Genomic DNA, 122,282 nt, shown 5'->3' with positions numbered 1-122,282 from the left:
GATTCTTGTAAGGATTGATCGCAAGGACAAGAGTCCCCTGTGGTTGGCAAGTCAACTTTCATTGGTAGCAGTTGTCTTCGCTAATTTCTAGCTATTTAATTTTTTTTAAACCATGGTTAATCAGCTGTCAATACTGCACACCTTTGTCTATTTGAGCGTCCTGGGCAGCAAAGTGAAAAGTAAATAAACGTGAAACATCAAAAACAGAAAAGAGAAGTCAAGCACTCCAGCCTAAGCACGATTATCATTTTGATCAGCTTAAAAATGACTTCCGATGACTTAGCAGTGGCCTGGAAAGGAAGGAGCAGGCAAACCCACGCCTGGAAGGGAGCTGCAGATGAGGACTTGGTGATATTCTGAAATAGTGTGAAGAATATCACCCTACGTTCATCTGCTTTCTAGTCAGATATTCATGAATCCTTGTCAAGAAGTTTAGAGTTATGTGTTCAGACTGGTTGTAATTGAGACAGAAGTGGGGACAGAAAGCATGGCTCTCCTGGGACTTTTGTGGTTGGCTTCAGAAACCCTTTTCCCACTGCAAACGAACTCTGGACTCCAGACCCAGGTGCTTTGGCTTCCAGACCCCGCTTTCATCTCTTCCCAGCTATGTAACCTTGCTGAGCAATGTTTCCAGTCTCTCTGGACTGTTCCTCACCTCTGAACAGGACAGATCTCATTTCGTTATCAGGATCTTCCCAGCGCTGACCTTCTGTGGTTCTTTGGAATTTCTTTAGGGCACTTTTCCTGCAGAGGAATCCAGTGACCAGTCTCAGGAGACCCCCGAGGGCTATTTCCTGAAGAGCCCCTAACGCAACAAGGTTGCCCAAGGCCGCACAGCTGGTTACTGCCCTGAGTACGGTTTTATTATTGGCGAAAGAGAAGTGGGCAGGAAACTAACGGTACAGCGTTTTCCTTTCCGAATGAAAATAGCTCCACCGTTTCGTGTTTGGAGGATCAAAGGAATTTTAGCTCGTTGTAAACAACTCAGAAAACAGAGGCGAGTGTAAAGAAGAAAAATGAAAAGCAGTGGTAATCCCAGCAATACCAGTAAGCACGAATAACATTTCTGGGAACTGCCTATAGTTTGGGAATTTTTTTCCTACGAGTACCCACGAACGCACTTTTATGCCCTATAAATACAGCCAAATTCATACTATGTTTTTCATATATAACTGTCCCTATATTATACACGATACATAACTAACATCAATTACATATAAAATATACATCACGTGTAATTAATACATATTTTCCCAGGAGTGTGCCCTCGAGCCTGTGACGGCCCTAGGGACCCCTGAGCACCCACTGTTACTCAGGGAACACGGCCAGAGGAGTAGCTGGAGCCTCGCCGGGAGCAGCCGACAGCGGCATCTGAACTACAAGTCCCACCATTCCATGCGCGGGCGCAGTCGGGCGACCGGAGGGCGTAGGGACCACAAGTACCGGCAGGCTTGGCGCAAACGCAGGAACCACGAGTCCCAGAATGCACTGCTCGAAGCTCGCGCAGGGCCCTCCGGGATATGTAGTCGTCGGGGAGCTAATTCCTATTCATTAGGCCTCAAAGAAAATGCAAATTCCTCCAACGGTCCAGCGATGCGACTTCTCAGGGGCTAGCGAGGAGCCCGAGCGCGCGACGGGGAAGAAAGAAGCCTAGGGGCCTAAACTGCGGTGCGGGAGCACGACGCGTGCGCATGCCCGGCGGTCACCAGCGCCAGCGAAGGACGCGCGGGAGGCCCCGAGCAGCAGGCCCCTCCCCTGCGCCCCGCCCCCCGGCCGCCGCGCCCGCCCGCCCAGGGAGCCTGCGCAGACGGAGCAAGGCAGAGGGCCGCGGGGAGGGACTCGCAGCGCCTGCGCAGAGCGGCGGCTTCTCTCGCGAGGACGGACGCCATTATCGCATCTCCTCGACAAACACCACGAGAATTCCGCAGCCCACACGGTAATTGCAGCTCCCGCAGCCGGTCGCGTCTCCGCCTCCCCCTTCCCGCGGGGCGAGAGCGAGAGCGAGAGCGAGATCTCCCCTCCTCCCTCCTCCCTGCGCCCTCCTCCGGCCGCCGCACCCGCGCCGCCGCCCCCGCCCCCCCGACGCGGGGACCGGCCCCAACGGCCCGCCGCCCTTGGCGCCCCCGCGTCAGCCCTGTCAGCCGCCGGCCCGCCGCACCTCAGCGCCCGGCTCCGGCCGCCCCTCCCCCCGCCCCGCCGCCCCCGCCGGCGCGGGCCTCTCCTCCGGGACCTGCCCCTCACGAGCGGCGTCCGGCCGCGGGGCGGGCGGGGCGGGGTCGCGCTGCTGCTGCTGCGGTGCAGCCCCTCCGAGCCGAGAGGCCCCGGGAAGCCGGAGGCTGCGGGCGCGGGGACCGCGGCTGCGGAGCGGAAGTGCGGGAGGCGGCAGGTTCACCCGGGGCGGGCCCGAGTGAGGGGGACGGCCGTGGGGACCACTACTCGGTGCTCGGAACTCCTGAACCGCCCGTAACGTTAACTCCGTGGATTCAGCTCCAGTTCTCCTTTGTCTGGCAATTAAACTGTGTGTTCCTGGGACGTGGGATTCTGTCACCACTGGCGTTCATTTTTAGCAAACGGCTGCCATGTGTGGGTCCTGTGCTGCGGCCGGGCCTGCCGAGCGTTTCCAGCGTTTCTCATCACAGCGGTCCAGTCAGGTGGACAGGGAGGTGACTGAGGCTCACGGAGGGTAAGGGACTTGTCCGGGACACACAGCCAGGTTTGAACGCGATCTGTCTGAAGTCCATGTTCTTAAAAAGCTGCACACATACTTGATATTGTAATAAAGGTTTGTACCCAATAAAATGTCAATGGAAAACGAGAAGCAACAGCCCCTCCTCCACTTGTCAGCGCCACTCCTCAAATTCTTTGATATCTTTTCGTTGTTTCTTGAGGAAGTTCTCCATGGCTCTAAATAATAAGCTGGCATTGTATTGGTTTTATACATTCTTGACTTGCTGTTATGATAGGATGAGTGAGCTTTTCATATCTTATCTCACCTCTTCTATCCCTGCTGAGCAAATACTGCTTCACAGCCAGCGAATACATTTCCCGTCTATACAGCTTTTTTTTTTTTCCTATTGTTTGTGATGGCCTTTCTTTTTCTTTGCACTTTCTGTTCCCATTGATGCTTTACCTCGTTTTCAATTCCCAAGGATGGTGTTGGATCTCGCCAACCGTCCCCTTCCCCAGCCGTGTGTCCTTTTTCTAATCTGGACTGACGACTCTTCAGACCAGCCCGGGTATCATCCTGACGTTTTCTTTTCCTATACATCTGAGTTTGTTCAGGTCTCATGGTTTAATCTTGGCTTTCTTTGTTTCAATGAACAGTTTCTGCCAAGCAGCCTTATTCCTTTTGGGTAACTCGTGAGGATCCTCTTTGGTGTTCAGCCATGTCTAGAATGCCAATCAAATGTCAAGTCCCACCATGAATGCTCTTTGACTTTGGGGACGTGTCCTTCAGCCCTGGAATTTGAAATTCTCTTGTATCATTTGAGAATTTCTTCTGGTCTGCTTTTACTCTTCTGTTTTACGCGTTCCTGTTAGTTTGATGATGGACATCTTGGGTTCACTCTCTGAATCTCTCGTCTTTATCCTCTTCCTGTGTCGTTTTATTCTTGTTTCTGGGATAGGGCTTCCATGTATCTCCCAGTCCTATTTAAAATTTTTTATTTCTACAGAGTTTTCATTTCTAAGGGCTTCCTTGTTCTTTTTTTCGTAATAATGTCTGATGAATGCATTATCTCCTTGACTTTGAGGATACTGTTAAGGATTTTGTCAGTTCTCTGCTTTCTTGTGTCCTCTAGTGTCACTTGTGGTTTTCTTCTTTTTAAAAAGATTGGCTTCTTACTTTGTACGGCAAGTACTCTTCAAATATTGGTAATTATTGTTGTCTAAGGCAAGAGGAAGCAGGCAGAGAAACCTGAGTCTGTGGGGCTGATTTTTTTTTTTTTTTTTTTTTTTGGCCGCATTTGCGCAGCCTGAGGGATCTCAGCTCCCCAACCAGGGACTGAACCCTGGGCCCACAGTAGTAGAAGCGTGGGGTCCTAACCACTGGAACGCCAGGGAAGTCCCGTGTGGGGCTGATTTTGAAAATATGCAGGCTTCCCTTCGGGTGTTTGGGAACTTTTTACTGTGCTGGGACCTCAAATGCCTGAAGGCAGTTTTTCTCCGGGCCTTTCAGCGTAAGGAAGACCCCTTTGATTTGGGGCCGCTCCACTTGGTGTAGCGAGGGCCGGAGTGCAGCTCTTCTGTGCAGGGACCTGACTTCGGTGGGCAGCCGCAGCCCTCTCCCTCGCCTCAGGATCCTGGGTTGGGGTCCTCGCCTTCCACTGGCTTAGAGCCCTCCTTCGGTTGTATCCACTCCTGTGTGCTCCAGAGTTCTACTTCCTTTTCCCCCCATTAAATCCTCTTGGTCTGCCAGAAATTTGCAAAATCTCTTGCCTGTTGTCTTACATTCTTTCTTGTGGGTTTTATTGTACGATATTAAAAGTCATTTTAGGGCTTCCCTGGTGGTTGAGAGTCCGCCTGCCGATGCCGGAGACGCGGGTTCGTGCCCCGGTCCGGGAAGATCCCACATGCCGCAGAGCGGCTGGGCCCGTGAGCCGTGGCCGCTGAGCCTGCGCGTCCGGAGCCTGTGCTCCGCAACGGGAGAGGCCACAACAGCGAGAGGCCCGTGTACCACCAAAAAATAAAAAATAAAAAAAATAAAAGTCATTTTAATGGGATGAGCAGAGCTCCGCTGCGGGGCCAGTCGCTTTCTGTGAGTAGGTAGAGTCCAGAGTCTGTTCTCATTGCTCTCTTCCCTGCCTCCCAGTGGCCTTGGTGAGGGTTGCCCACCGGCAGTGGGATGGATGGCCAGATCACGGTCCCCATGGCCGCCTCCGCGTTGCAGTTGTGGGCGGGTGGTGTGCGTTCCTGCTGGCCGTTCTGGCTCCGCAGCCTTGCAGGGTGCCAGGCTCGTCTGGGGAAGGCCAAGCAGAGACAGTGTTAGAGCAAAGATTGTGATTTTAGACTCTGCAGTGAGCTTCTCTCTGTGTCACTGGGCCAGAGATTAGGGATTGCTTCTAGGTAAGCAGTGATTACAGTGCTCCAAGTGTAATCTTGATGCATTTTACTTGATTGTCCTTTGAAAGTTGTGAGTAGTGAAATACATCAGTTGTGTTTTCGAGGGCCTTGCTAGTGGAATGGTCCACAGCAAGGACCACAAGCATAACGATCACTGGGCTTTTGAGAGAAAAGCAGACTCTCAGGCCCTGTCCAACATATGGAATCAGAATCTGGAGCTTTGTAAACTTTTCCTTTTTAAAACAATTTTTTAATTTTTTATTTGTTTATTTTTGGCTGCATTGGGTCTTCGTTGCTGTGCGCAGGCTTTCTCTAGTTGCGGCGAGCGGGGGCTGCTCTTCGTTGCAGTGTGCGGGCTTCTCATTGTGGTGGCTTCTCTTGTGGCAGATCACGGGCTCTAGGTGGACAGGCTTCAGTAGTTGTGGTGCGTGGGCTCAGTAGTTGTGGCACACGGGCTTAGTTGCTCCACAGCATGTGGGATTTTCCTGGACCATGGATCGAACCTGTGTCCCCTGCATTGGCAGGTGGATTCTTAACCACTGCGCCACCAGGGAGGTCCCAGTAAACTTTTCTTTTGAAGGAACTTTAGACTTACAGAAAATTGCAAAAATAGTTTAGAGAGCTTCCCTATGCCTGTCACTCACTTCCTTTAATGCTGACATCTTAGATTATCAAATAGTCTTATAAAACTCAGAAAATTAACATCGTCACAGTACTGTTAATTGAACTGCAGACCTTGCTAAACTTCATCAGTTTTCCACTAATGTCTTTTTTCTGCTTCAGGAGCTAATCCAGGATCCCTCTCTGCATTTAGTTGTCACGTCTCCTTAAGTCTCTTCCAATTTGTGATATTTACACAGCCCCAAAGGATCTCTCCCAAGATGTTTATAAATTACAAGGGAAAAATAATAACTTCACAGTGGAAAAACCTGGCAGATACCATCTCAGCATCACCAGAATAAGACATAATGATATCATGTTTCTTGATGTGCACTGAGGTAGAAATGCATAGCCAAAGTCTAACCATGATGAAACCCAAGTTGAGGCACATGTGTCAAAATCTTGACTAGTGCACCTCAGAAGTACCCCAGGTGTTGAAAGATAGGGAAAGATTCAGAATTTGCACTTTAAAGGACTGCCAGGTGTAGCATATGCACTTTGCTGAAGAAATACTTCCTGTGCTAGGTGGTTGACAAGGAGAAAAGAGATAAAGAACCACAAGCCTTGTTTGGTGGATTGGTAAATGGGTATCCCTGGCACAGGGTCTAGGTGAGTTTGCGTAAATGGCTTATTGATAACACCGCTTACAGCTTACTAGCCTTAGTTTTTCCTTATGACCTTCATCTACGCTATAAATTCTGAAAACTTTAGCTGTACAGTTAAGTATACATATTACATGACAGTGCCAGACTGATTTTAAAATGTCCATGTAACTTTACCACTTTAGCTATTTAAATCTGGAAAAAATAAGCATTTTCTCATTTTGAAGAAAAGACTTCTGGGGGAAAATACGTATTAAAATTCTCAACGAGAATGTCTTAGAAAAAGCTGTAAAAAGTCCTCTCTCGGGCTTCCCTGGTGGTGCAGTGGTTGAGAGTCCGCCTGCCGATGCAGGGAACACGGGTTCGTGCCCCGGTCCGGGAAGATCCCACAGGCCGCGGAGCGGCTGGGCCCGTGAGCCATGGCCGCTGAGCCTGCGTGTCCGGAGCCTGTGCTCCACAACGGGAGAGGCCACAGCGGTGAGAGGCCCGCGTACCATCAAAAAAAAAAAAAAAAAAAAAAAGTCCTCCCTTTACGAGAGAGAAATAAAGGTCGTTACTGTGTTCTCTGACTTCACATATATCATGGTCATAAAAACAATTGCATAATGAATTGTTCACTGGAATTGCCCTGAACCATTCTGAAATGTTCATTTTTGGCAAATTTGAGAGCCGCTGGGGGGGTGGGGGGTGCGGCATCACATGGTTGAAATTTGCTCTTAAAAAGTTACACTTGTTTTGTTGTTCCAGGATAGTACCTGGAGCTCATTTAACTCCTCACAGAAGAGTAGAATCCTAGCCTCATCCCTGCCTTTCAGAGTAGTTTTAAAAATACTTAACCCTTAGGTTTCTCACTTTTGTGTAGGTTGTGAAACCAGTTAAAAACGAGAGCTTTAGCTAATGATCTCATTTTATGCCACCTGCCTTGCCTTTGACTCTGTCTGTCCACTATCTGGGGCTGTGCCCAGCCTGCCTCCTGGGAAGAGAGGGGGCTCTCTTCAGTTCTAGAGGGCAGGGAGCAGGGGGATCACTCTTGACCCCTTGTCACCCCCCCAGTGCACGCCCTCATCATAATGCTTCAGACTAAGTCTAAGAGGAAGCTGAGCTTGGGATGACCACCCAGAGCCTGCCATTGCTTGAAACCTGTGGATATTCTTTTTTTTTTTTTTGCGGTACGCGGGCCTCTCACCGTTGTGGCCTCTCCCGTTGTGGAGCACAGGCTCCGGATGCGCAGGCCCAGCGGCCATGGCTCACGGGCCCAGCCGCTCCGCGGCATGTGGGATCTTCCCGGACCAGGGCATGAACCCGTGTCCCCTGCATCGGCAGGCGGACTCTCAACCACTGCGCCACCAGGGAAGCCCCCTGTGGATATTCTTGAATTAAAATGTGATGGAAACCTTAACTTCCTAAGCCACTAGCAGAGAGTACACCCAAAGCATTGTGGAAGTCACGTGAAATTGATTCCTATTTTGAATTAAATTCTCTGCATCTTTCACATCTACCCATAGCCAAGAACTGTCCGATTTGATTAAATGTTTTGGATCATCTGCCTCTGTGGTGGGATGGACAGTAAGATTTGCTTTGTCTTTATAAGGACCCTCGTGCTGGGGCGGGGGGATGGTGGTGGTGATGACTGGTGACCCATAAGGTCGGATGGCTGACAATGCATAAGCGATGGAAGAATAAAATCCACCAGAAAAGGCCAGAGAAGGTGAAGAGATGAGAATAGGCTTCATTACATCCCTGAAAAGGTAGATAGGTGGGGTGGAGGGTCTGTGGAAGCTGACTCCCCTTTCCTTGCCCTGAGTCCTTCTGTGTTAGCTTTTAGGGTAAATGAGTGCAGGTAATGCTCTGAAGGAGAAAGTGAGTTGGCAGGAAGGGCCCAGGTAGGGATGGGGCGGGCGGAGTGGTGCCAGGAAGCCGGGACTGCGCTGAGCGGCTCTGGGCTGAGCCCTGTACTGACAAACCTTTTGGAATAAAGATTGATGTTTTGTGCTGCAAAGAATGCTGCTTCTGGTCTCTAGTGATTTTTCCTTTTTCTTCAAGGTGGAAAGTCATCAAATGACTTGAAGCAAAGTTAAGCCTTTCTAAAATAGCAATGGGTTTGGATAAAGCTGGCAGTGAAAACTTGGTGCGTGTGCTGCTGGCATTTCCTTGTTGGTATGAACTGTGTGTCTCTTGAGTGTGGTGAGAGCCCCCGGGCACCTGGGTCTTCCTGGGTGGCGGGGGATGACTCAGGCTGCAGTTCCAGCTGTCACCACCAAGAGTGGCCCTGCACTTGCGTTGGCAGGTGGATGGCAGGACGGGACCTGTCCTGTGAACTGGTGGGCTGGAGCCAGGGGTGGGCCTCAGGAGCAGAGTGCTGCGTTAAGCTGCCTTTTGTGCTGGGAGCTTCCTGGAGGCGCCGAGTAATTCACTCCACCCGTGAGTTTGACTGAATCTGACAAAGAACGCTGGGCATCCTGTTTACCAGTGAAGAATTGCTGCAACTGTCAGCGGGCAAACATAGTTCGCAGTTAACTGGCTTTCTAGTTTTGAAATTAAACATTTTGTGGATTTTTAAGATTTGCAGGATTCAACTAATTTCACGTTTTTTGTGAAGTGACGGTTTAATATTTATTACATTATTTTACATTTGTGTAACTTAAATTTGCATAATTCTGATTTGTATAAAATGCAGTCCTACTGTGTTGGGAGAAAGAAAGCTGAAGGGGTGCAGTAAGAAAGCAAACGTGTACTGCCTGGGGTTCCCTCTGTGCGTAGCTGTTAATAAAACACTCAGGGCTTCCCTGGTAAGAATATGCCTGCCAATGCAGGGGACACGGGTTCGAGCCCGGGTCCGGGAAGATCCCACATGCTGCAGAGCAACTAAGCCCGTGTGCCACAACTACTGAGACTGCGTGCTAGAGCCTGCGAGCCACAACTACTGAGCCTGCGTGCCACAACTACTGAAGCCCACGCACCTAGAGCCTGTGCTCCACGACAAGAGAAGCCACCTCAATGAGAAGCCCACGCACTGCAACGAAGAGTAGCCCCCGCTCGCCGCAACTAGAGAAAGCCCGCGTGCAGCAACGAAGACCCAGTGCAGCCAAAACAAACAAAAAACACTCAATTCAACTTGCTTCACGAGTTCTCCAGGGATCATTCAAGAGCTCAGGAAGCCTGCTTTGCCTCTTTGGGATTTCTGTGGATCCACTATAATCTGAAGCAGAAATCGCTGTATCCGGCCAACAGGAGGTGGAGCCGGCAGAGCCAGCCCAACCTGGAGCCTCTCAGGAGGCCACGATCACTGCTCTTCAAAAGTTCCTGTCTCTTCTTCCCCTGTCTCAGTCTCCAGGCAGTTTCTAGAGTCTGGAGATGCCACTGATGTGGTTAAACGCTCGGCTGCAGGGCAGAAGTCCACAAACTTTGTGTCAAGGGCTATATGAGTAGACATTTTTGGCTTTGGGGGTCTGTCCCAACCACTCAGCTCTGCCCTTGGAGAAGCCGGAATAGACGTGGCTGTTTTCCAATAAAACTTATCTACAAAAACTAACTGCTGGCTGGACCTGCCCCTCAGACATTACTGTGTGACTCGAGACTGCAGGTGCTCATGCAAGTTGGGGAAAGAAGTCAAGCCGGGGAATTCGGTGAGAGTGAGCTGGTGGTGAGGAGCGCCCCTGCTGGGCCCCTTTCCTGCAGGCCGCTCCACCTCCAGCGGCCGCGCTCCTCTCCTGACACGGGGAGCCTGGGGTCATCTGCAGGGTGTATTTTGGGAAAATCCGCACGAAATATAATTGGCGTCAGTGAAGCACCTTCAGATGAGAACACGTCTGTCCGTCCTCACTGCTGTTCTTTGGAAGAATAGCCTCAACATCTCTTTATAGGAATTGGATTTGGGTTTTTTCATGCTTTGAAGTTGCAAGAATAGTACAAAGAATTATGGTGTAGGTTTATCCTAGAGTCTCGGATGCTAATATTTTATATTTGCTTTATCCTTTCTCTTCTCTGCAACTCTCTGTGTTTGTATGTGTGTATATTTTTCTATTTTTTTTCCTGAACAGTTTAAACTATGAAGTCCCTTTAACCTTAAACACTTAAATGGCTGTTTCCTATTAACAAGGACCTTCTCTTATATAACCACAGTACAATTTTCAAAATTAGGAATCTATCATTGACGCAGCTGTGTTATCTAAGCATCAGATCTAGTTCAGATTTTATTAATTATCCCAATAACGTCCATTTTTAGCAAAAGAAAAAGGGACTCCTTTATTAACTTGGGATGTATTTTTCCCTAAGAACGTTTGCCCTTTACCGACATTATCATAAATTAGGCACCATACTCCTTGCAAATTACAAGTTTAGTGATATCAAAAGTCTGCATATTTATTGTTGACAGCATTCACGTTGCATAATCATTTCCTCCTGCTCTTCTGTTTGGGAGAGGGATGGGAAAGACTGGCAGTAGAGGTAAGAGGCAGAATGCCCGGCGGTACACGGGCCTCTCACTGTTGTGGCATCTCCCATTGCGGAGCACAGGCTCCGGAAGCGCAGGCTCAGCGGCCATGGCTCACGGGCCCAGCCGCTCCGCGGCATGTGGGATCTTCCCGGACTGGGGCACGAACGCGCGTCCCCTGCATCGGCAGGCGGACTCTCAACCACTGCACCACCAGGGAAGCCCCTGCCCGGCTATTTTTATTTTTATTTTTATTTATTTTTTTTTTTTTTTTTTTTTTGCGGTACGCGGGCCTCTCACTGTGGGGGCCTCTCCCGCTGCGGAACACAGGCTCCGGACGCGCAGGCTCAGCGGCCATGGCTCACGGGCCCAGCCACTCCGCGGCATGTGGGATCTTCCCGGACCGGGGCAGGAACCCGTGTCCCCTGCATCGCAGGCGGACGTTCAACCACTGCGCCACCAGGGAAGCTGCCCGGCTATTTTTAAAGTCTACCCAGATCATCTGTTGCACGTGTGGATGCGGTGGGGTTATGATGTGCTAGAGCTGGGGATCAGAAATGAGTATGACCTTCCATGGTGTCATTTGCTAAATTTATAAAAAGTTCTTTAAGGTCACTCTCCAGTCTACATAGTCCTGTTGGGCTGGATAAGGGTGATTTTCTAAGGGCTTCTGCTGTTCAGTGCTGGACCCATTTATTTACCAAAGTACAGTTGACCCTTAAACAATGTGGGGGGTAGGGGCACCCACCCTGCACGTAGTGGAAGGTCTGAATAGAACTTGTAGTCAGCCCTCCGTATCCATGGTTCTGCATCCTCGGTTCAACCAGCTGCAGCTTGTGCAGTACTGAAATGTTTACCCTTGAAAAAAATCTGCATATTGGTGGACCTGTGCAGCTCAAACCAGTGCTGCTTGGCTTTGGGGCAGACTTGGCAGTGTCTGCTCTGCGGGCAGGGCAGCCACGCACGGCTTCCCTCCCGCGGTGGTGCGGGGCACATATCTGACCGTGTGTGAGACCCTTGGCACGCGGCGTTCTAGGTCCTTGGGCCTCCTCGCCCATTTGCAGCCTGAAGTTCAGAGTCCTCGTCACGTTTCAGACCGGCTTCCTGGGGTTCTGGAGCAGTAAGAGGGAGGCATTCCGGTCCGATTAAGGCATTTGACTACGCATGTGGCTTTGAAAAGGTTAAAGTATCTTTATAAAGCATGCTTTACATGGACATTTTAATGGCATCAACTTTTCATCAGTCTTAGATCAGGCCCAGTAATTTTGGGGTTCTAAGTGCAGTTTCTAATGTTTAGGGTGTTGTTTTTCATGACTAAGTTTTTTTTAAAATTAATTAATTAATTTCTTTATTTTTGGCTGCGTTGGGTCTTCGTTGCTGCACGCGGGCTTTCTCTGGTTGTGGCGAGCGGGGGCTACTTTTCGTTGCGGTGCGCAGGCTTCTCACTGCAGTGGCTTTTCTTGTTGTGGAGCACGGGCTCTAGGAGTGTGGGCTTCAGTAGTTGTGGCACGCAGGCTCAGTAGTTGTGGCTCGTGGGTTCTGGAGCGCAGGCTCAGTAGTTGTGGCGCACAGGCTTAGTTGCTCCGCGGCATGTGGGATCTTCCCGGACCAGGGCTTGAACCTGTGTCCCCTGCATTGGCAGGCGGTTTCTTAACCACTGCGCCACCAGGGAAGTCCCCATGACTAAGTTTTAATTACACATTGAGAATTAGGATCTTGAGTAAAATGGAGACTGTGAACTTGGCTCCTTGGCCCCCGCGGTGACAGTGGCGTAGGCTGTGTCTGTCACCACCGAGCCATGCCAGCGCCGTGCACGGGTCAGCCAGCATCTGCGACTCGTCCTTGTCGGGCTCCTTACACTTTTGTCCATTTTCTGTTGTAGATCAGATTACTTTGTTCTCCTTGGTTATGGGCCCTGCCCCTGAGGGGCTGTGTTTGCCTGATGTCAGTTGTGCGTCAGAAACCTCTGGAGTGGTCCCTGCATCTGCCGCCTGTCCTCGTTACTTGTTTTAATGACTGCTCAAGCTGGGTGTTCATCTTCTTCTTTTATGTTCCTGGCTAGGATTACAGCTTTCCTTAACATTTTGGCACATGGCTGTTAGTATTATTTGGTTTCTGTGAAATTTCGAGGTGGAGAAAGATTAGGACACTGGCCTCCTTACCCTGGACGGCTGACCACCCTCCTCCCCAAGCTTTGCAGTTCATGGGAATAAACAGGAGGGGCAGATGAGTGAAAACGGATTTCAGTTTCTGGAAGGAGCTGAAGGAGGGATGGACGCACAGCCCTGCTCTCAGGGGAGGCAGAGGGAACATGTGGTGATGGATGACAGTGGGGTTAGTTAGCCCGACACAAAGTGAGTTACTGAGTGACCGGGCCCCCCATGCCTACCCCTACCGCCACCCCACCTGCTCTGCGGTCTCATACTGCCTTAATATTCATGGTGAGGAGATGGGCCTACCTCTGTAAAACGGGGATGCACCTACGTCCAAGGTTGTGAAGACTCAGTGAAATAATGCTAATATGTGTTTAGGATCCAATGAATGGTAGCTCCTATAATTACGTTATGATCATCAGCTTCACCCACCAGGCCCTGTATCTTTTTATGCTTATCAGTTTATATGGGGCAGATTTAATTGATAGAAATTTGCATGTAGTCAGAGTTTTGTCTGTGATAAACTTACGTCACAGAATCTTAGAATTTGAGAACTGGACAGGAGCTTAGAGGTGATTTAAATAGTATAACTTGCTAGTTAAAAGCTTGGGCATGGTTGTAAAGTATACACTTGTTAGAAACACAAGGACCCTTGATAAATGTGCGTTTCTACTGTGAGGAATCCTCCAGTGTGAACTCCACACAGCTGGCCCAGCAGCCGCCCTTGACAGTCATCAGGCTTGAGACAGCCTCTTGTTCTCTCCAGGGAGGCAACTTTTCTCCTGCACTTCTCAGAAAATAAATTGTGTTAGATTCTGTTGCTATATAGTGTTGTAAGTTTGGCAGATTATTTGTTATTCAGTGATATTTTATTGACAATTTTAAATTCTATCAGATGGTTTTAGACAGTTTGCAATGTTGAGTTTGAATTCTTATAATTTTAGGGCCAGTATTTCTTATATGGGCACATGTCAGTGGGAAAATGACTTTAAACATTTTTAATTTCACCCTGAATTCAGCGTGATGTGTTGTGGCTCTTTGTGACATAACTTTCTTCCGTAGAGGTAAAAAAATTGACCTGTCATCTAATTTGTCCTCACGTCTCTGAATGTTTTCCATGTTAACTGTAAGAAAAACAGCAACAGGGCTTCCCTGGTGGCGCAGTGGTTGAGAGTCCGCCTGCCGATGCAGGGGACACGGGTTCGTGCCCCGGTCCGGGAGGATCCCACATGCCGTGGAGCGGCTGGGCCTGTGAGCCATGGCCACTGAGCCTGCGCATCCGGAGCCTGTGCTCCGCAACAGGAGAGGCCACAACAGTGAGAGGCCCGCGTACAGCAAAACAAAGAAACAAACAAACAAACAAAACCACAGCAACAAGTGAAGTGAAGTGTAGGCGAGAGCATTGCCTGTAGTCTCCAAATGTTTCATGTTTTACCTTTTTTTTTTTTTTTAACGGGAAGGTGATTAGAACCAAGATCTCTTCTGTCCCTGTAGCTGAAGGATTGAAGGAGCTGCCAGGCCAGTGACTAGTTAGGAGAATCTGTGCTTACGCAGCACGTGAACCTCAAGGTCGTTTCTTTATTCACTTGCCCGGGTCGCTCCCATGTGCCCAGCAGGGTGTTTGTGGCGTGATGATCCAGCGCACAGAGCACAGGTTTTTACATTAGTGAGGCTGTCAGTCACTGGACAAGCTGTGACCACCCCCGAGCAGCCCCAGCCGGTGTGCAGACAGCTGGTTGCGGCTCTGTTCCAATAAAACTTTATTTGTGAACACTGATGTTTGAGTTTAATGTAATTTCATGTCAGGATGTACTGTTGTTCTTTTGATTTGGTTCATGGGCTGTACAGGTGGAGGGTTGGAATTGGTCCACGGGGCCAACCCTTGGTCTAGAAGGCATTTGTTGAGTGAGTGAATAAAATGAGGTCATATCTAGGTAGGCAGGAGCCGGATTGGGAGAGGCCTGAAATGCGGGTAGAGTTTAGATGTGATGCCAAACCGGGCGCTGTGACGGCAGCCCTTTGGGAGGGATGAGCCTGGAACTCATCTGCAGGATGGATGGGAGGGGATTGGCTTCCCGCCTCACCGTGTGTGGCTTTGGGAGGGATGAAGGGACGGATCCGTGGATCCCACCTTAGGGTGGGTTACAGAGAGATGACACCTAATCGCCAGGGCCCGGAGGCAGGGACAGGGAAGCCGGTTCACGGGTTCAAGGAAGCGGAGCCCAGCGGCGCAGGTGTAGTGGGAGAGGAGTCGGGTGGGAAGGAGCAGGCAGGCGGGGCCCCCGGGCCTGGTGATGGTCGGATGCTGGGGGTGACAGCAGAGAGAGTTAAAGGGGGAGTTGCAGGGTTCTTTCTGGGGGGGTTGGTGGGGTCTCCTTGAGCGCTGCTCTCGGGAAAGTGTAGGGATGGGGGCAGGGTTCGGCTTTGGAAGAGTGGGAGCGGATTTTATTGTCAGATGGCCATAGTGCGGTTTGACATACTGGACCAGGGAAGTCACTGGTGAGGGGTCCGGGTGGCAGTGGAGATTTGGGGGCATAGGTGTCACTCTCTGTAAGGGCCTGCCGTGTGCCCCCGGGACACGTACTTCTGGGCTCTGGTTCCCGGAAGGGGCTCCGGGGGCCGCGGCGTGAGGCTCAGACCCAGTGCCGCTGGAGGGCCCAGCGTAGGTGGGGCCAGGGGTGAACCCCAGGGAGGAGGAGGACCCCAGGGTGCTCTGAGCGAGGAGAAGTGCGGAGCGGGGAGGCCGGTGGGAATCGTTCACAGGGCCCTTGTCCAGTCCGACGGTGAGTTTGGAAACCATTGTTTTGTTTGGGGTCCTGAAGGGTGTGGGAAGGGATCGTGTTTGCGGACGGGCGTGGGCGAGAGTTCCAGAATGTGCTGTAGGAGTTTGGCTCTGGAGGGGCGTGGTGGCAGCTGGCGGGCGGCAGAGTGGATTGGAGGGTTTTATTATTTTTGTTTTTTCTAAAACAGTTATTTTGCAGTCGCCTGAGATTTGCAGGTACGTAGCAGAGATGGTACAGGCTATTTTTCCACCATTATGTCATACATGGCCGTGGCCGGGACGGTGTCAGCCTCCAGGGCGCCGGCTCTCTGAGCTCACCTGAGCTTGTTGACTGAATCCGTGATCCTGGCTGCCTCCTCACTGGAATCTAGGGGGCACTTCCTAGAGGGGCCCGGTGGACACACAGGTATACACCCTGCATCTAGGTGCACGACGGGGTGACGTTTTGGCACATTGCGTTGTTTCTGTTTTTTCCTGTGTTTGATAGTAAGTTGCAGAGGTCACCTCATTTCACCCCTAAGCGCTTGAGCACTCGTGTCCTGGGAGCAAGGACATTGTTTTACATAACTGCACCTACAAACAGGAGCAGTGATTCCGAGTCACTGAAGATACGGTCCATACTCAAGTTTCCCCTGAGATTCTTTGTGGCTGCCTCTCCCCGTCCCGCCCCTGGACCTCCCTACATTGGCAGGTCCCCACAGCCTCTGCCGGTTTGTTTCATGCCATGGACTTTTCAAGAGTCTGGCCAGTAGACCAGCATCTCTGACCCCTTCGTTCCTCCTCCGACTGCTCAGCTCTCCACCGGTTCTGGGCAGCGTGCCCTGATCCTCCTGGCCAGGCAGCTGCTGCAGCCCCCCACCGGTGTGCACCCTCAGCCCTGGCGGGCAGTCGATCCCCAGGATACCCCCAGCGTCACTTCTCCGACTTACTGCCTTAGTAAGTGTCTTGTGGGCAGGGCTAGCTCTGCCCCCTTCAGCGTGTGTCTAGCACAGGACCCGGGTGTTGTGTTTTTTTTTTTTTCTGTACGTGGGCCTCTCACTGCTGTGGCCTCTCCCGTTGCGGAGCACAGGCTCCGGACACACACAGGCTCCGCGGCCATGGCTCGCGGGCCCAGCCGCTCCGCGGCATGTGGGATCTTCCGGGATCGGGGCACGAACCCGTGTCCCCTGCATCGGCAGGCGGACTCTCAACCACTGCGCCACCAGGGAAGCCCCGGGTGTTGTGTTTTGAAGAATGTATGAATGAATGCAATAAGATCATTGATATTAATTGTATTGGTCCATAGACGCTCATTAAGGCTTGTCACAGAACTAAGAAATAAGGTTAAGGTGTTTAAGCCTGCAGTCCCCGTACATTATTGTAGTCCTGCATCTTTGGCAGATTTAGTATTTTATGTTATCAGAATAATACTTCACAGTGTAAGTAATTTAGGAGCTACCAGAGAAGAATTAAAATATGGGCATTATCTATGTAGAAGCTAAAACTTTTATTGCGAGATATATGCAGGCCTCTGCAATGTATTTACATTTATCATTGGCAGTTGGTAAATCAAGTAAAAGTTGCTTTTAATTGCTTTTATGGTTTCTATTTTATAGCAGACCTTATCTGAAATTCATTTTAATGTGTATGTGGTTCTTATGCTTTCTTTCTAGAGATACAATTCCGGAAGGCAGCGGTTGTCATTGTGGTCCACAGACCCCAGGGATGTCCTTGACACATTCCCAGTGGATATTCGAGGTCAATATAGTTTTCATGATTGTCAAGAGGTCATTTGCCTCTATTTGCCTGTTGGCATTTAGACCGAGTCCCCGAGCTACCATTGTTGCTGGATTCTTTACTGCCGTGCAATTCAGAAAAGCCATTCTCCTCTAAGAATGTCCTTGATGCAGCAGTAAAAATCATTTTGTTAAATCTCAGCCCTGAGTACACCCCTTTTTAATACTCTGTGTAACAAAACAGGAAGTGTGTGGAAAGCACTTCTGCGTTTTGGAGTTGGGAGGTTGCCTGGAAGACGGGCCCTTCTGCAGTTACTTGGGTTGCTAGCTGAACTGGCCGCTTTTTTTCATGGACCACCATAACGGAATAATTGACACATTACCAGTATTTCTTACTAAACGGACAGAGTTAGCCTGTCACTGCAAGGAAAGCAGCTAACACTATTGCCAGTGGTAAAATTTGTACTTCTAAGTAGAATTGGAATTTCAGAAGGCTTGTATCTGCCACTGTGAACCTGGCAGCTTCCTAATACTTCAAGACTTTTCTTTTTCTTTTTTTAAAATTAATTAATGAATTTACTTTTTTGGCTGCGCTGCATGGCGTGCGGGATCCCAGTTCCCTGAGCGGGGATCGAGCCCGTGCCCCCGCAGTGGAAGCGCTGAGTCTTAACTACTGTACTGCCAGGGAAGTCCCCAGGACTTCTCTGATGAGATCGGTGCTGATGTTAAGGAATGTGATGCTTTAGATAATCTGTAATGAACAACATTCGGAAGGTCTGCATAACTCACTGAACCAGTATTTTCCATATGACCAAATCAGACCCGGGTCAATGTCCATTTAAAGACAGGTTTTAAAGTGATAAAGTAACAAAAAGTTCAGCAGTACAGTTTTAGATTCCACATTGCAGCTCACCTTTGGGGAGAAATAAAGCCCTTGTTGAGGTTTGGTGTTGTATTACAGAGGAATATCCACAGTTATCTGAATGGGCTGTTCAGATGCACTGCCCTCTTTTTCATGCAGTAATAGATATGAGAACCCAGTTGTTTTCCAGTAAGTCTGACATTAAAGAGATTTGTAAAAATGCAAAACTGTGTTTCTCTTCTTGCTAAGATTTTGCTGCTGTTGTTTTGGAAACTCTAGTAGTTATTTTTTTAAATTAATTAACTAATTAATTAATTTGTTTTTATTTTTGGCTGTGTTGGGTCTTTGTTGCTGCACACGGGCTTTCTCTAGTTGTGGCGAGCTGGGGCTACTCTTCCTTGCAGCGTGCGGGCTTCTCATTGTCGTGGCTTCTCTTGTTGTGGAGCACGTGGCACGGGCTTTAGTAGTTGCGGTACGCGGGCTCAGTAGCTGTGGCTAGCGGGCTGTAGAGCAGAGGCTCCATAGTTGTGGCTTGTGGGCTCTAGGCGCGCGGGCTTCAGTTGTTGTGGCTCACGGGCTCTAGAGCGCAGGTTCAGTAGTTGTGGCGCACGGGCTTAGTTACTCCACGGCATGTGGGATCTTCCCGGGCCAGGGATCAAACCCGTGTCCCCTCCACTGGCAGGCAGATTCTTAACCACTGTGCCACCAGGGAAGCCCCTCTAGTAGTTATTTTTGGTTAAAAAAAAGTTTTGTATGTTAATATGTAATGTATGGATTTTTGTAATTTTTAAATGAATAAAGTATTCACACATTTTCTGTTCTAATACCAGGGATGGTGATATTGATAGATACACGTCCACGAGTACAAGCTCACTAGCTTTCAGATGGGGAAGGGGGTCCTGAGACCAGTGTGTCTTGAAGTAGGACAGTGGTGCTGTGGGATCAATTTAAATTCGGCCAGTTCTCTTTCCTGCATTGGTGGTTTGTATTTGAGGAGGTTTATATATTTTGGAAAAGGTGAATAGAAGTGGCCAGTTTAATCAAACATGTTAACTACAGAGGGGGAGGACCTGCCATCTGAGGCTAGTTTGACCTTCTCCTAATTTCAAACTTAAACATTTTTAGGGGGGCTATTTTGAAGAAGAAGCAGTGTGGCCTGGATTTTCCTAAGAATCAGTGCTTTCTGATGATCTAGCACCTGGCTGGTCATTTGTAGTCATGTTTTCTCTTTCTTCCCTATTTGTCCTTTGAGTGTCCTCCTGCGACCCCACACTGACTTGGGGAAAATCAGTAAGCTGAGTCTTGTTCACATGTCTCAGTTTAATAAAAGTTGATTTCTTTGCTTACTTCATACTGGCATTTAATTAATTTTATTACTACATCTGTATCCAGATGGATCTGACTGAATGGAATGATCTTTATTTTCTTGGAGGTGCCCTGTTTCTGGAAGTTGAGCTTTTTAACTGAGCACCACTGGGCCACTTCCTGCTAGGGGTGGAGGTTACTGCTCTGGTCTTTACGGTGTGTGGACTCGGCCTTGCTGCTCAGGTGGATGTGAAGCCGGTGCCAGAGGCGGGGCGGTGGCTGGGGCACCGGGGCTTGGGGTGGCGGGGCTGCTGTTGGGCCTGGGTGCTGGCAGTTCCCCCTGTCTCCTGCGCGATTGCTCTCCGAGACTTGTCTTCAGGGTCTTCTGTCTCTTGTACTCATCGGGGCCGCTCCTGCCCCTCCGAGGACTGTCTTCAGTCTGTGTATTTGGCATCTGTAAAGGGAGGTCAGCCTGGCATGGCCTACTCCCGAGGCCCCTCCACGGTGAGCTAGGCGTGCCCCCGCTTCTGCCCATGACGTCACGGCACCTGGGCCGCGTCTCTTCACACGGGTCGCCTGCAGGGGTCTGACGGCTGGGAAGTAGTTCTGGTAGAGCAGAGTCGGAGGTCACACAGTGGCTGCAGTGTGTGCCTCCCAGGGACAGCCTCCTGCAGACAGGTTCAGTGGGGCGCTTGTTCAAGGGCTGATGGGAGAAACAGCTCTGTGCAGAGTGCGTGCCCTAAAACCCCCATATGTTGTGACGTCCCTAATGAGATGACCTGTGTGATGTCGTTCTGGTGGTGACTGAGAAAATCCCAGGGTGGGCACAGGGGGCTTTGCCTGGTTACGTCTGCTGAAATTCAGTCGTGTGCTCGATTACAGTAGCTTTTCTTTTTTTCCTGTTTCAGTGGCCTTGTGGTTTTATTTTACGGGTGTCCGAAATATTTAAAAATGAGCAAAATTAAAACTAAATGTGCAGTTCTGTGTTTTTTTTTTATTTCAACACTTCTTTTTAATAGAGAAAAATAACATATTTACACAGTTCTGCTCGATTTACATGTTTCTGCTGATGAACAGCTGCTCGTGTCTGCTGCTGACAACCCCTGAGCAGCTTGTATTTTCACTATTAAACCTAACATGTCATTTGCATGAAGTTCACAGTTGTAAGCTAAACAGATCTGTGACTTAATTATGGCACAGTCCTTACCGGAATCAAAACACAGACGTAGAGGACTCTGCCGCCCGTCCTGCACGCTTTGTCAGCAGATGTGCGGCCCTTCATAGTTCTGCCCTGGGGGGTGACTCTCCCTTGGGCTCTCCCACTAGACCCACGGCATGGACGTGCATGGTGTGCCAGGCCCCAAGCCGGGCAGGGAGCAAGATGGTGAGAGTTCCGGCCCAGTGGAGCCCATCTTCCAGCAGGGGAGAGAGATGCTAAACAAGATGGGTATTTAGCCTGTGTCATAGGTTAGATATAAGGGCTTTGTGATGAAGCACGAAAGGGCAGCAGGGACGTGGGTGCTGGTGGTGGGTGTGACGGGTGAGGAGTGGCTGGCCGAGGGGCAGGTGGGCTTTGGAGGGTGAGGGCTGAGCTGGCGTGTGCCTGCCCAGCTGGGGCGACCTCCTCAGACGGCACACTGAGGAGCTGCAAGGGGAGCCTGAGGGGCGCGGAGAGAGGCTGGCTGCTGCTGGGAGCCAGGTGTGCACCTTGAATGTTTGGGGAACCTTCAGTGGGCTTTGAGCAGACAGTGATGCTGAGATGGGCTTTAACATGATCCCGTAGCTTTTAAACATTGGCAGTAATTCTGGGGCAAAAGCAGAGCAGGGAGAGCCAGGTGGGGGCCAGTGTGTGGGTCCAGATGTGCGATGCCAAGGCCAGGGTGAGGACAGCGGGAGATTCTGCCTACAGGTCGGATGAGAGAGGAGAACCAAGGCCCAAAGGTTCTGGCCTGAGCACCTGGGGTGGGAAGTCTGGAGGTGTCGGCTGGTTGTGGAGAGGGACAGTTCAGTTTGGGTTCCTTCACGTTGAGACTAGACACTCAGGGGAAGTGGCCTGGAGGCCAGTTGTCACGTGGATCTGGAGTTCCTGGGAGAGGCCGGAGGTGAAGTGGTTTGTGAGCCATCAGCAGATAGATGGTATTTCAGTGCGGATGAGAAGAGGGCCAGCGCTGGACCGCAGGGAGAGGGGATAGTCTGACCCATGGTCCAGGAGAAGGGGCATCGCGGGGCAGGGCACGGCAGGGCGCACCTGCGCGAGTGGTCATGGCCGTAGATGCTCACACGCTGTAGGCTGGGAGGTGGATTTAAGGCAGGGTTGAAGAAGGCTCCCTAATTTTTATCCAGATTTGATGTGCTTGGCCTCATCTGTGTACTTATTGCTCTGTTTTAGAAAAACAATCTCAATAATAATAATCACAATAAGTAATGTGTACTTGTAGAAAGCTCAACAGTCCAGGGGCTTCCCTGGTGGTGCAATGGTTAAGAATCTGCCTGCCAATGCAGGGGACACAGGGTCAAGCCCTGGTCCAGGAAGATGCCACATGCCGTGGGGCAACTAAGCTCGTGCACCACAACTACTGAGCCTGCGCTCTAGAGCCCGCGAGCCACAACTGCTGAGCCCGTGTGCCACAACTACTGAAGCCTGTGTGCCTAGAGCCTGTGCTCCACAACAAGAGAGGCCATTGCAGTGAGCAGCCCACACACCACAATGAAGAGTAGCCCCTGCTCGCCACAACTAGAGGAAGCCCGCACACAGCAACGAAGACCGAACGCAGCCAAAAATAAAAAAAAAAAAGAAAGCTCAACAGTCCAGAAGGATAAAGGATGAAGGTCGGGTTTTTTTTTTTTTTTTTTTTTTTTTTTTTGGTGGTACGCGGGCTTCCCACTGCTGTGGCCTCTCCCGTTGCGGAGCACAGGCTCTGGACGCGCAGGCCCAGTGGCCATGGCTCACGGGCCCAGCCGCTCCGCGGCATGCGGGATCCTCCCAGACCGGGGCACGAGCCTGCGTCCCCTGCATCGGCAGGCGGACTCGCAACCACTGCGCCACCAGGGAAGCCCAGGTCGGGTTATTTTATCTGTACCTTTTCCCTCCTGTGTCACCTTGGTTCAGTGTGTATCATTCCAGAGCATCTCGTGTGCATTTGCATACACAGACATGTGACTACACACACATGCAATTTTCCTCTTATACTCCTTTCTGTTAGTATGTGTTCTGGAGACCTTTCCATTCACATGAATGGCTGTGGTGTCTCATGTCATTTACTTTACCAATCCCCTGAGACTGAGCACTTGGGCTGTTGATTTTGGTTGGTGGGCTCTTTTTCCACCTGCACCCTGGAAGATGCTCTCTTCACAAGCTTGTAGTCATTGCTGTTTAGAGACATTATTGAACAGTAATCGCAGTCCAGCTCCTTTATATTATTAAGACTGGACTATCTCCAGGATTTCTGAGAAATGGCAAATTTCGTTTGCCAAACTGGCATCCGCATGCATCGTTCTGTTCTAGTTTTCTTGGGTTTGTTGCCCTAATTTTTTCTTTTCAGCCGTTCACTGTTAGCAGAATTTTAAATGACTCTTTATCCTGGCAGTAGAGTCATTTTGAGTAAACAGCTTGGATAATTGTGTGGTGTCCTCATTTGGAAGAGGGTAGGATTCAGGATTTTATGGTGAGCTCGGAGTATTTTCTTAAGTCACTCACGGAGCTTCTAGAAATCAGGAAAAGCTTGAGTTGGGCACCTGAGAACTTTCCACCAGCCATTTGTGAGAGACAGGTATTTAACCTGGGACGTGTGGCCCCAGGGCCATCATGAATGGGCTTCAGGGTGAGTCACGGAGGTTAAGCCTGGCTGCATGCTGCAGATTCCAAATGTGTTGTTTTTAGAGCAGGTGGTTGGTGATTTTCCTTTGGTATAAGGAAGTCCGAGGCAGGCAGTCCAGGAGGCCAGCAGCAGGAGGGCAAGAAGGAGGAAGGGTCCAGGAGCTGCCCCGCACTGCGTCTGCGCTCACACCCCATTGGCCAGAGCGGGTCACGTGGCCACAGTGTGCTGCAGGAGAGGCTGTGCTCTCTGGTGGCCCTGTGCCCTGTGAATTCGGATTCTTGTAACACTGAGCATCAGGGAGAGCAGGTACTGGGGTAGGCAGCCAGCAGTCTCTGGTAATTATGAGGCTCTGAAACTTGGCAGGACTGTGTCTGTGCTTTTTTCCTGGAAAAGGATCTGTAATTTTTTAACAAGTAGATCCTGAAAGCAGTGTGTGACCCTAAAACGTTTTCAATCCATCAGTTCAAAGGTGGGTAGGGTGGTATTATCTAACTGAGGACCACCGCCTTCATGAAGGAGTCCACTGCACCCCTTTAACAATCCTTGCTTTGGTTCTTAGTTTGGAAAAAAGACTGAGTTACGGCATGAGTGGCTTTGGCCTTTGTACCAACCACAGTTAATCTGCTCAGAGGTCACCTTCAGAGGACCCGGGTTTAGAATAACCCCGGTAAGGCCTGGTGGGCCCTCGCAGCTGTAGGTCCTGCCTGCCTCTGAGTCCTGGGGCTGCGGGTGAGGCTGAACGGGTGCCAGGGCTGAGAGTCGTACTGCATATGAGGGAGGTTGGAGGTGAGGATTTCCTCACAGTGGACGCCTCGATATTTAGTTGTCTGACCATTTTTAAAAAGTATTTTTACTTTTGAAAAGCTGATAAATGTACATGATAAAAAAAGGCAAATATAATTTCCCTTCATCTTTGTGCCCCAGGGATAGTCTGTGCGTGTCTAGCATATTTTTTTTTTTTAAAAGTGTGTTGTACACATTCTGCCCCATTTTTGTTCATGTAATACTGCATCTCGGGAGTGTTTCCTTAGAGAGCTCTGACTGGTTCTGACCAGCAGTCCCCAACCTTTTCGGCACCAGGGACCGGTTTCATGGAAGACAAATGTTTCCACAGATGGTGGGGGGAAGGGCTCAGGCGGTAACGTGAGTGGTGAGTGGTGGGGAGCGATGGGGAGCGGCAGACGAAGCTTCATCCGCTCGCCCGCCGCTTACCTCCTGCTGTGCGGCCCGGTCCCTGACAGGCCACAGGCTGGTACCAGTCCGTGGCCCGGGGGCTGGGGACCCCTGTTCTAGACCGTTGCCTAGTCTCTCACTGTTCAGCTGTGCCAGACTTGTTTTTTTAAAACAGCATTCAGATTGCATCATCCATTCTTTTGCTGCTAAAAGCAATGCCTTGGTTGTTTTGTTTCTCTGGTGGGTAGATATTTGCACCAACATGTGACTCTCTGTGCTAGGAGCATTGCTTGGTGGGAAGGTCAGGGCCGGGCAGCAGCACTTTGATGCCTGTTGCCTATTGGTCGTCAGAGCTAAGCTCCCATCAGACGTGCACAAGAGCGCACACGTCCTGACAGGCCTCCAGCACGCCTGTCACACCGGGCGTCTGGTTGACATTTGCATTTTAAAAAACACGTGAGAGGTTGTGTCTTCTCATGTTTAAAAGCTTTGTGACGTTTTCCCCTGTGAATTTACTCTCATTCTTATGCTCCTTTTGATTAGCTTTATTGGTCTTTTTTCTGTTGCTGTGAAAGAAGGAAATGAGCTCTTTGGTGCATGTGTAACAAGTATTTTCCACTTTGTTTGAATTTTGCCTTAAGAAAAACCTTTTTATTAAATATAATACAAATAGAGAAAATCATAGTTCTGCCTGTTTGTTGTTGTCATTGAAGGTCTCCTTTAATTTCTAGGGGCCTTTTTGACGCCCCCCCCCACCGTTTAATGAATTTACAAATATTTCTCTTTCAGCCCATGGACGTGTTTGTCCTTGTTGAGGGTCATTTTTTTCCCACCTTTGGCCAGGAGGAGCATCTTTGAGTTGGCTTCTGAGTCCTTTTGATACAGCCTTGATGTCTTTGATCGCTTCCCTACACCTGGGATGACAAGATGTTATCTTGCATATTCCTTGCCTCAGATGTGGAATTAGCCATTTCTCCAAGAAGCCCTCATCTCTTGGTGAGAGGCGGTATTTCACAGTGTAGGCTGTAGGGAGGCACGCTGCTACTGGATTCAGGTCCTGGATTCGGCACACACGGAGGAGGAGTTCATACCTCCTATTCCAGTGCATGCCCAGAGTCAAATCCGCAGCCCCGAGACCTCTTCTGCCTGACCTCTGGATCTGCTTGTCAGGACATCGGGAGTGACAGAATTGGAATATCCTGTAGATCCTCATTTGCGCATGGAAAATTTTCAGAGGGAATTCCAACACCACCACTCAGTGTGATTGTTAAAATTGCTAAAAATTTGTTTTGTGTGTGTTCTCCCAATTTTTCTCCCCATTTTTAAGCAGGTAAATTGTATCTCCGTTGTCAGAGCATACAGCCGTTGCAAACTGTGTTTTCTCCTTTAGTCTCAGTTCTCCATGTAAACGTAGACTGCTCACCACTGACCAGTTCATATGTTGTCTCTCCAAGTGATCTTGGTTTTCTGAATCTTGTTTTCCAGCAGTTTCTTCAGGAAGGGTTTCCGGGAACCATGTTCTCTGAGTGCTGTATGTTGGCACAAGTTGCTGCCTGTGTACCTGAAGCTCGCTTTGTCTGGATGTAAAGGCTCCCGTTACTTTCCTCGAGTGTCTTGTGCGTGTGAGTCTCCCTTCTTCTGCTGTAGTTGGATAATCTGCCCTGCCCCCCACCATTTTAAGGTGTCCAGTATTTTTGTCTAGATGTCTAAGATAACTTTTCTTTTTTTCTTTAAATAATTTTACTAGAATGTGTCTTGGTATTGGTTGTTCTGCCTGCCCTGCCCCAAGTTTATGGTGTGTCTTTTTCATAAGTAGTTTCAAATGTTTTCTCCTCATTTCTGAAGAGTTTTTTTGGATTTGCTTGTAGTATTCCATTTCATCGCTTTCCTTTGGTTTTCTTTGTAGAATCCCCTATTCAACGTATGTTGCATCCTCTTTGCTTGTCAGCTACTTTTTCTTCAACTTTTTTCTTTCATTTCTTTTTTTAAAAATAAATTTATTTTATTTTATTTATTTTTGGCTGCGTTGGGTCTTCATTGCTGCGCGTGGGCTTTCTCTAGTTGTGGCGAGCAGGGGCTGCTCTTCGTTGTGGTGCGCAGGCTTCTCATTGCGGTGGCTTCTCTTGTTGCGCAGCACAGGCTCTAGGCACGTGGCCTTCAGTAGTTGTGGCTCTCAGGCTCAGTAGTTGTGGCTCACAGGCTCTAGAGCGCAAGCTCAATAGTTGTGGTGCATGGGCTTAGTTGCTCCGCGGCATGTGGGATCTTCCTGGACCAGAGCTTGAACCTGCATCCCCTGAATTGGCAGGCGGATTCTTAACCACTGTGCCACCAGGGAAGCCCCCATTTTGTTTTTCTTATGGTGTAATTTATTGTATTTACTTGCTCTTGGATTCCTTCTAGTTTAGCCTTCATTTCCAAAATTATTTTCCTTTTATTTCTAATCTTTTCTGAGTTTTCCCCCTGCATTTCTGAGTTTTTCTAATGCTGGTTTATGGTTAGTGATACCTTATATAATTTCCTTCATGAATATTAGTTTGTTTTGAAATATTAGGATAGAGTTTTCATCTCTTAGGGACATGTCTTTCTAGCATGCTTTCACTGTCTGTAGTGATGCTACTTTGCTCCTATTTGCTTTTAAAATATATCACCTGGCATGAGATTTGACCTCAGTATTTTCTGTTGTTACTTTTCTGTGGAATTGATTTTCCTGGATATATGGAAGGAAGGCTAGATTTAGAATAGTTTTTCTAATTTCCGTGTCCTAGAGCTCTATTTACTGTTGTTTTTAGAAAGTTGTAAAACATGTGGTAGCTGTTTTCTTGCGCTCTCCTGGCTGTTTTCCTCTCCCCCCTGTAATTAGACTCTCATTCTCCCTGTCCTGTATGCTTCGTATTCTATTCTAGTCATTTCTTTCCAGTGTATTTAGCATAAGAGGGAGGTTTGGATGAGTAGTCTTTGAGACTCCGTGGCCCAGAACGTTGGCCTGTGGCTGTTCTGCAGCTGCCCTGGCATTTGTCTGCCCCCAGTGGTGCTCACCTCCTGGGTTCAGCCACTGTTCCCAGGCAGACCCGTTTTTCCTTCTCTCTGACCCCTGCTTCCTCCTTGCTGCTCCCTTGAGGACCTCGTGCCGTCAGTGGTTTGCCCACTCGCTCACTCTTTGGGGTTCTTTAGGAAACACCTGATCTCTCAGCTTGTTACAGACCTTGACTTGGGTTCGCTGTCCTCATTTGAGAGATTAAAAATCTCTGTCACTGCCATCCCTCCCTAGTTGGACTTCTGAAGGGTTCACGGCAGCACCTCTGTGGTCCCCCGCGCCAGTTGTTTGTCATCGGCGTCTGCTCCGGGAGGGACGTTCGGTGCTTGCGTGCTTTCGTCAGTCTCACGTGAGGTGTCTCAATGGCGGTACCACACCTTGGCCGTTTGATGGATTGCACCTGCATGAACGGGTTGCCTCCGTTTTGTGAAGGGAGATTTAAGGCAGGAGCTTGTCTCCTTCTCCTGCAAATGGTTGTCCCTAAGAAATTCTGGAGCTGCTACCGTTGAAGCTGTAGAATTTAAATCTGGATTTATAGGATTTAAGAACACGTGTGGAACCTGCAAATTTAATTTTATGCCTTTGGAGCTTAGCCATTTAAAGGAGCTGTCAGTAGACTCCTGGTTGAGACTAGGTGATCTGAAACTCTTAATTCAGCTGCCCTGCGTGGACACGGTGGGGGTGGGCACGTGCGGGGCAGGCGCTGTGCTGTAGAGTTGGGTGCCCGCTGTCCACCCTCAGGGAACGTGCAGTCCAGTTGGGGAAGATAGATTACTTCTTTCATAAATATTTGTTTATAGGTAATTAAAATATAAAGTGTAGAATGATAAAAGTATTATGGTGGCATTGATTCCTGATCTCCAGGCACCCTGTTTGCAAGTACTGCATTTAGACCGCTGTGTTGATGGGTCGTATTTGGAGTGGCGTGGCCTCATTTCTGTTTTGGAGAAGGTGTGTCTAGGCCTAATCAGAGTGTTTGAGGATCAGGAAGAAAGGAACGCACTGTGTTGCAGATGTGGTGCCATCTCGGCGGCGGCAGGGTTGTGGCGGACAGGCCGTGGGCTGGGGCAGGGGGCTGGTGCTGGGCTCAGTCCTCCCAGGAGCTGCCGCTCTCTGCCTGCCTGAGGGGAGGGTGCTGCAAGGAGTGGAAATGGGGTGAGGGGACAGCCTTGGTGGAAGGGTCCGTTTGGGTAAAATTCGGGAGGTATGTTTTCGATGGTTTCCAGGGTGTGGTGTGTCTAGTGGATCTGAGAGCCGCCAGGTGCAGGCGAGGGACAGGACGTGTTCCGTGGGCAAGAGGGGGACCCGGGGACGTCTGGCTTGGGGTGATGTGTTCTAGCTGTCTTAGGAAGGTGACTTAGGAGGCGGTGTGGGAATGGACTGGCGAGGTGGGGACTAGTCTAGTGCTGAAGGACAGAGGCAGAGGGAAATGTTTGGGGGCCATTTCTCAGTTCTCAAAGGACACTAACGTTTTGGTGGTTTGGGGCAAGAAGAACCCTATATTTAAAGAACCCACAGGCTTCTGTTATCCTCTTGGATACAGAACATGGCTAGCAGTTTCCAGCATTTCAAGGTAAGGCTTGTTCATCTCCCTCTCCGCTGTCCTGGCTTTTGTTTTTAGGTGACAGAAACCCCGTGCTTCGTGAGTCTGATTCCTGCCCCTTGACCGGCCTCTCTCCTCTCGTCCTGGATGATGTCAGAGCAGGACCTGGCGGATGTGGTGCAGATCGCCGTGGAGGAGCTGAGTCCCGACCACCCAGGTACAGAGTGCGGGCAGTAGGAAGCTGGCACTCCCCCGAGTCTGTAAAAGCCCCAAAGCGCTTCCACAAGTTTCCTCTCCCTTCAGTAAAGGAAGAGAAAAAGCAGTGCGTGCCCTGTATGAAAAACCCGGACCAGAGCGCCTGAGCTCTGCCAGCCCCATGCCTATCCCGGCGGTCCCTCCGCCTCCCCTTGGCCCACATCTGCACCACACGGGGCTGTCCAGCCTCGGCCCCTCTTCCTGCCCTGCCCCCAGCTCCCCTGATTCCCCTTTAAAGCCCTCTGTGGTCACATCTGGGCCTCTTCCGCTGCTGTGGACAGTCTGCCCTGCGCGGGGACACCTGCGAGGTGTTCCATGCACGCTGCTCCCTCCTTCATCTCCCTCTTCCCTGGGGATGCTGTAACACCGTGGGCACTGTTTTTCTTTTAAGTACACCCTGCTACAAAGGTCCTTGCTGCGTGTTGCAGCAAATATTTTTGTAGGGTAAGTTCCCAGAAGCTGAACCGCTGTGTATGTTCAGAGTTTTCGTAAGACACGCTTTATCCGATTATTCTGTGAGGTGACTTTCCTGCCCTTTTGCCAGGGCTGGTAATTTTCCTTAGTCACGTTAAAGGCACCCATCTACTTTGGAACCTTAACTAGATATTAGACACCTTATAAGGGAAACCCTAAATTTCAAGTACTTCATCTTGAACTACTTCACCTATGAAATACTTTGTTAGCACTTTATTTTATAAAAAGATTTCTTAGTAAGGGTCCTCCTTTTTTTTTTTGTAAAGTTTTATGTGTTTTATATTTCTGTTAAGTTTGAAATAACAAGCATACACAATTCACATAGTGTTTTGGTTGTCTGGTTATTCTTTCTGGAATAGTAGAGTTGAAATGCTAACTTTTTTCCCCACAGAAAAGAGAATTTTCAGAAATCTCCTAAGAAAGTATGATGATGTCTATTGTGTATGATCTCTTTGCTGTGTTAGTTGAAAAAGCTTCACTGGGAAATTAGTTACATATGGAAGGGTGGGTAGCACATGATTTTGGGATTGAACAAGCAGTCACAAAGAGATTGGGGCACCCTTTCACGAATGCTATTCTTTAGTCAGTTTTTGTCATTTTGCCTCTGATTTGTTTATAAGAAGCACTATCACCTGGTAACTGGCAGGATCAAGACCTGCCAGATCCTTGAGCCAAGTCAGGGCGTCTGAATGTAGCTGTTTAACCCCAGTTTTCTCTGTGAAAGTGAACCAGTTTGTTTAGAGCGAGAATGTGAAGCCTTGACCTCATTTAGCACCACACTGCAGAAACCAGTGAACTATAAAAAAGCAGCACTGTCACTGTACATCACAGTTTTAAAAACAGCTGTTCATATTTTGGTGGGTGGATGACAGTTTCTTTAGAAAACACTCACACTGCAATGCTGTAAAAGAAAAATGTTCCAGTTATATACATTTTAAGCATTTTTAGAGCTGTTAAACTTCTGACAGTTTACTTCCCAATTAAATTCTCTCTCTGTAGATTACAGTCCAAAGAAGGATTAGAGAAGTCACTTCTGATCCTGGTGTTATTCCTTGTGGGTTCCTTAACTAACTGGGAAGTATAGCTATGGCTGTGTAATGAACACCTACTGTGTGCAGGGCTCCCTGAGGCCTTCGTAGGTAGGAGGCCTGCCATCTCTGGCCCCGGAGGACTCCCCCAACACCGGCAAGCACTGTGCTGCATCCCACACGATTGTCCTGAGTGGGTTTAAGGTTGAGATGATTTTTTCCTTATTTCTAAAATGTGAACTTTGTAAAACTTAAACATACAGTCAAGCAAGTAGAAGAAATAAAAGTTTCCCATAATCCTAGTGATAGAACTGCTTTTAAATTGTTGGCATGTATGTCCTTCCGTTTTTTTTCTGATTTCCATTTAAAATCAAAATGCGTAGGTTCTTGTGATTTTGCACGCAGTCACCACATGGCTGCGATCTCTTTGCCCATCTGCACACACATACGATTGTAAATTTCATCGGGCCTGTCATTGCAGGTGATCGTGATGGCTTTAAAATGAACATTGAGCTCTTTTGTCTAATTTTAAAAGTAATGCATGCAGAACGATAAAAAACAAAGTAAAAAAGGACCAAGAAGAAAGTAAACTAGCAGCCCCGCGGCCCGTAGAGAGTGAGCGCCGGAACCCCAGGTGTGTGCCCCTGTCACCGCCACGGGCTGTGTCTCCTTTCCCTCATCTGCTCCGCTGCCCTTTGCTTACAGCCTTGAGGTGCTTCGCTCTGCCAAGAGCTTGGAGTCTTCTTCCTGTAGTTACAGGAAGCCAGCTGTGTGACCCTGGTCAAGTCGCTTAACCTCTCTGGACTGGATTTCAGCAAGTTAAAAGGATTAGACTAGCGGTTGCCGGAGTCTCCCCATCCTCCCAGTCCTTTCTTAATTACCAGCGTCCAGTGGGAGTAGGTAGGCTTTGATGAAGGTTCTGAGAACCTGTGTTTTGCACTTGTAGCCACGGATTTTTCCTTTTTTACCTTAATGAGAATTCATCCCCACACATTTTATGGAGGTGTTTGAAGTGTGGAGACAGTGTACTATGCAGAGCCCTCTGGTAAGCAGGATGCTTCTGGCATCGTTGGCCCGTGGCTGGTTTCTGTGAGGTAGAGCTTTGGGTGACAACTTACCTCTGGAAACCAGCTTACTGGTCTCGCCTGGGACCCCTGAAAGGTTCACGTTAGAGTCGCAGGTCTGTTCAGTGTCTTTACATTTTAGAGTTTTGAGACGAATCACCTGGCACATACAGGTGTAAAGGCACCGGGCTTGGGACCATGTGGTGTCGGCCTTGAACTTGGGCCGAGTTGCTCATCCGTGGAGAAGCCCTGAAGACCCCTTGGAAGGTGCTGGTGGGAGGCCTTGATTTCAGCCACACTGGCCGGGGTGGGGAACAGCTTTCCCTGTAAGTTAGCATGTTACGTTTGAGACGAGTTTGATGATCAGCACCTCAGAAAATGTAATATTCAGAGAGTGGCTTTGATTTTGGAATGAGGTGGCCGGCTGACAAGACTTTATTTTAAAGTTGGGAACAAATCATTATTAGCGATTGGATTCTATCAGAAAAGGGTAGCCGGATAGAGCATTGAGTGAGAAGCCTGCAGTCTTGGTGTTGGGGTCAACTCAGTGGTGCATTAGCGAAAAAATGTATCCGGTATCTGTTTTTCTTGAGATTAGGGAGAGATCCTATTTTCTGCCTGACTGAGAATTTTAAGTTAAATCTGTAAAAAGTGAAATATGAAGCAGGTTGTGCCATTTCTCATTTAACCTTAAGGTGACACCTTTATACTTAAGGTGTCAGAACTGTTTACTATCTTAATATTAAACAGCTCTGTAAAACTTTTTGAATTAAAGTTTTTTTTGTCTCTGCCTTTAATTTTCAGTTGTACTGGAGAATCATGTAGTGACAGACGAAGATGAACCAGCTTTGAAACGTCAGCGACTAGAGATCAATTGCCAGGACCCTTCTATAAAGGTAAAAATATTAACGTATGTTTTTGTTTGTATCTTATGTGGGGCTGCCATAACAAATTATCACAGTGCGGGGTGGCGCGGGGAGCGCTTAAAACAACAGAAATTTACTCTCTCACGGTCCTGAAGGCCAGAAGTTTGAAATCAGTTTGTCACCAGGGCTGAGTTCCCTGCAGAGGCTCTGGGGGAGGGTCCCTCCTGCCTCTTTCAGCTCCTGGGGGCCCCAGGCGTCCCTTGCCTTGTGGCCGCGTCCCTCTAGTATCTGCCTCCGTCTTCACGTGGCCTCTCCTCCGTGTCTGTGTCTCTCCTTTTCTGTCTCTTATAAGGGCAGTCTCATTGGATTTAGGGCCACCCTAACCTAGGATGACCTCATCTTAACTTGATTACATTTGGAAAGATCCTGTTTCCAAGAAAGGCCACATTTGTAGGTTTTGGGGGTGAGGATGTAGACGTACCATTTCTGGGAGTCACTGTTCAACCCCCCACGGATGCATAAAGGCATGACGTTTTCCCTTGAAGAATCCCGTTGTTTAATTGGGATCGCTGCCACATGAGGCCTCTTCCTCCGTAGACCCATGGACCTATCGTGCACGGAGGGAACGTGCACAATTCCTGTGGCGAATATTTTCTACTAGTGATGAAGCACTTTTGTGCCTATCGTTTAAGTCACCTAAATTTTAAAGTTTGCTGGATGGGGTCTGGGAAACCAGAGTCAGTCGTGGGTGATGGCTAGTCCTTGGATTTGCTTGTTTGGTCTGCAGTTTGCAGAGCCACAGAGATAAACACCAGCACCTGTGAGAAGTTAGGACAGCAGCGCAGAGAACCAAAGCGACTTCTCCTGTACCCTCTGCTTCTATAGGGCTGTGTTTAGAAACATCCGGCTCATCTTTTTAACAAGGAGAAGCAGCGTGAGCTTAAAGATATGTGGGGTGGTTTAAAGACACATTCAGTTAAATTTCTGTTTCATACTAATGGATAGAGGGCCGCTGCTTCAGTAACCCCACATTATGTCTTAAAATAAAATGCAGTTGTAATTTTATCACAAAAGAGGCATATGTGGTAAACAGCACAGCAGTCAGATGTGGATAAGGTGCAGTGAAAGCGCCCCTGCCTCAGCCCCGTCCCCTGGTCAGTGAGCAGGGCCTCGGGCCCCGGCTTGAACCCGGCACCCATGTGCTACAAAAAGTGTGCTTACCAGGTTGCCAGAGCTCTTTATTTTATTTTTTTCACTTTAAATTGGTTAATTTAATTTACTTTTATTTTTTAATACATCTTTATTGGAGTATAATTGCTTTACAATGGTGTGTTAGTTTCTGCTTTATAACAAAGTGAATCAGCTATACATATACATATATCCCCATATCCCCTCCCTCTTGTGTCTCCCTCCCACCTTCCCTATCCCACCCCTCTAGGTGGTCACAAAGCACCGAGCTGATCTCCCTGTGCTATGCAGCTGCTTCCCACTAGCTATCCATTTTACATTTGGTAGTGTATATATGTCCATGCCTCTCTCGGACTTTGCCCCAGCTTCCCCCTCCCCGTGTCCTCAAGTCCATTCTCTACGTCTGTGTCTTTATTCCTCCCCTGCCACAGGTTCATAGAACCATTTTTTTCTTAGATTCCATATATATGTGTTAGCATACGGTATTTGTTTTTCTCTTTCTGACTGACTTCACTCTGTATGACAGACTCTAGGTCCATCCACCTCACTACAGATAACTCAATTTCGTTTCTTTTTATGGCTGAGTAATATTCCATTGTATATACGTGCCACATCTTCTTTATCCATTCATCTGTGGATGGACATTTAGGTTGCTCAGAGCTCTTTAAAAGGAATAGATTTGGATGATTTTTGGTTAATATCCCCTGTATATAGAAGACTTACTTAAAAGTACTGTTCTCTGCCTTTCTTTGTTTTATTAATTTGTGAAGTTGTGTTATTAGTGTATAACAGTGATGTTTGTCCAAACTCCAGGCAGAATCACTTCTAATTAGGAATTAAAACGATGAGGATTCACTGTGTTTAGGGAATTTGGGAGCCGCATGGTTGATGTCTTCAAATTATAAAAAATAGTGGGGTCATCAGTGATTTTATCTCAAGACTTCAGCCAGCGGCTAGTGGTTGTCACAACGTCTTAGGTCAGGGTGGGCCTTGGGCGCCGCCTCGATGTCACTCCCAGGGGATGGGCCGCCTGTGCTGTGTCTCCACATGACCCTGGCACGGTCTGCCGTGCCTCCACGGCCCGTCCTCCTGCGGGGAGTCAGCGGAGGACGTGGGAGTTAGCCCTCTCCCATGTGTGTTAGCTCTCCCGCGACGGGACTTGTCGGGGGGTGATTGCCTGAGACACAGCGGGTGGTTGGGACAGTGTGTGGGGTTTATTGACCCCCTGCTGCCCTTACTGCTGTGCAGACCGGGCAGTTAGACAGACGTGTTTAATTTCTTCAGAAGACCAGCTCAGTCTGTTAAAAGCACTGAATAAGAGTATCCATCTTCCTCGCCTCCTGGGCCTTGATTCCAGCCGCACGGTGTGGTGGACCACGTGGCTCTAGCTGTGGGGTCACCTCCCATGAGGAAGGGGAGCGGCCGCCGGAGCGGGTCAGCCGCGGCTAGTGGGCAGAGGGGCCGGCCTGCGTGCCGCCGTGCGCTGGGGTCCCGGTCTGCTCCGAATGGCCCCTGTGCCCGTCTGCTTTCCGCGGTCTGTCCCCTTCCTGCTGATGTGACTGGCACTCTGAGCATTTTCCCTTTGAAGTCAAGGGCAGAAAAGGAGAGAGAAAAGGTAAAATACGAACTCTTCACTGTTTTCAGCTGCTGCCTCCCCTGCCCCCCTCACTGCTGAGCTGGGCGGTTGGATGCTCCAGGCGCTTGCTCCGGCTGGCGCCCGTGTCCCAGTATCAGCTGGTGAGGCCAGCGGGGGGAGCAGCCTGCTTCTCTCTGTGTCCCTGCCGACTCAGGGCAGGAGTGGCCGCCGTGGGAGGGGGCGAGCTTCCTGTTCAGTGTTTGTCTGAGCCGTTCCTTGCCTTTAGAGCCACGCACGTCCCTGTGGTCGGCAGGACTTGGGTGGCAGCAGTGGAAGGCGAGGCTGCTCTTTCTGTGGCCACTAGGTGGCAGGCGTGCTGCTCCCACGCGCGCGGGAGCGTCATCGTCACATTTCACCGTGGGGGTGGGGCTCGGGGGAGCGTAACATGAGCAGGCGGGTTTCCGGGCCGTTTTGAGGTTGGATGTAATCTGTTTTCATTGTAGAATTCGACCAGTTTTATGTGTAAGTTTACTGATTAATAGAAACTTGCGTCGTAACGTCCACTTACGTCTTGTGTTATACGAACTTAAGTGTAACTAAGAATCGCAACTACACAGAGAAGTAAGAGCCCGATTAAGTCGTCACATTGTGAGTGCACAAGGTCGAGCTCGTTTAGTGAAATGCTTCTGGCTTATAACTGAAGAGCTGAAGTGCGGGGATTGTTCTGTGGGAATAGATACAGCTGAGTCTGGGAAATAGCTGTTTGACGTGCCTTGGAATTGTCTCCGTGGAGTTCAGGATGCCCTTCCTGAAGCTTTCCTTTTTTTCACTTGCAGTCATTCCTGTATTCCATTAACCAGACAATCTGCTTGCGATTGGATAGCATTGAAGCCAAGCTGCAGGCTCTGGAGGCCACATGTAAATCACTGGAAGAGAAACTGGATCTGGTCACCAACAAGCAGCACAGCCCCATCCAGGTGCCCATGGTGGCGGGCTCTCCTCTCGGCGCCACCCAGACCTGCAACAAAGTGCGGTGGTAAGAACCTCCTCCCCGGGCCCGGGCCCGGGCCCCTCGGCGCTCTCAGGGCGGGACCCTAGTCAGACTGCAAAGAAACACGGGGCCTCTGCAGGGCGGCTGGGGTCGTCCTCACAGTTTCTTTTTGACATAAGCCAGGCTGGTGCATGTCTCCTTTGGAACTGGCCCACCGGAGCTGTGAAGCTGTACATTCGTTTCTTCTCTTTTTTTTCTGTTCCATCTGGCTAGTCTTGAGAGATTGTTTTCTTCATAGGTAGCTTTTTTTTTTTTTTTTTGCAGTACGCGGGCCTCTCGCTGTTGTGGCCTCTCCCGTTGCGGAGCACAGGCTCCGGACGCGCAGGCTCAGCGGCCATGGCTCACGGGCCCAGCCGCTCTGCGGCATGTGGGATCTTCCCGGACTGGGGCACGAACCCATGTCCCCTGCATCGGCAGGCGGACTCTCAACCACTGCGCCACCAGGGAAGCCCCATAGGGAGCTTTTTATACATTTCATTGAGTGTATCAAACTCTCCATTCGTGTCTGTAGTTTTTATCGTGCCTGTATTTTGTTTTTCTGTCTAGAGCCTAACTGTAGTGACGTGTAGTAGTTCAGGTGCCGTTTGAATCGAAGCTTCTGGAGAGTGTGGGCCGATGGGAAGGGTGTCTCTGTCTCTGACCTGTTTGCCTGTCCTTGGTCCGGGGCACCGTCAGGGGCTCTGCTGAGATGAGCGGAAGCTCAGGTCGTGGGCGGCTCCTTCCATCACTTCCACTGCTGTGGCGGGCTACGAGGAAGTCTCACTGTGATGGTGGCAACACTTGTCTTTACGCTTGATGAGAGCTCGGGGCTTTTACTGAGGGTCTTGTCGCCGCTCTCTGGGCCAACTGCTGCCTCTCTCCCGTGTGTCTGCGGAGGAGGGCGGTGGGGCTCAGAGGAGGGGGAGCCACGGCCAGGATGCTGCCGTGTCTGCAGGTCCGCCCGTGTGTGCCCTGGGATTGATGTGGTTGACGCCTGCAGTGTGGGCCTCCTTTAACTCTCAGAAGTGTCCTGGGGTGTTGGAGACCCTGCGTGGCTGCAAAAGCTGCTCTCCAGCCTGGGTGGGGGACCCCAGGGGTCTCTGTCCCCAAAGGGAAGGCCTGTTGGTCCGTGGTGATTCACCCTGTGTTCATACCTTGTCCTGAAGGGTCAGCTGTATCTTTTCTCCCAGTGAACATGTGTGGAGCGTGTCCTCTCTGCAGGCAGTGAGGCTCAGACCTACCAGGACCAGCACCTTTTTTTTTTTTTTTAAAGAAGCTGGTTGTCCATTTACTTATTTATTTATTTATTTGGTTGTGCTGAATCTTAGTTGCAGCAGGCGGGCTCCTTAGTTGTGGCATGCAAACTCTTAGTTGCGGCATGCATATGGGATCTAGTTCCCTGACCAGGGATCGAACCTGGGCCCCCTGCGTTGGGAGCGCAGAGTATTAACCACTGCGCCACCAGGGAAGTCCCAGCCAGTGCCTTTTTTAAAGAGTAATTATTTTGTAATGCCCTCATATCCTAAAATGCAATGTTTAGAAAATATAATTTAAAAAGTAATGTAATGTGTTAATTATAATGTAAGGAGAAATAAAAGGATGGTCATGTATAATAAAATAACATATTTTGATATGGAAAAGGCTGGGGGAACTACATAAGGAGTTAGTGAATAGGACCAAACCTCCCATGTCAGAGCTGGCAGCTGGGAGGACTGTCACCCTGGGACTCAGATACCAGTTGGTGGTGGAATATTTCAAAATGAGCAGTTCTTGATGAAGTTTCACATAAAGCAAAGTGTAGTTTTTTCTAGACTCAATAGTGAAATTCTGGGAAAATTCACCTTATATTGAAACTATCCAAAAATACTTTGTGTATGAGTGTAGAATGGGGTAAGATTCTGGGCTCAGAGAGTTAGAAGCATGTTGTTCACTCACATGAATGGGACATGTGAGATCTGTGTGGGAAAGGTTTTTGTCGGGGAGGCTGTCTCATGCCTTCAAGGCTGTCAGCCTCCTTGACTCTGTCCGCTAAACCCGTGGGGTCTCAGGTATAACCACCTGCGCCCCCGGGCCCCGCCCTTGAGGACTGTTGCTCTGAGAGATGAGGCGAGAATGAGACAGGCTTCCTGCCCTGAGTAAGGATGGCTCTCCTGGTGGTGTGTCACTTTGTCACCTGTGTCGGGAAGAGGTCGTCTTCAGGACCCAGGGATGTGCCGCTCATACTCCACTGTCGGTGGTTTGTGGCCGTTCCATGAGGTCGGGCGGTCGAGGACGAGTCCTCGGGGCTGCAGGTGGCGCTGCAGCTGTGCTTGGACCCCGAGGCCGCTCGTTGGGGGCTTCCCTGGGTGTCAGGTCCTGGGGGGAGGACGGGCCTCGGCGGGCAGGTTGCCCTCGTTTGACACCATGGGGTGATGGGGCTGAGTTGCAGAGTTGTGCTGTTTCCAGTCTCCCCATCTTCAGCAGGAGGATGGGGGAGAAAGGCAGGTCTGCAGGGGCCAGCAGCCCTGGCCTTTCCTGCAGGCCAGGGACGGACCCGCCGTGGCCACGCACGGCCTGCTGCTGAGCGCGGCCTGACTCGCGGGCCACGTCCCGTCTGACGATGGCGCTGCTGGCTGCTTGGCGGAAGGCACTTCCAGACTGCAGGGAGGCCCCTTCTCTCTCCAGCATTCCGGTGACGGCGGGGCTCGTGGGGCGTGTTAGCGACTCTCCCGTTCAGGAACCCCAGAGCGCTTCCCTCCGTTGGGGAGAAGCTGTCATCGTGGAGAGACTTCCGTGTGCATTGACAAGTGGTGAAATCAGAGTAAAGTTTTCTAATACAGACTCAGGTGTATAATCTAGTGAATCCAACTCAGTTTGCTTTTCTGGTTTTAAAGGATCGTATTGTGACATAAAATCAACCCATTATAGAATACACTTATTGTATGTTGGCAGCAGATTTATTACTATCATTAATAAAACCATTACTTATACAAGTTAGTGTTAGATTAATAGAAGGAAGGGTCATTCCTTTGTTTTCTTAGATATAGCTTAGAATAGGTTGTTTATGAATGATTTTCAAATAAGATACTAAGTCTGGCATTTCCCTCCATGAATGTTCTAAAAACGAGAAATAAAAATTGTCGGTAATTGAAAGCTGTTAACAAGAAAATTTGGGGAGAAGTAAAGGTCAAGAATTCAATCTTAGTATATCAATGAAAAAGGTGTATATTTAAATTAGAAAATGACTAATTTATAAACACATAAGTAAATGAGAAATGTGTCTTAAGTGTGGGTAGTAGAACACAGAAAAGGAAGTCTCCAAAAACAATGAAAAATTGGTTAACATTCTGAGTAATAAAGTACTTCTACAAGTACTTTGTGCCTCAGATACTTAAAATAACAGTTAGACGCATATAAATCCCAGATTATTTTATATCCGGATCATGTGCTTTAAAAAATAACTTAAGGTTCCTTAGGCCACTTGGCACTGGCTGTGAGCGTTGCTGGGAAGTCTGTCATCTCCCAGGACAAACGAGGACGACCCTGAGGGGCTTGTCGGCTGTGGCGAGCCCTCTGGATGGTGGGTGAGGAGTTGTCCACTGCAGCCTCACTGGCCCCTCCCCTCGGAGAGGCTGCGCCTGGCCCAGAGCAGCCCCGCAGCTGTGGGATGCACCGAAATCCACTCGCCTGTGGGTAATTTCTAATTAAAACTGGCCTGGACTAGACTTTGCTATCAGCTCTGAGAATTATTTATTTATTCTCTTGAATTCCGAGAGCACAGAAGGCAGTGCACTGCTGCCAACCCTATTTGGCATTTTGGATCCAGATTTTTCAGATTCTACGCCTGAATGAGATCCTTTAAATAAATTCTAGAAAAAAGAAGAGAAAGAAAGAAAGAAAACCTTTTTCTTTGATGCTAAAGCTTAATCATTGTAATAAACATGTTTGTAAGGTTACTTGGATGGGGTTTCATTCAGCAGTGGTGTCCTACTTGGGAAAAAGGAAAATGGACTTGACTTCTTTTAGGTGAATGCTTTCTTTCCTCCTGTAAGTGTGCCATAAATTGGGATTTTGCCTCATTGTGATTCTAGGTGTAGCGACATGAGGTTTCAACCCTAAAGCTGTGTCGCGCTGGCCTTGGAAGGGGCAGGCGCCGAAGCTTTCTGTGACGAGCTGCACAACTCAGTACCTGGCAGCTCACCCTTTACGTGCCCCCGTGAGCATTTCAGGAACGGCCTCCATTGAACTGTGTGGTGTGACGGGATCAAGTGTGTGGATGGGGACGTTTATATGGATTAATGTAAAACCCCATTTTCTGAGCTTCTTTGAGGCCAGGCACAGCCACTTGAAGGACGGGCAGTAGGTAGGACCGAGCTGAGCCCGGGGTGCAGGCCCACCTGGGTTGCTGTCCTTGTAGATGCCCTCTGGGAGGCCAATGCGAGTGCCCATGTGCAGTGTGGGGACCCAGGGATCTCTCCCTGCTGCCCGTCGGGGTCCTGTGGAGCCAGACTTACCGAGAGTGATTCAAAGCCAGCTGGTTCAGGTTTGTTTGTTTTCCTGAACTGAACATACTGATTAACTAGAAAAATGTTTGTGTTTCTTTTAAAAGCAATTGATTTTTATTCTTTTTTTTGTTTTATATATATATATATTTATTTATTTATTTTTCTGGTCTTAGTTGTGGCGTGCAGGCTCTTCATTGTGGCGTGCGGGCTTCTCTCTAGTTTTGGCACACGGGCTCCAGAGCGCGTGGGCTCAGTAGTTGTGGTGCATGGGCTCTCTAGTTGTGGCACATGGGCTGTAGAGCATGCCAGCTCAGTAGTTGCCCTGCAGCATGTGGGACCTTAGTTCCCCAACCAGGGATCAAACCCACGTCCCCTACATTGGAAGGCAGATTCTTAACCACTGGACCACCAGCGAAGTCCCTCTTTTCTTTATCTTTTAATGTACAAATGATTTATTTATTGAGATATTATTGACATATAACAAATTTTAGCTTTAAAATCTTAAACATTTCTTTTAAAACTTCAGTGTGTTCCTATAATTTTAAAACAATTGTAATGAATCAGAGGCTTCTTCCCCCCCGCCCTTAATATTTATTTATTTCTTTCAGCTGCGCCGGGTCTTAGTTGCAGCACACGGGTCTTCGTTGAGGCATGTGGGATCTTTTAGTTGCGGCACGAGGGCTCTTAGTTGCAGCATGTGGGCTTCTTAGTTGTGGCATGCGGGCTTCTTCGTTGTGGCATGTGGATTCTTAGTTGTGGCATGCGGACTCTTAGTTGTGGCATGCATGTGGGATCTAGCTCCCCGACCAGGGATAGAACCCGGGCCCCCTGCATTGGGAGCGTGGAGTCTTACCCACTGGACCACCAGCAAAGTCCCGAGAGTCTTCTTTTAATACTCAAAACTGAAGAAAAAAAAAAGTGATTTCTCAGAGATGTGTCATGTAAGATGAAAGTTTACATGTAGGGGGAAAGTTTTCTTCTTTCTTTTCCTCTAAGCTGGTTATTCACCCACAGAGAATTGAACTATTTGATCAAAAAATTATTTAAAAATTCCCTCTAATATGCTGATTGCTGATTCTTTGTTTTATTTCCCAGAGGGTCTTTTAAAAAAAAATGTTGATGGATGTTTATGGAAAGGCTATTCTGGTTTTCTGAGCCCTCATGGCTCCTGGGTAGACAGGGGCCTCCTTCTGGGCATCTCGGTTCTGGCAGTGCAGCCCCAGAGTCTCTGGGTAGTCATATCGTTCAGAGTTTAAGGTCAGAAGTACAGCATTTCATAGGCTTTGGACTGTGACAAGATAGGGTTGTTTGAATTGTGAAGAAATGGTTTGGTTTTAGCCACGAGGGATTTGTTTCATACTTTTCTTATCGAATTTTGAATTTTGCGATTTCCATTTGATTTTGTGTACATATGACTTCTTTTCCTGACTGGTGTTGGTTACCTTTCACAGCTGCACACTTCTGGTGGCCTAATCCTGATACCCTGTACATGTCAGGGCTACTGATCAAAGAAAACATACAGTTTACATACATACAATTTAGGGGATTGTTAACCTCATGACTACAGATTAGAGATGCAGTCTAATAACCAAAGCAGATACAGTCAAAAGTTTTAATAGATCATGCACACTCTCATAGTTTGGAGTACTTCTCTAGTTTTAGGATAACTCATGCCTCATGACTGGGGCTGTGTTGAATCTGAAGACCCATTTGGAGAGAACTGCCATCCTAACACCACTGAGTCTTCGGATCCACGCACAAGGTACACCTCTCCATATTTGTAGGTCTTTAATGCCTCTCAGCAGTGTCGTATAGTTTTCATTGTAAAGCTCTTACATGCATTTGTTAAATTTATCTCTAAGTACTTCATACTTTTAGATGCTGTAATACATGTTATTGTGTTTTAAATTTTAACTTCTGCGTGTTCATTGGTAGTATATAGAAATACAGTAGACTTTTCTCTGCTGACCTTTATCCTGAATATTTCTAAATTCACTTGTTTTAGTAGCTTTTCAGTAGGGTTTTAAAAAAGTTTTACTTCCTATCAAAGTTCTGTAACTTTTCTTACTTTGCTGCACTGGCTAGGATCTCCATTTCAGTGTATACTTTTTAAAAAATATTTTTACCTTATTTCTGGTCTTTGAGTGAAAGCATCCAACCTTTCACCATTAAGTGTGATGATAGCTGTAAATTTTTCATAGCTGCTCTTTATCCGGTTGAAGAATTTCCCTTAGATTCCTTATTTTGTGAGAGTTTTTGTCCTGAGCAGGCATTGAATTTTTACATGCTTTTTATGTACCTACTTGAGATGACATTTGGTTTTCCTTCTTGATTCTGTTGCTACGGTGAATTATACTGATTGATTTTGGATACTAAAGCAGCCTTGCATTTCTGTCATAATAAGCCTGACTTGATCATAGGGTAGTACCCTTTTTATGTTTTTAGAGTGGTGGCTAATATCTGGTTGAGGATTTTTGCATCTCTGTTCATGGATTGTATTAGTCTGTAGTTTTCTTTCTTGACGTGTCTTTATCTGTTTTGTTATCAGGATAATGCTCGCCTCAGAAGGTGAGCTCATTGTCTTTTTTTTTAAAAGAAGTAATTAATTAATTTATTTATTTTTGGTTGCCTTGGGTCTTCGTTGCTGTGCGCGGGCTTCCTCTAGTTGCGGCGAGTGGGGGCTACTCTTCATTGTGGTGCATGGGCTACTCACTGCGGTGGCTTCTCTTGTTGCGGAGCACGGGCTCTAGGCGCGCGGGCTTCAGTAGTTGTGGCACGTGGGCTCAGTAGTTGTGGCTCACAGGCTCTAGAGCGCAGGCTCAGTAGTTTCGGCACACAGGCTTAGTTGCTCTGAGGCATGTGGGATCTTCCAGGACCACGGCTCAAACCCCGTGTCCCCAGCATTGGCAGGCAGATTCTTAACCACTGTGCCATCAGGGAAGCCCCATCGTCTGTTTTCTGAAAGTGTTTCTATAGGATTAGTTTCATTTCTTCCTTAACTATCTGGTAGAGTTTGCCAGTGAAGACATCTGGCTTAGGTTTTGATTATGAATTCAATCTCCTTAATAAATACAGAACTTTAATAAACGTGGAACTTCTTGAGACGGTGCTGTTTGATTTGTGTCCCTCAGGAGATTTCCTGTTTGTTGAAACTCTGGAGTTTATTTGTATAATATTATCTCTTCACTGTAGGTCCACGTGACATTCAGTTGCTGAGTCTCCTCGGGCTCCTGGCCTGTGGCACTTACTCACCCCCTTGTCTGTATGGCTTTTTGGGGTGCTGGTTAGGTGTCTCGTGGGGTGCCCCTGGTGGCTTGGGGAGGACGGTCGCAGAGGTGAAGGCCTCCCACCGCCTCTGCTGGGGTGCAGCACGGCGTGGCCTGTCTGTGTGGTGTGGAGGCGGGTCACGGGGCTGAGCGGCGGCAGGCCTGGCCTCTGCGCAGGCGCTGTCCTCCCCGGCCCCTGCGCCAGCCCCGCTCAGGGAGCGGAAGTCGCGCTCTACCGCCCAGGGAGCGTCTTCCCCTTCAGGCACTGGCCTCGGGGTGGACGCTGCTGCTCACACCGTTCCAGCTTTGGCCGTCGGCAGTGCTCTTAGGTGGCTCCGGTGGCCTTTGACACCCCCCTCCCCCTGGTGGGTCTTTTGTTTGGTTTGAGCGCTTCCTTACGGGCTGTGCAAGACGTCCCTTGCCTAGTCCTAGAGGCGTCCTCTCTCCTTTTGTTGGGGACGGAGCTGTGGGTGCCAGGGTCTGGCCGCCCGGGGTGTCCCCCCTCCCAGGCCTGCCTTTCTGTGAGCAGGCGTCTCTGCAGCTCCTCGGGAAGGAGAAGAAGGGACGCACAGCTCTTCTGCTGGCTCGGGGCTGAGACTTCGCACTTGCAGGGTCCTGTCCTGGGCGCTGTGGCTTCTGTGGGGTGCGGGCGGGTTGGATCCCACGCCTTCCGGGCCCTGTAGGCTCCAGGCAGCTGGGGTTTGACGTTCGTGGCGGCAGGTTACCCCATTTCTCTGGTGCAGCTGGTTATTTTGGGGGAGTTAGTTTTACACTGTATTTTGCTCATCTCCTTGGATATTGGAAACAAAGTTTTAATGCTAATTTATTCTCATCCCTAAGAGTATTTTTTTGGATCCTGGTTTTTATGACTTTTTAATCTTTAACCTGCAAGCTAGAGAAGTAAACCCTTTAAGACAAATGTTAGTGACTGTTTAGCTGCCTGGGTGCTGGCTGGTTTACGTGAACTGCCGCAGCTCAGGACCCCTGAGACGTGTGCCTCCTGCTTGTGTTCTTGGTGCCCAGTGGCATTTCTGGTCCTCCCGCTGCTCTCCCCGCAGGGATCTGAGACCCCATGCCCTCCATCCTACTCCCTAAGGCCTCTGGGATGCGTGAGCACTTGTCCCAGGGCTACCTTTGCGTGGGAGGCACCTGGAGATGGAGCCTGGCTGTGCGGCATCTCCCAGAACAGGTGCACCTATGAAAGGGGGCAGGGGGTCATGGTGGACCCCAGCCTACCTGCCTCTCAGGTGTGAGGACCTCGCGGCATCTGGTTTTATTGTTTAACTGAGGAGTGTCCCCCCGACCCCTCTTTTTTTGCTCTTACTGAAACTCTAGGACCCCAGTAAAAAAGTAAACCATTTTCTTTTTGTAAGTACAATACGTGGGACACAATTTCGTATTTTATTAGGACCCTGGTTCTTGTATGTGAGGCAGGACTATAACTGGAAAGCCAAGGATATGTGCCTTACCCTCCTGTTGGCATGTTCTCATAAGCAGAAAAGAGGATTACTTTAGATTCTTGTGAGCTTGCTTCTGTCAGTAGAGGGTTACACAAAACTCAGAAAATTAATATTATACACATTTCCCAAACTGAGCTGGATGAGTGACAATTTTGAATTGCAGAAGGATCAGTGTCAGCAGATGTACTGTAGTGAGGCTCAATGGTAGGAGAGAGAGGCAAACACTTTTTCACACACTTTTTATTCCTATTTTTGTATTTAGTTATTGTTTAAGATTTATTTTATTTATTCATTTTTGGCTGCGTCGTGTCTTCATTGCTGCGCACGGGCTTTCTCTAGTTGTGGCAAGCGGGGGCTCCTCTTCATCGCGGTGCTCAGGCTTCTCATTGCGGTGGCTTCTCTCGTTGTGGAGCACGGGCTCTAGGTGCGCAGGCTTCAGTAGTTGTGGCACGTGGGTTCAGTAGTTGTGGCTCGCAGGCTCAGTAGTTCTGGTGCGCGGGCTCAGTAGTTGTGACTCGTGGGCTCAGTAGTTGTGGCATGCGGGCTTCAGTAGTTGTGGCACATGGGCTTAGTTGCTCCGCGGCATGTGGGATCTTCCAGGACCAGGGCTCGAACCCGTGTGCCCTGCATTGGCAGGCGGATTCTTAACCACTGCGCCACCAGGGAAGCCCCACACACTTTTTAATATTCGGCTGGAACTCCTCCCCCACCACAGAAAACAAAATTGGGCATCATTGTGTGAGCAGAAATAATGCCCAACTTGACTGCCTCACTCATGTGTTGACGAAAATAATCAATAAACAATCTATAATATGAACAGAGAAGAGTTTTACGTGAGTGAAACTAAGGACTGTAGCACAGAAGACTGCTCCAGAGAAGCAGGGTTTTCAGCACAGTTTTATATCTTGTCCGAACAGGGAACATCAGACAGGTCAGGGACACACACACTCTTTCAGAGTTCCCACGGGACAGACCAGCATGTGTGCAGCGAGTCGGCGTGGCCTTGGCACCTGGGAAGGGAGGCTTATCGTGGAAGGAGGAGCAGCGCTGGCCTCCCGGGGAGGGAGGCATTTCATGTTATTTTCACGTGGACACTCTGCTTCTGATCACTGTGGCCTTTTCTTTAATAGTTAAAGCAGATGTACAGTGAGTGTCCGCTAGGCCGCAAAGTCAAGCTGACTCAGGTGTGAGCCAGAGTGACGCCCACACCTCAGTACGCCAGCGTCCCTTTCACCACAGGCTGCAGGCAGCAGCTCTGTGTGAACCGCGCTCCTGTGCGGTTGCAGGTCGCACTGGAGGCTGGCTTGGCCGGCTGGGAGTCGGTGCAGGCACCGTGGCCCGGCCCCCCCGCCGCGCAGCCTCGCCTTTGGGCGTTTTAAGTCGCCTAGGCTTGTCTTGGGAAGGTTAGAAGTTTCTCCTAAGACGGCAGTGCCCCCAACCTGTGTGGACGCCCACTTGTGGATGCTCGGCACGTGCCAGCCCGGCCCCAGCCCTAGAGCATATGGTGTCCACGGCGCGTTGCTGTGGGTGGCGGCTGGTCTCCTCTCCCGGATGAGCTTTTGCTCAGAGAACTCACAGTCAGCACTTGTGGACGTTCTTCCTGCTCCTTGGAAACTGGAAATAAGGGGTGACCGTGCTGCTTGGACAGACCTGATTTTTCCCGAGGGACCCCGTTCCGCCAGGGAGCCTAAGAAGTGCTGGTGGGGTTTAACCCCACACCCAACCTGCCCCCGCCTGCCCTGAGCCACGTCCGTGGCCGCTTGTTCACTGATGGCAGCCTCGGTGTCCAGTCCAACCATGGTCACGTGGTGGGACTGATGAGCAAGGGGCAGAAGAGCCGGTGTCTTAGGGCAGCAGCACAGGGCGCTCTGACCTGCTCACAAAGCAGTTCCCTGAAACCGAGGGGAAGGTGAAGGCCACTTTGTAAGTAGACTTGGAAGATGTTTCCCAGGACAGCTCTGAAAGCTGAAGATATTTGGTTTTAAATCCATCAGAATAAAACCATTAAAATCCCCAACACTGAAAGGGTAAGTGGTAGCAGTAGTTGAAATACGATTATTCCTGTTGTTCTCCACCAACAAGTGGCAAAGGGCATGAGAGAATCTTGGCTTTGAATCCAGGCTCCGTCACCTGCACGTGATGAGACCTTGGGCAGATTCTACCCTTTCTAAGCATCAGTTTCTTCATCAGTAAAAGGAGAATAAAAATCGTAAGCGAGGGTTGCCGTGAGGGGATGACGCGTGTGAGTGCTTAGTGTTCCTTGATCCTCAGCGACCCCGGGAGGTTGAGAAATCACTAATACTGACACTCATCATTCACCGAGTGTCCGACATCAGCCAGCCTCGTGGTGCCTGCTGGGCGCACCCAGTCAGCCCTCAGGACGCAGGTTGCCTGAGTGTAGACGGCATCCTGGGCTGTGCTGTGGGCCTCGCGTCTACGGGCGCCTGCTCTGTTCTTTTTTTTCACAGTATGGACCAGCCGAGTGAGCTCGAGGTTGCCCCTCAGATCTGAGGCTGCTCCTTGAACACACAGGCTTGCCCGTGTCCTGGGCATTCATCTGGGCAGCCAGGATGCATCACTGAACAAAGCAGATGGAAGGTCACATCGCACAGTGGGCTGGACCGGGTGGGCTCTGGGGGAAGCTGGTGCTACTGGGAGCAGTGGGCGGGGATTTTGTGCTTGGTGGTGTTTTAAACCAGGGGTACCCATCAGAATCACCTGGGGGAATTGTTAAAAAAAGAGAAGTCCAGGCTCTCCGGGGCGGGCCCTCGCTTCCCCAGGAGATTCTGGTGCTCAGGGAGTCGTGGGGTGCAGGTCCGGCTTCACTGACTTTGGTAAAGAACGTTGGCTCTGCCGCTTGAGGACTTTGGGCTCAAACCTGCCTTCGCCACTGAGTAGCTGTGTGATCTTGGACGGGCTGTTGGCTGTCTGTGCGGGGAAGGTACCACAGTGCCCGCTCCAGCTTTGAGGCTTTGTTTCACGCGGGGCCCTGGGGCAGTCCTGCCTGAGGGGGGTGGCCCCCGCGTGACTGCCCCGCGGAGGTGGTGGGGGCCCTGCGCTCACAGTCACTGTCCGCCAGGGCGGGCAGCCCTCGGCACGTGGTCACAGGTCACAAGCTGTAGGGCGTGCTTTACTTCTGAATGATAATGTACTTAGGCAAGAGTGTTCAGCTTGTGTGTAACTAGCGTAATCTTAGAATTAGGCAAGGATGTTCAGCTGGCACATTAGCCTCATCTTAGAATTAGAAGAATCAGGATGGTCTGTGGGCCTAGTCATTTCCCTTTTCCCTTTTGGTTAAATTTTTATTTAACAGGAACTTTGGAAACTGACATACAGTTCTAAGTAAAGGTATAGATAATGGTTTAAGACTGTGAAAGAATGAACTGAGCACATAAAGTTTTAAAAACCAGAATGACCGAGGAATAGATAAATTGATCAGTGGAACTGAATAGAGAGCCCAGAAATAGACCCACAGAAATATGCTGGCTAGATGTTGACAAAGGTGCAAAAGCAGTTTGATGGAGGAAGGACAGCTTTTTGAACAAATGGTGCTGGAGTAGTTTCCACAGGCAAAATGAAAGAAATGAACCTCGGTGGAAACCTCACGCCTTGAACAGCAATTGATTTAAAATGGATCACAGATTGCAACATAAAATGTAAGACTGTAAAACTTTGGGATGAAAACACAGGAGAAAACCTTCGGGACCTGGGGCTAGGCAGAGGCTTCTGAGACGTCACACCAAAAGCACTATCCACGAAAAATAAAAGAGAAAGTGGACTCAATCAAGATTAAAAACTTACGCTCCTTGAAAGACCTGTTAGGAGCTGAAAAGACAAGCTACTGACCAGGAGAAACTGTTTGCAAACCACATATCTGATAAAGGACTAGTGGAATGTCTAGAATAAAGACCTGTCAAAACTCAACAGTGAAAAGTCAAACAATCCAATTCGAAAGTCAGCAGAAAACAGAAACAGCTATTTTACCAGAGAGGAGAGGTGGATGGTGAGTAAGCACGTGAAAAGGAGCTCAGCAGCGTTAGCCAGCAGGGAAACGAGGATAGGAGACAGCTAGACACAACAGGGACCCCTCCAGATGCCAGTGGGACGCGGAGACCCCGGGCCCCTCGCCGCTGCTGGTAGGCGTGTAAGACGGGGCGGCAGCTCTGGAAACAGATCGGAAGGATTTATCGCCGGTAAAATGTCCTCACCGTGTGGCCCAGCAAGCACATTCTTGGGCACTTATCCCAGAGAAATGGAAACTCATGTTCACACAGAACCTCCACACCAATGTCCATGGCAGCTTTGTTTGTAATAACCAAACCTGCAAACACCCTGAAAGCCCCTGTCTGGGTGAAAGGTTAAACATGCGGGTGTGCCCCTAGGCACATGCTCGGGCCTGGCTGCCTGGGAGGTGTCAGCAGAGGGGTCTCCGAGGTCACATGCCCTGTGCTCCCACCTCTGTGACATCCTCCGAGCGTCCGAGCGGTAGACGGGGAGCAGGTTAGTGGGTGCGGGGACGTGCCGGGGAGGGAGGGTGGGCTTGTCTGGGGGGCAGCACGACAGGAGCACGTGGAGACTGGTGCGATCTGAACAAGGCCCAGGGTCGGTGCCAGCAGGGTCCCAGTGTCGCTTTCCCGCCCTCGGTGTCATGCTGCAGCTTACCCAGGATTCCCAGAGAAGCAGAACCAGTGGGAGGGGTGTGTGTGGGGACAGCCACACCCACTCTAAGGGGCTGCCCACTCGGAATTGGCTCACACGGCTGCGGAGGCAGCCCAGCACGTGTGCAGTCTGTGTGGCAGGTGGACAGGCAGGGGGCATCGTCACCAGGTGGCACCCCATGGGCAGAAGCTGTTTGGAGTCTCCAAGATCAGGGAAAGCCTAAACTGCCTTTTATTATTACGTTTTAAAATACTTAATTTATTTATTTAGTTTGGCCGTGTCACGCAGCATGTGAGATCTTAGTTCCCCAACCGGGGTCGATCCTGTACCCCCTGCAGTGGAAGCACAGAGCCCTAACCACTGGACCGCCAGGGAAGCCCCTAAACTGCCTTTTAAAGCTCTCACCCGATCAGGCCAGGCCCACCCGGGGCGATCTGCCTCTCAAGTAATTTAACCTCAACCAACTGGGACTTTCTATCACATCTGCGAAGCCCCTTCCCAGCAGCACCCAGAGTCGTGTCTCACTGGGTACCTGGGGCTGTGATTTGGCCTCGGCAGGACACTGACGTGCTGTGACAGTTGCTCCATACGGACCCTCAGGATAACTACCGCTGTCTTCTTAATGTGATGTGGATGTTCCTTAATTTTTGAAAAACAAAATATTAAGTTGTACAACTTGAGGTTGACATAATTGCTTTAGTGGAAAGGTGTATTTTCTGGAATATTAATATTGGTATTTAAAAACAGATTCATTGCTCACTTAAATGTTTCCGTTACAATCTAAATACCATCATCCATTTTAAAAAAATCCCCTGATGAATAAGCTTTGGACAGTCAAATTTTACATTGTCCCTTTTTCTTTTTGAACTTTCATTCCCATTTCATTTCCTTCACAAAATTTTATCCTGTCAACCAGGCTGGTACACTCCTTTGCAACAGAAATACGGATAGAAATTGAAGCTGAAAAATGTATTTCCTGTAACCGTGAGGCCTGGAGGGTTAAAAAAAAAAGCTCTTCTAGATTGAGGTCTCATTACGGTTCTTAGTACACAGTTGAACAAAACAGGGTAAATTATTACCAGTTTATAGTTAACTCTTAACAATGCAATGTTGTGACTTTACCCTTGAGATGGATGGGGCTTTAGTGTTAGTTAATTCCTGAATCTCTGGAGGGCTATGAGTAATCTATCGCTTAAAATGACGCAAGGTTCAATGTTGGTTCCATTTCTGTTTTCAGTTTTTATAGTTTGAAGTTCTGAGAAACTTTGTTTACATAAATAAATATGTGGAAGATGAAGGAGGTCCTCATTTCTTGCAGGTGTGTGCCAGCAATCTTAGTGGTCTGTCATCACAGATTACTTTGATTATCTGTGAGCTGAAACCCTAAGTAGGTCCTCCGTGCGCTTTGTCAGAGGTGAGTGGTAAGGAGTGACCCCCGCAGAGCGCGTGCTGTCTTACGTCTAGATGGACGGGGTGCCTGAATGTGATTGAGGGGAGGCTTTGTGAAAGGGAACAACCACATTGGCCAGAGGTGCTCTCCTGGGGCATCATCTTTAGGACATAGGACGTTCTGGAAGGAGGGCATCTGGGAATTGAGGCCCTGTGGGGTCTGTACACCCAGGGACTCCCGATGGTCGGGCGTCCCAGGGCTCCCTGTGCTCCAGCTTGAAGCTGGTTGTCTCAGACCAACATTTCCTTAATCTTAAGGTCCTTTAGGAAACAGAGGTATGTTTAGTCTAACGACTTTGCCGGATGTTGGCGTGAATCCATTTTAATTTATTTCCGGCAGACATCTCAGACCTTGAATGTGCTCATGTCCATCGTGACGTCCTATCGGGGTGCGAGGGAACGCCCTTGTGTGGGTACCCTGTGTGTGACCTCGGTACCAAGTCAGAGGCCACCTGGTCACTTGTGGTGCCTGACCTGTGGGTAGGCGGTCAGGATTTGGTGGGTTATTTCAGGTGTCACTGATGATGAAGTAGCACGGCCGAGAAAATGATAATGCCTTTGAGTGGAATGCAAGTGATTATGCTTCTTTTTTAGGAAAATACCCTGTGGTCCTGCCATTCACTTCATCATGAAACGGTGCCATTGGTGCCTCTGATTTTGGGGACACTTAACAGGGTGTGGCTGGGACAGGGGGCTGGGTTCTCATGGGTGCTTTTGGGTTCACGAGCTTTCCTCCTGGAAAAGCAGGGTTTCCCCGAGTTGGTTTTTGGAGAGCGAGATCCAGGCATGACACTGCCCTCAGGTAACACTACTGTACATCTCAAGTGCCTGTTCTTTCTGCACAAAGCACGGCGTGAAGCGCTGAGGGCTGGAAGGTCAATGAGCCAAAAATCTCGACGGCTCTGTGCCTAGAGACGAGCCACTGGCTCCTGCGTTTTTAAACACACGTCTCAAAAAGTAAAAAAATAAATAAACACACATCTCCCTCTGGGAAGAGCCCCCGGTGGGGCACAATTCTTCTGTAGCATCGTTTCCTTCGAAGCAAAGTCCCCGGACCCTTGGCTGTGGTTCCTGCACTGGCCCAGCAAGAACCCAGAGGTCAGTGCCCGGCGGTTCCCCCGTGGTCCCTCCGCGGGTGTTCGCCCCTTTCTGTGCATGACACTCACATCCTGGGATGGAATTGATAAGCACAGAGGTCACGAGAGCCTAGCTGGCAGCGGGGAATCCGCTTGGATGCGGTGAGTGAGTCTCGAGCTGTTTTTCATGCAGACCTGCTCCTTCAGAAACCTTACTGCGCAGTGACAGCTGTGACGCCTCCGTCTCTTCTCTGTAAAGATGTAAATATTCCTAACCCAACTCCCCTGACACTGCCACCAGGAGCAGGGCCAGACTCTCCATTAAGAAGCCCCGCCCCGGCTCGCCCTTTGCCCGGTGTCACTCGTGCACGGTGGGAGCCCTGCCGGGGCCTCCCCCCTGGAGCTCGGGGCCTGGGCGCTGACTTTTGATGACTCTGTGCTCTGACAATGAACGCTGTCGTGTTAAGGTCTTCTTTTCTCTGTGATTCTTTTGTTCCCTAGCGTCGTCCCCCAGACTACAGTAATTCTCAACAGTGATCGGCAGAACGCCGTTGTAGCCAAGATGGAAGACCCCCTGAGCGGCAGGGCACCGGATCCCCTGGAAAATATCATTAGCAAGTCAGTAGCACGACACCCCACCTTTCACCGCCACCGCCGGGGCCCCGGGGACAGGGCGGCGTCCTGGGGCGCCCGTGTCGTTGGGCCCGGGATTCTCCGCGGCCAGGGTCTGGGGAGGACGGCCCGGCCTGTGTCCAGCGCCGCGTGTGCCGGCGGGAGGTGCCCTGTGTGCTCACCACGATCCGCGGATCCCGGTCCTCTCACCTCACTCCCATCTGTGTGTCTGTCTGTCTGTCCGAGCATGTCGGGTCGGTGAAGTGGTGGAGGCGTGTCGAGGTGGTGCCTTTTCCACTCCTTTTTCTTTGGAGACACTTTGGCTGTACCCTGGGTCAGAGGCGGGAGCGTGTGGAGGGCACCATCGCCCCTCGTGTGCTGGTACCCCGCCGGCGTCGGCCCCACTGCACTGCTTCCCGGCGAGTCTCGCAGGCCCTCCTGCAGCCGGTCCCGCTTCTACCTGGCTGTAGCCCAGGTTCCCAGGGCCCCAGACCCCAAGGAGCCCGGCCGCGGGGGGTGGGTGTGGACACTCCGGGCCGAGGCCGTGGGCCGGCAGAGCAGCAGAGGGTCCGTGTGCCTCGTGCCCGTGAGGGCGGAGTCGTGGCCACGTCTGCAGCGTTTAGCGAGGTACACCCCCCAGGATGGAGCCCCCCCGGGGTTTGCCTCGGCAAGCAGGGACCTCGCGCTGCTTCCCCTTCCCCGTGCGTGGCAGCATCTCGAAGGAAGTCGAGAAGGTCATTCAGAAGGCAGTAGCGTGTCTCCGGGTAATAGAGCACGTTTTGGAGCTGGCTGGTGTTCTGGTTTCCTGGCAGTGTCTTACTGCGCTGTATCGGGGCCCCTTGTGGTGCTACGGATACCCCCCAGGAGATCCTCGACTGGCTTTTTTAACCCACTCGAGTGGTTTCTGTCAGTGGGCTGGTTGGGAGGGAGAGCTGCGTCTTCACGGGCCAGGTCATTTCTAGGCCATCTCGCGGGACGGAGTGGATCAGTGCGGTCAGTCTGGGTCTGCAGACGTACTTCCTCTCACTCAGCCTTTCCTTTGACACGGCCTCAATCTCACCCTGATTCAGACGTCAGCATTTTGTAGGGTCACCTGCATGATCAGAAAGGAGCGTTCTAGGCCTTGAGTCACATCGAGTAGTGATTTCACTTCTTTTGTGATGTAAACATTTTTTTAAACGTTTCAAGTTCATACAGTTTCTTGGAGCCACAGACTGTCTCCTGCTATTAATCTGAGTAGAGAGAGCTGAGGGAAGGCTGGTGGCCCAGTGCGCGTGCAGAGCTAGCTTCTGTGAGACGTGAAGGGGAGAACGTCGGGGTGCAGAACCACCCCTGTGTATTGCTGTGCTGCTCTCACCACACCGCTGGTGTCTCTGTTTCCCGCGCAGCGCGGTGCCCGGGCGTCGGCAGAACACCATCGTGGTGAAGGTGCCGGGTCAGGAGGACAGCCACAATGAGGACGGGGAGAGCGGGTCCGAGGCCAGCGACTCCGTCTCCAACTGTGGACAGCCAGGAAGCCAGAGCATCGGCAACAACGTCACCCTCATCACGCTGAACTCAGAAGGTGCGTCCTCGAAGCTGCTCCTCTCCCCCGCGTGGACGGTAATGCGTGTGCCGTGGCTCTTGAACAACTTGGGCTGAAACTGCGTGGGTCCACGACACGTGGACTGTTCGCTAGTAGATAGTACAGCGTTGTACGGTCTGCACACGGGGAGCTGTGAATATGGGGGCGCTGCATTCACGGGGGGCCCACTAGCAGTTACGTGTGCATCCCTGACCACATGGAGGGTCAAAACCCCCCACGTTGTTCCGGGGTCAGCTGTAATTTTTTTCCCTGCTTTTTAGAAAAGTAATATATGTTTATTGTTTTTGAAAGATGATAAGATATGAAAATGACAAAGAAAGTACAAATAACCGGAGACATTCCTCATCCAGAGATCTCTAGAAATCTTCTGGGCTTTTTCTACGTTAACATACACGCTAGATTTACGATTTTGTAACTCGCTTTTTCCCATTGCATAGTAGAAATCTCTCCACGTTAATACAGATTTACATAATCGTTTTCAGTCAGTTTTGCTTATTGAATCTGGTTCTGGAGGCTTTCTGATGATGGACAGCTGTAACTTGAGAGCTATCGGTCAGCTCACTTGTCTGACCACAGCTGTGTCCTGTGTCTCTGACGAGGGCCTCACGCAGACTCAGAGAGGCTGCGCGTCCAGGTTGAGTCCACGCTGCCCCTGCCCACTGTGATATCGGGGGAGCGTCCTCTCTCCTGCTGGGTCTGGGGTCCACTCTCACCTGGCTCTGGGTCCGGGTGGCGGCCTGGCATGTCCTCCAGAGGGTTCCTGCCGCCTGGCAGCTTTGTCCTTCTCTCGAGGGCTGAGTCGATGTTTCCCAAAATAGCGCGGAGAGAGAGGAGGGAACTCGGGCAGATGTAGCATCGTGTCACCGAGTCCTCAAGCCTATAATTTGTTAACTAGGAAGGGCTGGTGAGGTGTTTCTGCTTCTCCGTCTGAGTCATTGATTTTTCCTAAGAGCACAGTATAGATTTTTCTACAAAGATTTTCCTGTCAGACTTGTTACCACATCTGAAGCATTGAAAATGTTTTCCTTAAAACATCATTCACCTCTAGCATAAGTAGCTAGGGTTGAGATGGCAGAGCAGGGCACAGAGAAAAAGCAAATTGGGCAACTTAGAAAAAAAATTGAGGTCTAATTTCCATTCCATAAAACTGACCATTTTAAAGCAGACGTGCCGGTAGAGCGTGCACATCACCCCTATCTAATTGCAGGGTATTTTTACCACCCCAAAGAGACCCCACAGCAGTACCCCTGTGCTCCAGCCTCCAGCCCTGCCACCTCTGATCTGCTTCCTGTCTGTGGAGTTGCCTGTTGTGGACGTTTCATACGAGTGGAAGCACGTGGTGCCTTCCCGTTGCACATGCACCAGTCCTTCATTCCTCTTTATGGCCGGATGATGGCCCATCTAAGTGTGTAGATAGGCCACACTTTGTTTATCCGTCACCCATCGATGGACGCTGGCGTTGTTCCCACTTTCTGACTGTCACAAACAGTGCTGCTCTGAACGTTTGTGTGTAGGTTTTTGTGTATGTTTTCATTTTTCTTGGGCTGATACCTGGGAGTGGAATTGCTGGGTCAGGGCAGCTAGTCTCTTTACTCATTAGACTTGAGGAAAAGAGGGATGCTCCTGACTTCATCTTAGTGGATATCGAATGAAAATTATGTCTGCAACAATTGCGGAGAAAGCTAATTGTTCTTATTCTTTTTCCATGTGGATTTTGGGTAAGTACTCCTGTAGGTCTGGCTGTGTACTTCAGGCCTAATTTGTTTGGTTTAAATGGCCTCAGCTCTGAAACATGACATTGGATAATTTGGGGGGAGTCTGGGGTTATCATAAAAACCAAAAATGTCATCTTTGAAGTTTGTATTCCCTGATGTGATCTGATTCATGTGAAATATATTTCAGCGGCGGGGGGGGCTGCAGACTGACTCTAATGTGAACTTACAAAAAGGGATCGCATGTGAGCTTATTAGTATTAAGACCCGTAAGGGAAAAGTACAGGTTTTCTGCGTGTCTGAGTGCAGGCTTGCTGCCGCTGTCCTCGGGAAGGTGTCCCCCCCACCCCTCCCGCAGTTCTACGTCCTGAGAATGTCAGGTTGAGCTACCTCGGTTGGCACGGGGTTTGGGAAGATGGAACAGAGACAGCCGGTGTGTGCACGTAAATGTGGGCAAAAGAGCTAATCTGCGAACGTCTCGCACGGGCCTGTAGTGGCGTCATGTGGCCAACGTCCTGTGACATTTATGATGCACTGAGAGTCGGATTCGCTGCTCCCCTCCCGCGTCCTCCCGGGGCCAGAATAGCTTGCTCGACTGGGGAGCGTCCAGTCAGCTAGTTCCTATCAGAGAAATGGGGATAAGCTGTAGGCGCTGACGGAGAGCCCAGGGCTGCCCATAGACAGACGTTCTTCTCTTCTTATAAAAGTATTTCTGTGCCTGATTGCAGAGAACCACAGTTTCAGAATGGCCATTTCTTAAGAATTCCGCATTGTCTGCACGAATTGGCATGCCGTCCCCTAGCAGATCTTTATTCTGCTGCAGAGGTGCCAGGGGATTTACCCGTGCGTTAATCGGCAGTTCTGGCTGTCACGGCACCAACTCCATTTGGATCAGGGAAACGCTGGCGGTGGGGAGCAGTGAGCCGCAGGCTTATCTCTTAGCTCTTGCCCTTCTCTTCCCCAGCACAAGGCCTTCGTTTACCCCGATCTTTGGGAAGTACTGAAAGTGTGTGGGGTTCATCGTTCAAAGATTAAGCTGGTGAACTGAGCCAGAGAAACAAATTAGCCAAAATGGACCAAAATATGAGGTCTCTTCATTAATGAAAGGATTTAGTTAGATTCTTAATAAAGAGTTTAAATTCCTGCTGTTTATGCATTTGATAATTCTTACAGAACTTAACTAATCCTGCATGTAAAATGTTTGGTACTTGCCTTTAATAGGGTAGTACTTCTGTTATAATTGAATTATTGTCAGAAATCAGCCTTGTGTATGTCGCAAAGCCCCGAGTCAGTGAAATGATTTATACTCACATATGTGTGATGTGCTGGAGTGGGGGGCAGGGCAGGGAGATAAAGTCTGGGAGGAGCAGGTGATTCCGCAGGCTCGTCAGGCACAGCAGGGGGACCCTGGGGCACCTTCTCCGGGGTGTTGCTGGGCTGTGGGCTGCGAAACAAGATCGTACAAATTGCTGCGTTTACGAAACTGCAGCTGTACGTGTGCTGAGGAGGAAATTTAGCCAGAAACATTTCTTGAGAATTTGTTCACATAATTAATTTTACATGAACTTTTCTTAACACAAATTCTTTTTTATTTTAAAAATTTGTTTTGATGTGGACCATTTTTAAAGTCTTTATTGAATTTGTTACAATATTGGTTTTGTTTTCTGTTTTGGTTTTTTGGCCGCGAGGCATGTGGGATCTTATCTTTATTGAATTTGTTACAATATTGGTTTTGTTTTCTGTTTTGGTTTTTTGGCCGCGAGGCATGTGGGATCTTAGCTCCCCCACCAGAGATCGTACCTGCACCCCCTGCATTGGAAGGCAAAGTCTTAACGACTGGACCGTCAGGGAAGTCCCTGCATAAATTCTTTGTGTATTTGGTAACATTAAAAGGCATTTTAGCAGCCGTCATAAGTTGGCTGCTGACAAGAGCAGGATTAAGAAAGGATTAGTGTAACACCGTCAGCGGGTCTTTGTCAGGACCACGTAGTGAATGGTCCCTGATCCCAGCTCAGAGAAGAGTGGCTGGGGGCTGGCATCACAGCATCCCTCGCCGCGTCTTGGGTTGGCATGTGGGGCCCAGCAGAGGGACACCCGGTCTCTGCCCAGCGCTCCCGCTCTTCCTGCCAAGTGTCCTTGGACACTCGCTGTCGTCACAGTGGGCGGGATTCCCCAGAAGAGGCTGGGCTCTGAGGTGTGGCCACGTGGTTCTGTGGGATGGGCCCAGCCTCGGGGGACGGAATTGGCTGCAGTGCCAGAGGCGTTTGTGTTTTCCCTTTCCCTACAGAATTATCCTGTATGTAACCTAACACTTTCGAATTCCCAGTTTAAAAACTCCAAATTGTCAATCTGTCCATAGCTTAAAGATGTCACGTCAGTCCCGAAGAAGCAGAGGTGCTTGGGCTACAGGCACATAGTTTACTGTGTCTAAAGCCAGGAAGGCAAGCTGTCAGGTTCTGTGGTTGGTTGAAGTGTTACCGATTCACTGCAGGTGTCACCGTTGAACGAGGCTCACAGCCAGGGTGTAAACACCTTAATTCAGAAGGGCCCAGAAACAGGCGACAGGTTCTAAGGACGGAGCGTGTGCTGGGAGGCGGCCCACAGGGCCTGTTCTGGAAAAAGCCGCCTTGAGCCCCTTCCCGGGGCCACTTGGTTCCCCCCCACCCCCAGCCCGCACCTCACATGTGGAGAAATTCGTAACCAGCTTGGGCAGCCTTTATAAAAGCCCGATCCCTGCTCGTGGGCATGAGGTGTCCTCTGAGGCTGGCCGGAGGTGCTGGAGCCGGCCTCGAGGACCTGACCTCATGTGATCCCCTGGGCCGTGTGTGGACACCCCGTTCACCCCAGACCCTGCGTCGTCACCATCCCTTGGGTGGAGACTGAAACGCCTCCCTGGTGGTCCCCTCTCGTGGCTGCAGAGACCGAGCCTGTTGTGAGTGATCGCTGAGGGGGACCGGCGCCAGGGGCGTCTGGGAGCCGAGGCAGCAAGTGTCCGAGTGGCCCATCCTGGGGGCCCTTCCCTCCATCACAGCTGCCCGCACAGGACATAGAGGCTTCTGGGGCCCCCTGGACGGAACACCGGCGTCTTTGGAGAGAGCCCGGGCGCTGGGCTGGGCTTGGTTCCAGGGTGGCATTTGGAGTGCTGGTGACCTCCCAGCCTGTGTGACATGTGTGCAGGGCATGCAGGCTGCTGTCGGAGGACTCGCAGTTTGCCCTTTGCTTTGGAGGAGTGGTGACGCCTTGTGTCGCGTTTTCTCAGAGTCCCTGAGTTGCAGTAAGGCATGTGAAGTCCTGGCACGTAGGAGGCGCGGAGTAGATACTGTCTTGTCTTTGCCCCACGCGATTAGCTCCATACTTGGGAGAGAGGGACGCCCACACCTAGGCCCGGGCCCAGCCGAGTGGCTCGGAACCAAGGCTCCCTGGTGTCAGTGGACATGCTGGTGTGTGTATCAGCTACCTCGGGACGTGTGCCTGTGCGTGTGTGTGCGTGCATGTACGCACGTGTGTATCCCGTATATACACATGTATGTATGCGTGCGTGTCAGCGGGTGGGGAGTGGGGGAGGCATGACACAGGTAGCTGCTTTTTCTCTTTGTCAAGCTGGCGACCCTGAGACTGGTCATCCTTTTCATCTTGGGGCTTCTCCTGTTCGTTTCATTTTCCTAGAACTAAAATAGACCCTCAAAAGAAATATTTGTATTCTGAACTGTTTAGTAAGAAAGTTCAAGCTACTGCTGAAGGTTTTTCTTTGAATAGGTTTTTCAGAAATGTCAGTTAATTTAATTAAAGATTTAAATGATTGGAATAGAAAGCAAGTTTATTTTTCTTATAACCCAACTGGTACTTTTTAAATAAAGCCACTAGAATCTATTGTTTCAGATGCCAGAACTGGACCAAGCTATTTTAGTAAAATAAATATATCCTTTCTGAATTGTCAAAAGGCGAATTTCTCAAATATTTATGTGGGCTGGTGCTCCTTCTTGTTTTACATTTAAAAGACATGATTCATTGTCACTGGTGGGAAGCTGGGCCCAGGCTGGCCTCGGGCCCTCGGGTCGGGTCAGAGGTGACTTGGGGCTGAGTCAGCAGGTGTGGCCCACGCACCTGGGTGAGGATCGTGGGCCAGGGAGTGTGGAGGTGCTGCCGTCTCCCGGGAGTGCCTGGACAGTGACCGTGCAGCCCTGGTCCTCCCTGCCCCCGGAGGGGTCTCCTGTTCCCACGGCAATGGCTGTGTTGGTCAGACTTGCTGCAGGCTGTGTTTCTTGTCTGCCTAGCTCGGGCTTCTTGCTGGTCAGATGACCACACACCTGAGACTCACAGCATTAAGGAAGTTAGGTTGTAGACAGGTTATAAAATGCCTTGCAAAATTTTGAGGTGTTTGAAAGAAACTTTCTGGACAATTCCCTATGTTACCAGAGATGTTTAAGCCATTATTTTCTGGAGTGATAGGGAGGGAAAATAGTTAATTTTTAGACTAATTTATTTTTTGGGGGGAGCAGTATTCCCTGAAGTCATAACTTCTGTAGGAATTTAAAATGCCATCTTTCCTCCTCCAGAATGTCCTGGTAATACTCCTGGAGGCCCGTCTGCCGGCTCTGGGGCTGGGCGTTCGTCCGTGGCCACGTGTCAGCAGGGAGCTGGGCGAGGAAACAGCCCTCGCGGGCCCGCAGAGCCCATCCCAGGGGCCACGCGCGCCCTCCCGCTCACGGTGGCCAGTCGGTCGCTTCCTCACTGAGCCCGTCCGGCCCTTTCCATGTTCTCGTCTGCAGCACGGCTCGCAGAGGTCATCCACGAAGACTGGGGAGTTTCCGATCAGTCTGAGGATGATCATTCTTTACATAAAAATGAGGCTTGGCTTTCCTTTGTGAACTTCTTCACTCATTTAACGTGGTGTTTTGCCTTCCTAAGAATTAAGTTTAATAGATGAGGTCACTTTTTCGTTCCTTCCTCCTGGATCAGTTTGACAGTGTCTGCCTTTACCCATGTGTGCCCCCCGCTGTGTGCGTGGCGTAGCCCCGCCTTTCTCGGTTGTCGCTGGAGCTGGGAGGCTGAGGCTGTCCGGGGTGGCGTCTGCAGGGAGGGTGGCCCTTGCTCCGGCGCATCGCTGTTGGAGCAGTAGGGCCAGGTCTGGGGCTTGGACAGGTGGGGCCCTCCTTGCCCCGGCCAGAGAGCCGAGGCCCCCTTGTTGGGGGCTGGCAGGACTCTGTCCCCACCCCCCAGCCCCCAGCCCCAGAGCCTCTGGTTCTGTCGTGGTGCATGTGCGAGGGCTCTGGCGAAGAGCATGCTTCCGGGGCTGGGGAGCCGAGGAGGGGGCGTGTGTGCGGGCAGCCCCGGGGCAGCCGGCTCTCAGTTGGAGTCCGTGGTGGAGAAGCCGAGCCGGCCTCCCTCCTGGACGGAACGGCCATCCCACCGCCTCCACGCACGCTCGGCGTCACTGACGAGACGTTGACTCGCGGCTTGGAAAATGATGCTGAGCTCCTAACCGACGTTTACTTTGCTTTAAAGATATTACCTAAACGCGGGCCGGCCTTGTAGAATTCATGATACTTGTTTCTGAGAACAGTGCAAGGCTCTCTGGCCCCGTGGTGGTTGGGGTGGAGCACGCAGCCCACTGTCCTTGAGCCCAAGGCTCCTCCCACCCTCCTCCCTGTCCCTCCCTTTACTTGCTTGTGGCTTGATGGCCGCAGGTGGAGGGGGGTGGTCCTTCCACTCTGTTTGGTGTAATTAAGCCTGTGGTTCTACATTCGCTGAGGGTTTAGATCCTGAGCACTAGACCCAGAGCCAGGCATAGAGTTGCCCAGTGTCTGTAGATAAACTAATAAACTCCCCAGGAGTTGGAGCCTTCTTGGCGTTCCAGGGATGACTGAGAGACAGCGCCTCTAGAAGTCGCTTCCCACCCACGTTTAGATCACGTGTCCACTAGCTTTCCTGTAGGCAGGTGAACGTAACAGGTGGCTGCCGGCGAGAAAACTGCACGAATCCGAGCCTGTGCTCGTAGCTCTCCCTCTTCACTTCTAAACCATCCATGTTCCTGAGAAATGATTCTTCTGACTTATCTCTTATTCCGAGTTCCAAAAGTCAGATTTGTGATTTGTTCTCTGTCCTTAGCTAAAATCAGGAGCTCAGCCTTCCCGGCCCCTTCCAGCGGCCGCCCCGGCCCAGCGGTGACACGGTCGTCCTGACGGGGTTGCAGAGCCTCGCCTGGTGTCGGAGGACGTCGTGTGATTCAGGAGCCCGGCCGGGAGCGGCTGCCTGTGGCGTGGCAGGGCAGGGGGTGCGAGTCACAGACCGGCTGGCCTCTGGGCCTCGTGCTCTGTTCCAGGCCTGCGGCAAAGCCAGGCAGGGCTGGCTGCCCTCTGTGGGGCCTTCTTTGCGCATAGAGGCCAGAACGTAAATATCAGGACATTTCAAAATAAATCGCGTGAGAAATCTTGAAACAGTGATGACCCTGGCTGGGACACGACTTAAAGGCCCGCCGGCCTCGGCCGGAAGCTGGGTCCCTCTTAGAGGTTCTAACTCTCCCCCTTATCGCCGCCCCAGCGCTGGTGCTTTCAGGGGCCGCCTCTCACACCTTAACTTGCCTCCACGTTAGGATCAGAAGGGAGCGTTTGGAAAGCGGTCAGGCGTCCAAGCAGAGTCAAGAGTTCTCTTGATTTGTGATCATAAGTGGAGTTTCCTTTTGCCAAAGGATAAGCCTTTTTAAAGTTGATGTTTGTTTGACAGCCGTCAAGCCCTTTCACACACATGGTCAATCCTGCACCTCCTGGGAGGCTGTGACAGAGAGGAAGGCTGGGTGGGGGGCGCTGGCCCATTTGGTCAGGGTGTAGCCGGGAGGCCCAGTGCCCACTGTGCGCCTCCCAAATCGTCCCTCATCCCAGACGGAGCTGGCGGGGTGCTGGTGGGCTCGCAGACGGGGTCTTCCGCCTCTCCTCCTGGGCGGGAGGAGCGCCAGCTGCCCTCTTTCTCTTTGTGGGCCCCCTGCCTGTCCTGGGAACGCCCCGGGCCGCCTCGCTGGAGGTAGAGAGAGCGTGGGAGTCTCCAGAGCTCACCGAGACCCCTCTCTCTTGCAGAGGACTACCCCAACGGCACGTGGCTGGGGGACGAGAACAACCCCGAGATGCGGGTGCGCTGTGCCATCATCCCCTCCGACATGCTGCACATCAGCACCAACTGCCGCACCGCCGAGAAGATGGCGCTCACGCTGCTGGACTACCTCTTCCACCGCGAGGTGCAGGCCGTCTCCAACCTGTCGGGCCAGGGCAAGCACGGCAAGAAGCAGCTCGACCCCCTGACCATCTACGGCATCCGCTGTGAGTGCGGCCTCCCGTGTCTGCCGCCACCCCCGCCCCGGTTGTGGGAAGGCTCCGCTGGGGGTGGGCACGGCAGGGTGGGACCCATGCTGTCAGGGGGAGGGGGCTCTGGGTCAGATCTGGTCATGGAGCCAAGAGAGGACTTTGTGGATTGAACGTTTCCTGTAGGAAGGGCTGCCCAGGGCCTGGCCTGCGGCAAAGACACTGGGGAGTGGGGGCCTTTCAGACCCTGGCCTCCCCTGACCTGGGGCCGCCCTCGAGGCGGGAGGAGGGGTAGAGCTGAGCCTTCCCTACCCTCCGCTGACAGCGGCCTCGCCCGGGCTTCCCAGGGGCACAGGCAGGCCACCCGCCTCGTCCCTGTCCCAGAGGTCCGGGGTTCTGGGCTGCCCTCGCTGGTGGTGGCCGGGGACGTTGTCATACTGATCTGGATCCCCCACGTGGCTGTGAGGGTGGCGCAGGCTGGAGTCTGTCGTGACGGCATCGTCTGGGTGACATCTGGAAGGGGTGCGGCTTGCCCACTTCCTTCTCGGCAGCACCCGCTGGCCTGATCTCACCTGAGAGCCCGCCCGACCCAGAAGGTGTTCGACACGGCTTACGATAAAGACGCGAAAGAAGCAAGTAGGCTTCCAGCAGAAGGGTTAGGTGGTCACGTCTGACAGACCTGGTGCTGGAGAGCCGCTGCGGCTGGCGTGAAATTTAAATCTAAGTTAGCAAAACAGAATGGAAAACAAATTACCCAGAGTTCACTGTCTCAAATTAGAGAAGGGGCGCCGTCCTGCCCGGGGGACTCGCTGCTCACACAGAGCTCTGGCGGCGATCCCCGGGCCTTTGGGTGGGGACGGTGAGAAGTAGGGAGAGGATCTCTCCAGGAGTCTTCACGCACAGGGCGGAGTCGTCTTTCCTGTGTCTGTACATTGACCTTGGTGGAAGTTGGGGTGTGGCCTGGCTGCGGGTTTTCCTGACAGGTACTCAGCAGGGCGTTCGGTCCCTGCCTCACCCCAGGGGGCTCATCCTCCTGGTCCCCAGCTCATGGCCCTGGCCATTCCGAGTCCCCGTGTGTGTCTCGGAGCCTGGGAATCACGTGGGGTGGCTCCTGAGAACCCACCCGTGGGACGCGCTGAGGTCAGCCCTCGGTGGGGGAGAAAACCGGGCACGGTGGGCAGAGCCCGGGCCAACTGACAGATGAGTGAGAGCTTTGCCGTCCGTGTTCTAGGCTTTGTGAGGCCTGGGTCGTGCCTGCTTGGCTCTGAAAGCAGCCGTTCTCACAATGCGGGGGATCGGCGTGACCGTGTTGCAAAAGAATGTTGTTTCATGGCAGGCAGCGCCCCCGCTCTAGAGCATGGTGCCAGCTGGGACCCTCACAGCGCGCCGGCTGATGCCAGGGGTTCTGGAAACATGAGCCGGAATGTCAGGCTTGGCCTGAGGGTCACCTGGGGGCCGCCATGGCTGCTGCGTGTTGCAGGGGTCACCGGTTCTCTAGGCAGCGGGTGGTAGGTTTACTGCCCCGAGCTTCTGAGTTACAAGCCGGGTGGCCGTGCTTACAGTGGAGCCAGCGGTGGGCCGGAGAGTGTTTTGGTGCGAGGCCGGCCTGCCTGTGTTCTCTCGGAGGCTCCTGTGCCTGGGAGAAGGGTGGGGGGTGTCTGGGGGCTGGCTGGGAGCCGTGCGGACAGCTGCTGTGTGTAAGCAGCCCAAATTGCCCTGTACATTTAGCTTACAGATTTTTCTTTTTCTTTTTTTTTCTAATTTTTTGGTCTCGCCGTGCAGCATGTGGGGTCTTAGGTCCCCAGCCAGTGATCGAACCCGTGCTTTCTGCATTGGAAGCGCGGAGTCTTAACCACTGGACCACCAGGGAAGTCCCTACAGTTTCTTTTTCAGGCAGGGGAAGCCTGTAGGTGTCCTTAAAATAGAGGAATTCCTGACCCAGAGAATGTACATTTGCCACCACCAGCCACACCCACCTCGCTGTGGATAAGACTGGACTTAACATATCTCTTTTCTGATTGTCAGAAGTATTTTCCTCCCTTTCTTTTTTAAGGGAAAAAAAATCAGCATTTTGAAACACATAGGCACTTCTTCTAGAGAGGGAGCAAGGTTACTGAGGAAAAGAGAAGTCGTACGGGATGCCACCTCCTTCAGGGTTCCCAAGGTTTGATGGGCCTCCCAGAAATTTGGATAAGCAGCCGTGTAGTTTGTGTGCTCTGTGCAAAAGTAGATCATTATTGTAACTTTAAAAAAAATTGGCCACGCTTTCATGAGGCATGTGACCTAAGAATGTAGCAGTTGCCTTTTTCCCCCTCGAATTGAGAATGTTACAGCCTTAGCTCTTAGGGTTTTTACTGGTGGGTCACATAGGCGTCTGCTTAGGCTGTGGGACACGCCTGGATGATCTGATGAGACCAGAGATGAGGTGGACGCACTTCCCACCGTCGACAGGTCCTTGAAAACGTCTGTGAGGGGGGCGCCAACGTGGTGAGATCCCACAAGCCCCCCAGCATCTTGGGCACAGACGGAGGAGTCACGTGTCCACGGAGGACTGTCGTCGGGTCAGTCCCCCCGGGGCAGAGATGGTGTTGCTGCCGGGGCTTTGCTCGCGTGCCGTGGGCTGCCCGAGTGGCCCGGGCCTGCCGTACCGAGCTCTGCCGACAACACGGTGCCCTGTCCGGGTCTGGGGCCACGAGGCTGAGACCACGGCGCCAGCAGGGCCACGCTGCCTCGCAGGGCTGCGGATGAGTCTGTCTTGCCTCTGGCAGAGGCCCACAGCTTGTGGCCTTTGTGGGCTGTGGCAGCGAAACTCCAGTCTCCGTGTCCGTCGTCCCGCGGCCGTCTGCTCCTGTGTGTGTCTGTGTGTCCCCTCTCCTTCTGAGGGCAGCAGCCATCCTGCACTTAGAGCGCACTGTACTCCAGTGTGACTGCATCTGCAGTTAATTAGTCACGTCTGCAGAGACCCTGTGTCCAAGGGAGGTCACGTTCCCAGGTCCTGGGACGGACATGAATTTTGGGGGACACTTCAGCACAGTACGCAGGGCCTGGGTTCTTTGGAACCTGGGTGGTCAGGCTCCTCTGGGCCCAGCATGTGTCTCTGGGAGCTGGGAGGAAGTCGTGGTCAACGTGGGCTGGTGGCGGGACGGAGCCTGTGAGAACGGACGCAAGCGGGCACCCTGGCTCACGGTTACCTTGGAGCGGCCGACCGCGGCCACCAGGCTCTCCTTGTCACCGAGGAGCAGGCATCACTCCTGGTGCTGTGCCCAGCGCCTGGGGCTCCCCTGTGTGGGGAGAGGGGCCAGCCTGGCTCTGTGGCCGGGATGCTGGACTCTGCGGTGCCCACACGGGAGCTGAGCTGAGACCGTCACGTGAAGCAGTCAGTTGCCAGCGCTCAGGTTTCTGCTTCCCTCTCCCTGGAACTCGAGGCTATGTTAGCAGTGCCCTGTGACCGATAAGCCCCACGCCACCCCACACCCCTCCCCGAGGACACAGGATTACAAGCCCCACGGCTTTTTTCTTGTCTGTCCTTCCTGCGGTGCATCTCAGCCCCTCGTGGGGCTCACATGAGAGCTGGGAACCACAAGTGTCAGCGATGGGGGTCCTGGAAAGGGGGAGGCGGTCAGCAAGGATGGGACCCCACTCAGATCTTCGGGGGGCGCCCGGGCAGCACTTGGGAGCGGCACAGGGCCTGCTCGCTGCTTAGTCTCCCCGGGCTGCTGGGTGGCTACGTGGCTCGTCTGCGGATGAGACTGTGTCCAGGTCGCCAGGGGGGTGTCGCCACCTCCTCCCCGGGCTCCCGAGCGCCCCGGCCGGGCGCCCGCTGCCGTCCAGGCAGAGGGAGGCGCTGCTGGGCTTTCTGTGGCCGCTTCTTCTCCACTTGGGTGGGCGCCAGAGGCCCGAATTTTAAGGCGGGTTCTCACTCCTCACTGATAGCTCAGTTTGGAGCTGAAGGGAGGAGACTGACGTTCTTATTTCATGAGGTTTTCTTAGGAGCCTCAAATGACTTGAGATAAAATGCTTCAACAAGTGTGAAATGCCAGTTAATTCAAAGTAATCTTTTTATCACTCATTGTAAGAGGTTCCTCCTCCTTTCACTCAGCGGAGGTTGCTCAGGGCTGGCAGAAAAGTTGAAGAATGCTTTTAGCAAAGTCAGAGGAAGCCCACCCATGAGGCTCCCGGGGTGGAGCCAAGCCCCCTGTGCCCTCCTGCGCCACGGCTCTCGGTGGGGGAGGCATCGGTGCTGCTGGCTCCTTCCTTAGTGCTTCCTGGCAGCCTTCACGGGGGCATTTGCCATCGAGCTGGAGTCTTGAGTCACTGTTGGAAGGAACTATGTAATCAGATGTCTTAGAAGAATTTAAAAATGGCTAATGCACAACTCCACGAATGTACGTTTTTTCTTCGAAGGATGTAAGCCAGGTTTTGAACTGGCAGATTGGTTTCTACAAAGTTGAATTTAAGTATTAATGTTTTCGCTCCTTTCTTATGCTTGTGTCGTGCCCACGTGTGTGTCGTGTATACGCTCTTTTATTACTAACAAGCTTTGGAATTTTGCATGATCTCACTAATCCCTAGAGGCATTTGGAAGGTGTTTTCCTTGCATGGGAAGGCATGAGGGGATCTGAGAGTGGCCTGCAGGGTGTCCTTCTGTATTGGAGCAGGTACCTAATGAGGTGGTTGGACACGTGTGGTCGCCACTTCTTTGCCTGTATTCGGGCTCCTCTGTAGCTGTAGTGGGTAGTTGGCTCCTCCTGTGAGTGTAGAACTGTAGTTAGTGGTCGGGTCCCCTTGTGACTATACGGTTCTTGTTCTCATAGCTGGGCTCAGTCAGTATTTGAGTTCTGTGGTAACTACAGTTGGTAGTTGTGTTCTCTTGTCACTCATGTGGGTAACTGGCCGGAACTTTGTGAGCCCCACTCTGCATCTAGTAGAGCCACACCCGGCATGGAGCCGTCTCTCAGTAAATATTGCGATGACTCCAGTTAGGTGAGAGATGACCTGAAAACCAGCAAAGAGGTGCCACCTCCTTTATGTGCTTCCTTTTCTGCAGGAGGACAAAGTGGGGCTGAGACTACCTTGCAGTTGATCTTCTCTCTGATCCTGTAAACCTGCCCGGCCTTAACCCAATTTCTTTTTATCAAGATGACAGACAGTTTGGTTGTCTTTCTGTTTGGAGTCAAAAATGCCTTAGGCTATGTTCACAAAAAAGTTAAGTGTCTTTCCAAGACAAAAGAAACTTAATACAGTAGTTAAGAAAACAAAGACTTCCTTTGTTTTGATTATTCCTGGGGTCTGTGCTCTCCACAGAGCAGAGTATAGGGTTTGGGCATCAAATGAGCTTTCAGCAGACGCTCCAAACTGGGTGCTCTTGGTAGCCAAAACAGCAAGTTTTCCAGCTGAATCTTTTTTTTTTTTTTTTTTTTTTTTCCGGTACGCGGGCCTCTCACTGTTGTGGCCTCTCCCGTTGCAGAGCACAGGCTCCGGACGCGCAGGCCCAGTGGCCATGGCTCACGGGCCCAGCCGCTCAGCGGCATGTGGGATCCTCCCGGACAGGGGCACAAACCCGTGTCCCCTGCATTGGCAGGCGGACTCTCAACCACTGCGCCACCAGCTAAGCCCCGAGCTGAATCTTTTTATTATTAAATTTTTGAATTTCATCCATTTATTTTCCCGTTAATCAGCGAAGCTTCATGACCAGCTAGAAAGGAGGTCACCCTGTTGAAAAGCATTTTTTGTGGTTCCCGTGTTCCTGACCATTACTCCCTGTTGATTCAGCACAAGGAAGAAGTGAAGTTGTCCAGTGAGAGCTAGGCGGGCTGGCAGGGAGGGGTCTCCATCTGCCACCCGGTTTCCTCCTTGCTGGTAAGTGGTCTCAGGTGCCCACATCCCACCCTGAGAGCTCGCCGTGACGCAGGGGCGGACAGCGAGGGTGCCAGAGGGCTGCCCCGCCCTCTGCGGCCAGCGATCCAGTGGAGGTGATGCCCACTCGGCTGGGCCGGGCTGGGCGTGCGGTGGGGGCCCCAGGAAGTGGATTGTGTCCGCCCTTAGGGAGTTTCATTCTGATGGAGGGAGGCAGATGGAGAGGCAAGGGAAGTTCCGTAGGCCTCAGACTCAGGTAGCAGTGGAAGCAAGTCTTCAGATGAGTTGTAACCAGCATTTAGGCAACAAACGTGTAAGCGTCTGTCATGCGCCTGGACATTCTGGGCTCTCCGCAGGCATGGATGAGGAGTGCGAAGATCCCCGTGTTTGTGGGGGAAGCAGAGTAAATGCCATCAGTATCTAAGTTCTCTAAAGCGTTAGGGCGCCGGGACGGGGGTGGCGGTGGGAGGACTCTGGGGTGAAGTGGGCTGGTTGAGGGGAGGATTACTGAGCTCACGCTGGATCCCAGACTTGAGAGGAGGGAAGGAGGCAGCCAGGCAGGCACGAGCAAGGAGGAACGAGCTGGCGTTCCGTCTCGGCCTCAGGACCTGAGAGGCCGTGCGTGAAATCAGGGTGGGCAGTTGGAGCGCGGGGCATCCAGGACGCTTGTGCAAACCCTCACCTTCAGCTTGTTGCCCGCCTCCATCTGGTGGGGGTGGATCACGTCAGATAGGTTAAAGCTGAATAAATGAAAAGCGATCATCACACACGACAGGCAGGCCTGAGGTGGCTCTCGCCCGTCACGCTTCCTGTTGGCACTGCACCCTGACCGCCGGCCGCGCGGAAGGCCCACGCCTCACAGAGCCTCCCCTCGGGTGTGTTCTTGCAGGTCACCTCTTCTATAAATTTGGAATCACGGAATCCGACTGGTATCGAATCAAACAGAGCATCGACTCCAAATGTCGGACGGCCTGGCGGCGAAAACAGCGAGGCCAGAGCCTGGCCGTCAAGAGCTTCTCCAGGAGAACCCCGTCCTCGTCCTCGTACGGCGCCTCAGGTACGACGCGGGGCGGCCCAGGCAGGTGGCCCCGGGGGCGGTCAGAGCGAGAACCGTGGCTCTGTGCCCGCACGTGCCCTGTGAGCGGCTGGGAGCCTCGGCCGGACCCCGAGAGGCTCCCGGGCAGTTGTCTAGGTGGAGGGCATCCTGGGCTCCGCAGCAGCAGCAGCAGGGCCAGGACCCCCTTGGACACAGCCCCGAGCGCTGCTCCCTCTGCCTGGCGGGCCAGCATGTCGCTGGCTCGCTGTCACTGTCACCATCTGCGTGGCGTCTGCAGGCGAAGGCTGGGGTGCGGCCTAAGTCATGCTCGTTACTGCCACAGTGAGGACGCAGCCTCGGTTATACTCATCCTCAAGATAATGGGAAGCTCTTAGGCTTTCTTTCCAGGCATTGAAAGGACAGCTGGGAGAGTTCACCAGGAGTGACAAGGAGACCAGCATCGCTTGTCACCGAAGATGTCTCAAAATGTTGTAACAGAAATGGTTTTTTAACTCCCGCGGATGCTCCCTTGGCAGTGGCTCTCAGGACCTGAATCCTGACCGGGGTCGGGACTGGGATTCAGGGGCAGCAGTGGTCAGGGTGAGCGGAACTCTCGTTGTGGAATCGCTGCAGTGACAAACCAGGTCACCTGGAGTCCTTGCAGGTTATGAATCTTTCTGAGCCAGACCTCAGGAAGCGGTTTTCCTCAGTGGTTTGGTGATTATCAGATACTTGGCCTTAACTTGCCACGTGAATCATGCAAGCTGGGGGTGGCTGACTCTCGTGGGCCAGACAAGTCATGCCCCGAGCAGAGCTTCTGTGCGGGGCCTGCATTGAAGAGTCTCTCGGTGAGGAGTCCGGCCTTTCTGTCACCACCGGGATTCTGTCGTGGGAACTTAGGTAGCAGTTGGGACCCCGCTGGGGGTGGCTCCTTGCCGAACTGGACTGGCTCTGTGGTCCTAAGAGGGTAGGCGTGGGGACTGTGGCTCCAGGGATGCAGGTTTCAGTGTGGCCGGGGATCTGCCGTCTTACCCCGGGGCCACCTGGCCAGCGCGGCCATGCTCAGTGCCTGTCCCCATCAGACGAGGTGGGCTCTGGAACCCGTGTCCCCACCTCTGGAGGTGCCCGGGACACGTGACGAGCTGACTTGCAGGCCGGCCCCTTGGGATCGTGTTCAGTTCAGATCCTGCCTCCGGGCGGTGGTCTGAGGCTCGGCGTTGCCAGCCAGCACCTGCGTGAGGCCCCGAGCCCGTCCGGCCCACGTTGGAGCAGGAGGGTGCTGGGTCCTGAAGCTGTGCTTGGGCTGCTGGGCTGTGGTTGGGGACCTTGTGGTTGGGGACTCAGGTGGCCTTTGCCCCTGAGGTCTGATCTCCATCACAGGCTGGTGATGTCACGCTTTGTCTTTATCCTCGCTCGCTTGTGTTTTTGTGTTTCTTCCAGTTATTAGTGTTTCTTTCAGTTGAATGACAGTAATTCAGTTTAATGGTAGCTGTGTGTCTTCAGTTCCTCTGTTTTTCTGTCCATAAACACATCAGGATTCCTCCTAAGAGGCTGTGGGTTTTGTTTTCTTTTTCTTTTTGGCTGCGTTGGGTCTTCGTTGCTGCGCGCGGGCTTTCTCTAGTTGCAGCGAGCAAGGACTACTCTTCGTTGCGGTGCGCGGGCTTCTCATTGCGGTGGCTTCTCTTGCTGCGGAGCACAGGCTCTAGGCGCGCGGCTTCAGTAGTTGTGGCGCACGGGCTCAGTAGTTGTGGTGCACGGGCTCAGTAGTTGTGGTGCACGGGCTTAGTTGGCAGGCGGATTCTTAATCACTGCACCGCCAGGGAGGTCCCTGGGCTGTGAGTCTGAGCAACTCTCAGTGCTGCTGTTGGTCCCGTGGCCTCTTGTGGGTGGTGAATGGCCACCATGAGGGGCTCTACAGTGCCATGGCCGGGCAGGCGCTGAGCCTCAGGACGTGTGGCTTGGAATGGACTCTGGCCAGCCTCGGTGGCTTGGGAAGGTCCGCAGGCTCCAGCAGCACCGTCCGTGGCCAGAGTGATGGGCGCTTTCTCAGGAGCAGGAGGCCCTCTGTGTCGTCCTGATGGGCCAGCTGCCTTCTGGGCCTCGGAGGACGGACACCGTGGTGCCACCCAGCACCTTGCTGCCTCCACCCACCTGGGTCTCTGTGCCTGGGTTGTGCAGCAGGCGGCACCACGTCGGGGCGGGGGGTCAAGGTGCGCATTTTTAAGGAGCACTTGAGGGAGGCCGGCACCATCGCACCCCCTTTGCCTCAGGTGCTGTGTGTCTGGGAAGCACGAGGGGCGAGTTCCGGGCTCTGGGACGGGTCTGGATTGCTCTCGGGGGGTCCTCTGGGAGCCAGAGGGCGGCCCCTCCTCGGGCGCTGGAGCCCTGGGGGTTTTGAGAGAAACACGGACCACGTTCTTCTTTTATCAAACTCTTTTGGAAGTACGTTGTTCTGTAACTTTCTGTCGACTGGATACTTTTCTACTTTAACGTACTGCCTACTTGGCCCAAACTCGATACAGCGCAGGGTGGTTGGTTAAAGGGCCTCTGGGATTTCGTCTTTGTTCTTCCTGCGGACTCGTGGCCTGACCCAGCGAATCTGGTCCTTAAGGCTATTCTGGTGACAGACATAATCCAGGAACATGTAATTTAGCCAGGATTCCGTTAATTTGGAATTGGTAGTAATTCCAGCTGGAGTTGTCGTGTTCTCTTTTTTTTTTTTTTTTTTTTTGGTACGCGGGCCTTTCACTGTTGTGGCCTCTCCTGTTGCGGAGCACAGGCTCCGGACGCGCAGGCTCAGTGGCCATGGCTCACGGGCCCAGCCGCTCCGCGGCATGTGGGATCTTCCCGGACCGGGGCACGAACCCGTGTCCCCTGCATCGGCAGGCGGACTCTCAACCACTGCGCCACCAGGGAAGCCCTGTCGTGTTCTCTTTTGAAGTATCAGCAGACAAATGCTACAAGTGAGATTCTGAGCCGAGGCTGGTGTATTTAAAGCTGAATTAGTACTGCCAATTTGAACACAGACCACAACATCACTGGTTTTCAAGGGATTTTAAAAATATCAGTTTATTAAAAACATTTGTATCTCACCCTTCTGTCTGGCCACACCATGTGAACTTTCATATGTGCTTGAGTTTAAGGTGGCTGCATTTTACTGTGTAAACCTCCGCCCGCAGCGCTTTTCCCCACAGCTCTCATTGGGGAGCATCCGTGCAGGCCCAGAACGTTAGGGTCGCAGAGAACCAGCTCCCGACTGTGTGTCTCTCTGGACATGGAGGAGCGCGGCCAGTGGGGGCGAGGCCTTTGAGGGGCTGCCCTTTCCGTGTCACTGCCGGGGGCCGTGGTCCTCCGTCAGCGTGAGTCCTTGCCTGGGGTCACTTGCCGTATCTCTTGGATTATTCTTGACCACAAACACGTAACAGATGCAGTTTTTTGCGCTGCACTTTGATATCAGTATTGATTGTAAAACATAGATTTAAATTGGTCTTCACGTCGCGTAATTAGAGGGAGCTATTGATGACATGGTAAATTCAATAACTTGAATTTTGTAAGCATTAACATCTTAATACTGTTATACTCTAACTTTTTAAAAGGCAGCCAGTGGAATCTATACCATGTCAATTTGATACCCACCATTAAGCTATTAAAAAATGCATGAAAATTCTTTTCTTCAAGAATCAGACATTTTATATCTTTTTCCTTTTTCCATTCATATCAGCATTCTACTTCTCACAGAATTTCATTCTAATGTAATATGTTTTTATCTTTAGAAGTCTTTTTGAGTAATCCATTCTTTAGAACAAAAATATGTATATACATTGAAAATTAAAATTTTTTTTTTCTGAGTCCTAATGTTCTAAGTGTGTAAGAAAATTCTTCTGATTGAGATAGTATTATAGTTAAAAGTAATATACAACACATGAAAACAAACGTATCTCATTCTGGGTTAAACATGGAAAGTAAACTTTTATTGGAAGTGTTCCTTTAATTGAGTGGATGGAGCTTTTCTCCCAAGTTCATTTTTTGTTTGTTTGTTTGTTTATTTACTTTTGGCCGTGTTGGGTCTTCGTTGCTGCGCGCGCAGGCTTTCTCTAGTTGCAGCGAGCGGGGGCTACTCTTCGTTGCGGTGCGTGGGCTTCTCATTGCGGTGGCTTCTCTTTGTTGTGGAGCACAGGCTCTAGGCACGTGAGCTTCAGTAGTGGTGCCACATGGACTCAGTAGCTGTGGCTCCTGGCCTCTAGAGCACAGGCTCAGTAGTTGTGGTGCAAGGGCTTAGTTGCTCCGCGGCATGTGGGATATTCCCGGGCCAGGGCTCGAACCTGTGTGCCCTGCATTGGCAGGCGGATTCTTAAGCACTGTGCCACTGGGGAAGTCCCTCCCTCCCCCCAAGTTAGTTTAATTATCCATGGACCTACCTTGCGCTGGTCTGACACAGAGGTTAGTATGCACTTTGTTCCTGTTTTTCGTTTTCCATTTTTGTCATTACATCTGAGGAGCTTCACTTACATAGTGGGTGGGAGCCATCTGTGTCTGTGGGTCATCGGATCTTTAGACGCTGACTACAGGTGAGAAAGCCCCGCTGTCTAACAGCTGTTGCTCACGACGCTGCACATTGGAAGTCCAGAAACGAAGGCTTTCCCTTCATCTCCGTGGGCAGTATGGTTGGGGAGAGAGGGAGGCAGAGGTGGGCTCGGCCCCAGGCTGGCAGCTCAGGCTCGTGTGCATCTCCCCCCCCCCCCGCAGAGACCATGATGAGCACGCCGCCGCCCGCCAGTGAGCTGCAGCAGCCCCCGCCTCAGGCCCTGCCCTGGCCAACGCCCAGCAGGTCCAGATCCACCAGATCGGGGAGGACGGACAGGTCCAAGTAGTATGTACTTCTCGCCAGTTTGCCTTTGCCAGTGGAAGGGGAGGGCACGGCTGGGCAGCGGGAGGAGGGGCGCCACGACCAGCTTTCCCTGCACTTCTGGATCCCGCTGGCAGCTCGGGATGGGGCCCAAGTAGAAATGGTTAAGGTGGGCCTCCTACATCTTATAGACCTCTCTGCCGGCCCCTCGCAGCTCCCCTGCCTGTGCGCTTCTGCCTGTCCTCCTGGGAGACGTCAAGATGTATCATAGATATTTTCTCAGTTCAGAAGCATGGGCACCCTTTACTGAGAGGAGAAGAATAACTTCATTCTGGGGCCAGCGGAGAAAGCTGGTGGCCTTAGTCATTGTGTAGTTTCTTTCGATTGTGTGACGAGTCGCCCTTGTGCGCTGCCGGCCCAGGAGGACGTTCCTCCCGACCCTTCGTGGGAGAGCGGGGCAGGAACGTCCAGGGGATCCTGGGGATGCTTTCGTCGCCCAGCCTCCTCGCCGTGGGCCTCGTTGCAGGGCTGCCTCCTGGAGACCTGGTTCTGACCCAGGCGGCTTTGGTTTGATGCTGCACTCAGCACGCTGTCTGGAAAGGGAGGGCTTCCCGAGAGCACTGAGGAGGATTGTAAAGAATTCTTCTTCTTCCAAGGGAGATGGAGCACTTATAAACAGGGAATTCTTTGTCTAGCTGACAGTCACAAAAGCAGTTCCTCTAATCTCGTTAGTAAGGAAGTTCTTTGAAAGAATTCCAGAATAGATAACTGTGATATAGGGTTTACATAGATGTAGTAAAATGAAAGCAATAGAAAATTCAGCAGTAGTTTATTTTCAGGTCCATTTTGATTAAGGTAGAATTTTAAATAAGATAATGGATATTAATTTCATTGAGCTAAGTTAAGATTTACAGGAATTATTTGTCTGCCTGTATCTACAAGCATAAATGCATTTTAGTTGGAGTCTGATACTTTGGAACCACGTTTATTGTTTACTTCAGCTGTTTAAATAGTCATGTGTTTCTTTGATTTAAAAAGAGTTGGCTGACGTGTTTTCTGTGTAGACACGTGTACAACTGCCACCCACCCTCCTAGTCATGCTGCTGTGTAGCCTCCAGCACCCCCAGGTCACTAGGGACCCTGTCTGAAAGTCCGTGAGGTTTCTGGTCCCTCTGAGTTGACAGTACAATTAAAAAAAAAAAAAAAAAAAAACTTGTCAGTTTAGTTTTCTGGGAAATTGTGGTTGCTCCTTTTTCCTGTATGTCCTTCACATTCTTAAATTTGTCTGTTTAGTAACATTTAAAGATTTAACAGATTTTTCCTAGGCCTCATTGTCCCTTTAAGAATTACTGCAAAGTATTCTGTGTTATGTCCTTAAAGTAGAACTTCAAGAGGGTGTTTAGTAAGCTCACACCATGCCTGTGTGATACTGGCCACTCAGGCCTTAGCTGTCTTGTCTTGAACTGCGAGTGGAGAATCAGGAACAAACGCTTCGGAGAGCGTTTCTTGTTTCCTCTGATGCTTCTTGGTGTCTTCTCTTCTGCGGATCCCACAGGGCCACCTCCACATCGCCCAGGTGCCTCAAGGGGAGCAGGTGCAGATCACGCAGGACAGCGAGGTGAGTCTGGCTGCCAGCCCAGGGCCCGCCCTGTTCCCACGGGCCCTCTGCACTCTGACCTTTGTCCAGTGCGGTGGACAACTGGGCATCCCCAGATGACACAGGTGTCCAGCGGAGACCGCCTGCTTCCCACTTCCTGGGGCACAAACCCGAGGCCCTGCCTGCCCTCCACACCGTCCTGCCCTTGCTGCACCGCGGCCCCCTCTGGGTTTCTTTGTGAACACTTGATGCATGGAGGCTTTTGCTCCTGGCTGAAGTGCCCTCTGCAGCCCCAGGGGTGGGAGCGGCACGAGGGGGCCGCCCCTGAGACTGTGGCCTCACGTGTCCTTGGCTCCTCTTGGCACGTGGGGCCAGCACGGGACTTGAGGGAGGTGGGACTCTGGTGAGAGGGCCGGTGAAGGTCCTCTGAGCCTTCGGCGCAGCGTTTTCTGACTCAGCCTCAGCCGCCTGCGGTCCCGCCATCCTGGCCTCTTCCCACTGGTGTCCTTTTACTGTTACTCCACGGTAAGGACAGAGGCAGGAGGCCTTCCTGGCTGCACGCGTACCTGCCCAGGGGGCTTGGTGTGTGAAGGTCAGCTTGACCCTCCGAAGGCAGGTCGGCGGGTCGGGCCGGGGCGCACGGCTGCAGCCCGCAGATTGGGGCATGGCTTCTTGCACCTTGTCCCCACCTGGGAGCAGTGCTCGCCCTGGATACCCCCGCCTCCACCGCGTGTGCCATGTGGGTGGAGCTGAGGGCCGGGCTTGCTTCTGGCCTCCGGCATCTGCCGGCGCCAGGGGCTGTCGGCCCCTGGGTCTTAGGAGAGTCCTGGGGAAGCCTGGGACTCGTTTGGCGGTGCCTGCTGGCTCCTCGTGTTCCGGCTGCGCCGGGCTGCTTTCCTTAAGTGGGTGACGTCAGTGCCCCCCGACCTCTCAGTCCCAGCCCCCAGCCCCACAGTCAGAGAGGGAAGAGGCGGGCGGGTTCTGAGGGGACGGCTCCGAGCTGGACAAATCCCTGTGAGTCCTCAGATGACGGGACAGGTGTGTCCATGGGAAGGTGGGACGCACGGCCGGGTGGGTGCCCGGGGGGTGGGGAGGCTAGCGGGGGCGGGGGGGGCGGTGAAGGGGAGCGGCGCACGGTGGGGGGAGGGGCAGGTCCCGGGAGGCCTGACCGCAGGTAAGGAGTGGGCTTCCCCCTGCCTCCTGCAGGACCAGCGGGCGGGGGGTGGGTGTCTGTGAGCTCACACAGAGCAACATGTTGCCAGCAGGGGGCAGGGGGGGAGTGGGCAGCAAGCTAAGCGCAGGCACCCCCTTGGGGGCAGGGGAGCTTCCCTTCTCCAGGCACAGGTGAGGGGAGGCCACGCCCACAGAGGGCCGCCCATCAACCAGCACGCCCACCTTGCTGCCCACCTTGCTGCCTACCTTGCTGGGGGCCCTTGAAAGGAAGGAAAATGGTTAGGGTTGGAAAAGGAGAAATCAATGTACATCCGCTTTTATATTGTTTCTGCTAAGAATTCATTAGAATACTTCTTGAATTTCAATTTTTAGTATCAGTTTTGCCCTTTTTTTTTTTTTTTTTAAGTTTTCTTAACTGAATCCCTCTTCTATATAATCTGGTGGGTTTTTTTTTTTTTTTTTTGCCTCCATTAGGAATTGAATGCACTGAATTAGAAAAAGTTGCTGATAGTGTAATGATTACTTTGTAATAGGTTACAATATGCAATTAGTCTTCTTATCACAATGAAACCTTACTCTTTGTTCACTTAAAAATTAGGTAGTTATTTTGTCCAAATGAGGATATCTGTAAAAAGACATTTAGCAGCGCCTACCAGACTTAAAACAACTCTTATTTTTTTGAAACAAATGAAAATGAATTTCCAGCTGGTGAGATCTCAGTAGGCCTGTAGTCTGGTTAATTGCATTACGTCCCCTTGACTTCCTGGTTGCCATAATGCTCCATGATGTGTCAGCTGTCCCAAAGGGGAAGCTGCGTGCTGGGACGCAGGACCTCTCTGTACTACTTTTGGTTCTTCTTGTGAGTCTGAGATTGTTTCACAGTGAAGAGTTAGAAAAAAGACATTTCCATTTGGGGGTCAGGGTTGGGGGATGGGTACAATGTTTTTTTAACTGGTTGGTTTTGTTTGTTTTTGTAAGAAAAAATAGCCCCTGTAAACTCAGCGTAAGTATTGATATTTTGGGATTTTTATGGCTACAAGGGACTGCTGTTGGAATTGATGTTGATGGTTTTGCTGGTTTTCACTAATGGCCTGGGGACATTCGTGCCTCTGTCTCGTGCATCTTGAAACTGTTGCCTTTGAGCACACCCTTATTCATCCATTTTGCAGGGCAATCTACAGATACACCACGTGGGACAAGATGGGCAGGTAAGTGCTCACCTGCGGTGGATCCCAGCGTGGCAGGAGCGGGAGCGTTGGCCCCGGGGACACACGGAGACACACGGGGATGGGGCATGTGGACAGTGGGGCCCTGGGCTGTTGTGCAGCAGCTGTCTGTTAGAATAAGGCAGGTTTCGTTCCCGTTCATTGCTGTCAAACTCCAACCACTGCCTTCTTTTCTGGTCCTGAGAAAAAGACCCTGAAAGCCTCATTGAGCTCACCTGATGTGAACTGTCTACAGAGTGAAGTGCCCGGCTGAGGCGTTCTAGGGGTGATTTGCTTTCAAAGATGGAGTGAAATTGCTGGTGAATTCGAGGATTGACGTTTTCACGTCCTCATGAAGAGTCTCTGTTAAAGAGATGTTTATAACCTGAATAATTATGAGAGTCTGGAGAATCTTCCTTTTTTATAAAACGTAACTTAGGAATCATGAACATGGAGCTCAGTCACTATCAAGATAACCATAGACATTATTCTCAGAGCCGAGTGCACGCTCCCTTCTGGCACACTGTGCTCTTCCCATGTCCTCGGCGAGGGCCTCGTGTCTGCCTCAAACGGTCATGCAGGGTGTGCGTTGCGGGACTCGAAACCAAAGGACATCACGCCCCGAGGGTTTCCCGTTGAGCCCTCGGAGCGCCTTGGGACGAGTGCGATGTTCAAGTTGGAGTTTCTTTATTGAAAGTGTCATCTTGAACATACTCATGAGGTTTTAATCAAAGTCCTAAAGCAGTATTAATATATAAATTATAAATAGCTGCCTTGGCAAAGAGCCAAAAAGCCAAAGAATTGCAGAATTTTAAAAGCTGCACTGAGTTTTAACCTTAGTTATACCTCTGCTTTAGCATCCTTCTTAGGGCTTTTACTCCAGGTCAGGAAAGCTGGGGACTCTTTGTCACCTGAGCATTGAAACAAAACCTCTGCTTTCCCAGAGTTGTGCTTCTGGTTGCCTCTGCTGCTGCTGGTGAGGTGGCCCAAGGTGACCCGGCAGCCCGGGGAGGGGTGTCGCTTCTGGGCAGCTGGATTTGCTTGCCTTTCCGTTGTGCTTTCGGGGAACGTGTAGGGAGAGGAGGCCTGTCCTGGAGTGTCGGTTACAGCGGGGAGCAGCGCAGGGGCGTCGAGCCAGCCTCTGCCAGCGGGAGCGTGGCCTTCTCCATACTGCAACGTGGGCCCCGCCGCCCACGTTGGGCCTCACGTACCGCGATCTGCGCTTGCGTCTCTTGGAGCCGATTAAGGGTTGAGGGGCCCCCCAACCCCCAGGTAGGCCCCGTGAGGCTAGACACTCAAACCCAGGGTGGAGGGCTGAGGGTGGCGGAGAGGAGAGCATGGGGGTTAGAGGTGAAGCTCCAGTTGGGCTGAGAGCACGGGTTCCGGTTACTGGAAAAATGTCCCAGTCACACTTCTCACCCAGTCCCTGTCCAGTGGAGTGACAGTCATGGTCGGATGCTGAGATGCCTCAGCATCTCAGTGAGGCTTGTTCCTCTCCCTGACCCGGACGTCGAGTTGGCCGAGTGTAGACAGAACAGTCCCCAGAGGGTTCCATCGGTCAACAGGGCCGCTCGCGAGTTCACGTCGGGTTCACTCTGGCAACACGTGCTTTCTTGGCTTTGCCGCTTTATATGTTAGAGATGTTTGTGAGGTTATGTGGACATTTTTAACCTTAGCAAGATATTTAAAAGTTTTTAAGTGAATTGTACAGGATTAGAATTTGACCTGGTTTGGTGCATTAATTAAGAATGATGTGATTAAAAACATGTTCAGGGAGCAGTAGATTGTACCTTGTATCTCTTTGGCACAGCATCTGCCCTTCCGCTGAGACCTTTCCTCGCATTGGCCATAAATCCTCGCCTTCAGTCACACAGCAGTTTGCCTTTCACGCCTGGAGTCTGGTTGCCTCCGGGGCTGTGCTGGCCTGATGTTCTGCCCCTCGAAATGCAGGCTGTTTTGGGGGGAAAGTGAGGGTCTGTGTTCCAGCAAAAAGATGCTGCTCTTCGAAGGCAGCGGACACGTCCGCCCGCCGTCGTGAGCGTGTGGGCAGCGGGGGCCTGGCTGTGGGAACGGTGCCGTTAGCCGCCTGCGCTGTTGGCTGGCAGGCAGGCCCCAGAGCTTGTGGACGGGGAAGTCACTTCAGTTGGGCTCGTCGCTGGGGAATCGGCTCATGGGGCCCCTTTCAACCATTAAGGTTTGGATTTGAGCCTCCAAAGTGGGGCCTCTGTGAGTCCAGCCAACAAGCACTGGGCCTTGGACCCCAGTGGGTGCTTGGTGAGCTGCTCTCCCCACCCTGCGGTTGCCGGAGGAGCTTTTCCAGGTGAGGAGGGGTTCCCCTCTGGGGGAGAAAGGGGACACCCCGAGCTGGGGCCACTGCTCCCCGGCCGGCTTTCACTCGTCCCAGCTCACCGGTGGGCCAGGTAAACCCGGCTCTGGCTCCAGGTCTGTCCGCCCTCCTTAGAGCTCAGGGGTGCACTGCGGGTGTGAGCCTGCCTTCGGGCCTCGAGAGGCGGCCTCACCGTTTCCATCCCGACTCCCCCTGGCCGTGCGTGGGACAGCAGGGTGGGGTGTGGGACAGCCCCACCACGTGCAGGGGGCGTTCCCATCTGATGTCGTGCATAGGCACGTGGCAGGGCCTCCCTGCCCATCCCGGATACCCACCTTTCCCCACCACTGTGCTGTCTTGTCCACAGAGGGTTTCTGTTCGCTTCCAGGCCCTTAAAGCACCACGATGGGTTCTGTTCTGCTTCAGCTGCTCACGGCCGGGGCCGGGTGACTTTGCAGTAATGCATGACAACTTCGGGGTGCTTTCTCTTCACGCCGCAGGACTGTGTACTGTCGATAACTGTCTGAATTTGAGCCCAGTCAGCGGGGTCCCCGGGTGCTGGCAGCAGCAGGTGCTGGGGCTTCAGGGGTCTGACCCTTAGGAAGGGCAGGGAAGGCTGAGGGTGATGCTCTCAGACCGGGGACTGCTTCCCATGGAACCACAGCGCCTCCTGGCTTCTCAGAAATCACCTGCGACTCAAACAGTGGGCTGTCTGAATTTGCATGGTGAATTTTGGGTAAAAACGTGGCCATGTCTTTATAGGGAATATCTGGATATTCAGTTTAGACAGCAAGAGGTACAGGCTTTGGTTCTGATGAATTTGATGTGGTTGAAGATTCAGCCAACTCAAAATAACCTTTCTGATTTCTCTAATCAGTTGGAGGAAAAGCAAAATAATCTTACTCAGTTTAGGAGGTGGCAGTGCAGTTGAAGAACTAAATCTGGAAGTACAGACGTTACACGGGAGGTGAACTCTGAGAAATGGAGGAAAGAAGTGGCCGAAAGAGGACGTTTGTTCTGGAAATGCTGTCAGTGCCCCATTGGCTTCCAGGAGGCAGATAGTGGTGGGGAAGCGGAGGGCATCCTCCCGGCGGGAGGGGGGTGTGGGTCTGGATAGGCCCTGCTCTGTGGCGGGGCTCTGTGGGGTCACAGGTGCTTCGTGTCAAAGCCACATGTCTCCTGGGACGTGTGCGTGTGCTTTATTCTTTCCCTCTCATTTTTCTAAAGGTCACTGTTTTCTTGGGGGTCGGGTTGCTGAGGCGTCGAAGTGTGTTGTTTCACTTAGAGCTTCACGTCCGGCCCCTCAAGTGAAGACCACTGCTGAGGAGGGAGCGGGTATGGGGCCGAGCGTGTCTGTCATGTCCACGAGTGTGGTCCCCGCGTTGGGTTCATCTGGGTAATTCAGGAAGATTCCGAGGGGACACATGCAGTGACACAGACGAGGCGCTGCCTCTGCTCCATCTCCTGGCTGTTCTGCTTTGAGCGTTCTGAGCTGCTCAGCGTGCATGAGTTCAAGGGAAGCGGGGTGAGTGGCTCATCTCGGCTCGGTCGTGCTCGGGGGGACAGCGGCTGGCAGTGACACACCGTAGGATTGGGGACCCGCGTTGGCGCTGGCCTTGTGGCACAGAGGCACCTGGCTCTGAATCTGCCCTGGTTAGAGCCAGTCCCAAACCAGTCACCCTTCAGCTGTGTAGACGAACGCATGCCGGGAACCACGAGCTTTATTGTGAGACTGTGAGCACTGGGACGCGTCCCTGTGCTGCTGGTCTAATCGTCATCTGGTTGCAGCCATCTCTTGCTGTACGACCCCTGTCCCCACCGCCAAATTTGGGGCCAGAGAAGACAATCAGTTATTATCCTTGGGGCTTCCCTGGTGGCGCAGTGGTTAAGAATCCACCTGCCAATGCAGGGGACACGGGTTCAAGCCCTGGTCCAGGAAGATCCCACATGCCGTGGAGCAACTAAGCCCGTGCGCCACAACTACTGAGCCTGCGCTCTAGAGCCCTCGAGCCGCAACTACTGAGCCCGCGTGCCACAGCTACTGAAGCCCACGCGCCTAGAGCCCGTGCTCCACAACAAGACAAGTCACCACAATGAGAAACCTGCACACCTCAACGAAGAGTAGCCCCTGCTCGCCACAACTAGAGAAAGCCTGTGCACAGCAATGAAGACCCAACACAGCCAAAAACAAATAAATTAAAAAAAGATGAAAATTATTACCCTTCACCATTCGGGGTTCACTGGGCCCAGCGGGAGGGAGGTGGTTCTGTTCCACGTCATGTCACCGGGTCGTCTGGAGGCTCGGGGCTGCCCTGTCCAGGGGATCCCTTCTGGACCTGGAGCTGGGCTGTCCCCCCAGCCCCTCGGTTCTCCATGAGGGCTCCCCCAGTGGCCCAGGGCCTCACAGCACAGTGGCAGGGTCCGCGGGGCGAATGTCACCAGCTTTTGAGAGCTGGGGTGCAGACGTGCAGACCCCATAGTGACCACGCTCCTGAGGGTGGTGTGGATGTCCACTCCCTGGTCTGAATCCAGAGGATGGTGCTGGCAAAGAGGGATGTGACATCTCTCGGCATCCATTCTGGGCCCGGCGTGGCTTGACCGTGAGCTCCTGAAGGGCAGGGCCTGTGTCCTTCACGGGGAGGCAGGGGCCTGCCCGAGTGCCCAGAGAGGCCCCGTGGATTTCCATGGAGACGGTTACTGGGTGAATCCCGCACCACGAGCCCCGGAAATGAGCCTCCCCGCTCAGGCTGGTGGGCTGGGGGTTAGTTTGTCAGTGCTGGCATCGAGACCTCAGCCCACCCACCCGAGTGGCATAAAATCTGCATTGAGAAACTTGAAACTTATTAACTGTGTGCTTCGTTGGGGCAGCTTGGCTGATGGTAAAAGTTGGGTGCATTTTTTATGATTATTGTGTATTGTTAAATTTTTGTTGAACTGTTAGAACAGTCTTAAAATGTCCTTTTCTGCATTTAAAGAATTGAGATTTTTAAAATCTAGATTTATACGATTTCTAACTTTTGCATTCTGTTCATCTTGGTTTTGGGGGAGTTTAAGAAAACAAAGCAAAGACCGCAACATTTATTCGTGTGACTAAGAAGCAGCGCCCCCGAACGGGCTGTTTCGGGACAAGCGGCAGCTGCTGCTGGCTGACCGCGGGGTCCCCTGGCCACTGTTTCTGCGGCGCCTCTGTTTCCTGGGCTTGCCAGCACCCGAGGGCAGGCCCGTTCCTGGGAGGGCACTGGCGCCTTTGTTTTAGTTAATACCGAGTTGTCACTCAAGGTCAGGACACAACCCAGGAGGAGGAGGCTGGGCCCCCCTGCACCTCCAGTGTCATGCTCCGGCCTCCCCGGGTGCCACAGCCACGGGAGGAGCCAGCCCGCTGTCCACGGGGCTGGGGTCCCTTTCTGGAGCTGGGCGTGTGCTCCCTCCGACGTCCCAGCCCCTCTTGTGCTGCTGTTGATGATGTGAACTAGGGGATGTTATTCCCCTTTACACGTGGGGACAGTAGCCGGTGCCTCTTCCAGGGTTGTGCAGGGAGGTCACATCCAGGATGGATGCAGCCCCAACCCTCATGCGAGTCCTCAAGCCCCCGCCTTGGCTCCAGGCCTCTAGAGCACAGTCATCACTGCTGTTGTCACCACCACCGCCAGGACTGCACAGCCACTGTCACCTCCCCCTCCACTGTCATCACTGCTGTTGTCGCCTCCACCGCCAGGACTGCACAGCCACTGTCACCTCCCCCTCCACTGTCATCACTGCTGTTGTCGCCTCCACCGCCAGGACTGCACAGCCACTGTCACCTCCCCCTCCACTGTCATCACTGCTGTTGTCACCACCACCGCCAGGACTGCACAGCCACTGTCACCTCCCCCTCCACTGTCATCACGGCTGTTGTCACTTCCGCCACCAGGACTGCATAGCCACTGTCACCTCCACCAGCGTCACCTCCCCCTACACCACCATCACCACCATCAAGGGATCAAGCGAGTTTTGATGCTTGTGAGCTGTGATCTGTCTTCTCTGCCTCGTTCTGTGGAGACTAAAGTGACAGGGCTCCCTCTGCCTGGCCCTTAGGAGTTTTTCTGGGGGGAGGTAACTTGAACTAGGAGTGTGTGAGAGAGGTGAGGGGCAGATCCACGCGCTGTTGCTCGCCTGTCGTGTTGTGCATTCAGTAGGCACTCGGGTGTGGAGCAGAGGTGTGAAGGTTCACAGGGCTGCGTCCAGAGGGCCTGTGGATCCAGGCGATGCAGATCTAGTGAGAGGTGAACGCTCACTTGGTCCCAGCTCCATGGCCAGGCAATACCATATCTGTTGGAACATCTGAATCTGGGTCAATTGTTTCTCCACAGTTGGGAGATTGTCAGCCATATGGGGAATCTTTAAAGACTGGAGCTTTAGGCATGTTGCTCACATTGTGAATCACGAAATGGTTTAGTACTATTTCAACGAGATGCTTATTTTGGTAGATATTTATTTTTTTACAGTTGTGGTTAACGTCATCTAAGATGCGTATGAAAAAAGTTGTCTGTCTGTCTGTAGGCTGAACGACGTCAGGACACTTGGAAACCTGGGAGTTTTGTGTGTTCTGGCAAAGCCCGTCTCTGCAATAATGAATATGCCCCCCCCACACACAGAAACACACACATGCATGGGTCACACACGTGTTAGAAAAAGGCAACACGGTGATGTGTCCAGGTTACTCTCATCCTGCATCTGTGAGATAACTTCACCAGTATGTAACTAAACAGCCCTGGTGTTCTCGAGACTCTTAAACCTCTCTCGAGTTCTTTGGCATTTGTGTCCATCCTTATACTTTGCTTAAAAGTAAATTTCAGTAGCTCTCGGAACTTTTTCCAGAAAATGAGGCATTATAAACCCAGCTGGGCAAAAGATTAGAAGAGGCGGGAAGTATCCAACATTATATGTGTAGGACTTTTTTGGAGTGTAGGCCTTTTTTGGGGTGGATGAGAAGAAGGGCTGTGTGTGTGGTGTGTGGTGTGTGTGTAGGGTGCCTTTATCTGTAGCAGTGAAACAGTGTCTGCCATTCCCAGGGGCTCTAGTCCACTTTTAGTGGTCTGCCACGCCAGGAGAGCAGTCTCTGCCTTGCAGATGGTACACCCTGTCACTTCGCTTCTTTTTTTTTTAAATTTTTATTTATTTATTTATTTATTTATTTCATTTTTGGCTGCATTGGGTCTTCGTTGCTGCGCACGGGCTTTCCCTAGTTGCGGCGAGCAGGGGCTACTCTTCGTTGCAGTGCGCGGGCTTCTCATTGTGGTGGCTTCTCTTGTTGCGGAGCACGGGCTCTAAGTACGTGGGCTCAGTAGTTGTGGCTCGCCGGCTCTAGAGCGCAGGCTCAGTAGTTGTGGCACATGGGCTTAGTTGCTCCGCGGCATGTGGGATCTTCCCAGACCAGGGCTCGAACCAGTGTCCCCTGCATTGGCAGGTGGATTCTTAACCACTCCGCCGCCAGGGAAGCCCTCACACTGTCACTTCACTTCTAATAAAAATGTTCCCTTCAAGAAAATATGTTCCTTCCAAAACACAGACACACATCTTGGAGAACCTAGGTAGCTCAGGGAATTAACCCCTCATGGAAAAGCCTTCTCTACCAGAAATGGTGGGAAATACCATTTAAATGAGAAAAGGCCAGATGTGGAGGGAATTTGGTGTTGAGTGGTTCCCAAAAACACCCTAGAAGAGTCACAGAAACAACGGCGCATCTCCTGCTGCCCGGCCATGGAAGCCAAGTGTGGCGCTGCAGGCTGTCGCCCTGCCCGGGGCAGCTGGCCCCGTCGGGACCCGGCGGCATCTCCTGCTGCTGGCTCTGTTCCTCGGGAATCCTGGTCCCCAGTGGAGGCTTGGGGCTGCTGGAGGGGCACCCGACTCCCAGGACTCGCCGTTCGCCACCTCCTGGGCCCATGGGCAGCGGGGAAGGCAGTTGTAGGCTTGGCTGAGGATGACCAGTTAGTGGCGCTGGCATGGCAAATCCATGCCTGTCATTTGTCCCTGGAGCTGTGACGAACAAGACGGTTTCTGGTCGGACAAGGCCAGGAGGAGGTTGACAGAGGTTTGGGCTGGGAAGGATATTGTAATGGTGTTTTTAGAAGAAGTTGCACCATGGGCTTACTTACGTGTACGGTTCCAGTATTGCAGGTCATTAGAGTCACGATGTCTTTGGAGGCTCATGTCTGTTGAGGCTGAGTAGCTTTACAGGAAAACCCCAAAGGCCCTTCCAATTGTTTGGACGCATCGCCCACGGCCCTGAGCCCCTTTGGTCAAGCCCCACCTCAAAGGCTTTGACTCCAGACAGGCAAGGGAGGAGTGACAGGCCTTAAAATTCGAGAATCGTTTTTGATCAGTTTCATCATTTTCAAATATACATTTAAAATGTTAAGTTAAATAGCTTTACTGCTGTTAGATCCAAATTTTGTTCGTTTCTCTTCTTCACAGTACCCAGTGTAGTATCAGTTGTCAGTACTCAGTGATTCCTTGTTGATGAATGAATACAATGGTAATTATTTCAAATTAGCATTAGTTAACTGTAAGATATGCATGTGAGTTGGAAGCATTTTGGTACACTTTTATTTTTAAGCCGTTTTAAGATGTGACATATGTTCACTGATGATTTTAGTCATGAGTAATAACTTGGAAATGTCCAGAGGAGTACTTGCCTAAACCTTACAGCTCAGTAGGCTGAAAAATTGTGACTTCTGACTAATTCCCAATTTCTTTTTAGTGAGGCCTAAGTTGTAGAACTTTTTCTGCATAAGGAAGGTTTGGTGATTTCTCTGGGCTCTCCTGAAGCTTTTCTGTCACTGTCTGTGTTTTCCGTGAGGGGCGTGCGTGCAGCGGGCAGTGGAGCCCACGCCTGGTGCTGGACCAGTGTCCCTGGCGTTTGGGCGACGGTGCAGAGCAGCTGTACTCCAGACGCCGTCAGGGCAGCTGCTGTCTGTTGGAAGGAAACGAGTTACCACTCCTGCACCAGGAATTTACTTTCTGGATTTCTAGCCGTGGAGGAGGGTGGGTGGAAGGCCAGCCCTATAATGGGGCTGCGCCGTGAAGTGCTGGCCATTTTTCCAGATGGTTCACTTCCTTACAGTAAGAGAAATAGGGGATGGAAAGTACCCGTGGGGACGTTTCCCTCCTGTTCCACCCAGGCCCCGGCTTTTCCCCGAGCAAGGCCCAGGAGCTCTGGCCGTCCATGTTGTAGAGACTGGAGGCTCGCTCTGCGTGCTGTAGGTGGGGTCATGTGTGGACTCCGGTGGTTGCAGCCCAGAGGGGAGTCGCTGTACCGTGTGAGGCGTCTTGAGTTTAGACAGTGGATCTGCGCGGGTGGGGTGCCGGAGTTGGTGCTGGGCTCTCCCGGCGCCACAGGTCTCCAGGGCTTGGAGGTCTCAGGAGGACGTGGTGGAAGTTGCAGGAAGCTGAGCCGGGGGGGCCGGTGCCACCAGACGGGCCTGCGGCGTGAGAGCTCTCACGGGGCTGGGACACGAGTGAGCCCTTGAGCCACTCAGCAGTGTTACTGCAGCAGGCAAACCTTTCAAGCACAATGTCATCTCCCACTTACCCCCTGTGAGAGTGCACTTCAGGGTGACCGTTGGCTTCATTGTGTGTTCGTGAGGAATCTTTCATCTAGAAATCACAGGCCCAGTCTGATCAGGGCGCCCGGGTGCGGCTTAAGGCTGCTGCTCTGGCGGGGCTGGAATGCCTGGCAGAGTTGGAGGACGCGGACGGGCCCCAAGCCTGGGCCCCGTGGGCATTGTGTTCAGAAATTTGACACCACTCGAGGCAGAACCGGCGCGGACGCTCAGGTTCGGGCTCCACGCAGCTCCAGAGCAGAGGTCGATTTCTGGTCAAGGAGATCCTGAGGAATCGGGACGGCTTCCCCTCATTCTGAGCTCCCTCTCACACAGGGACTAAGGGGGGAACATTTGCAGATGTACTGGCAAACCCCGCCACCGTCTTTCTTTACGTCTCTTCTGAGGACTTACGGCCCCCTAATGAGATGAAATTCGTGTGATGTGCCACTGGACTTGGACTGGAGAGAGAAGGCGGCACCTGGCGCCCCGTCAGGTGTGTGAGAGAGGAAGGGGGAGGGAGGGACTGCAGGACCCTTGAACCGATAGGCACGCTGAGCATGACAGGCATTCAAGTTAGAAAACTAATCTAGAATTATTTTCGTGTGTAGGCAAATACAGTCACTGATTTCAAGAATCCAGGCGATGTTTCTTGCTGACGCCAAAGTAAAACGAGCAGACAGCTCCTTGGGTGGCCCCATACCCGGCTTCAGAGCTGCCCGCTGAGCTGTTGCTTTCAGCCCCGTGGCCACGTAACGTTCCCACGGTGTCTCCTTGCTCTACAGACACGACCCCCGTGCTGACCGGGGAAGGTCGGCCCAGACTCTGACGGTGGCCTTCCTGCGGCGAAGGATGCACATTGGTGTGGACAGCCAACTTTGGAGCGGAGCCCTTTAGAAAGGGGGCAGCGTGGGCCAGCAGCCCAGTGACAGCCGCCCCGCCTGCTGGCAGATGCTTTACCTAGCGAGGGGCGGGTGCGGAGGGGGAGACAGGTGCTTCTCAGGCCCCACGCGCGGCCGCGGCCGTCAGCCGTCTAGACCAGGCTCTGAGGGGACGGGGGGCCACTTGGGTAAACCGGGCACGGCGAACAGGAGGGAAAGTGGGGCTCCTTAAAAGTAGGTCTTTGTGATGTAACCGCCAGGTGGGTCTTTTTGAGAGCATTATCTTCCATTTAGGGCGGTGCTCCACCGGCACCTGAGTTGAGCTCCCCAGAGCCCCCAGAGCCGGAAGATAGATACCCCCAGGCGGCGGATGCCAGATGGGCAGGTGTCTGGCGTGGAGACAAGTCGGCCAAGGAGATGGAGCAAAGGGCTCAAAGCCTCTTCATCACAGAGGCTGGTGGAGGGAGGCTGAGAGCGCGTGCGCTTCCTTATATTTTAAAGGGAAATGATTTCTAAAGTCAGATGAGGCCTTTGATGTTTCTTCTTGTCTGATTTGCTGTGTAACCCTCCTTTGACTCTTTCTAACGCATTCCCGTCCCATGTGACTGGATCTGGCCTCGTGCTGTACTGGGGCAGCCTGGAGGGAGTCGGAACAACCGCCTTCAGAGCCTCTTCTGTTTGGTTGTGTTCTTTCTGGCTCGCGGTCCTGGGCACATAAGTTAGCCTCTGAGTCTCAGCTTCCTCCCTGGTCACTCGTGATAACAAACAAGAGGCCATCTGTGCCCAGTGCCCAGCACTGCAGCTCTTGGGCTGAGGCCCCAGGACCCCGGCCTGTCCTGCTGCTCCCCTGCAAACCCACTGGCCCTGGCGGTCACGTGACCCTGACGCCGGCAGCCCTCAATGCCCTCTTCCCCCGCCACGTGCGGCGGGGCAGGTGCAGACACATATCCCTGGCTGTCGGCCGGTCTCTTGTGGGAGCTGGGCTCTCCTGGCTCCATCCTCCCCAGGCCCCCTCGTCCCCTGGCTTCCATGGGTTTACCCAGGGAGGGAGCGTGGGGGAAGGAGCCCCAGTGCCTGGATGCTCCCTCTCCGGGGGTGCATCTGGAGCCCGCAGCTGTGGGATGTGATTTGTGAGACTCCCCGCCGTCCAGCCCCCTCTCGTTAGCGGTCACACGTGGTGGTGTGTCATTTCCAGTGCATGCGGGACAGCGTCGTCAACACAGCCCCGCGCTGGCTACTGGCTATGCTGCAGATCGCACTGTAAAGTGAAGTGTGTGGAGCGTGGATGTGCCCTTCCCTCGGGGCCCACCCCTCCCCCGAGGCAGGCTCCTCTTGGCTGAGCGTGGAGGGTTGCTTTCAGGTGTCTTTTCACTTAGAGGAAGTTGGAAGGCATTCTTTACACCCGAAGTTAAACGTTTGCACCATTTCCGACTCCTGGTGTCCGTCAGTTGACCCTTGAGCACGGCGTGCGGCGTAGACAAGCACTTGTCACACATGAACCGAACTTCTCTTTGTGAGCCCGGGCGTGTTTGCGGATAGCACACCTGCCTCAGAGTGCAGCCCCAAGCTCCCCTCTGCAGGGCACCGGGAGGGGCCGGGATGTTTGTCTCCTGTCTCCCCCCGTCTGGGTTGGGTGGCTGTAATCGGGTACCATGGACGGGGCAGAAATGGCAGATGTGTGCCCCACAGTCCTGGAGGCCGGAAGCCCGACACCACGGTGCCGTGCGGTCGGGTTTTGGCGAGGGCCCTCTTGCTGGTTATGTCCCCACGTGGTTTCCTTGGTGTGCCTGTGGGCGGGGTCCTGTGTCTCTCCCCCTCCTAGAAGGGCACTGACCCCTAGTAGGGGCCTCACGCTCGTGGCCTCGTCCAGCCCTAATACCTCCGGAAGGCCCCACCTCCGCACCCGCACCCCATCACACAGGGAATCAGGGCTTCGACACTCAGTCCAGAGCACCCTATCTGTTCCCAGGAAGGAGTCTGGACCTGTGGCAGCTCTGCTGTGGATGCAGAAAGGGGATTTGGGCTGTTTGGTCCCCATATACCTTCTTGACCACACAGTAATCTCACGTGCCTCACGTCAGCATGGATTGTTCTGAGACGCGGCCTCAGGCGGGCAGGCTCCTGGGGAGGACACGGCCCCGGGGGTGGAGTTGGGTCCCAGCGGCCGTTTGCATGGTGGGTCCTTTGGTAAATGCTCCCCGCTGACTGGAACTCAGTAGGAAAATTGCGTCACGTCTTTTTGGAAGTTCGTTCTTTCGTCCCATCACAGTGAACACGACGATAATTTTTGTGGTTCTGTGGGGTGAGTTTTCCAAATTAAATAAAGAAACAGTGGGAGTCCAGCACACAGTCGGGGGGTGGGGAGCAGGGAGGGAGGCCGGCCTGAGCCCGACCCCGGCCTGCGCTCTGCTTCCTGGTCGCAACGGCAGCTGCAGCGTCAGTGTCCGCGTTTTGGCGTTTCAGCTCCTTGCCACCGTGAGGGTGATGGCTGGGCACCCTCTTCCTTCCCCGGGACAGGACAGGTCAGGTCACTTACATGCATAATTAACACCTTTTTTGTTCTTCCAGCGCTGTCTTACCCGTTCCCTACCCACCCCCACCTGACCCTTCTAGAAGCCAGAGGCCTGGAGCCCACGGGCAAGTGGAGGCCCTGGATTTGACTCTGGCTGAGTTATTCCACTCCCCCTCACCCCCACCTCACTCGACTGGAAGGTCTTAAGACACATGGTTAAGATCTGTTCCCAGGAGCGCCGCCCTCTCTGGAATGATGGACTGAATACCGCACATCTCCAGACTTCCGCTTTTGCTTTATCATTTTTTTAGGCTTTGTTTTCCTTTCTTCCGGATCGTGATTGAGGCTCACGCCCGATGCTGGAAGGAGGAACAGAGCAGAGGGCAGAAGCTGCTTGTGTTGACGGGAGCCACTGCCCCGAGCTGTAAATCTGGCTCCTGACTGCTGGCCTGTCAGCTCTGGAAGCGCCAGCTTGCTGGCCTGGCCGTAGCATGCTTTTCTAAAACGTTGCATCCATTGGCTGGAGCCCTGAGGCCTGTGAGGAGTCTCCAGGCCAGGCCTTGCGCTGAGGGCTCCAAGAGCACCCAGGGGAGCGCTGTTCGGTCCGGTTCTGTTGTGTTCTGGGGTTCCTTGCCAGTTGTGCTTGTGTCTGGCCGTGCCCCTCGTGGGCAGGAACTCCAAGTGGGATCCAAGGAAGGAGATTAGCGTTCCTGTCCTTGGGTTTAGAGGTTTAAGAATGGTTGTTTGTTTCTGGCATTTGCTGTACAAATGTACAAAATAGATTTTGTGCCGCGGGGTCTCCTGGCCGGTTGGCGGTTTGGGGCATCCTCCTCTCACCTCCTCATCTTTCTGTCATGGGGGAAGCTGCTCTTTCAGTTAACATCCAGGTTTGGAAAAGTCCACTGGTTGAGTGCATTACCGTAACCAGCTGGGTTCAAGTGGAAATGCAGACACAGGTCAGTGACCTTGACTTCTCCCGGAGGCCTTAGGTGTGAGGGTCTCGTCCTCCTCCTGGCCACCCACTTAATTAAGCTGTGCTCAGTGCCTGTCTTGTGAGTGCATGAGGGTTTTTTGCTTGGTGTTTTGTGTGTGTGTGTGTGAGTGTGCGTGTGTGTGTGTGTGAGTGTGTGTGAGTGGGTGGATTCTTAGTTGGATTGAGAGTTTTGTTTCTAAGTATTACTTGTGTGTGTGTGTGAGTGTCTGGGTGGATTCTTGGTTGGATTGAGAGTTTTTGTTTCTAAGTATTACTGGAAAGTCCTTGGGCTCCTTGCATTTATTTTAGGCTTTGCACCAGTTTTGCATTATCTCAGTTGGGTATCAAACAGCATTTCAGAACTGACAGATATAGAGGAAAACCAGATGTGTGCACTCCAGAAAAACAGCGCTTGTAGATCCAGGATTCCCTTAGTCGGCTGCTTCAGAGTCGGACACTGTGCCATTTTTCTTTGGTCTGAAAATAATGGGCTCTGCTTCAGAAACACGCCAGGGAAGCCTGTGACCGAGGCCGGCCAGGTGGCGCGAGCTGCACCCGCGTCTGCGCACGCGTGTCTCTCCGAGGGAGCGCGGCCCCGCCGGCTCCCTCGCCCGCGGGCAGCTGCCCTGGGAAGCCCGGAGGCGCTGCTTCTGGCTACTGTCCTGGGAGCTCGCTGCTTTCTAGTTAGACGTTTCTGCCCCCACTGCCTGCTGGGAAAGGCTGCAAACAGAAATGAGCAGGAAGGTGCCGGCTCGTTGTCGGGCGGAGTGGGAGCCAGGCGAGCCAGGCCCTCGCTGTCCGGCAGGACCTCTGCCGCGGGCTGACCCTGTGCTCGTTCTGGGGCCGCCCCCGTCCCCCTGCCAGAGCGAGGACCCCCGGCGGGTGTCCAGCGGCCTGGGGTGCCGCAGGGATCCTGCTGCTCTGCGCAGCGGGAGTCCTTGTCACCAGCTAAGATCCAGGTCAGCCTGACTGTGTGTGTCAGGAGCTGCGCGGTGGCCCCGCCGAGGGCGCCCGTGTGGTTGGCCCGCGGAGTGCTTTTTATCTGTCCCGGCTTCGCTGGCTCCTTTTACCCTCAGGAGAAGCGCCCTGCCTCCGGGGCGTCTGCTCCTGACCCTCCTTCGGGGGAGGCCCTTCGGGTTGTCCTTGGAGGGGTTGTCCCTGCCGGGTGTGCTGCTGGCTGCACTGTGATGTCCCAGCTCCAGGTGGTGGTGGGGTCGCTCCTGCCCTGAGCATCGGTGGGGGCGGGGCGGGGCGGGGCGCTGCAGAGCCGGCCTTCTGACTCCTTCTCACGGCCGCTCTCTCATCCAAGCTTCGTCCGCTTTTGAGAAGACGTATTCTTAAGCCGGAGTTGGAGGCGGCTCGGGCAGCCGGTTCTCCTCGTGGGGGCCTCTCTCCCCGTCCACCAAAGCCCAACAGCGCTTTGCTCTGGGTTCGTGTCCCGGACGGCTTCACCGAGCAAGCTGTTTGTCCCATCCGGGTACCCGCCGGTCACTCGGGACAGGTGCCTGGCGCAGGGGCCCGCAGCGGGGGCCCGTGTGACCCTCCCACCCAAGTGCGGAGGCCCCTGGGGCCCGTGTACCACTGTGGAGGGAAGCCAGGCAAGGCCCTGGTGGTGCCTTCCCAAGGCTGCAGGAAGGCGCCGCAGTCGTGCCTCCTTGTCTGCAGGGTATCTGTTTCTAGGACCCCCAGAGGATGCCTGAAACCACGGGTAACACCAGACCCGTACTAGGGTTTTCCTGTACGTACACATCTGTAATGAAGTTTATTCTACAAATTAGGCACAGTAAGAGAACATCCAGATGGCCAGAATCACTGTTCTTGTGCTTTGGGGCCATTGCGAAGTAAAAGAAGGGTGTCTTGAGCACAAGCCCTGTGATCCCGAGACAGTGGAGCCGATAACCTAGATGCCACTAAGTGGCTAACGGGTGGGACACGCAGGACAAAGGTCGGGACGGGATTTCATCACAGTACTCAGAACAGCACGAGAGCCAAACCTTAGGACTTGTTTATTTCTGGAATTTCCCATTATTTTCGGACGCGGTTGACGGCGGGTAACTGAAACCACGGATGAACCCCGGATGAGCGAGGCGGCTTTGGTGGGTGGAGCAGCCCTGGAGGCTGTGTCACCGGCAGCCTCTCCCAGCCTGGCGGTGCCCTCGCTGGGTGCCACGTGAGAAGCGAGCCCCTTCCTGCCCACTGGAGTCGGAGCCCCATTTTCCATGGAGATGCTTGTGTCCCTTGGCTGTCCTTGCCGCCCCACCTGAAGAACAGACCCCCCTCCCTGCACTTGTCTGGGGGGAGCGGGGGAGGGCAGAGCCTGGAGGGTGGGGGTGACAACGAAAGGCCCGGAAGGTCTGTCCCTCCTGTCCGTGCTCATGCTCGCTCAGCGCTAAGTGTTCAGCTCATTCCTGAATCGCTTATCAAGACCAAACCAGTGTGGAGACGTTTAAAGGGCATGGCATTTTGAAAGGATTCCCAGTTGAGAATATTTTCCTACGTTTTATTTACCCGCCAGGCTGGTAATGCTCACTCGTAGGGTACCACAATGCACCTTCCATTTGCAGGGAGTGGTGGCTCATCACCAAAACCAGAGGGCAGGCAGAACTCGGAAATCAGTTCCATGATTTCATAAGTTTCATTAAAAGATAGTCTTAGATTTGACTTTAAATTCACCGTGTACAACAGTGACAAAACTGTGACAACGTAGTTAACAGTTAACATTTGTAGTCGAGTCCAGGACCTGCAGGTGGGGAGCACTGGTTACAGCCTCGCAGCTTGTGTCCCCCGGCCTCAGCCCTCAGTGACGCTGTCCTCTGTGGCACCTCCCCCAGCTCTCTCCCTTGCCGTCCTGGGGCTTCCTGTCCCTCTTCTTCCGGGCCCAGGTCCCCCGAGCTGAGTATCTGGACACCAGCCAGTTCTCATCTGCTCGTCCTGGGAAGCAGTCACTTCCCTTCACAGCCCGGGGGTTGTTCCAGAACGTAGGCTCCTTGGGGTCGCGTCCTGCCCACAGTGTCTCGCACGCAGTGGGTCCTTAACTGAGGGAGCAGCATGGGGGTCTCCGCGCGCGGGGGCAGCGGGTGCTGGGGCGTATCCGGTGAAGGCCAGCCTCTCGCTGGGGTTTGGTCATCAGAGGCATTTTAGTTAACTCGAGATGGTTTACATGGCTAGATTCAGACTCAGAGAAAAAGCCGACGTCCGTTTCGTACGTTCAGACTCGGTGGTGAGTTCCATCTGCCTCCGCCAGCTGCTCGGGGTAATCTCGCAGTGTAACGTGTCTCTCCTCCGCCCCCCCTCCCCGCCCCACCCACCATGAGCGGATGACTGCGCTTAACCCTCCGTGCTGTGCCGGCCTTCGGCTGGTGCTTTGAGGTTTGCAGAGCACGTGTGCGTACCGGCTCCTTAGGTTCTCGGTGTCCGGCTTTGATGCAGGACCAGCCTGGGGATCCAGATGCCCTAGCCTGACCTTGCCTTTCCAGGGCCCGGCTCGGGGATGTGCATGCGTCTCTTCACAGGGTGCCAGGGGCTTGGCCTGGCGTCTGGTCCCGAGGCCTCGGGTGGGTGGACGGAGCAGGCGGGCAGTGAGCCTGGCTTGTGTGCTTCTTCCTGCCTCTTCCCCGCTCACAGCTCCAGAGCTGTCACTCTTGGCGAGAAAGGCATCCTAACCAGCTCGTATCCTCCAGCGGACAAGGTCTCTCCTTAACGCTTAACCCCTCCTTCCTCCTGTTTTCTTCTGAAAGCTTTTTGTTTGAGTCTCTTAGGTTCCCCCAGAACCGCCAGGCTCGGGGCAGAGTGGACCACACGAGAGCCAGGGCAAAGGGTGTGCGGACGCGCTTCTGAGTGTGGGGCTTCGGGGCCAGCTGTGCCCCACCCCCCTCCTGTTCCTCGTTCTCTGTCCTCGTCAACATCAGCGTGATCTTCACTTACTTCAGAAATAGTTACTGGGCGTCAGGTACACTGCTGGACGCTGGAGATCCGGCAGTGAACAGAAGAGACCCCTCCCACCCATGTCATCATGGAGCTCACGTTCCCATTGCCTGGGATGAGCTGAGTCTGGAGTCAGGTGCACGGTGGCCGAGGCAGCCAGGGCTCAGAGGGGCCCGGGGGCACAGGAGTCCCTGGTCCCCGCTGCCGGCCCCGTCCTCAGGGACGCGGGAGTCCCTGGTCCCCGCTGCCGGCCCCGTCCTCAGGGGCGCGGGAGTCCCTGGTCCCCGCTGCCGGCCCCGTCCTCAGGGGCGCGGGAGTCCCTGGTCCCCGCTGCCGGCCCCGTCCTCAGGGACGCGGGAGTCCCTGGTCCCCACTGCCGGCCCCTTCCTCAGGGGAGGGGAGGCCAGCGGTGGAGAGGGGGCGGTGGTCCAGCAGGCTGGACGGCCAAGCAGGCAGCTGGGGCGCAGGCCAGTGGGGAGTGGGCGCGCCTGGGGGTGGGGGACTGCCGGCCCGGCTGGCAGAGCTGCCCCCATGGAGGTCACCCCCGGGGGCCCTCGTCCTGACACGTAGTTTGTGAGAGTAGGAACAGGCCTGTCTGTTCGGTTTGCTCAGAGTAAGGAAACGTGTCGTGGCTGTGTGATTTTGGGCGGGCTTTTGACTTTTTGCTCTTTTTGGGAAAATGACTAAACTCAGCTTCCTGTCCCCCTGTCTTCAGGTCCTGCTGGCTTCCCAGCTTGGATCCTTTGACTTTCTGTCCCTGCTGGGAGTGTGTAGGCGGGAGGCCCTCCTGGGACGTGCTGTGCTTTCGTAAAAAGCCACGAGGGTGACTGAACCCCAGCGGAGGCGCTCCTGGCCTCCTGGGGAGGGGACGCTGGGCTTTGAGTGTGGGTGGCCCCTGAGCTCCGCTGCCCTCTGCCCTGCTGGGGCCACAGCGGCTGCTGCCCGAGGCTGCTCGTCCCCACGGGGTCCAGGGGATGGCTGCTCCCTGGCGACCGGGTGGCAGAGCTGCAGAACTGGACAGGCCCGTGTCTGTCTTTCTGACCATGAATGATCTGGTGGTGGGTAAGTTCTGGGGAAGAGAAAATGAATAAGAGAGGGGACGTCAGCTTTCTCCGGTTTTTTAAAACCTCTCGTGAACTCATTAGTACAAACAGTTAACACAGGACAGGGTGGTGTTTCACAGAGAGTCGTCGTTGTCAGGTCAGCTCTTTGGGGACCTAGAAGCCGGTTCCCACCCGGAAGGAGGAAGCCAAGGAGAGGAGCGTGGCCATCTACGTGGGCTGTGGCTGCAGGGACACGTGACCACGCCTGGTGGAGTATGCACAAGTTTGTCCTCTCACAGTCTGGAGGTCATGAGTCCAGCACGGGCCTTGCTGGCTGAAGTTTAGGGGTCACAGGGCTGGTTCCCTCTGGAGAATCCCGGGAGACAGAGGTGCTGCTTTCCTTGGCTGGCGGCCCCTGCGCCATCTTCCAAATCAGCGTGGTGTCCGCGCTTTGTTATGTGGGAAGATTCTCTGCTTTCTGAGCCGCCTGTGTGACACGGGGCCACCAGATGCTTCAGGACGCCATTCCCACCTTGATCACCGGCTCAGTCCTATCTGTAAAGTGCCCTTGCTGTCAGGGCACATGGCCCGGGGCCCGGGATTGGGACATACCCGTCTCTGGGCCGTCACTCTGCCCAGCAGAGCTGGCCGCTACGAGATGTGAAACTGTGTTTGCAGATGGCTTCCGAAGACACAAAAGGAAAACCAGTTAGGACTTTCTTCTGTCTTTCATTCTGAAAATTGAATTTTCCGGTTTTTTTCCACTGATGGATTCATTATTAAAGAAATAGAACTTTAGCTCATCAAAAACTAGAATCGCGTTTGAAAGTGCAGACTATTTTCCGCATCCTCAGCTCTGACCCCGTGTGGGAGGCCGTGGGCTGGTCAGGAAGCGTGACTACGGCTGCCCCGCCCTGGGCAGCTGATGAGCGCCCCCAGGAGGTGGTCCAGTGGTTGTGTAATTTGAGGGGGTGGGAGTGCAGCCCCAAGTCAAAAGCCCCACAGCTCATGGCAGCTCACTCCCTTGAATGCAGAGCCTCGGAGGCCCCCGCCCGCTTGCCGTCCCCCCTGTGGGGCGTCGAGGCACCAGTCTGCCTGCCTGCCTGTTGCAGGGCGCGGTGGGCCTGGTGTGGGTGCTCGTGTGTGATGGCGTCACCCAGAGCCCGTCATGGGGGCCTCATCTGTTCCTCCCTCCAGACACAGTCCAAGTGGGGTTCCTGATGCGCAGGACGGGGGTCCGTGATCCGTGATTTGTCTCCTTGGAGGCAAGTCGGATCCTCCCCCCCCGGGATCTGGGCCTGACCCTCCAGCTTGTGTCTCCTCTCCACACACAGAGCCCTTCTCGACTCCCTCTGGAGCCTGGGGCCTTGTGACTCACATGCGCATTTCTGCTTGTTTCTCGACTCTATCAGTGGCCCACTGACTGGGGGCCGCTTCTTGCTGGAGTGAATGTGTCTTGCTTGCCCCAGGGTCGAGGCCCTGCCGCCGTCTGCCTGTCCTCCTGGCTGCCCTCAGGCTCCCCTTTCCATGAACCTGAGAAAGCGGTGACTCTGGGAAGGTCTCCAGGTGCTTTAGCTCCTGTTCCATCTCAGACCCGCCCTTGGCCACATCCCTGCGTTCAGTTCGCTCTTTGGGTATTTTTTCCTGTAAGGCCTAAAAGCCCGTCTGTGTGTCCAGCACTTGGATGTTTGAGGGAGGTGACTTGCAGTTGCAGTGGAGCAGCCTGGTCCTGCCGTGCACGTCCACACGGCGCACCCGCACGCCACACCCTTGGCAGCAGGTGCCCCGCCCCGCGGTCCAGGTAGCACGGGGCAGCCTCTCCCGGTGCCGTCTATGCTGACGCGGTTCTGCTCTGTGTCTGCAGGTGCTGCAGGGGGCCCAGCTGATAGCCGTGGCTTCTTCGGACCCTGCTGCCACGGGGGTGGACGGCTCGCCGCTCCAGGGCAGCGACATCCAGGTCCAGTACGTGCAGCTGGCGCCGGTGACCGACCACACCGCTGCAGCCCAGGTGGGTCCTCCCTTTGGGAAGTGGACAGGGCCCGGGCCTCCTGCAGGTAGTGAACACGCTTGGGCATTTCCGCCTTGGGCCTTCTCCCGCGAGGAAGGTAAGTGATCCATGAGAGGTGCATGGTGTGGACGTAGGCGCTCGCTTGGGACTCCGTGTCTTGTAAGTGCCTGGAAGTGTAAAGGTGAGAGGTTACTTCTTGTCCCAGATTCCAGCCTTAAACAATTTCTTGAGATACTCTTGTCTCATGCAAATGTTTACCCATACATTTAGAGGCCAAATTAAGTGTACTTGAGACCTCTTTGTTCCTTGGGCTGGGGCAGGGCCGGCCCAGGGTCTGCACGCCTGCCGGCCACGGGCAGTCAGTTTGCAACCCTTGCCTGTGGCCTCTGCCCTTTTCCCCCGTGGCAGCCTCTGGGGGGCCGAGCTGGGCTGCGCTGGGCTGCAGTCCTCTTCCTGCGCTGCTCGCGGTTGCGCTCTCCCGGGAGCCCCAGAAAAGCAGCGCTCGGGCTCCATCTGGACAGTTTCTGAGCCATCAGGTCGGCAGGGGGGCTGCTGCTCGAGATGTACAAAGCGTTCGCACCTCTGGCCCCAGTGAGTGTGCTTGGTTAGGCGACCACTGTGGCCTCCCCTGGGTATGGGGAGCCAGGCGTGGGCCCCCGTGTTCATGCCTGAGCCCGTTTGGGGGCGGTGTGATCAAGGTCTGTCAGGGCGCGGTCCGCAGACGGTGCCCTTGGAGCAGCTCAGGCTGCGGGTGCCAGGGTGACACGGGTGCTCTCAAGCCTCAGGCTGTGGGCCTGACTCACTGACTCAGTGCTGAGCGCCTCTGGGCGGGGGCTGGCTCTCATCGCTGTGACCCAGCCTATCGGCCCCTCCCTGCCTCCTCCCGGGGACCCCCCTCCCACGCCCGGCACTGACGAGCTGCGCGTATCCTGCCTTCGGCCTTGACGCTTAGAATTAACGCCCCGAGTTTCCACGCGGTCCCCCTCCCCTCCCGGCCTCCGCTGGTCGCCGTCCTAGGTGTCGTGTCCTGTCCCCGCTGGTAGCTGCTGAGGAACGCGGCTCAGCAGGGCCAGGCAGGTGGCCCAAGGTGGCCCTGGTGACCAGGTGGCTGGGTGATCAGTGGTCCTGTGGGGACTTAACCCTGGTTCACAACAAGTCCCCACCTGGCCCAGAGTTTTGGAACGTGTGTCCTGGAGGAGGCACAGCCCCCTGCTCTCCCCAGACCTGTCCACTCTGCCATGTGGGCAGCAGCCACGGCCTGGACACTTGTGCTTTTGTGCAGCGGTGATCAGAGAGGCATGTGCCACTCTGGAGATTGACCAAGAGGGCATGAGGCCGACAGAGAGCCCACAGAACTTGGGGTGGGGGGGGTGGATGAACTTATTGATGTGGTGCGAGGGATATCTGTCCTAAAGAAGGACCCCTGGGCTCTGTCTGAGCTGGGTGGGTCTGACGCCCATGTCATTGCTGCTTCACACGCACGGGGGTACTCAGAGTGTGTGCCTTGAATCTGGGGTGCGTGTCGTGTGGCGGGTCTTCCTGGGCCAGGTCTGTGGTCTTTGTGCGGACGTCACTGTCGAGGGGAGCCGTGTCCACGGAGCTCCTGGCGCCTGACTTCCCGCCAGTGTCTTGGTCTCCAGTCACACCCGGCAGGTCTTGGGGACCACGTAGGACACAGAGCAGTAGATCGGAGAGGAACATGTGCACTTTCCGGGGTGTCTTCCCTGCAGAAGGGCTCGGTCCCTGGGGCCCAGCCTCCTCCCTGGGCCCCCGCCTGCCTCATGCATGGGGAGGGGTCTCCCAATGGTCTCTTAGCAGGAGGCCTCCCACCCTCCTGTGGGTTTCCTTCCAGAGTTTGCTGCTCAGAACAGGGTCATACTCCTCACCTGGTGCTTGGGGAAGGACGGACCTGGCTCCCGAAGACCCCGAGCCCCCCGAGCCCCAGAGGCTGCGTGAGGGGTGGGCCTGTTCCCCGGAGCAGCCATGGGTAGGGGAGAGGGCGCCCCGTCTGTGCTGGCGCCGCTGCGCTGTGTTCCGCTCCTGCCTGGGGCCCCGGTCTCCTGCCGCGTTTTGAGGACGAGGGGGAAGGGCAGGGCTCCCCACCAGAGTGTGGGCCTCCCGAGTGCCCAGCCCAGCCTCCCCACCCGCCTTTGCCCCACCGTCCCGGGTGCCTGGGCTCAGAGCCGCCTCTTCCAGACCTTCAAGGGGAGGGGCCCCCGCAGCCTGTGGCAGGGCTGGAGCGCCCCCCTCTGCAGCTGCCAGCATGCGCCAGTCCACTTCCCTTTTCCAGAAGGTCCATGTCTGTGTCGTCCCTCCAGCCCAGCCCTTCTCGTGGCCTCTGGACGGCACGGAGGAGGCCTGTGCTGAGTCCTCAGGTGGGTGGGGAACCGCCCCCCCCCCCCCCCCAGCTACGAAAATGCCGCGTTGCCTTCCCCTTGAGCTGCAGTCGTAGGCGGAGCGCGGGCCCCGCCCGGGACTCTGCCTCCGCTGCGTGGCTTTCTCCACCTCCTCCTCTGCGCACTGCCCCCCCCCGGGGCCCCTCCAGCTACGGGTCCTCAGGGGAGCCACGGAGCCCACTTCTGGGAGTCTGATGTTGCCTTTGACCAGCGGCTTAGGGGAGTCTGAAAAACCCCCCAAGTGATCTCCATCTGGGAGCCCATTCTTGGTGGCTGAGATGGATGGTCAGTGACTTATTCCAAGACCGTATTTTCTTCCTTTAAACTACCTTAAAACTGTGAATATGCTGACCACTTGGAGTGCACGCCCAGTGGGAAGCGGGGGTGGGAATGAGAACGCAGCGCTGGTGGCGGGAGCTGAGGGGCACGTGTGGGAGGCGGTGGGTAGGTGGGTGGGGAGCAGGGGCCAAGACAGGGCCCCGCAGAGACGGACCGTGGCCCTGGATCTGTCACAGCTGCCGGGAGCATCCTCTCCCAGAGCAGAGACGACACTCGGGCCCCCAGCCCCACCTTCCAGCCCGGGTGTGTGTTTACTCCGTGCCTGCAAACCGCTGGTGTCGGTGACCAGGGAGTGGCCCGGACGTGCGCACTGGGCCCTTTGATGGAAAGCCCCCTCTCCCCTCTTGCAGGCGGCCGACGCCCTGCAGCCCACCCTGCAGTCCGAGATGCAGCTGGAGCATGGGGCCATCCAGATCCAGTGAGGGGACGGCCGCCGACCAGACCGGGCCCGAGCCAGAGCCGCCGCTCAGCGCTGGGTCCGGTCACACGCACCCGTCCCTCGGCTTCGCACGGGAGGGGGCCCGCACGCGTTCTGCTCAAGTGCATCCGAGTGCCTCATCCTCGGGGAGAGCGCCCCGGTCAATAGAGACGACGGTAGCCCCTGCCGCCCCCGCCCGAAGACCCTGTTTCTTTTGATCACCCCGCCGTGTCCGGGGGAGGAGCGGGAAGCACAGCGCGGCTGTGTTAAGTACACGCGGGAAATCAAGAACTACGATATTTTTCTCTGTTCAAACAGCTTTTTTAATTTGCTATGGTGTTTATAACAAAAAACAAAATTGAAAAAAAAGTGGAGTAGCAGAAGCCTTTTGCTGTGTGCTCTGTTCAGTGTAACGAGAATAGGTATTTGCAAAAGAAGACTAACGATTTTGACGGAAACGTTGCTTACCTACTTTTCTAGGGGGATGCTGTCAGCACTGTGATTGTGCATTTCTAATGGAATAAAATGTATTTATGACCACGGCGGCTGTCACATTGTTTCCTCTTAGGAGATGGCCCCTGGGCCTGTGGCGGCCCTGATGTAGCTGCGTGGGCCCTTCCAGAGGAAGGGGGCGTGGCTGCCCGGGCAGTCCCGTGATGGGGCCTGGGGTGCAGGGGGCTGCACGATGGAGTGTCTCCAGGCACGGTGTCCCTCGAGGCAGCGTGAGCCTTCAGAATTGGGGTGCTCCCACAAGTAAGCTGCGCTGTTGAATGGCATGGCCTCTTCCAGCCCCAGAAAGTCCCAGCTCTGGGGGGTCTTTAGAGAAAGTCGTGTCCAAAGGAGCATGCCACATTGACTGTCTAATTAACGTGTGTCTGGAATCCCAGAAGGAGAGAACAGAAGGAAGATGACACGTAAAGGATTGGGGAAGCAGAACAGATCTCACGTAGAAATACAGAGGAAGCCGTGCCTGGACACACGCAGAACGTCAAAGACAAGCATAATCCAGAAGCAGCCAGAGAGGAAGGACGGACCACCCTCATGGGGGGAGGGAACATCAGAAGCAGAGGCGTTGAGGGAAAAATGCTCTACACGGATTTGTTTAGTAGAACAGCTGTTCAAGAACGCCGGTGACAGTTGGCATCTGGCCCAGAGCTCTGCTCTGAGGTGTACACCCAGGAGAATTGAAACCGTATGTCCACACGTAAATGTGCACACGAACATTCATAGCAGCACTTTTCACGATAGCCGGAGACTGGGAACAGCCTACAAAATGCGGTCCACCGACACAGCAGCCTTGTAACTCAGCCGTAAAAGGAAGGAAGCACTGACACAGGTTACAAGGCGGATGAACCTTGAACACGTGCTGAGTGAGAGAAGCCAGACCCGATAGCCCGCGTACTGTGTGGTTCTATTTATATGAAGCGTCCGGAACGGGCAAATCCATAGAGACAGCGAGCAGATGAGCGGTGGCCTGGGCTGGGGGAGGGGAGGTGGGGAGTGACTGATACTGCAAATGCGGATTCTCCTGGAGAGGATGAAGATGTTCTGGAATTAGTGGTGCTGTTGGCCCAACTCTGTAGATTCACTAGAAGTCAGTGAATTGCACACTAGAAGGGGTGACGTTTTGGGGATATAAATTATATCTCAGGATTATTAAAAATAAAGAATTGGGCAACATTTTAAAAAACGGGAACAAAAATGAGGGTGTCACCTGCAGACGATTCCATCCTATAAAGGAAGTTGTAAGACATTTTCTTCAAGAGCAGGAATATGGACGCAGGAGGAGATTCTGAGAGCAGAAGGTTGGCGGTGGTGGTGGTGGGGCAAATACAACAACAAGGAGGTGTATCTAGTACTCCGTGTAAACTGCCTCACAATAAAATGTTGGAAAACATTGCTCTGAAGGTTGGGGCAGGCAGGAAAGGAGCTAAATCGTTGTAAAGCCCCTGTTCCTTGCCCTGGAGAGAAAGGATCAAGATGCTGTACAATTGTAAGGCATCAAAGTCAATATTTATAACAGACGTTTAAGAAACAGAGCACAGAAAAAAAAGTCAGTAAGGTGTGGGATGTCCAAACGGCGTGATTAGTGCCCTTGACCTAATCGACGTGTAGAACACGGCATGTGGCGGTCACGGGGCACACTTTCTGTCCTTCCCCACTGCTCTTTTGAACTTTATTCAAGTCACCCACACACCAGACCAGGAAGAAGTTCAAATAAGAGATCAGAGTGGAAAAGTATTTCTAATTGACAATTAAATTAAATACGACAGGTCGACATATCAAAACTCACGGAATACATCGAAAGCTGTGCTTAGAGAAAAATTTATATTTCCTTCAGATATATTCCCAGAAGTGGAATTCCTGGATCATATGGTAGCTCTATTTTTAATTTTTTTGAGGACCCTCCATACTGTTTCCCATCACGGCTGTGCCAATTTACATTCCCACCAACAGTACACAAAGATTCCCTTTTCTCCACATCCTCGCCAGCACTTATTTTCTGTCTTTTTCATAATAGCTGTTCTGATAGGTGTGAAGGGATAGCTCATTATGGTTCTGATTAGCGATGTTGAGTCTCTTTTTATGTGCCTGTTGGCCATATGTGTGTCTTCTTCGGAAAAGTATCTATTCCAGTCCTTTGCCCATTTTCCCATTGATTTATTTGTTTTTTGCTATTATGTGAATTCTTTATATATTTTGTATATTAGCCCCTTATCAGATGGATGGTCTGCAGATATTTTCTCCCTTCCGTAGGTTGCATTTTTACTTTGTTGATTATTTTGCTGTGCAGAAGCGTTTTAGTTAGATGTAGCCTCACTTGTTTATTTTTGCTTTTGTTGCTTGTGCTTTAGATGTCATATCCAAAAAACTGTTGCCAAGACCAATGTCAAGGAGCTTTTTCTCTGTTTTCCTTTAGGAGTTTTATGGTTTCAGGTCTCACATTTAAGTCTTAAATCCCTTTTGAGTTAATTTTTGTGAGTTGTGTAAGATAGGGGTCCAGTTTCATTCTCTTGCATGTTATTATCCAGTTTTCCCAACACCATGTATTGAGGACACTGTTCTTTCCCCATTGAATATTCTTGGTTCCCTTGTTAAATACAAGTTGACCATATATGTGTGGGTTGATTTCTGGGATCTTGATTTTCTTTCATTGGTCTGTGTCTGTTTTTATGGCAGTACTGTACTGTTTTGATTACTATAGCTTTGTGATATAGTTTGAAATCAGGATGCATGATACCTCCAGTTTTGTTCTTCTTTCTCAAGTATGCTTTGGCTGTTCGGGTCTTTTGTGGTTCCATAAGAATTTCAGGATTGTTTTTTCTATTTCTGTGTAAAATGCCATTGGAATTTTTATAGGGATTACATTGAAGCCGTAGATGGCTTTGTGTAGTATAGACATTTTAACCACATTGCTTTTTCCAATCCATGTACACAGGATATTTTTCCAATTGTTTGTGTCTTGAGTTTCTTTCATCAATGTCTTATAATTTTTCAATGTACAGATCTTTCACTTACTTAGTTAAATTTATTCCTAAATAAGTTATTGTTTTTGATGCTATTGTAATTGAGATTGTTTTGCTTCTCTTTCATATAGTTCATTGTTCGTGTACAGAAACAGAAACAACTGATTTTTGTATGATAATTTTGTATCCTGTAACTGTACTGAATTTATTAGTTTTAACAGTTTTTTGGTGGCGCTCTTAGGATTTTCTATATATAAGATCATATTATCTGTAGGCAGAGACTAACTTATTCCTTTCTGACTTGGATGTCTTTTTTTTTTTTCCCCCCAGCCTAATTGTTCTGACTGGAACCTCCAATACTAGATCGAGGAGAAATGGTGAGAGTGGGCACCCTTGTCTTGTCCTATTCCTGATCTTAGAGGAAACACTTTCAACTTTACACCATTGAGTATGACGTTAGCTGTGGGTTTGTCATATATGGCTTTTATTATGTTAAAGTATGTTCCTTTTATAACTATTTGTTGAGAGTTTTTATTGTGAAAGGATATTCTAGTTTTCAAATGCTTTTTCTGCATCTATTGAGATGGTATGATTTTTATCTGTATTCTCTTAATATGGTGTATTACATTTATAGGTTTGTGTATGTTGAACCATCCTTGCATCCCAGGGATCACTGTCATAGTGTATGGCCCTTTTCATGTGCTGGTGAATTTGGTTTGCAAGAATTTTGTTGAGAATTTTGCATCCATATTCATCAGGGATATTGGTCTGTAGTTTTCTCTCCTTGTGGTATCTTTGGCTTTGGTATGAGGGTAATGCTGGCCTTGCAAACGAGTTTGGGAATATCCCTTCTTCAGTTTTTTGGAAGCGTTTGAGAAGGACTGACATTAATTTTTCTTTACATGTTTGGTAGAATTCACCAGTGAAGCCATCTGGTCCTGGGCTTCTCTGTGTTGGGAGGTTTTGATTACTGACTCAATCTCTTTACTTGTATTGGTCTGTTCAGGTTTTCTATTTCTTCATGATTCAGCCTTGGTAGGTTGTATGTTTCTAGGAATTTATCCATTTCTTCTAGGTTATCCAGTTTGTTGGTGTGTAATTGTTCATAGTAGTCTTTTACAATCCCTTGTATTTCTGTGGTGTCAGTTGGATGTCTCCTCTTATATTTCTGATTTTATTTATTTGAATCTCTTTTTTTTCTTAGTTGGTCTAGCTAAACGTTTGTCAATTTTATCTTTTTAAAATATCAGCACCATGAGCACTGTATACATTTACAATTGTTATATCCTTTTGATAAATGGATGAATTGACCCTTTTATTGTTATTTAATGACCTTATTTGTCTCTTGTTACAGTTTTGACTCAAAGTCAGAACTTTTAAAAAATGTAAGTATAGTTACCCCTGCTGTCTTTTGTTCCCTGTTTATGTGTAATATCGTTTCCATCCCTTCACTTTGAGCCTGTGTGTGTCCTCAAAGCTGAAGTGAGTCTCTTTTTAGACAACATACATTTGAGTCTTGTTTTTTTATTGTTCAGCCACTCTGTGACTTTTGATTGGAGAATTAATCCATTTGCATTTAGAGTTATTATTGATAAATGAAGAATTACTAATGCCATCGTATTGTTTTCTTACTGTTTTGTAGTTCCCTTGTTCCTTTCTTGCTGTCTTCTTTGTGAATTGATGATTTCCATACTGTGTGCTTTGATTCCGTTTTCTTCATCTTTTGTGTATCCCCTGTAGGTTTAACAACAGTCCTTTTAAAGCTAACACTGACTTTGACCATATACAAAAACTCTACCTTTTAACCCTCCCATTTTATCTTTTTGATGTCACAATTTACACCTTTTTACCTTGTGTATCCATTGACAAATTAATTGTAGCTATAGGTCATTTTTAATACTTTGGTCCTTTAACTTTTATTCTAGAGTTAAGTGATTAACACACCACCATATTACAGTGTTAGAGTGTTCTAAGTTTGACTATATACTTACCTTTGCTGTTGTGTTTTATATTTTCATGTGCTTTTATATTACTGATTAGCATCCTTTCATTTCAGCATGAAGAACTCTTTAAAGCATTTCTTGTAAGGCAGGTCCAGTGGTGAGGAGCTCCCTCAGCTTTTATTTCTTCAGAAAAGGCTTTATCTCCCCTTCATTTCGGAAGGACGGCTGTGCTGGGTGTTCTTTGTTGGCAGCATTTCTAATATATCATCCCACTGGCCTGCACAGCTTCTGCCGAGAAACCCACTAATAGCCTCATGGGGCTTCCCTTGTATGTGAGGACTTTTTTTTTCTCTTGCTGCTTTTAAAACTCTCCCCTTGGCTTTCATTTTACACAGTTCTATTATACTGTGTCCTGGAGAAGATAGTTTTGGGCTGAAATTTTAGGGCGATCTATGAGCTTTAGGAACTTGGAGGTCTAAATCTCCCCTCCAGCTTTGGGAAGTTCCGGCCATTATTTCTCTCCTTCTGGGATTCCAGTATTGTACCCATTATTTCTTTTAACGGTGTCCGATAGTTCACACCTGTTTTCTTCACTCTTTTTCATTCTTTTTTTCTTTCTGCGCCTCTGGTTGGATGGTTTCAAGTGGGCTGCCTTCTGGTTCACAGATTCTTTGTGCTGTTGGACCGCTCTGTCAGATTCTTCATTTCAGTCACTGTATTCTTAAACTTCAGGGTTTCTGGGGGTGGAGGGGTGGTGTGTGTTTGTCTTCTGTTTCTTTGTTGAACTTCTCATTTTGTTCATGCATTGTTTTACTAATTCCGTTTAGTTGTCTATTTGTGTTTTCTTGTAGCTCACTAAATTTCTTTAAGAGGATTTTTCTGAATTATCTGTCAGACATTTCATAGATCTCCATTTTTTGGTGTCATTCGTTGTAGTTTCATTAGTTCCCTTTCTTTTTTATAAAGTTTTTTTTTTTTTTGGATGTATTAGTTCCCTTTTGTGTATCTTGTTTCCTTGATTATTCGTGATCTTGTGGCCTTGTGTTGGTGTCTGAACATTAGAAGAAGTAGGCACCAGTTCCAACTATACAGACTGGGTTTGGCAGGGAAAGTCCTTCATCAAGTCGGCCCATCCAGGAACCCGGGTGGGTCATGGGATGGTGTCCTTAGATGGGCTTGCTGCTGGAGTCCTTGGGCAGCTTCCTGCTGGTACCTGGTCAGCCGGTGGGCAGGCCTGGTGCCTGGGTTCCCTGGGGCAAACCGGGCACCTGCAGCCTCCTGTGGGTGCTAGAGTCCGGGGTGAAGTTGGGCTCTCATGTCACTCGCCCTCCCCAGTGGGGAAGATGTCTCTCTGCTAGACAGCCTATGCCTGGGGGAGGGGAGGCGGGGATGGGTAATGTGAAACTGTCTTTTCTACCCTCCTCATTGTGTCTTGTCTGATTTCTGTGCTCCACCCACGTGCTATAATCCCTCACCTGGAGCCTTTAGCTCTTGGGAAGCATTTTCACATGTGGATGGTTGTTCAAAGGGGCATTCCTGGGAGGGGATGAGCCCTGGGAACCCCTGTACAGCCCCTTCCTGACGGCGTGCTTTTTTTTTTTTTTTTTTTTTTTTTTTGCGGTACGCGGGCCTCTCACTGCTATGGCCTCTCCCGTTGAGGAGCACAGGCTCCGGACGCGCAGGCTCAGCGGCCATGGCTCACGGGCCCAGCCGCTCCGTGGCATGTGGGATCTTCCCGAACCAGGGCACGAACCCATGTCCCCTGCATCAGCAGGCGGACTCCCAACCACTGTGCCACCAGGGAACCCCGATGGCGCTCTTAATAGCGCCTATCCTTATGAAATCTTATCTATAACTTAAAAACTTGTCACAAGGAAAATTCCAGGCTCAGATGACTTCACTGTTAAGTGCTTGGAAATGTTTACGGAGGAACAGCAGTCTTTATAAACTCTTGCACAGAACCAAAAAAGAGGCTCATGTTCCATCTTGTTGTATGAGCAGCATAACCTTTGACCCCAGCAGCCACAGAGTGGGGTAGGTATTTGCCACCCTTCTAGCCAATAAAGGACATATATCTAGACTTGTAAGATAATAAGGTTTCTTATTACCAGTAAGGGAATAAAGACAGACAAGTCCATGTTGAAATGGACAAAGAGCGGCTGCCCCTAGGGAGACAGGGAAAGAGGGATGGGGTGGAGGAGGGAAACCATCTGATCATTTTCAGAAGCGGGGTTTATAACGGTCATTCATTCATTGCTGCCGAATTATTTAATGATTAGTGAGTTTTGCCCCCATGCTACTCGCCCGAAGAAAGGCAAAAGACATGGGCGCATGAACAGACCACAGCAAGAGGACCTCCAAATGGCCAACGAACGTCTGAAAAAGTGCTCCACTGGTCAAGTCAAAACCACCACGAGGGCTTCCCTGGTGGCGCAGTGGTTGAGAGTCCGCCTGCCGATGCAGGGGGACACGGGTTCGTGCCCCAGTCCGGGAAGATCCCACATGCCACGGAATGGCTGGGCCCGTGAGCCACGGCCGCTGAGCCTGTGCGTTCGGAGCCTGTGCTCTGCAACGGGAGAGGCCACAGCAGTGAGAGGCCTGCGTACCGCAAAAAAACAAAACAAAACAAAAAACCACCATGAGATGGCTCCAGAATCACTAAGATTCGAAAGACTAATGACCTTGAGGAGTGTGCGGGTGGGGCCTCCCGCGAGGCGTGGGCGGGGCTGGGCGGAAGTGCGCAGACTTCCTACTGGGGAGAGCGCCCCGGGCGGGTGGTCCAGCAGCCCCTCCAGGCGCTGCACCCTTCACAGCAGCGCGGGTGCCTCCTGTGGCCTGCCCTTCCCAGGGGACGCCAACAGCCGTGGGAGTGGATGGAGTCCCGCCGTCACACCAATGGGTGGGGCCAGAAGCAGGACTGTGACCCCGTTTATGCCCATTTCAAGAATGGGCAGGACGAGCCTCCTTCCTCCCTGGCGTTAGAATCATCCAGGGAGGGAGAGGCAGTGGTGAGGCGGGCGGGAGGGGGGCTGGCATCTCCGCATGTCTTAATCTGGGTGTGCTGGTGCTGTGGGAAGGTGTGCCGTGCTTTGTATGCTTTCCTTGTCACTCTTCACCCTAAAAGCTTTTTTTTCTTCTTCTTCTTTCTAAATAAGACACACAAAGGAGGCAAGAAAGAAGGGGGCACAGGACGGGGGCTCCTCTTGGGGTACAGACGCTGGGCTGCCGAGGTCTTGCACTGCTGTGTCCCCACTGCCGGGTGAAGCAAACACGATCCTTGTGAAAGGAAGATAGCATGGAATTCAGTCCACAAGCAGTTGTGCACACTCACTACCCAGCACACAATCAGGAATAAGCGGGCAAAGGAGAGAGAAAGCAGCACAGACGAAACCAACATAAACAGCGGACCACGGGTGTTGGACTTCTCCCAGGCTTTCAAACAATCTGCTTACGATGTTCAGAGAGAGAAACACTGAGAACTTAAACAGTGACCTGAAAACTTTCTCAAGTACAAAAGCGTCATTGTACAACTTTCATAGAATAATCAAAATTGCGAATTCAGGATGTAGGTATCGTGGCAGATTAGGCAGAGCTGAGATCATTGGTGAACTGGAAAATAGGGTAGAAGAAAATAGCCAGAATGAAGACTGGTGTACCCAACGCTCAAAGAAGGACTTACCCCACCCTTCCTCAAACTCCTTCAGAAAACAGAGACGGGACATTTCCCAGCTCAGTTTACAAGGCTCATATATCTTTGGCATCAAAACCTAAGAAGATAAGTAGAGACAGAAAATTACAGACCAATCTTACTCAGAGAAAAGAAATTCTCTGCAAAATATCAGCAGATCAAATCTGGCAACGCAAAATACAGACAGGAGATCGTTCGCTGCCTGACTTGCGGGTGCCGAGAAGCACATCGGGCTTGAGGTTTTATTTTATTTCTAGGAACCGGGCTGAGCTCCCTAAGCTAAATACGTGAATTCACAAGCACGAACACAATAAATCCTTCAGGTTTTCTTGGTGCCCATGTGTGTTTAGCTCAGGAGTGCAGCCTGGTTTGTGACACAACACATTTAGAGATTAAGGGGGAAAGTCACACGATTAGCTCCACAGAAGCAGAGGCAGCCTTTGAAAAAAAATCAGCCTCTATTCAAAATGTTTAAAAAAAAAAAAAAAAAAAGCAGCATTCTAGAAATAAGAGGGAACTTCCTCACCTTGCTCAAGGCTTTCCACAAAGCCTGGCCGGCCGGCAGCACCTCACCGTTGACCCCAGGAACTCGGTTCAGCGATGAGCTGAAGGCCTTCCAAGCCGTAGGAGAGAAGGAAACAAGGCTTCAGGAGTGGAAAGGGAGGGACAAAGCTGTCATTATTTGAGGTGATGCCGTTGTGTTCTAGAAAATTCCAAACAATTTCCAAAGACAGGTTATCGCAACTGTTAGCTTAGCAAGGTTTGGGGTCAAAACCAATTTACAGTAAGTCCGTACATACGAACAAGTTCCCTTCTGAGAGCACGTTCATAAGTACAACAAATTAGCCTAGGTACCCAACTGACACAATCGGCTACATAGTACTGTACTGTAATAGGTTTATAATACTTTTCACACAAATAATACATAAACAAGCACAAAAAATAAAAGATTTTTAATCTTACAGTACAGTACCTTGAAAAGTACAGTAGTACGGTACAATAGCTGGCATACAGGGGCATGTTTGCATCTTGGAAAGTTCACAACTTGAAGCTTTGTATGTAGGGGACTTACTGTACAGAGTGTTACTGCATTTCTACATTCCATCAGCAGTCACATAAAAATGAAACTTTTAAAAAGCCTTCATTAAAGTAGCCATAAAATATATAAAATATCAAGAAATAAATCCAATTAAAGATGCATACGATGTTTATGGGGGAAAATCACGAACCTCCTGAGGGAGACCTGTCCCCATTGGTGGGTCACAAGGCGCCCTGTTGCCCTGGCCCTGGAGTCTCCTGGGCTTTGGCCCCCTCCCCTGGCATCCTGAGCCCAGGAATCCTTCACCCAGTCGGGAGCCATAACCTGCTGACCGCCTCGCCCCTCACGCCCTCTCTTCCCTCCTCAACCTGCTTGAACTCTTGCTCATCTAGCAAAAGCCCACACAGAAAATCCCAGTGTTCGCCTACCTGCACAGGTCAGCGGGGGAGGACCCTGCGCTTCCCAGGGGATGCGTGATTCTGCCTGGCGAGCCCACTGTCCCCTCCCCAGCCTGTTCCAGCTCCTCCCGCCCTCACTCTGCTGGCGGAGCCTCACTGTTTCGTCAGGGGAGGCGAGCACAGGGGTCACCACCAAGCAAGTGTCGGAGCACAGCTAGAAACCCACACTCTCAGTGTCTGCGTGGGGCTCTGCCCTGGAGGTGACCATGGGGTCAGGTCAGCCACCGGGACTCAGCCTCAGAGCCTCAGATGTGCAGAGCACACTCTCTGCTGCATCCCACGGAATCCTGACTCTGCATTAAAATCACCCCCCATCTCAGCCAGGTGAGGAGGAACCAGGCCCGGAGAGCACCCGGCCCCTGAGCTGACCCCCGCCTCTCACCGCCCCACATTCAGGCCCCCATCCCCACGCCCCGTACCCCAACCTGCTTTCCCAGGGCCTCCCGGAGGATTAGTCCTTTGGCCAGCTGTCCTGGTCTCCTGAGATGGGCTGTATGTGGTCTGGCGTCAGCGTGTGGTCTGGTGTGGCTGTGGCTCGGGGAGCACGTACCTTCCTCGAAAGTGTCCCCCCTACCCAACCCCGGCCGCTCCCATCCCCTCCCACACACATCCTCTGGTTGCAGCACAAATGAACACGTCGGGAAGGCTGCCGCTCTCGCCTGGCCTGGGTGGGCTCAGAGCTCGGACCCCTCCTCACCTGGATGGGCCTCCTCTCATCCCCGCAGTGAGTCTCGTTTTCAGAAGGGTCTGTCCCCCGCCACCCCACACAGCCCAGCCATTTGAAGTCACCGGGCAGTAACCCTGTCCCGGGTTCCACTCTCTGGACTGTGCCAGGCGGAGGGTAATGAAGGGCCCGGCTCCACACACACGGGCTGGGGGGAGCTCCTCCGGCCGCGTCCAGAGGTGGCCAACTCGGGAAGCCTGTTCCTGTCCTTGACCGTGGACGCCGGGAGGAGGGGTCAGAGCAGAGCCCCCAGCAGCCCCTGCTCGGGCGCAGGGCTGGTCAGTCAGCCTTGAGGTTTCTCGGTGACCCCCCACCACACACCCTGAGTAGGGGACGCACGCCAGGCGCCCAGGGGCTTTTGAGAAGGCTGGCGACCCTCCAGAGCGGAGTTGGGGGCAGCGGCCAGCAGCTGGTTTAGGGGAAGGAGTCGGCGGCCGCCCTACCAGTCGGATGGAATAACAGACTGAGCAGGGCCCGTGTGAGCCGTGCCTCTTCTCTGTCCATTTCCTCTGCCAGAAAATGCGGAAATGGGTCAGGCTCTGGTTCCCCCTCTAACGGCATCAAAGACCACTCACCCACGCTGCCCGCTTTCTACGACGCTGCCAGACCACACAGAGCCTGCCGTCCACCTGCCTTCGCTGCTCCCTCCCTGAAAACCCACGTGCCGCGGCCCTGGGGGAGCGAGCGGCCACTTGCTGGCTCTACAAGGAGTGAGATTCGCCCAGAGAAACCCGGATCCGAACGTTGCCAGCAGATGCCAGGAGTTGCCAGGCAGTGGTTGTGACTGTCCTTGTCGTGTTGCTTTACCACTGGGTTCGTTCCATGAGGCCGTAGGACCCATACGCCCAGGCTGGGTTTCTAGGTCAGCTGCCCTCTCGGGAGGACAGCCAGAGGGCCGAGGGGCCGTGATGCCCAGAGGAAGCCGGGAGTTGGGGGATGGTGGGCGGCCTGGCCCGCCTGCACAGCTGGATGGCGGTCTGAGGTTCCCGTAGGACTCGGCTGCTTAGTGCCACCCTGGAACCAGGCTGCAAGCCCAAGTGGGCAGAGCCGGGAGGACTGGCTGCAGATGCCCCTGCTGCCCGGCTGGACCTGAGCCCCTGCCTGACCCTGGGAGGTGCCCACTGGGGCCCTCCACCCCCACCCCAGTTCCAGCCTCCTGAGGCCCGGGGAGGGGCCCTCGCCACGCACTCCCATGGCCGTGACCTTCCGTAAGGTTGGCCGGTGGCGGCGTAGCTGCATTTGGTCACATGACCACCGGCGTGACCCCCCTCACCCCTCCCCTCCTGGCACGGGCGCTGCGGCGGCTCCGGCTCGTCTGGGGCCTGTCCCGGGGCAGCAGGCAGGGGCTGTGGAGCGCCTGGGTTTAGTGGGGTGTGTTGACGGGTTTGCTGTCTCTTCTCGTAGAACTGAGCACCGCTAGCTGTCCTGGGTGTGGATAGGGGCGGCGCCCAGGGGGAGTCTGAGCGCCCCCGGGCCCGATGCACCCAGTGGTGACGCGGGGATGCCGCCACCACTGCAGCACCGGCAGAGCAGGAACCAGGTGTTCACCACTCTGCCGGTCTGGCGTCCATGACTTTGTACTGCTTTTCCTGAAAAGGACTCTGCAAAGTTGCGTAAGCTCTTGGCCTCACAAAACCTGGATTTATTCTCCATCTAGCCACCAGCTCCCCGATTCGAGGGAGCTGGTGGCTGAAGAGCCCAGAGGGAGGGACGAGGGGTCTGGCCTGGGATGTGGGCGGCGAGGCTGGTCTTCAGCTCATTCCCTGTGCACTGTCCCCTGGGGGAGAGTGCTGGCCCTGCTCCCTGAGAGGATCTCCGGGTGTGACCACCCAGGGGCCCTGGCTCCCGGCCAGGCTGGTGGGTGTGGGGCAAGGCCGCTCCTTGGAGCCCCAGGCTGTCTCCGCCCACCCGCTGGCAGCCTGCCTAGTGAGGACCTCGTGCTGGCCGGGCTGCGAGGCCTGGGGCAGCTCCAGGACCCCTGAGCCCGGACCCGGCTTATCGTGGCCCCGCTCCCCACCCCCGGCCTTGCTGTTTTCAAGGATGATCTCAGTGCCGTGGGTGTAGCTGATTGCAGGCCTGTGTTTGATCTTTGCTGGAGTTTATCACGAGCCCTGCAGATGGATCTCTCGTGCACCCAGTACAGTTTGCTTTATTCCCGTGCTGCTTTCTCCAGCTGGGACCAGGCCCCAGAGGACCCGGCCCGCTTGCATGCCTGCGACAGCCCCCATCCCGGCCTCCCTGACTCACGCGGGGCTGGTGGAGTCATTTCACCCACAAGCCACGGGTGCCAGAGCCTTGCCAGCGAACAGAGGGGACAAGGGTGGGTTATAGGAGGAAACCGAGTTTCTCAGCAGGGTGATCCTGAGCCCGCAGGAGATGCTGGTCAATGTCTGAAAACACTGGGGGGTTGCAGCTTGGGGGTGGGCGTGCTACTGGCATCTAGTGGGTGGAGGCGGGACCCGGGACGCCAGGTGCGGGAGTTATTGTGAGCAAAAGGGGGTGGGGTGGGAGACCAGAAAGCGCTGGAGGCCCCCATTTCCCCCCGCAAGGCCGGGAGCCCCTCTGGGCACAGCTGGCTTCCCACCACGGGGCAGCCCTTGCTTTCCTCGGCGGGGACAACGGGGTGGCAGTGGAGCACAGTCGAGGGCAGAGGCACCGTGGAGGGACGCCCTCCCACCCTGGTGCCTGCCCTCAGCGTCCGTGGAGGAGTGGGCCGTGGATGGACCAGGCCCGGGGCCCCCTGTGGGTGCTCTGGGCGCTGGGACACGCCTGTCCCTCGGGGCCTTGCTCAGACCCATGGTCCTGGGGGCCCTCCTTGCTGACCACCCTCCTACCCCACCCCACGGACCGGAGGCCCTGCAGTCCCTCCAGCCTGGGCCCTCGTCCGGTGTGAGGCCTCGGGCAGCAGAGCAGGAGGTGGACAGTCAGGAGGGCTCAGTTCGGGTCAGGAGAGGCCGGTGGAGGGATGAGCGGAGCTGGGCCTGTGGACGGGTCAGCCCCACACCTGGGGAGGATGGATGCGCTCCATGCAGAGGCGGAGGGGGGTGGTTCGATCCATCCCTTTACTGGCCATGCGAACGACATCAGCCTCCCCTGCAGAGTTACTCCTTCCCTCTTTATTATAAGTAACTATTTTGTAGGAAAGCACTTTAAAACTACACAAACATCCCATGCTTCCTCAGACTTCCACTTACTTGTCTATTCATCTGAGTATAAGCTCATGAATTACAATTTTTTTCAACAGGCAGTAGTCTGTTACTGTCAGGGCACCCTGTCAAGCTGGCTCCAAGCACGTTGGGGGCCCCCGGGGGCCCTGGCCGGCTTCCTGGCCGGCTGGTGTTTCAAGATGTTCCAGGAGCATCTGGTGTTTTCTTGCCCAGGTTGGAATCGGCCATCTCGCCAAGGAGTCCCGGCCACTGTCAGTGGAAGCTGGTGTTTAGAAACCATGATCTGGGTGCTGGGGTGCCCTGGGTCCTTGCTGCTGGGGTGTCCCAGCTGCCAGCCCTCTCAGTGGACAGAGCTAGGACTTGTACAGACGCAGGTCCACACTCACAGACACCCTCGCACAAATGCACTCACACATTTATATCGGTGTTTATCTCAGGATCAGTTTCCCCATTGCCGGCTCACTTCCCCTGCCAGACGGCCGTGTGTTCAGTTTATTGATGCACAGAGTTCCTCACTCGGTCCATGGCAGGGTTCTGTGGGCCTTAGGAAGCTGTCCTTCGAGGCTGTGATTTGATGGATGGAGCAGCCTGGGCTCAGCGGGAAACCTGGACCGGGGCAGAACTCAGAACAGAGTCCGTCCTCGAGGCCCTCCTCGTGTCGTGACACTCAGGCAGCCCCACGGAGAGGGCCACTTGCAGAAACACAGGTCTCTGGCCAAGAGCACCAACGTACCCGCCGTGTGATGGAGCCACCTTGGAAGTGCCCCTCCCGCCCTAGTCCAGCCTTCAGATGAGGCCATAGCCCTGGCTGACACAGGACCACATCTGCATGTCACAGCCCAAGTGAACTGCCCAGCCAAGCCCTCCCCAGAGGCCTGGCCGACTGACGGTGTGAGAGAAGCCACTGAGTTTGGAGGTGACTAATTACACAGTAGGGGGTGTGACTGGAACAAGCACCCAGACCTGCACAGAACCTAGACATGGGGCTACACCTGAGACAGACAAAACCTTCTCATTTTCCTGCCCAGGTCCCTTCTTAGTCATCCTGGGGTAACTGTACTCCCATCAGCATCAGTGACCTGCTCGGAGGGTCCACTCCAACCCGCAGGGCCACAAGCAGGGCACACCCTCACGTGACAACCAGACTAGCAGTTTCACCACTTGGGAGGCCAGGTTTGGGTCTCAGCTCCTCCCCAAAGCTGGGCAAGCTGTTAGCGGGGGGTGAGGCTGTGTCTGCCCCACGAAGGAAAAGCCTTCCGCTGAAATGCCTAAATCAGAGTTCTTGTGGGTAGACCAGAGGCGCTCAGCCTCGGCCATGCATTGGGAGCCGCGGTGGGAGCTCGAAGCCCCCCGTGCCGGCCCCAGCCCGACACCGGCTCAGCGTCTGGGACACATCGGGCGCCAGGAAGCTCAGACCTACCCGGGCGTTCTGAATGAAGCCACGGCTGAAACCGCTGGTTCACGTCAGCCACGTTGATGCTTTGTTTACAACATAGAGCAAGCACTTGGTTTAAAAAGGAGACTCCAACACATCAGGCAGTCCACATCTTAGGAAATGGTTTTTCTGGACACAGTGGTCTAACCTGAGATGGTTTATGTTTAATCGCATTTTGCCACAGGAAAAAGGGCCCCAGGAAACACTATGCAGAGGGCAGGATGCCCAGCTGGGCTCTTTAAATAGAAGTGGCCACAAACAGCGTAGTTCACTGATTCTGTAAATGACCACAGAGGCTCTACCTGCCTGGAGCACAGCTGCCTGACTGTACGAAACTCAGTAGGAAGCAGGCACTACGGGGAAGTCCACGTTTTACTAACTCATTAGGTCCCTTCAGACAGTTGACACTCAGTGACCGGCTCGGTCTCGTACTGGGCAGGGTTCTACCAGGGACAGAAGTCGAAGGACATTTTTATGTAGAAAGATTTCTTACAGGGCTGGGTGCAGACGGCTGTGGGGCTGGCACCTGGGAACAGCCAGGAGCTAACGCTGTGGCCCAAAAGCAGGATTTCTTCTTCCTCGAGGAAACCTCCAATTTCTCCAAAAGGCTTTCAGCCTAGTGGCCGAGGCCCCCGCACATCACGGAGGGGGATCTCCTTCACCTAAAGTCGGCTGATGGCAGAGGTTACCCACGTCCCCCAGGTGCCTTCGCCCCAGCCCCCAGGTGAGCGTTTGATTGAATGACGGGTGGACAGGAGCCCGGCCAGGTGCCTTGCCAACCAGACCAGGTCCCTCACTCGGCCGGCTCCGCCCCAGGTCCCTCCCGCCCCTTCATCAGGGGGGCCTTCCCTGGAGACTCGCCCTGAAATAGCCACCGTGTTGGGATTCTTGGCCCAAACGCACCGCTCCTGGACCCCTGTGACGGTCCCTTGCTGGTTTAGTGCCCGCGTCCCTCTGCTCCTGTGCAGGGCGGCGCAGACTTGCCCCTAGATGCTCCCTGTGATGATGGCGACGCCTGGATGACTGTGACATGGATCATGAAGCCACCGCCCCCAAGGGCAACTCCCAGACAAGCCCCAAATGGGAAGCCCCACCTGGGATTCGGCACCTTCGCCCTGGTCCCCACGGGGGGAGTTCCCCACCTCACAGGCCAAGGGACTGGGCTCAGTCCCAGCCCTGCCACCTGTTAGCTTGGTGACTTGGGCAGGTCACTTAGCTTCTGGGAGCCTCGGCTCCCATCTGTAAGTCGGGCAAGAACACCAGCAGACCCTAGGCGGTGAGCGTGACAATGGGCCAGGATGCTGCGGGCCCGCAGACCAGGCAGGGGACAGCGGGTGGCCCTTTGGAGGAGGGAGGTGGCTTGGTCAGGCAGAGAAGAGCAGAAACAGAAAAGTGGGAGCAACAAGAGAGACATTTCAAAGGAAGAGCCTGTGACTGAACATGAGGGAGAGGTCAGGGTTGGGTTTTTGTTTTGCAAATGTCTGTTTCCTGATTATAGAAGCAGTCCTGCTCATCGTACAAAACTCCAGGATTAAAGTTTGGGGGTATTTCAGTTTATTCATTCTTCTTTTCTCCACCCTCCCCCACCTCCCCGATTCAGCATTTAATGTTTCAGACATCAGTTAAGATGATTTAAAAATTCTAATCATTTTATTTTAATGCATTGGCCCTCCATCCTGGAGATCTTATTTTGTCTATTCTAGATAGAATTCTAAAGATATATATTAATATCTATTAAACCTATTAAAATTACATCTTAAAATATATATTCAGATATAAAGCCCACAGGGTAGCAGCCCCTCAAGCATCACCCCGTGAGCTGCATGCTAACCTGTGTCATTATGTTTCCTAATTTACCAGCCCCCTATTTGGGGGCCTTTCGTTTGCAGTTAGTCAGCATCCTTGTAACATGTTTCCTGGATCTCCAGGAGGAGTGCCCACGGAGTGACTGGCCTAGAGGGTCACAGCATTTTCAGGGCTGCAGATACGTGTCGGCAGATTCACTGCCTGGGGCCTGCTCTTATGTGCTGGA

General features: G+C 52.6%; 1 protein-coding gene across 1 annotated transcript; it reads left to right on the top strand.

Moving 5' to 3' along the window:
* The first annotated feature begins 4,434 nt into the window (after positions 1–4,434).
* On the top strand, positions 4,435–104,869 carry BANP (BTG3 associated nuclear protein). The gene is given in 14 exon segments (XM_079723403.1): positions 4,435–4,756; positions 29,219–29,357; positions 32,766–32,857; positions 36,428–36,627; positions 53,517–53,633; positions 55,016–55,191; positions 63,995–64,234; positions 70,962–71,129; positions 75,855–75,911; positions 75,914–75,978; positions 77,510–77,572; positions 79,894–79,932; positions 101,033–101,176; positions 104,262–104,869. Coding segments are annotated over 13 exon segments (1,503 nt in total). The 5' UTR covers positions 4,435–4,756; positions 29,219–29,287; the 3' UTR covers positions 104,334–104,869.
* Positions 104,870–122,282: the final 17,413 nt, after the last annotated feature.

The sequence above is a fragment of the Hyperoodon ampullatus genome (genome assembly GCF_949752795.1).
Source record: "Hyperoodon ampullatus genome assembly, chromosome: 18".
Taxonomy (NCBI): Eukaryota; Metazoa; Chordata; class Mammalia; order Artiodactyla; family Ziphiidae; genus Hyperoodon; species Hyperoodon ampullatus.
This window is presented reverse-complemented; position numbering and strand designations above follow the sequence as displayed.